Below are 140,136 nucleotides of genomic sequence, written 5' to 3' on the forward strand. Positions count from 1 at the left end.
GTTTATTAAAATCATTCTCTTTCTTTTATCCCAAGCGACTGCTGTATAGTAGGTATAATTGTTTTGGGCCTAGCTCTGCCACCCTTACTGGTATTGAACACTTCCCTTGCTCCTCGAGTAGTCCCAGTAAACGCCAGGGGACTGCTTGCAGAATGCTGTTCTACTGTACCGTGGAATTAACATGGCAGCTCCGAGCCCTTTGTATGCAGGAGTGGAGTGGCAATTGCTAATGGATGACTAACTGCTTTCTGAATGCATCACATCTTCCTAAGGAGTGGGTTTCACTCTTCCCATGCAAGACAGACAGCTGCCTCCTGTCTCCAGACCTGGGGGCGGGGAACTTGCATCACACCCCCTATCCCCATGACCAACCCAACTGAGGCTCCAAGTACAGTAAAAGACAAAGAAGTTGTGTATTGCTATTTGGAGGCAGTGAAGTGGGTGGAGCTAGAAAGTAGCCATTTGGCAGGGAAGAAGCCCCGAGGCTAGCGAGGTGCCTTGCAGTGTTCTGGGGAGAATCCTTTGAATTTGGCAAGTGAGGAGGCTTTGGGGATCAGATTTCACACATGATCAGTAGATTGCTTTACCAATACAAGGATCACCTGAGGGACTAAAGGGAGTTAGCTTCACAGCGCACACAGCAGGAACCAGTAGGTGGCCAAAGCAGCCCTGCTCAGGAGAGCACTTGCTGAACTTTACAACTGGGGCTTAAGTACTTTCCTGAAGGAGGCAAAGCTGTTCTGAACCTGCCTGGCTCGTTCTTTGTCTCCCTTGCTGCACCATAGAGTGAGGCCAACGTTTTCATACGTGGGTGTCTACACCTCGGCGCTCCGGTTGCAGACCAAGACCCCCCCCGGGGCTGGGCACTGTACACGCAGCACAACAAGCCAGCCCAGGTGTAAGGAGTGTACGGTCTACGGCAAGAGACAATAGATGGGTACAGACGGGAGCACAAGGAAACGGAGAGATAGGATTCAACATGATGGACAGGGGGCCCAGCACAACAGCAGGCTACATTAGCCTACATAGCTACCTGTAGTGGGTTTCCGGGAACCGGGCGGGCGGAAGCCCACCTGTAACCGGGTCCTTTCCTCGCCCCCCCCGCTGAGCTCTTTGCTGTTCCCATAAAGCACTGCGAGCCTTTTCTTGATGCAGCACCCGTAGCTTTTATTCACACACAGTTCCCACCACCAGTGATACTATTTACAGAGCCTTACAGGCCTTACTATCTCCTCTTTTACAGGGAGTCTCTCCCAGCCTGGAGACTGCCCTTTCCCTGGCCATTCCCCCCCTTGCTCTGGCTACCAGCCAGCCTTTATGGCTCTTCAACCGGCAGGCCCACAGGTGCAGCCAGTTCCAGAGGCCAGGCACCAGACTTCTCCCCAGCCCCAATCTATTTCCCCTGATTGGGGCTGGCTGAGCAGGGGCTAATTAGGTGCCCTTGCAGCAGCACCCTGCTACATACCTCCCCCCTTAAGCTGGTGCCAGGCCTGGTCTCCCTCAACCTCGCTTCCCTCAGCCCGGGACAATACTATGCGGTGGGGCCCCCTGCCCAGCTGAGGGACCCCCAGGAACAACCCGCTGGGGCTTTGGCACACCCCGCCCACAAAAGGTGCATTCCGTAGGGGGTGGGGCACCCCGCAGGTCCACCCTCACCCAGAGGTCCTCACACCATTCACACGGCTGGGCCGGCCGGTCCCGAGGCTCCCGAGGCTCCTCCTCCTGCTTCACTGAAGGTGTTGACTCAGAGCCCGCTGCTCCGAGTTGGCCCCCCGGTTCCAGTCCAGGCCTTCTGCCCCTGTGCTGCGGGGCCTCCCCCTGCTGAGTGTCTTCTACCTCCCCGAGGGCTCCATCCCCCAGGTGGTCCTGCCCTGGGAGCTCCCTGGGCTTCTCAGTCATTCCCCCGTTTGCTATTTTGGCTCAGTTGTCTAGGCTGTTCTAATTTTCCCACTGGAGGTTGTGGGGCCTTCCCTTGCTCCCGATCCGCCTCCCCCAGGGCCTTGCCCTCCCTTTCCAGGGTTCTCTTTCCCGGTCGCTTCCCCACGGCCACCTTTCCCCTCAGGGGAAAGCGCCAGTCCTGCCCTAGGACCACGGGGTAAGCTAACCCTTCAATTACCCCCACCCGCTTCCAGGTAAACTGCCCGTCCACTTTGAGAGGTACCTGGGCCACGGGACAACATTCCCTATCCCCGTGGATGCAGTCCACCCACATCCGTCCCCCAGGGATAAGCCAATGCGGCTTCACCAAGCGCCGCTGTACACAGAAGCAGGCGGAGACCGTGTCCACCAGACCCCTCTGGGGTCTTTTTCCTACCCGCACCGGGATGGTGGCCAACCCATGCCTCCTTTCCCACGCCCCACTCCTAGTCCATCCACAAAAGTCCACCGCCCCACACTCCATCACCGGGCAGTCCCGACTTTTGTGTCCCAGCTGACCACACCGCCAACACACGAGCTGCCCCAGGTGGCTAGAGGTCCCCTTGGGCTCCTCTCGTCGCTTGTCTGGCGGCTTCACCCCGCCGTGCTCACGGGGTTTCCTGCCCCCCTCTGGGTCCCGCAGGACTCGATGCTCCCTCGCTGGGAAGTCAGCCTCTGCGTACTCCTCGGTCCTTTGCACGGCCACTTCCAGAGTGGCCGGCTGATGTCGCGGCATCCAAACCCGCACGCTGTCAGGGAGACCCTGTAGAAACTGCTCAAGGACCACCTGGTCCATTATCTGGCCCACCGTGTAGGCATCAGGCCTCAACCACCGGGTTGCCCAGTCCGTTAACTTTTGTGCAAAGGCCCGGGGGCGCACGCGCCCTGTCCACCGGGCTGCCCGAAGCTTCTGGCGGTATTTCTCGGCCGACAGCCCGAGGCAGTCCAAGATTGCCGCCTTCACCGCATCGTAATCCCTGGCTTGGGTCTCCGTCAGGGCTATATATGTGGCCTGCGCCTCCCCGGTGAGATAAGGGCCCAGCCGCAGGGCCCAGGTGGTCCGGTCCCAACCGGCGCCCAGGGCCACCCGCTCAAAGCTACCCAAAAAGGCATCGGGGTCATCGGCGGGGGCCATTTTACAAAGGCTGAGGCCTGGAGTCTGGGTACCATCCCCCACAGCAGGACTGTGGACTGCAGGAGCTGTTGCTGTACAGTCGACTGCTCTTTGATGAAGTCCTGGAGGGCTTTCTGCTGCTCTGTCTGCCAGACGAGGAGAGCCTGCCGCTCCACCTGGTGGGACTCCTGGAAGGACTGTAGCGACTTTTGCATTTCAGTCTGTTGCTCGGCGAGCCATTGCAGGGTGCTCTCCATGCCCAGGCCGCCACACTGCATCTATGGCAAGGATCCCAGACAAGCCCCCACGTATAACTGGCTGCCAGCCAGCCTTTACGGCTCTTCAACCGGCAGGCCCACAGATGCAGCCAGTTCCAGAGGCCAGGCACCAGACTTCTCCCCAGCCCCAATCTATTTCCCCTGATTAGGGCTGGCTGAGCAGGGGCTAATTAGGTGCCCTTGCAGCAGCACCCTGCTACACCACCCAATGCTAAAGGATCCCCCTGCCCAGCTTAAGGGGAGGATCTACGGGACCTCAGAAACCCACTAATTTCGGGGGACAACTAATAAAAGAACAGGGACAGGAGTGCGGTCAAAGGGTCATAAGAAGGGAGCCTGACGGGGACACCGAGCAGAGAACCCTGGACAGCGCCCACTGCTCCTCGAAGCGGGGCAGTAACCCCGCTCCTGCCCTGAAGGGCAGAGGGCCTGTGAGAGGGCCGAGCGGAGAACCAGTAAGCCTGGGCTGATTGGGGAAGCAGCCACAGCTGGGCCATGCCCCAATCAGGCCACAGCTGGCCCTATAAAGGGGCTGCTAGGCTGGAGCTCAAGCAGTCTCTCTCTCTAGCTATTGAGAGAGATGGGCCTGGCTGCTGGGGAGCTGAACAGAGTGCCTAGAGTGGAGCAGGGCTGGGGGAAAGGCCAGAAGAGCTCCGGCCTGGAAAACCCCCAGGCTGCAGGCCTTGCTAAAGGCCCAGAACGGCACGAGGGTTGCAGAGGGCAGCCCAGGGGTAGGCAGAGACAGCAGGTCCAAACCCTCCTTGCCTGTGATGAGTGGCTTTTACACTGCAGTCCGCCCCAGTGAGCGGGGGCTAGATGGTGACTGGCAGTAGCCAAGACTGAGGTGGGGATAGGGGGTTGGGGGTTGCCCAGGGAGGGGAGACCCAGCGAGACTGTGGGTACTGCACGGGGTGGAACTCCAAGGGAGGGACACCGGGGCCAGCGGCAAGCGAGATACCAACCTGCAGAGGGCGCCCCTGAGTGGAAACAGCTAATTCCCTGGACAACCATCAGGAGGCGCCGCAGCAGTGAGTCGTCGCCCTGCTACAGATCCTAAACCAGCAGCCTGATTTTCAAGCACCCATTGACAACAGTCAAAGTCCTTAGATTAGATTTGCTTAGACTGTAAATTCTCTGGGACAGGGAGTAATAGTATCAGAGTTACTCCAAATACACAGTGAAGGGAGAGGACAGTCAGGCCCGGTGTGCGCAGGACAGATGACATACAGGGAACGAGGCACTCGGTGAACAGTGAGGGTGAAGAGAATTTCTCGGAAAGCACTGATTACAACCAGTGGATTTATTTTTAACCAGTGTAACGATAAGTATGGTAATCCATTTCCCCTGAAGACGATCACTGAGCAGTGAGAGGTGATGGTGCTGCATGCAGCCTTCCTCTTTGCTTCTGTTTGAAGAAGTTATTTAAACAGCAATGTCTCGCCACTTCCTCGCTCACGGGGCACTGTCCAACCATGTCCTGGCCGGGGCCAGGAGTCTGCAGTAGCAACAGTACACGAGCGTTTAAGGAAAGCCCCTCTCACCCTGCGAGCACACAAAGGCACAGTGCAGTCAGAATGCTCTTTTAACACAGGGTTTCATAGGGAATCTAGATGTATAAAAAGAACCGTTCGTGCATTTCAGGCACTTCCATGGGGATGTTAAGATACACATGGTCTGACCTTCAGAGGGGCTGAACAGCAGCTCCCATCGACTTCTGCACCTCAGAAAATCAGACCTAGAAAAGCACTCCTGATGGGGGGGCTAAAAGCAGTTATGGGCCAAGGGGGGGCCATTACTTATCCTGACCCCTCAGCTTCTGTACGGAGGGGCTAGGGGCTCCCGCTGCTCTGTCACTATCTCCATATTTACACCGATGATGATTTCAGCATAACTGGCAACATGTGGACATTTTAGATGCATTCCAGGTGGAAAATATTCTTGCTGCGTGTATGGCCTTTCAGGACACCAGAGCTGCTGAAAATGTGGCTCCATTCCACACCCTCTCCCTGCTTTGACCAGCCTTTGTTCTCTGGCCGTTTTTTCCCTTCCTGTCCTCTTTTCTCATAGGAAGGGCAGGACTTGTAAGGCCATTTCAGAGCAACACAGAACCCCTGCAGGCTAGGAGCAGTAGGCAAAAGAGCAGATGGGTTTTCCATCCAGGGAGGTTTTTAAAGATGGGCAGTTGTGTCAATCAACTATCCTGAAATATATCTGCACTTGCTCTGAGTCATGGGTCGTGCCTGGCTGCATCACTTCTTCATTACAAGGTCACCCAGTGTCACAAAGATGAATGTCATCATCTCAGCATGTGTGACATACTCCTGGTGTATATTTTCGAGTGGGAGAAATGTGTCAATCAACAGGAACACACTGGGAAGTTTTTGTGGCCTTCCTGTCCTCGTACTCCAGTCAGCCCTGAGATAACGAGCATTCTCCATGGGGCTTCCATAGCTGCCGTTTCTCTCATTGTGCAATCAGTGTATTCGGAGCAAAAATAAACCAATTCATCATGGGACTGGATGCTTCAGGCGACTGGTGGTGAGAGCTGGAACCTTTCACATCTAAGACACAGACCCTGGCAGTAGTAACTGAAAGCTGGTACCTTCTGGTGGCTGATCAGTCCATGTGGAATAAGGCTGTGGTCTCAATTTAGTTCCTGGTGGAAACTTGTCCGCATCACAAAACCATCACCGCAGTCAGCACTAACCGACACCTGTGCTGGCAGATAGTAGAAGGGCTAAGGAACGGATGGGTAAAGAGGCAGCTGGCATCCCTACAGGCCAGGCCATGGGCTACTGTGAGGGAATCTCCACCGCCACTCTTTGTGTGGGACTTGGTCTGCGGAGCAAGGGCGTGAGTCGCCAAGGCCCTCGACCTGGCACATTTCATGAATGCTAAAAACAAACCAAAACCCCGTCCATCACCCTTGAGCAAAAGGGTATAACAACTCTGTTCACCTCCTGCAGCTGTTTACACTGTGGCTGGATTCACAAAAAAACCCACTCAAAAGCTTTTCCTGTACAGCTGTGGGCAGGAAATTCTTCTGGAAACTGCAGGGATCCTGGTACATTTGGCTGGCTGCATGAAAATCTTTGCCTGTTTGCATCTTAAATAAGGACATTTTAAGCAAGGACGTTGCCGGTTCCTGGCTTGCCCGCAGGCCGAATGCTTCCATCTGTAAAACTTGCTGGAAGTCACCGAGCAGCATGAGAAACTGTGCTCATGGAGGCATTTCTGCAGGGCACCTTGCCGAGACTTCAGAGCTGAGTCACAAGGTGCTGTATCTGAGATCTGCCCTTCAAGGTCACCAGGAGCAATGTTTCTCGGTGGTAAGGCCAGCAGTGAGGGGGATGGGATTTTAATCTAGAGATGCAAAGCAGCCTCACAGAGCCGATAATTTAAGAGGCAGGGCACAGCTGTCCAACTCTGCACAACAGGGGACAGAGTTCTGGGAAATAAGTAGAAACTAGTTTTTAAATGTCTCACTTTGTTTCGTTAACTTAATCAAGATTTTTGTCCTGTCAAATGTGGTAAGTAAAATGGCCGCATTTATTTTGCCAGGTGGAAAACCAAATGAATGCATCTCAGAAGCTAATTGGAGATGGTCCTGTGTGTGCAATTTTTGCTGGGTTAGTGGTTTTCCAGGATCAATAGTTTTTTATTGGGTAGTTCCTACTTAATCGTTAAATCTTTCCTGACACTGTGAATGAGCCCGAAGCACGATAAAGCGTAAGGGGACATTCAGCCAAGTAGATCAGTTGTTTGGACGAATGCTCTTAACCTTCTCAAATAGAGAAGGCTTGGTGCCCTGCGTTGGCTTTCGTAACTGCAGCCTGTTCAATTCCAACTTCAGTAGGATGAAAGGTGGAAGTAGGGCCACAGGCCTGTCTACATACAGGAGTTATGCTGGTTTATCTAAAGAGGGGTTTTAAACTGATTAATTCATAGGCTATGGCTTCACTGCCAAAAAGGTGTGTTTTTACCACAAGATTGCTAACCCCCATTAGCTGTCTCCCTGCAAAATCCTAGTTGAGACAAGGCAGAGGCCCATTCTTTTAAAGGTGTTTATAACAGCCTGTCAGAGTGTGACCAGCCCTTTAAGGGAAGAAGAACCCAGTCCCACCTGTGACTGATCAGCTCGCTGCCTCCTAGATGAAGCTGTGGGGCTAGGAGTCAGGTGATCCCCTAAGAGCACCTGGGTCTTTAAAGGCCAGTGAGCGCTCAGCTGAGCCAGAGAATTGCAGGGAGCAGATTGCTGGACCAGAGGAAAGACTCTAGCTAGTAAGTGGTCCCCAGGCAGATGACCTTGTGAATGAGAACTACAGGTGTGCCGGGGTCCGAGCAAGGACTGGAGGGGAAGGGGAAAGTCTCTGGGCATTCGAGCCCATGTGGGGCAGAGGACCTGCTTTATTTGGGTCTTTTGCTTGTGTGATCAGTTTAACTAGTAAACTGTGGCCTGCGGCAGGGCCTGACCCAAGCTCTGGCACGGCAATGATCCTTCAGTTGCTGGGGAGGCTCCCTGTACGCGAACAAGCTGCTCTGTGCTTTGCATCGTCCCTGCGTGAGGAGCTGTCTCTGTCACAGCTCAGCTGCGAGGCTAAAACGGCTCCGTTTAATTTGGTGGTCTGCAGACTCAACTGCTGCTCACGGAGACAACATCCTCTCCCTCTAACCTCAAGGCGGTCTCTCCGGTGACAAAGCAGCAAGCCATGCTCCCGCCGGCTCAGCCAGCCTAGAAGCAGCAATAAGAGTTTAAAAGACGCATCTCCTGGGCCTTGTGAAATGCTGAGCTTCCCTTAAGGACATATACAGAGATGTTGCACCCTGATTCCACCAATAGAGACACTCCATAAATGGAACAATTTGGTAAACACTTCCCCTCTGGCAGATCCCCCAGAAGTATCCATCACAGCACAGGCCTGCTCTGACAAGTGACTCTAGAAATGGCACCATGGGGCTCTGGGTTTGTCCATGGTTTCTGTAATGTGCTGAGTTTAAAAGTAAGATTGCCAGCCCTGCCCACTGAGCCTAGCATGGCAGAGTCAAGCTGGGTTCTTTCCTTCTTGCTCATCATCACCACCAATAAAGATGCTGCCAGCCAAATTTTCTGCCCTTTGTTACATCCGTGCACCCCCACTGCCTTCAATAAGCAGGTTGGAATTTACTAAATCGCTCTGTGGGTGATGTATGAGATGGGATAGATTCCAGCTGAGTGACCGCGGCAGAGATAAAGTGCAGCAAATGCTTATTTTTGTAGCTGAATTGAGCAGAATTGACTCTGAGTTCACACAGGAAGCTGGTGTAGGAGGCAAGAAGGGGCCCGTGCTTTAAACCCACCAGACAAGGCTCTGTTTTAAACACGCCATCCTTCCTGTTGGAGGACTGGGCAAAGGGTTCACTTTGGAGCATCATCTCATTTCTGCGCCTTACTCTGCCAGGGTGCCTGTCGATGAATGACATAAGAGACACCCTTTGCCTCCAAGGTTGCTGTCTGATCTCCATTCCCGCGAAGCAGTGTGAATTCAAAGTTCCTTCGGGTGGGTAATGGAGTACACTCTGCATTCACACCAACCTGCCCCAGGGATCAGGAGTCACATCCCAGTCTCTGGTGTGGCAGTGCTAAGCTGTGGGCTGGCCCTACCACTTTCAAACCGCTCTTTGATGGGAATGAAAGAGGATCCCTTCCACACGCCCCCGTGCAGGATGAGGGAGCCTCACTGGCAAATGGGCACTGAATACCGGCCCGTGGGGCTGGTCTTATCTGGATGGGGGGGATTGTACCTAATGCTAATCGAAATAGAATTGTTTGGGGAATTTCATGTTTCCTGGTCCTGTAGCCAAGCCCCAGGCTGCTCGCTGAGCTACCCTGGGACACTGGGGTGTCAAACTAGCTCGCTTTAGCCTCCTCCCTAAGCGTGGCTGGAGATGCCATAGCAACTGTGATCTCACAGTGGCTGATTATGCAGCATCAGAACCCTGCCAGCCCTGCTCCTTGGCTCGGCCCAGACGAACAATGACTTCAGGAAGCGAGGGCTTGTGAGGCCAAGTGACGAACCTTCTCCCTGGGTAAAGCAGCTGCAGAGAGAGCGATGCAGAGGAGACCGGGGCGAACGCTGGCAGCGGGGGAAAGGTGGGGATGGAAGTGGCTGGGGTTCTGTTCTCTCCTGGGGAATTGGGGCCTATGGCAAGGATAGCCCCAGGGTTTTGGCAAGTGGGATGGAGAGGGAAGGCTGGGGCTTTGGTTTGGAGACTCTGTAGGTGAAGAAGCCAGAGTCTGGCTGGGATGAGGGAGAGGGGGGAAGGAACGGGGAGCTGAAGATGATCAGAGCTGATGGAGAATACGCTGGAGTGAGGCAGCCACCGGCGGGAGCTGATTTCTGTAAGAATGAACACGACACAGTAGGCCCTGCCTCTTGGTCTGTGCAGCCCCCGACCAGCCGGGCGAGTCCAGCACTGGTTGGCCCTGGCTTCACCGCTGAGCCGCAGCGAGGCCGCATGGTGGACATCAGGATGTGCAGAGCCCGAGTGTGGGAAGGATGCAGAGCTGGGACGGCGCTGGGGAGAAAACGTCGTTTCCAACGCGGCCTGGGGGACAAACAGCTGCCTGGGCCTTTGGCTGCCTTTGCAGGGACTGAGGCGATGCCGGGATGGTCTAGGCAGTCAAGGTGCACCAGGCAGGCGATGGCAGGAGGGATTGTTCTGTGGTTTCCCTAGGTGTCCGGGCCAAACGGTTCCATCTCTTTGCCAGGGCAGCAGGACGAGAGGCCTGGTGCTGCTATGGCTGTGCATTTCATGCTCCCCGGCCGCTGGTGAGTGAAGTTGTGTCTGGGAGATGCGACTGGGATGTTGCACTCTATATGATTTTATGAAAATATGCTAATGAGTGTGAATATAATGTAACTGGAATATGCTTCATGAAAAAGGTCTCTTGTACGGTATCATTACAAAGCTGATAATCTATTGCGTGTGGTCATCCTATTTGTATAAATGTACCACTCTTGTATCTGAAACTAGAAATATGAAATATAACTCTGAGGGTCTATTATAATTATGCAAAGTGTGGGCCATTAATGGTGGTTTGGAATCTTGATGGCTCCCATCAGCCAGGACAATTGACTGTGGATGGCTCTGTTTGTGGGCAGGCCTTCCTGTGAGTCCGGCTGGGAGGAATGGAGGCTTGGGGTCTTAAAGTGACGTGATCATGTCACCTGAACTGGAATCCATCTTAAACCTGGTGCTTTTCCATTTAGAAGAGGGGGAGGGGAGGGGACCCAGAGAGACAAAAGATTCCCACCTTGTGCCAAAGCTATAAAAGGGGGTGGAACAGAACAAAGGGGGCTGCAGTCATGAGAAATCCCCTAGTTACCACCTGAGCTGGAACAAGGGCTGTACCAGGGGAAGGATTGTGCCCAGGCTAGGAAGGCTCCAGTCTGTGAAAGAAACGTATCGAAACATCTCTGAGGGTGAGACTTTATCTGTATTCAGTTTTCTTACTGTACTAGGCTTAGACTTGAGTGTTTTATTTTATTTTACTTGGTAAAAGTTCTGTCTGTTACTACTTGGAACCACTTAAATCCAACTTTCTGTATTTAATAAAATCACTTTTTACTTATTTAACCCAGAGTATCTATTAATACCTGGGGAGGGCAGGCAAACAGCTGTGCATCTCTCTCTATCAGTGTTACAGAGGACGGACAATTGATGAGTTTACCCTGTATAAGTGTTATACAGGGTAAAACAGATTTATTTGGGGTTTGGACCCCATTGGGAGTTGAGCATCTGAGTGTTAAAGACAGGAACACTTCTTAAGCTGCTTTCAGTTAAGCCTGCAGTTTGAGGGACGTGGTTCAGACCCGGGTCTGTGTTTGTGGCTGGCAAGCGTGTCTGGCACAACCAGGCAGGGCTCTGGAGTCCCAGACTGGCAGGGAAAGCAGGGGCAGAAGTAGTCTTGGCACATCAGTTGGCAGCCCCAAGGGGGTTTCTGTGATCCAACGCGTCACCACGACCTGACCATTGCACTCCCCAGTCAGTGCCTTCAGCTTGCTCCCAGGGGTGACGGAGACTGGGCCCTGCCTGAATCAGCCCCAAGTGAGGTCAGCAATTTGGACAGCTGGTACTCATGGGACGGTGGCGGTGCCTGATGGGCCTGCTCAGATCTCAGGAGGCACCAGCAGCAACCACTCGCTAGTGAATGAGACGACAGGGGCCAGGGTGGGAGAAGGGAGGCAGAGCGCAAGTGAAGCAGAGGAAAGGATGAGGTATTAATGGAGGAAAGGCAGAGAGGAGAGGGTGGTAATAGAATGGGAAGCACAGGTCTGTCGGGTCCCGAAAGAGCCCCAGGGGGACTGTGCCCTCCATTTGCTTTGCAGGATGTGGTACACAGAGGAACTTGGCACCATCTAGTTCCATGCAGGCGTTTGCAGCTGTGGGGGAATTCCCCTGGGTGGTGTCAATACAGGACCTACAACACAACCACCTGGCCTTTGGCTCCATCCTGAGTGAGCACTGGATCCTGAGCGCTGCATCCAGTTTTCAGACAAGGTATGATGTGCCATGGCGCTCTCCCTTATGGTGTGGTCTTGCTCTCAACTCTGGGGGACGCCGCTTCTCAGAGGTCCTCCTTGGATGGAAGCTGCCAGGAGCACCCAGTTCCTCAGTGCATTACCTTGCATGTTCGGAACCAGCCCCCCGGCACAGCCTTGACAGGCAGGCTTTGCTGTAGGAAAAGACCAGGAACTGAGCCAATCGCAAGATTAAATTATCTCTGACTGCCGAGTAGCTGGGGCTGCTCGTAGCGAGGCTGCGGCTGTAATGAACTTCCAGTGAAACGGAGCCAGCAGCACTACGCACACGGTTCAATGCGCACTGCCGCCGTTTGCACTGGGCTCGTCTTCCCATCTTTCAGCCCCTCACGGGTTTAGTCCTCTGAGAAGATCTGCTCTGGTTTGGAAGGCCAAGCAAGGGATTGTGAGGCCTCCTCTCTTCCCTTCTCCCTCTCTCGGCGACGAGGGACAGAAAGCTGGCAGCCAGCCTCTTTTCCTGGGCTGCCTTCTCCCCGTTCCCTGCACACGCCACCCAGCTGCTGGCCATACAGTGTCCACCTACAGGGTGCCGGCGTTCAGTCAGCAGGTGCTCAGCATTTCAGCCTGCCCCTCCCAGACACAGTACAACGAGGCCCCAATCCTCCCCTCCGATGTAGCGCTCTGATGGTGTAAAGCTGGCAGTGGGGGAATCCCTGGGTATCAGAGCTGCTATGGCATCTGTGCCCCCCGCCCCCGCTCCATCCCCCTGCTGTAGGAGGCATGGCTGAGGGAAAGGGGGGTAGGGGGGTATGTGGGTAGCCAATGTCTCCCTACTGCCAGAATAGCGCCTACAGGCTGTGCAATTTACAGCAGTCCTTGGCCTACACGTCTGAGGGACCAGACTGGGGCTGGGCCACCCAGGTCTGGTGGGAAGGGCATAAAAATCACCTTTGCACACATCTCCCTCCTGAGCTGTGCTGGGATCTGGACCCTGAGCCACCAAGTCAAAGGCATGGAGCCCGATTCTGGTCTCGCACTGGCTTTGCACCAGTATAAACTGCCTTGCCTAGTGGCCTCAAGTCTTCCGGGAGCTGGTGTCACCCTGCGCCCACTGAGCTGCCAAGGGGCTCTCAGTTCCTGGAGCTCTTTGCACATCTAAGGCTCCTCTGGTCTCTTTCTTCAGGCAGCCGGCTTTCGCCGGGGTTGGTGTAACCGACATGAACACGCAGAGGAAGCCCCAGTCGCAGTCCTCAATCAGCACCATCATTCCCCACGAAGACTTTAACACAATCACGCTGGACAAGAACATTGCCCTGCTGAAGACGGCCACCCCCGTAGAGTTCAGTGATGCTGTTCAGCCCATCTGCTTCCCCAGCAGGAACCTCACCGCAGCCACCCTGGAGAACTGCTGGGTGGCAGGGTGGCTTCACCCCCCTGCAGGTAACCCCTTCCTTTTCCTGGGTGACCTGGCCTAGAAAAGGGCACAGGCCAAGTTTGACTGTTGTATTTGGGGGGGACAGCTCTAGCCAGGCCAATGGGACCGTGAGGGGGACGGACGGACGCACACACACACACACACACACCCCTGGCTCGCTGGTTCTCTCCTGCCTGGAGGGGTGGGTGCTCTGGCTGCGGCAGGCTGCGCATTACCTGGGCTGCTGGTTTAGCAGGGGAGCCCCGGCAGCTGCTGTCCGCTGTAGCAACCTGAGCGGGGGAGCTGCGGCCACTCTGGCACCAGCAGGACTTGATGCCGCTGCTTTTCTAGTGCCGCCTGGTGCTGCGGCTGCTAATGAAGGGAGGCTGCTTCCCCGCCACACCACACAGAGACACACGGCAGCGCGGGCTCCACTAGGACCGTCACTCTGGGCTGCTGGGGGGTGAGGAGGAGGAAGTCAGGGGTCAGTGGGGCTGCTGGCAGGCACCCATCCTGGTGCATTATGTTAAATGCACCAAACCTCACCCCCCCGACCACGGCACCCCAGGCTGGCCCTGTTGGGGGGGAACACCCCCCTGGTTCCCCAAACTACACCCATGGAGAAGGGCGAACCTCAAGAGCTGCATTCAAAAGTCTGGGTGCTTTTAGGGAGACTGCAAAAGCCAATAAGACCTGCTGGCTTCTTCCAGCTAGACAAGCCGGTGAGAAACCAGAATGGTGACTTGCCTTATAGTAACTGTGGTTCTTCAAGAGGTCTTGTCTGTGTGGCTCCCACTCCGGGGCAGCATGCACCTTGTTCACCTGCAGGTCCTCGCAGATAAAGGAAGATGGGCAGGGTATGAAATCCAGTGCCTAGTAGTGGGGTGAGGGGCTTTGGTTTGGGTACACGGTGCAGCATCCCAACCATGAAGGCCTTTGTTTTCTTTTCCTCACCATAAAGCCACACGTCCTCTCATGCTAGGGGAGGCCAAACAGAGCTCCCCAGGGAGCTCAGTTAGATCCATTTCTGCTCAGCAAACAGCAGCTGGATCGGAGTCTCTGGGATGGGGGTGATGGGGGTGCAGTGCCCCCGGGTGAAAGGAGAGGCCGGAGCCATGTTTCAAACCCAGCTCTCTCATTTGGCAGTGCAGGGGCCTATCCCTGCCCACCCAGCAAGGCTAATCCCTGTTGGACTGAAGCAGATAGCGCTCCTTTTAGCCTACTGGGCGTGTCAATAGGAAGAAATGCAGCGCATGTGACGCTGCCACTTCCAGTCCCTAGGCCCCAGACTGGGGGGTCTCTGATCTCTTGGTTTCTTGGCTCAGACAGGAAGACACGCGGCAGCAAGCTTTCTAAGGAAGCTCTCAGTAGTGGATGTGGATCCCTGCCCCTTGAAGAGAATCGTTACAACCGAGTGCAGCAGCCACCGGGACTCCGATAACGTGACTGGATGTTTGGTAAGGAGCTTCTACTGATCCAGCCACTGACTCTGAGGCAGGGTGTGAACTACAGGGGGATCTGAGCTCTGCAAGAATGGGGGCAGCCTCTGCTTCCCTCACACGCACTATTCCGCAATTAGCTACTGTATTGTCCATGAGATCCAGGGCCCGCATCAGCCTTGGGCCATAATAAAGGCCTTAGTTTCCACAGGTCACTTTTCACTCTCCTCTGTCCTGAGGCTTTGTCACATCACACGTACTAGCCTTCGCCTGGGAAAACTAAACTGGGTTCCCCTCCATACCCCATGAACGTGGCCCCTGTTCAGCCCGCATGCTGATGTGTGGGGAGCAGATTCCTGGGCAATTCATCTGTGATGGGCAGGGGCGGCTCCAGGCCCCAGCACGCCAAGCACGTGCTTGGGGCGGCAAGCCGCGGGGGGCGCTCTGCCGGCGCCGCGAGGGCGGCAAGCAGGCTGCCCTCGGCAGCTTGCCTGCAGAGGGTCCGCCGAAGCCGCGGGACCAGCGGACCCTCTGCAGGCAAACTGCCGGAGGCAGCCTGCCTGCCTGCCATGCTTGGGGCGGCAAAATCCCTAGAGCCGCCCCTGGGTGTTCTAAGAAGAGCCAGCCCCTGGAATTACTGGTGGCTTGTTGGAGCAGATAAAGCAACGAGCTGGTGGGATCTGTCCTCCTTCCAGTTTAGGATTCGTATAGAGGTGCCCACGGGATACAGGAGCAGTGAGAGCACACGTTGGAGGAAAACTGGTGTGTTTTGACTGAAACCTGCCTTTTGTCTCCTCAAGGGGGACCCAGGGAACCCAGTCATGTGCCAGGCTAAGGGAACTGGAGACTGGGTTCTGAATGGAGTGCTGAGCCAGGGCGGCATGAGATGCTACGGACCATTTCTCTACACCAAAGTGGCCTATTACAGCGACTGGATTTCAGCCACAACAGCCGACGCAGGAGCACCCGTATATCCCACGTTTGCCAGAGGGCGCCCTGCTTTTCAAGCTCCGACTGAGGATTTGGAAGGGTCGTTTGAGTCAGCAGAGAAGGTGTTTCAACCCTCAGTCATCGCAGAAGCTGGGTCTGACCGTGCCCAAGCCAAGCAGCGACCGAAGGACATCAAGCCCGCCCAGGAAGGGCTAGCCAGGGCTTACAGCAAGTCTGACCCAGTGTACTATGACTACTACAGTGGGGAAACGCTCCCCATTTCGCAGGGGCGCGTGCATCGGCCGCAGAGCCTCACGGAAATGAGCTCTGTTTTCCTTCTGCTCGGGCTCCTGTTTTACTAGATGAGACACTGTAACCGAGGCAACTGTGTGATTGACTGGCCTCGGGGACCATTCCCAGCACTCCATCCGTTTTAGTGCTGTTGACAGTGACTATGTGGTGTGATCCATGTGCACGGTGCTGACACGTCCTCCCCCCACAGCAACGCCCGCGTGTGTTAATCCGTCTCTGTATTTTGGCACTCACTCAGGCTATTAAACTTTAAACTCCTCCCCCCCCCAAACTTTCCTGATTCCTTTTGTCCCAGTCCAAAGAGGACAATGACTGTAAATCTGTCCAGATACAATCGCCAGAGAGTAACTGATCAGACGTCGTTGAGAGGGAAGGGATGCTCAGGAGCCCCACAAAGAACCCAGGTGCCAGAGCCCACTGGATGCTCCAGCCTCTCTGACAAAGGGGACTGGACAAACTAGAGGAGTCCTAACCCAGGCGGTTTTGATTTCTTTATCAGTTGGGCTGAAATGGTTCCATCCAGACCAGGCTACAGTAGAAAGTGTTCTGCATTCCCCCAGTCCATAGCTTCATTGTTCATGTGGCTGGCTCCCAGCCACATCTCTCATTGGCCACCTTGCAGGGGGAGACAAAGCTGTAGCTGTTTACTAGCCACCTTGACCTTGTTCCAAGCTCTGTGGTAGCTCTGCAAGGACATCTGCAGAAGTAAAAATGGAGAAATAGGAAGCCAATAGCATTTGAGTAGGTACTGCCTCCCAGGGCTTTCCTTTGAACACTATATAGAAAGCAGTGAGATCCCCCACAGCCGTTTATACGGGGATCTGAACCTCAGGACTCTGACCCTGAATAACACTGAACTTTGGGGAATGCTGGATTCAACTCCCAGGGTGGATCTGACCCTTAATATTATTGGTATTATGCTAGTGCCTCGGAGCCCCATCCTGAACCAGGAACCAATGGTGCCAGGTGCTGTACAACACACAGAACAAAAAGCTGGTCCCTGCCGCAAAGACCCTACAATCTAAGTATGCAACATAGGGGCCATCTCTCTGCGTTAGTGAACGGGGGTGGAAGATTGTACCATGAACATAAGAGATTACTAGGGACCTGCCCTGGTTTCATCACACTACTGCATCTCTGAATTCACTAGCTGTGGGGCAAGCGTTGTGTTTCAATACAGAGAACTTCCACTAGGCACTAAAAGGTTCCCCTTTATTGTTACGCGCGCTGCGTAACAGGGCATGATCTAAGGCAGGGGTAGGCAACCTACGACACGCGTGCCGAAGGCGGCACCAAGCTGATTTTCAGTGGCACTCACACTGCCCGGGGCCTGGCTACCGGTCCGGGGGGCTCTGCATTTTAAATGAAGCTTCTTAAACATTTTAAAAACCTTATTTACTTTACATACAACAATAGTTTAGTTCTATATTCCAAACTTATAGAAAGAGACCTTCTAAAAATGTTAATCTATGACTGGCACACGAAACCTTACATGAGAGTGACTAACGGAAGACTCGGCACAGCACTGCTGAAAGGTGGCCAACCCCTGGTCTAAGGCAATAGCTTCAGGAGCCTTTTCCTAGGCAAGTCACAACCTTTCTGTGCTTCAGTTTCTTCATCAGTAAAGTGGGCTGTGACGCTGGCAGACCAGGTACCAGCTCCTGCCAAGGCCCAGGGCCTCACTGAACACTGACAAATGCGTAGCTAGAAACCAGTCTGGTTAGTATAGTTCAAATAGATGTCAGTGTTAGACTTTCTGGAATGCTTGTAGGATGCTGCATGTATTAATCCAACTTACAATATCTGTCTCCCATGGTATAAAGTTATATTGAGTGTTTGCATTGTAACCCTCTGCAACTGTGTAACTCACCAGACAGGAAGAGAAGCATTAATTAAGGTAAAAATGCTCATCCTGCACACGAGATGGCCCATTGAAGACAAATGAGGCATTGTGTAGCATCAGAGGACAGGTTTCAGAGGGGTAGCCATGTTAATCTGTATCAGCAAAAACAAGGAAGAGTCCTTGTGGCACCTTAGGGTACGTCTACACTTACCTGCCCGGTTCGCGGGTTCGAGGACTTTTTGGAGTTTTTGAGTTCAACTGATCGATCTAGACGAGTCCGAGAACTTCCGCGCGCGCGGCGCGACTCGGTACTCACCTCCAGCAGAAGAGAGTGGCGTCGTCGGGGGGAGTCGAGAGTTCGACCCCCGCGCCTGGGCGGTGGAGAGTAGGTCGAACTAGGGTCCTTCGAATTCAGCTACGCTATTCACGTAGCTGAATTTGCGTACCCTAATTCGAACCCCCTTCTTAGTGTAGACCAGGCCTTAGAGACTAACAAATTTATTTGGGCAAGATGTCAACTGTTGGGAATGGGCCACATCCACTGTAACTGAACTGGCCTCGTTAGCACTGACCCCTGCCCCCCCCCCTTGGTAAGGCAACTCCCATCTTTTCAAGTGCTGTGGTACTGCATCTGATGAAGTGGGTTCTAGCCCACGAAAGCTTATGCCCAAATAAATGTGATAGTCTCTAAGGTGCCACAAAGACTCCTCGTTGTTTTCATCAAAGGACAGAGACCTTGTTGATTGCATTCCTCACTTCCTCCAGGAAGCAGAGGCCTGCGCATGATCTCATCCCACCAGCTTGGATTCTGGAGTGAAGGGGATAAAAATCCCTGGCAAGGAGGAACCAGGTCTCTTTATATTGTCTGGACTCTGAGAGGCAAAACATAAGCAAGAGATCGCCGTGCTGCTTGGCATGGGTCAGCCCTAAAGGACATAGAGAGCTGCTTATTATAGAAGCTCATATTACCGTTTAAAATCTAAGACTGTGTGTGCTTCCTGCTTTAACCTTGTTGTCAATAACTCTCATTTATTTTCTTAGTTAATAGATCTTTAGTTAGTTAATTACAGGATTGGCTACAGGCATTGTCTTTGCGTTGAGATCTGAGTACAATTGGCCTGGGATACGTACAGCCTGAATATTGTTGGGATTTTTGGTGGAAAGTGACTGCAACACTGTATGGAATATGGGAGACACTTTATGATATTCTGGATGCCAATATTGTAAAATTGCAATGAACTGTGCCAGATATGCCGTGTGAGGCATCTGCAAAAATGTTGCAATTTGCCAAGTATGATGATCTTGTTTATATGTTTGTACCTCCTTTGTACTATGCGTTATAGATATGTAGGGTATAGCTGTATTTCAAGCTTGTGCTGTGTTGCTGGGTGACACTCCTAGGCAGATTGGCATCTGCACTGCCTAGCCTGCTTGATGGCCCATCAAGGGACTTCAATTGAAAGGAACCAGGGAAGACACCTTATGAGTGAGCAGCAAAGCCTGTGGAGAGAGAAGGCTAAGGCTTCCATGCCATGTGCTGGGCAGTTTCTGTTTGGAACAAAGGAAATACAAGCCACATGGCAAAAGACTATAAAAGACAACTGCATCATCTCCATTTTGTCTTCATTCTTGCTTCTTACCTCTGGAGGAACTTTGCTACAAACTGAAGCTCTGAACAAAGGACTGAATATACTGTAGCTGTGGATGTGTTCCAGAGGGACTTTTAAGCCAGCAAACTCACCAAGAACCTGATATATGGACCCTGAAGTCTATGTATGTGTGTGACTGCTTCACTATTTAACATCTCTCTTCTTGTTCTTTCTTTTCTCTTTATAATAAACCTTTTGTTTTAGATACTAAAGGATTGGCAGGCAGTGTGGGATTTAGGGCAAGATCCAACCTAATATTGACTGGCAACGTGGCTGGCTCTCTGGGGTCAGAAGAACATTTTGTATAGTGAGAAGAGTTTTTAAAGAACTCCTCACCTAGGTGCTGACTGGGAGCCAGAGAACTGGAATGCAAGAAAGGGGGCTGTGTGATTTCTTTTTTTGCTTCTTGATAACTAATGTGGGGGATCAGGAGCACGGTTTGTGGCTGGTTGGGGAGTTTAACATCAGTGTCACCTACCAGTCTCAGGAGGATCCACTCTCCTCTTTGCAGCCTGCCCTGACCTTGATATTTCCAGGGAGGCCTGCCCCAGGCACCCCAGGCAAGATAGACTGGAATGCCCAAGGCGACTGTCTGTCACTCCATGGTAAGGCTGTTCCAGCGCTTTAGCAGTTCACACTTGTTACTAGGTTGGTGAAATCTAATTATGGACCATACCACCAATTTGGGGTGTCTCTGCCCTGCTTTTTGACCATCTGCCCTGAGGCTGGCGCTCCCAGTCATCAGCCGCTCCAGCCAGCATGACACAGGGGTAGTGATTAGTCACTGATAATGAATGCTTGTAAAGTGCTTGGAGCGTGTTATGATCGGAAATCAGCTCCAAAACATTTTCAAACAGTCCCGAGCGAGCGTGGGTGCTTGAAAAGGCCCACACTGGTTACACAGGCAGAGGTGAGATGTTTACGTTGCTGCTCTTCTGTATTTGATAGCTGTTAAAAAGGTCAGGATAATAATAACTGCTGATGCTTCCTATTAACTCACTAATAGCCAGGTCCTGGCTTAAAACCCCTTGGGTTCCAGCCTCAGAGTTCAACTGTGAGACCCACTCTGTCCGCTGAATACATTCAATTCAGCCTCTGACACGATCGCTGCTTTGTAAACAGGAAGCTCGCCGAGTTCTTCAATTATACTGTAGTTAAAACCACAACTCAACTCGCCCACTCATGCTGCAAAGCAACAGACCCCTTCACCATAATCACATGCATGTGTGTGGGCACAGACAGAGACAGGTGCCCTCTGAAGTTAAACCCCAGCTGTGTAGAGAGAAGGACACAAACACTATCTATGCTCAGTTACAGACTCCGGCTACAGCTATGTCTTACTGTACCTCGGCAATCTCCACCTTCCTCTCCCATATCTTAATGTTGTTTTCCAGGTCACAGATGGCCATCTTCTGATTGACATACTTCAGCACTGGGGGCACTCTGTAATCTGAGAGCTGCTGCCGCAGCTGCTTATTCACACTCTCTGCTTTGGCTCGCTCCTGAGAGAGGAAAAGGATCCAGGGCAGGTAGATTAGGTGGGACATTGCTTTCTGCAAAGTGGCAATTTGGAAAAAAACACAACAAACCCATCCCCCTAAAACTGAAGGTCGAGCGATTAAGCTGTGCAGAATGCAGCTGCTATTAGCGTTTCAGTTTTCTGTCTGCCAGGGGCACTCCGGAGCTGCTTGAAGTCACTGGGCAACTCCCTGGTGCTACAGCCTGGGACAGCGGAGTGGCACAAAACACAGCCGGGGCCCTCCTTTGTGCCTTCCTTGGAGGGGGAAGGGCATTGCCTCTAAAAAGAGGAAGGATATTAAATGCAGGAAGCTTTGCCGAAGCTGGGTGCCTGCAGTTAAAGTCCAAACTCCATCCTTCAGCACCTAAAGTGAGAGCTGGTTTTCAGAGCACCACTAAATCCTACTGACTTCAATCGAAGCTGCAGGTACACAGGCTTTCTGGTACCAGGGCACTTGCCCGCAGGTGCCTGAATGTAAATTTCACAGCATAACTTTAGGCACCCAGCTTCTAGTATTACAATTAAATATATTGTAATGAACTATTCCTTTGCTAATTACGTATGTAATAGACAATTTATGATATTATTATGATCATCTCTTATTTGTATGGGGTTGTGTCTAGGAGCCCTAATCGGAGATCACGCCCAGCACAAAAAGACAGTCTCTGCCTCAATGAGCTTCCTAGCTAAGTATGTGGCCAAGTTAACACAGCTCTGAGATCTTCAGTCCTCATCTCCTGGTTTTTGTGTTTTAAAGTCCCTCCCGACTGCCGCCCGAGTGAAAATGACTCCCATTGCTATGCCAGGGAAGGGCAGCTTACAAAGAGCCGTGGGGGCCAGACTGTGATCAAGAGTAACTCCACTAAGGTCATCAGAGTTACCCACAGTGCAAAACAAGCGTGTGATCGGAACTGGGGCGACTGACTTGAATGGAATTACTCCAGCCTTACGCCCGTGGAAGTGGGATCAAAAGGTGGGTGTAGTTCAACACCAGCCTCACTTACTAGTCTATGCAGTAATCCAGTGTTAGAAAATCTTAAAAGAAATGGTCTCATAACATGAAATTTCTGGATTAAAAATACAAGTTAACCCACAATCCCTGTATTGATTGTTTCTGATGTTCCTACTACCTCCTCCACCAGGATGGTTTCCCTTTCCATCTTCTCCAGTGCCTCCTTCCTCTGGGAGATATCTTTCATCAGGCGGGCGGATGCTGCGGTGGCGTTCTGCAGCTTTCTCTGAAACAGCACAATGCGGTAAAGTCAGCGAGCCCAAAGGAGGGCAATGGCTCATCAGTGGCCACGGAAGGCTGGAGTCCCTTTACACTACACCGAGGCTCTCATCAAGCTTTATCTCGGGCTGGCCTTCTGGGACTCCGCTCCCTGCTGCCAGTTCGTCGCAGAATGGATCGATCAACGTGGCATCTCACTTCCGAGTTTCCCTTGTAGATGGCAGCCTCAGGATCTAGCCTTTGTTTAACACATTCTAGCACGATGTTACTTGGTAGCCATCAAGGAGTGTCCTAATACTGCGAGAGGTGGAGCTACTGCTGCAGCCCAACGCTTCTTACTCCAGGAAAAAGGAAAGGAAAAATCTTCCCCCTGCCCTTTTCCAGTGTGGTTTAACAATCACTCGGGGGAAGATTTCCAAAGGAGTAAAGCCTCCAGAGCCATTGACTGTCGGTGGGAGTTGCACATGCCTGTGAAAATCTCCCCCTTGGTTTATAAGGGAGCCATACCCAGGGATCCTAAAATATGCAATGGACTGACAAGCTTTTCATTTTTCCTCCCACAGAGGTGCAGCCAGCTCTGGGGTGGAATGCAGTAACCCCGCTGCAGGCAGGAGTGGAGGGGAAGCGAAAGGTGCACTAGAAATGCCTAAGGTGTTATTTTGCTCAGGATACTATGCCCAATATCCCAACTCTTGCAAAAACTGCCACGGGATGAACTTTTAATGACCACATCCCTCTTTTTTATATTACAGCTGAGAGACAGAATCTGCGGCAGCACAGTGCCCCAGCGTTAGTACTGACTCAGAGGGGAGGATTTCACCTAATGAGTCACCTCCACCGCCTGCAGCAGCACCTGGAGTCTTCTTGAAGATCACCCGTCCAAGGACTGGGTAGTGTTAACCCTGCGTAACGGACGAGATCACAGCAACAAGGAGACACAAAAGTCTCTAGCACTGACCTACCTAAGGCTACTGCTTACTGCCCTGTGGGACAAAATAACCACACTGCAATGTTTGCAGCTTCGCACCAGCACCTGTGGATGCAGGGCTGTACCTAGACATTTTGGTGCCCTACGCAGCCTCCCCGCCCCCCCGGAGGGGAGGGGGCTGGCCCCAGGCCTTCACGGGGGGGCAGGAGCAGGCTTCGGGGATGGGGGGAAACTGCCCCCCCAACACGAGCTGGTGGAGTGGGTTGGGGCCAGGTCACTCCACTTCCTGCTGCCTGGTGATTGCCTGACCCCGCACTCACTGGGTGGCAGGAAGTGGAGTGACCTGGCCCCAGCCCCAGCCCACTCTGCTCTGCTTCCCTGGCTCCCAGCCTTGAGACTTGGGGGCAAGGGGGAACCGCCACTCCGGAACTCACTGGCGGGGTAGCTGGGAGCCGGTGGGGCGGAGCGGAGTTGGCTAGGGCCAGGTCACTCCACTTCTCACCGCCCGGTGAGTGAAGGCCCACTCCTGATGCAGTCCCCCGGGATGTAGCTCAGGGGAAGGGGTGGAGTGGGGGCGGGGCTGGGGCAGAGCAGGGGCCGGAGCTTTGGGGAAGAGGCAGAGCAGGGGCGGGGGCAGCTTTCCTGGCCGGCTCAGCCGGCCGGGTGATCGGGCCAGCCTCAGGAGCAGCACGCAGCTGTGTAGGGCACCAGGAAATTTGGGGCAATTTGGTGCCCCAAATTTCCCCGTGCCCTATGCAGCTGCATAGTTTGTGTATGGGTAAGGACGGCCCTGTGTGGATGCCACAAAACACACATCAGGAGGATGTATCAGAACACACCCTAGCAGCCACAGCGAATGTAAGGATCTTTATAGGCAGGCAAATCCATCAACAAAGAAATGGTTCCAAAAATTCCAGGGCAGGTGCCAACTCCCAACCCCCACCTGCTGGAATGTATATCGCAGGCAAGCCAGGGAGCAGTTAAGCAGGAATAAAAATGCCTCTGATTGAAAGAGATGGCCTGGAAATAGAGTGTGTGTGTGAGAGAGGGACAGTGTTAAGGATCCCCCCCCCACACACACACACCTTACCCTGCAGGAGATAAAGAGAAAAAGAGAATGCAGGTGCCATGGGCTTGACTCACTTTGTAGAAATTGAGGATTTGAAGAGTGTTTCCCGCTGTCAGTTTTAGCTGTAGCAGGTCCCGGTTCCTCTCATCAATCTTCTCCAAAAACTGAGCGTTCTCAATCTTCAGCTGCTGGAAATCAACCTCATGGAGTGCCTCGCCCATCTCTTCCTTCTGTAAGCCAGCAAAGGCACAGGCTGATGATCATGGCGCTGAGGCTAAATGCCACATAATAGGGCTTTGCTCTGTGGGGATAGCAAGCGGGGGGGCCCTGAAGGATGGAATCCTCAACCCAACCTGGCCAGGCTGCTAACTCAGGGAATGGGGAGGAGTAGTGGCCATAACCTGCTGCTTCCTTCTTAATCTGGGTTTCCATTCAGTGGATCCATGCAGTGCCTGACCCCAGCACCACTGGCTATTCTCCTGCGACACCCACACTACCCCTTCCATGAGGAGCTGCAAAAATCCACCCAAGATCTTCTCCATAGCACAGAAAGGCTGCAAATCCCCTCTCTGCAGGATCTCTGCACAACCGTCTCACAGGTATTAAGCTGCTTTGGGGCCTGCCTCGAACATACCAGGTGCTCTAGGTTGAGGCCTTTTCTTAATAAACTCAGAGATTACTACAATCTCTGCCAGTCACAGGAATTAAGATTAGAAGCAGAGAAAATACACAGAAACATTAGACCCCCTTGTCTGGGTGAGCCCCTGAAATATCCCTGCCTGCTTGCAGCGAGCTGCCATTGGCCCCTTTCATTTTCAAAGGGCTGCAGCTTCCCTGTTTCTCTTCAGTCTTTACAAACCTGCTTGAGCTGCAGCTGCAACTTTTTCTTCTGCACTTTGAGAGAATCATTTTTCAAACGCAATTTTTCTTTCATTGCATCCTGAAAAAGACACCGGGATATACTGTCATGGTCATGGCTCTCTCTCCGTCATTGGTATGGTGGGGCCGAACGTGAGAGAGCCCCCGGGCTCCACTTCTTATTGTGACACTCCCGTTCTTCCAAGCCACGGTGTAACTTTCATGACACTTTATCACTGGCCAGAAAAGGAGGGGAGGCAGCACCCCCACAAGGCTGTCGTTCACGCCCCTCTATATAAATCAATCAATCAAGAAATGCTCTGACAGTAACCGGGAGAGCACCCTGCCTCAAATCCCACATGCATCAGCTGTGTAACTCCTCCAGCCTCCAATAGGGTGTGCATAGGTGAGCTATGCAGTCATTCACGTACCAAGTCTCCTGTGTCATAGCTGGACATGTCATTGGTGAACCCCCAAGCTGGCTTCTAATGCACTACTGTAACAGTGAACTGCAAGGTAATGGGAGATATCCACACAGACTTGCCAAGGTAGGTCTACGTATGGCCCCAAACGTGGGACAGATTATTCATGGATCAGGATTTTGTCTAAACTATTTAGCCTGGTATATAATAAATGTATAAATACACAACTCTGAACTGACCCTGTAGTGGTTCTTCTCCTCAAGATATCTCAGCACCTTCTCAGAAGCTATGGCACTCCCTTTCTTCTTGGATATCGTTTGGATAATGTCTTTGTTAAAGTTGCATGTGGCTTTCTTAATATCAGCCCACCGAATATCTGCTTCTTCCATGACAGCCTGTAGAATCAAAGTCACATTATAGTAAAGAGATGTCATCTCCCATTCATTTTCTGGGCGTTGGGGTGGAGAACAACATATAGGAACAGTAGGACAAGTTCTCTGTTGGCATGAATCCACTGACGTCAGTGAATTTTGCCCTATTTGCCCTGTGGCAGGGATGTTTTGGTAATAATATCAATCTCTCATTCACTGAAGAACAAGAAAAGCAAAACATCCGTACTTGAGTTTCAGGGTTAATCAGTTCTGCCTGACTTGCAAATATCTGCAGATCTACCAAGTCTGAGGGAATGGTTGTGTTCAAAACGACATTTTTTATAAGAACATATGAATGTTCAGGATGATACAAAAACAACGAGAAGTGCTATGCTGTGTATTTATACCTCCCTACTGTATGTTCCACTCCATGCATCTGATGAAGTGGGTTTTAGCCCATGGAAGCTTATGCCCAAAAAAATGTGTTAGTCTCTAACAAGGACTCCTCTTTGTTTTTGCTGATACAGACTAACACGGCTACCACCACTCTGAAACCTGTCAGGATGATACAGTCAGGTTCTAACCATTTAGCTTAATCAAAGGGCTTCTATTTCACTCTCCCAACACAGAAGTGGGTGGGATGAAAGAAAAGAAAGATGCCTTTATAGTGTAGAACAGGGCTCGACAACCTTTCAGAAGTGCTGTGCCGAGTCTTCATTTATTCACTCTAATGTAAGTTTTCGCGTGCCAGTAATGTTTTTAGAAGGTCTCTTTCTATAAGTCTATAATATATAACTAAACTATTGTTGTATGTAAAGTAAATAAGGTTTTTAAAATGTTTAAGAAGCTTCATTTAAAATTAAATTAAAATGCAGAGCCCCCCCCCCGGACCAATGGCCAGGACCCGGGCAGTGTGAGTGCCACTGAAAATCAGCTTGCGTGCTGCCTTTGGCACACATGCCATAGGTTGCCTACCCCAGTGTAGAAGAAGCCCTTCCAAATTGATTTGTGTTGATGTTCTGGATTAGGAATCCAGGCAGCATTGCCATTTAAAGACCTTTTTGCAATTTTTAGGGACCTCAAAAAACAAACCCTTATTGGGTGAAGGGGCACATGGATCGGCAGATCTGACACTTGCGGTGCTGTATCAAGCAAACCTGCCTACTCAGTTAAGCAAAGGTGATTCTTTAAAATCCCGTTTCCTCCCCTGAACTATGAGGTGTGGCAAGTAAGCAACTCCTGGCATAGATTCTGAGATGAATCTCAGCTATGCCAGTGTAAAAATCAGAGTATCTCCATTCAGGGGCGGCTCTAGCTTTTTTGCTGCCCCAAGCACGGCAATCTGGCTGCCTTCGGCAGCTTCCCTGCGGGAGGTCCCGGGTCCCACGACTTCGGTGTACCCACCACCAAATTGCTGCCGAATCCGCGGGACCGGTGGACCTCCCGCAGGCGCACCACTGAAGGCAGCCTGACTGCCGCCCTCGCAGGGACCGGCAGGGCACCCCTCCCGCCCTGGCTTGCCGCCCCAGGCATGCGCTTAGAGCACTGGTGCCTGGAGCCACCGCTGTCTCCATTGATTTAAATGGTGTTACTCTGCTTTCATCAGTGTGAGATCAAAATTCTGGCCTTTTATCACTAGTGAGGCACAACAGCCCTTCTCCTCCTGAGCCTGGCCCTCAGATTCGGGCAAGTCTGTGACACTGACATTAGGAAAAAACACTGGGTAACACTTGTAAACTGGGTAAAACTGACAAAGAGTCATTGAGACAACATATGGAAGCCCAGGGTGCCATTTTTAGAGCAGGACCAGCCTTTCAGAGTTCTCGGGACAGCTGCTTTAAAGCAGCAGCCCTGCACCTCCTGAGAAGTTGCTATTGCCCAGTAGCTCTAGGCTCACAGAGGAGTGATCACAGCATTTAGCAGCACACATGCTACATGTTAGCATGATGACATTCCAGCCCCTTTGTTCTTTGTGCAGCGTAAAGAAGCCGATACGCAAACTGGATGGGTAATAACGCAATGGAATGCCACCATGACAAATGATCTAATGGGGGCATGAAGCAAATGTTTGGTGCCCCTGTAGGTTTTGTCCTTATCAAGGATCATAAACACTCTGAGCAGCTGTTGCAGCACAGAGAATCTGTCTTAGTTCATCTACCAGCTCTTGCATCATAGAATCATAGAATCTCAGGGTTGGAAGGGACCTCAGGAGGTATCTAGTCCAACCCCCTGCTCAAAGCAGGACCAATCCCCAACTTGCATCCTCCAAGGCAGACAAAGAAAAAACCCTAAAGCTAAATAAATCATACTAACCTTCCTCTCTGGGTTAGCAATTTATAGGCATCTAAGAGAAATTAACACATTTCTCTAGTAAATCATCTTCCTCAGAGGAACTACCCTTTCTTCACAACGTAAGTGCTATGAGGCTAAAAAGAGGTAGGACAAATGAAGTTACTAACTACACCAGAGATTCTACAGCTCATGGAAAACTGTACCTGGTAGTTTTGTATAATCCGTTCAGAATCCCCCTTGGTCTGCTGAATTTCTTCCTTCGTCTCATCCAGCTCCCGCTGCGCTAGATCATTCTTCTGCTCCACTGTCAGGCCTATAAAACGATCTGCTGCAGCGCGGGATTTAGATTTACGTCTGGTACGTGTCTGCAGTCCGGAGAAACAAAGGACTGAAGGAGCAAGTAGACAGCAACAGGACCCATTCAAAGTGGTCGCCATTAAAAAGTCAATGTTTGCCAACAGTTACCGTATTCTCCTTATACTTAGAATAGGAAATAACCACAGTGACTGTGAGGGATCTGTAGACACATGATGGGCCTGATTCTCATTTACACTTAGGGTATGTCTTCACTGCAGGCACTTACCCACGTTGCTCCAACTCCCTTCCCATACACACACAAAACTCTCTCACCCAAGTTCAGTGGTGCCTTCAACCTGGGCTGGTAGGCTTAAGTTTGAGGGAGGCTTTCACGTGAGCAGGTAATGCACCCACTTGGCAGTGATGATGAAAACTAAATCCCTCAGGTGCTGATACTCCTGCAATGTCTTCCCACAATTCCCCCCGGGTATCCAGAAGGACAGACAAGTTCTCCCCCAATTCACTGGGAAAGACTCACAGAGCAGCTCAGCGCACTGAAGCACAAACACACATGGGATGTGCCCCCAGAAGTCCCAGCGACATACAGGTGGGTGCAGAACAAGTGAGGACCCAATAACTCAGACAGGGCTCTGCAGTGTGACTGCTCACACCTGGGCTACCCTAACCCAGGGGCCCATCATCTGAGTTAACTCTGCATTGAAGCCTGACCCACAGTGGCAGCATAAAGGGGCCTTAAAAAGGGTGTAAATTAGCAATGTAAAGTGACTTTAGTGTAAATGAGAATCAGGCTTGTAGACTGTTTAGCAGTGGTGTCCATCTGTAGCCCCTTTGGGGCTGTTCTGATTGCTGTTTAAACTCCACTCCACCTGGGAAAGAGCTGCCAAAGAGGCTACCCCCGTCTCAGGTCGAGGCTTGGAGACAGTGCAATCTACCCCCAGGAAGGAGACCAGGGTGAGGAGTGCCCATAGAGCTCCCACTCCTTGAGTCATTGCTGAGAAGGTGAAACTCAAACTCAGGGGCTGCCCAGCTCATGGATCACAGGCCACAGTGGCAAGTAAAGTGCTTGCTGGAGCACAAGAGGGAGAGTCTGGGAGAGGTGAGTCCTGTCACAGACTTGATGTGTGGCCTCGGACAAGTCTCTTGATCTTGTTGTGCCTCGGTTTCCTGATTTGTGAAATGTGGATAAACCTCCCTTACAGAAATTCATTAGTGCTTATAAAGTACTTTCAGATCTCTGGCAGGTGCCGTGAAGGACAACGTGTTCTCGTATAAGAGAAAAGAATAGCGTCTCTGGGGTGAATGGGAAACTGAAAACTGGACTGGTCTTCAGACTGAATCCAGATGCAGCAAGAGACAGCGCAAACCCTGATGCCTGCTAGAGCAGCGGCATCTCACCTCAAGTATGTGGTTAATTTCCTTCTAGGACATCTGAGCACTGTGGCTGTACGGTAGAGAAGTTGCCTGGTAAACATCACTTTCCGGCTCCACTCACTTCTTTTCAAATATTCCAGGGTACATTTCAAACTGGGTGAGATGCAAAGGGAAACCATTGGATGTGTTTATGGGTGACTGCTCCCCTTGTACCCCTTCTCACGCAAGCATTAAATGAGAATCCCAGCGAGAGGGAGGCAGCCGGATAGTCGGAGCCATGTTGACAGGCAGACCCAGAAATGCTGCATTGCAAACAAGAAGTAACTATCGCTGTAGCTCTGTACAGTACCTGCCCCAGGTCCAGTGAGGATCCATGTATATCTGGCAACAAATGGCTGACCAGATCCTTTGGCTCCATCTTGTTGTAGTATTTTTCAAACATTTCTGTCTCGACTTTGAGAATGGAGAGGGCATGGCTGCAAGGAGGTGGAGGTTGGAATGAGCAAGCTCTGACTTTCAGGTATAAGAGACTAGAGAGCATATGGTCAGTGTATGAAACCAGAGGGGAAACATAAGGCTCATAGCGGTGAAAATTTTAGGTGGGGCACCATAAACATCCATAGATGCACACAAATGACTTGACTCTCTTCTTGATGCAACAGTGGGGTAAATGAAAGAATCCGGCCCATGCTCATTAAAGCCCCAATCCCATTCAAACTGAAATCCATGGGAGATTTGCTATGGACGTCAATGGGAGCTCAGGCTCTAGGGGAAGGGGACTTTGAATGCACCCCTTCAGATTTTCTGCTGGGGCAACTGGGGCTGATCTTTCATATACAGGATCCTTGCTGGTAGTCCGATCCCAGTAAGGCGTTCACAGTGAATGCTGCTTGTTCCAGCTGGGGAGATGTCCCCAGCTGGTAAATCAGCAGTTGTGAGTGACACATAGGGTAACCAGATGTCCCAATTTGATAGGGACAGCCCTGATATTTGGGAATTTTTCGTATATAGGCACCTATTATCCCCCACTCCCGTCCCGATTTTTCACACTTTATATCTGGTCACCCTAGTGACACACACAATCGGGATGTAGATAAAGTAACTGATCTTATTTTCTCATGTTTCTGATTGGGGCCGAGCCCAGATCATCCTTACAGAAGAACGCCCCTGGGCTCCTGTCAATTATCAAAAAACCCACCAGATTTAAAAGCTTTCTGACTGCATACAAGGCTCACACCTTTCTGAGGGGGCTGTGCTGAGACCTCAGAATTAACCACAAAATAACCCCCAATCCCCACGTGATCCATGACTTTTGTACAGCTCCACCCACCCACATCCCCGGTATATTTCCTCTCTACTATATTTGCTCCATCATTTTATTTCCAGCGACTGACAGATGGAATCATCTACTGGGAACTCATTATAAAGGGAAGAAAATGTTTAGCAGATGGTTCCTGAACAGTCTGGAATGATGGACCTTGCTCACAAATACACACAAGATGCCTCCTTTACTATCAAATACATCACGATGCTTCGCCCTTCATCAGGGGACAGGCACCCAAAGGCAGAGGGATGGAAGCAGCTTCAAGCCTTGCACTGATCTAGATAGAAAACGTAACCCCTAAACCCCTCTCTCATCAGGGCCAGAGGACATTAAACCTGAGCCAAGCCTGTGCCCATATGAACAGACTGAGGGGGAAGAGGCGCATGTTATAATCCAGCTTTCTTGTGTATAGAGGATGGGGTTTTCAAACAGTCCTGCATATAGGGGGCATAGGGAAGGTATTGCCTCAGCCTGCCCTGATTATAAAGACTGGGGGAGATTATATCTGAGTAGGACCGTGCTCTGTGGAGTGGGAGTGTGCTGTGCCCAGCCCCCCACCCCCCATTTGAGATTGGAGGCATAAGGTACCCCCCCTATGAGAGTGGGGGGTCCTGTGCCCAGGGCCCCATGTGGGATAGGGAGCATTTTGTACCCCCCTATGAGAGCTGGGGGTAGCTGTATCCACCCCCCTCCATGTGGGATTGGGGGCATTATGGACCCCACACGAGAGCTGGGGGGCGCTGTGCCCAACCTCGTCCCCTACCTGGTCTCCTGCACCAGGGCCTCGAGCTGGGGCAGGTGCAGGGCTGCGAGCTCCTGGGACTCCGCGGTGCGGACGCTCTCCGAGTCCTCGTCCGCCATCGCTCCCCGGGGTTACCATGGCAGCGGCGGCGGCGGCTCCGGGCTCCCCGCCCCGGCCGGCCTGGAGCCCGGAGCCCGGAGCCCGGCCCGGCCCGCGCGGAACAGTCGGCCCCGAGGCCGCCCGGGCTCTGAGCTTCTGGGTGTCCCGCTGCCCCCCGCCTGCCCCCAGCCTTGCTGCCCCACCGAGCCCTGCTGCCCCCCCTGCCCCCAGCCTTGCTGCCCCTGAGCCCTCCTGCCCCCGCCTTGCTGCCCCAGAGCCCTGCTGCCCCTGCCCCCAGCCTTGCTGCCCCCGAGCCCTGCTGCCCCCGCCCCCAGCCTTGCTGCCCCACGGAGCCATGCGGCCCCCCCGCCCCCGCCTTGCTGCCCCACCGTGCCCTGCTGCCCCCCCCGCCCCCAGCCTTGCTGCCCCTCCGAGCCCTCCTGCCCCCCCCGCCCCCAGCCTTGCTGCCCCCGAGCCCTGCTGCCCCCTGCCCCCAGCCTTGCTGCCCCCGAGCCCTGCTGCCCCTGCCCCCAGCCTTGCTGCCCCCGAGCCCTCCTGCCCCCCGCCCCAGCCCTGCTGCCCCCTGAGCCTGCTGCCCCCCCCCCCCAGCCCGGCCGCCCCCTGCCCCAGCCTTGCTGCCCCCGAGCCCAGCTGCCCCCAGCCTTGCTGCCCCCGAGCCCTGCTGTCCCCTGCCCCCAGCCTTGCTGCCCCCGAGCCCAGCTGCCCCCGCCCCCAGCCTTGCTGCCCCCAGAGCCCTGCTGCCCCTGCCCCAGCCTTGCTGCCCCCGAGCCCTCCTGCCCCCGCCCCAGCCCTGCTGCCCCCGAGCCCTGCTGCCCCTGCCCCAGCCCTGCTGCCCCTGCCCCAGCCCTGCTGCCCCCGAGCCCAGCTGCCCCCAGCCTTGCTGCCCCCGAGCCCTGCTGTCCCCGCCCCCAGCCTTGCTGCCCCAGCCCAGCTGCCCCGCGCCCCAGCCTTGCTGCCCCCGAGCCCTGCTGGCCCCCGCCCCAGCAGCCGGCTGGCCCCTGTGCCCTGCTGCTCCCATGTCCCCCCTGAGCCCTGCCATCCGTTTCCTCCCCAGGTGCCAGCTGCTGCCTCCTGTGCCCCCAGAGCCCTGCTTCTCCCTGTGCCCCCCCGAGCCCTGCCGCCCCCTGACCCCAGAGCCCTGCTTCTCCCTGTGCCCCAGAGCCCTGCTGACCCCTGACCCCTGCTTCTCCCTGTGCCCCAGAGCCCTGCTGCCCCTGACCTCTGCTTCTCCCTGTGCCCCCGAGCCCTGCCGCCCCTGACCCCTGCTTCTCCCTGTGCCCCCTGAGCCCTGCTGCCCCCGACCCCAGAGCCCTGCTTCTCCCTGTGCCCCAGAGCCCTGCTGACCCCTGACCCCTGCTTCTCCCTGTGCCCCAGAGCCCTGCTGACCCCTGACCCCTGCTTCTCCCTGTGCCCCAGAGCCCTGCTTCTCCCTGTGCCCTCCCAAGCCCTGCTGACCCCTGACCCCAGAGCCCTGCTTCTCCCTGTGCCCCCCCGAGCCCTGCCGCCCCCTGACCCCAGAGCCCTGCTTCTCCCTGTGCCCCAGAGCCCTGCTTCGCCCTGTGCCCCCAGAGCCCTGCTTCTCCCTGTGCCCCAGAGCCCTGCTGCCCCCTGACCCCAGAGCCCTGCTTCTCCCTGTGCCCCCCCAGAGCCCTGCTTCTCCCTGTGCCCCCCAGAGCCCTGCCGCCCCCTGACCCCAGAGCCCTGCTTCTCCCTGTGCCCCCCCGAGCCCTGCTGACCCCTGAGCCCTGCTTCTCCCTGTGCCCCCTGAGCCCTGCTTCTCCCTGTGCCCCCCGAGCCCTGCTGACCCCAGAGCCCTGCTTCTCCCTGTGCCCCAGAGCCCTGCTTCTCCCTGGGCCCCCAAGCCCTGCCGCCCCTGACCCCAGAGCCCTGCTTCTCCCTGTGCCCCAGAGCCCTGCTTCTCCTGTGCCCCCGAGCCCTGCCGCCCCTGACCCCAGAGCCCTGCTCCCTGTGCCCCCAGAGCCCTGCTTCTCCCTGTGCCCTCCCAAGCCCTGCTGACCCCTGACCCCAGAGCCCTGCTTCTCCCTGTGCCCCCTGAGCCCTGCTGCCCCCTGACCCCAGAGCCCTGCTTCTCCCTGTGCCCCCCAAGATCCCTGCTGCCCCCAGCCCGCCCCCCAGCAGGCTGATTAGTGCGTCTCTGGAGGGTCTGAGGAAGCTGAAAGGTCTTTTTGGAACACTAGGTGTGCAGGGGAATGCAAAATCTCTCCCTCCGAAACCCACCTTTCCACGCCCTGGGGAGAGACCCTTTGTATGCTAACCCCCTTCTGGAAACTCCAGTTCAAAGACCCCAGATCTGTATCCGAAGGGAACCGAGCATGTTACCAGAGTGCTTGTTTTGAGCGGACCCACCAGGTGAGGTGTGAAAAGACTGCATTGGCTAAAGTCCATGTGAGAGGATGAACTCTGGTGTGCTTAGAAGCATGCGTGTGGGTCCCTTTGTTGTTTGTAATCTGTGTTCTTTGTAATGCTTCGTGCTTTAAGAACAAAGTCAGCTTGCGTATACAGATCTATATTAACTTATGTCTTATCCATCTCTGGAGGGAAAGCATGAAGGTGTGCCAGGGCAGTTATCCATGCTGGGAAGGCGGGGAACTGTCCAGCCTGGGAATACCCCATCAGAAGGGAGAGAGATGAGGTCTCAACTCAAGAGAGGCAACAGCTGAGGAGCTGAAAGCCAAGAGTGGTGCCCTTGCTGAACCACTGAGGAGAAAGACAGGTGTAGTTGCCTGGAACTGTGACAGCATCATCCAGTATTGTAATACAGATAAAATCACAGTAGGGTTTGGGGAGTGAGAAATCTCAGTCCCATAGGATTTGCTCAAGGCCGCCAAAATCTTCTCAGGCAGCAATGAGCATTTGAAAGGCAGTGTCATCTAGGGGATAGGGTACTGGGCTGGGAGCCAGGATATCTAGGTGTATCTTTGTTCCTAAGAAAACATTAAAAAGTGAAGATTTGAAAAGTCCGGTGTATTTGTCACTACTAATGCTTTGTTCGTTTTTGCAAATGCTTGAATAAGGAAAATCGGTGAAGCCAGTTTCACTTTTCATTACAGTCGCTTTCACTCAGATTCTTAGTCTTTGGGTTTCAGACACAGCAAGGGAATGTTGATGTGTTTAAAGCAACCATTTTCATGGGCATTTTAAAAAATGAATAAGTGGAAACATCTTTGCTGGGTGTAGATTGGAGCAGAGCTTGGTTTTACAGCATGTGGAGCCAAATTTAAATGGACAGTGTTACATTTCCTAAGTGCCTTTCCTTCTGAAAGATCCCAAAGCACTAAATGAGCCCTGTACCACTGGGACCACCACATCATGTCCCACTTGGCTCCACCCCCACAAATCTCTGAGGGAGGAAATCTCTCCCCTTGCAGAGCCCCTCCCTGATCTTTCCATTGCTCTCTGTTTTCATCCCACCCCCAAGTGCTGAAACATGGGACCTGTCACCCTCCCCGAATCCTTGCAGATCCATCAATGCAGAAGCTCTGAGCCTCCCCTGCTGTTCCAGCCTCCATTGCCCCTCCCCTCCCAAACACATTCTGCCCCCTGGCAGTATGGTTCCATTGGAGTCCCACTACCAGAGATTCCCTGGACTGTGGCTGCCCCAGGACCTCCCTCAAAACTGGGGTCCCACCACTAAAAAGGCTCTGTGGAAGAGACAATAAGGTCCCAGATAGAGTTGGCCAATTTTTGGGAACCTGTGTGTGGCTAGAGCTGGGAAGATGGCAATACCTCAGCCCTGCCCCAATGAATCTCCAGCCCCTTCTCCAACAAAGTATCTCCTGTAAGATGGGGAAATGGTGCTGGAACACACCTTCTGTCTCCTCCACATTGGAATGGGGGGATTTGGATGTGAAAGGCCCCTAATGCACATAGGTTGGGGAGATGATCCCACCCTTGCAGTGGAAAGCAGCAGCCAGATTCACAGCGCAGTGTACAACAGGGGTAGAGGCAACTTTGAAGGCCAGATTTTCGGTGAACGGAGAATCCAAGTTCACTTGCAAATACCCAGGTGTGGCTTCTCAGAATGAACACTGGCATGTGTTTAATAATCCTGTAAGTGGAGTTTAATGGAGATCTCGGGGTACTATTTCCTTTAGGGTCACATTTGCTCATGCGTTTGATACTTCCAAAAGCTCCCATATTAAATGTTTTCCTTTAACTTATCAACATCGTCCAAAACCTCTGATTTGATCAGTGCCTTTGTAACACCCCAGGTGAGATAGCTGCAGATCTGATGTAGCTGCCTGAGCTGAGGGGTCAGGTTCATTAACTTGGAGGCAATAGCAACTGTCATCAGATGCTCCTGGTGTGGTGCTCTGTTCTAGTCAATGTTCATATCAATCGGCTGCACGTGTGTTCCCTCTGTGTGCTGCCCCAGCTCTGTGCAGATAGCTGACCCAGCAGACCCCGAGAGAACCCACAATGACCACAGACTCTAGTAAGGTACGAAGGCACGTTGGCCAGGTTTATTGTCGAAGAGAAACACAGTGTCCAGCTCCCCGGCATAGAAGTCCAAGGTGCTGCTAAGGTGCTGCTAGCTAGTACTTATGTGCACCCTGACAATGGACCAGCTCAGTCAGTGGCGGGACTTTCCACTGCCCCCTAGGCCGGACAAAGACATCCATTCAGGGGTGCATTCTTATACACAGGTACAAACAAGTTACACATCGCTCCTGACATATTGAGGTGCAACCTCTCTACGTAGCAAGGAACCCCTCTACGTAGCAAGGTGCCACCTCTCACCTTGTACATGTTGGTTCGAACAAAACAACTCCATCCATCATATTACCCTTTTGGCCCTGTCATTGGGATGGGTCAGCTTGTTCCTTGTTATCTGTGTGGAGTGTACAAGTAAGCGAATGTTCTGATATCTGGTGTCCAGTACCTTTTAGGTCTGTCTCTTTTTGCAGCATCAGCCCTTTCCTTGCCAGCTTCTGTGAGCAGGGCCTGCCTCTGGCTCACAGCTTAACTTTGCTTTATGTTAGCAAAGTCTTGACCATTACTTTAGTTCAGGCCTTAGGCCTCATACTGGGCCTCTGATAAGGGTTTATGTTTCAGGGCCTCATCTTACTACATCAACCTCATAAACCTCTTTCTGTGGCCCACCCACTAGAAGGGGACAAAGACACTTTATACCTGAATTCCACTTTGTGAGGGCAATTGCAGTATGTACGCACACAACTGCAGGTGTACCTATATGTGTGGACCTCAGATCTCTTTGTTTCAGACTATGGAGCTGATGTTTATTATGATACCGTTGCATCCAGTAGTAAAATTAAGGTAAATTGTCAAGGCCCAGTTCTGCAAACAGTTCCTCTTGTGTGTATGTCTACTGCCAGGAGCAATGGGTTTGTGCATAAGAATGACTGTGTGCAGGAGTAGGCTCTAAGGCCCAGATCCTCAAAGGCATTTAGGTGCCTAGCTCCCAATGATTTAGGCGCCTAGTTACCTTTGAAGATCTGGGCCTGTGTCTCACCACTGTGATATCACTGAATCAAATTCAAACTTGGGGTAAGCAGGTGCAAGGCCTTTTGCGCAGTTATGTTGAGTAGGAGGGCAGTGGCAGCACCAACAATGTGTTTGCAAAGTCAGTGTAAATAGACATCTCTGTCCTCCGCATGTAGCACAGTGACAAATTCATCCCGGCCTACCGGAGTTGGGATCCGTGATGTTAACCTATTTATATAACTACTGTAGGATCAGGACAGTGGCAACATTCTCCCTGTTTCTGGTCTGTTCCTAAACCTTGATTTATTGTGTCACAATTATGATAACATCATGTTTGCAGAGGAGCAGAGCAAGGATACTGCATGTTCACAGAATGGCCAGAATATGTCAAAACCCCTGTACGAAACAGATCTTAGGAATAATTGGATCTGATCCTTCAGCAAAGAAACAAGCTCTGTGGCCTCATTACCATTCCAGCAAGATGGCACCTACTTGTGGTCTTATATCACTTATAGAGACCGGCTATGAACGTAACAAAGCTTTCTAAGATATGCTTTTTATAAAAAGGCTATGGGAGTGTGTGTGTGTGTGTGTGTGTGTGTGTGTGTGTGTAGACACACAGAACAATTAATTTAAAAGTACATTAAGGTTGCAAAAATCAACCACTCAGAAATTAGGAAATGCCACAGTTAAGATGCCTGCGCAACCTTAATTTGTCCCTCCTGTCTTTAATGAATGATCACATACTGTTTTTTCAATAGGAACCCTACCTCGTTCAGTGCACAAGATGGACAGTGCTTAATTATTGAGCAGCTATTCTATATTTTGTTTTATCCTCATTGTTCAATGTGTGGCCCTATGCCTTATTGACTGCACACCATTCAAACTATGCAGACAGAATTATTCATTTCTTCATGGTCTTTTCTATCGTGTGCATCGCTATAGTATCTGAGTATTCCAGAAATATGAATGAATTGATCTCCACAGAACCCCTGTGAGGTGAGAGGGTGGTGTTAATCCCATTGTACAGATGATGAACTGACACGCATAGAGATTAAGGTCAAAAGTATCCATTGATTTTGGGTGCCCAGTTTGAGCCACCTAGGACTTGATTTTTCAGATTACTTAGCATTATATAGCACTTACACGTTCAAAGTGCAGCTCCCATTGATTTTCAGTCACAACTGTGAATGCTCAGTACTTTGCCAAATCAGACCTCAGAGTCTCGAGCTGGATATCCGGAAAATGTGGAACACCCAATTAGCGACCACTAGTGAAAAGTCTGGTTTAAGTGACTTGCCCAGCACCACACAGGAACTCTGTGGCAGAGGCAGGGATAGAATCCAGGGCAGCATTCAACTGCCTTAACCTGATACCATCCTTTCTCTTCCTGCAATCCCCTGCCTCATTTACTACACACCTTCCAACTTCTGTACCAAATGAGGCAGGGGTCCTACAGACAACAGCTTCCTTCACTACACAACCCTGATTCAACCCCAAGGCAAATCCATCCTGTGCATTGCGTCAGGCAGAGGTCCTGTGGAAAAATAGTATGTGATCATGTATGCCCAGGGGGCTGAAAAAAGGTTGGCATTTCCTAACCTTTGGGTGCTTTGCAACCTTAATGTTCTGAAGGGGATGCTAGCATGTTTAAAATAAAAGTTCATCCAAACTTTTTAAATGGCAAAAAATGTATTTTTTCCCTAGCCTTGTTCTCAGAAGGGGCTGAACCATTTTGGCTGGAACTTACAAAAACAATCAGCCTGAGACGGAACCCAGTATGTAAAATTTTAGCCCAAAAGGTTAAAGTTTGGCAAAGTTATAAACAGCTCAAAAGAGGGTCTTATAATGAGAAGTGCCAGGCAACCTTAATAACTAATAAATATATTGACCTGTACCATTAGCCAACTAAAAATTACTTCAGGATCCTTCTTGAGGTTACCATGTGCAATATGGGCCTCCAAATTATCAATAACTAGAACATACAGTAAGTCAATTCTTAGACATTAAAGTATCCACCTTTCAGGGGGAACAAACTGGGGGTATGGAGAGGCGATGATCAAACATCAAGCTAAGCAAAAGGTCCAGTCTGGTACTCAATAAAAAGTAACAGAGCATGTTCAAAGGAGAAAGTCAGATTGGTATTGAAGGAAGATTTGGCAAGGAGTCTTATCCAGCCCCAGGAATCTATGTTAGTGTATGCAACGGAGCTATGCTGATTTTAGGGTGACCAGACAGCAAATATGAAAAATCGGGACAGAGGGTAGGGGAGTCATAGGAGCCTATATAAGAAAAAGACCCCAAAATTGGAACTGTCCCTATAAAATCAGGACATCTGGTCACCCTAGCTGATTTACACCAGCTGAGGAGCTGGCCGTATATTTCTGTGAGTCCCTCAAAATCCCTTGGTATTGTACTAATAGGTACAAGTACATACTTCCAAATAGCAGAGTAGCCAAAAGCTGGATAGTTTTAGCCTCATTTTTAAATAAGGTTTGTAATTTCATGCCTAACATGTTTGCTTGGTTACTCTGCACATACGGGTCAGGTGGTTGTGCACACAAGTTACCATAATTAGTCATTTGTATGTACAATTGCCCGATCTGCACATGCAGCCATAGCAGCTAGACACACTTACCTGCATAATTTGTTTACATTCATGGGGTGATGTGAGTTATCGCTAATGTTAACTTGATGGTGCTGCAACATACAAGTCTGTGTCAGTTTGCTAATATGACTGTTTGGAATATTATTGGCATGCTCTGGTGTTGGTCAGAAGCAGGAATGTAACTGAATTTGGGGAAGTTGGGTCCGGACCTGGATCCAAACCTTCTCAAGGACTGAGGGTGTTTGGATCTGGATTTTGATTTGGGTTCACCACTAGCTAGAATTGCCTGTGTCATATGCACTGTTCAGCTATATGGTATTGTTGCTTTAGCCTTATTACTATACTATACCAAGAGCAAGACTTCAGACATGCCAATATCACAGAGCTACTTGACACCATATGGTGGTATGAATCAACCCTTTTCATACACTATCATGAAATCTAATTGACTCTGGTAGGAATCACTGATTCCCTTTCTCTAATCAAAAGCAAAGATAATGCATTTCTGTATCCCTCAGATTCTTATTCCACCGTACACAGCACCTGATCATCTCATCCTGAATTTCCAAGGGCTTGGACAACCTTTCATTTCCTTTGCAAAGGCCTCTTTAAGTGGGAGATAGCTCTGACATTTCCCTTCAGTGCTGTGTCCCAGGTCCGGGCGAGGTAGGCCCTGATGTCTGTTGTTATAAAGTCTCATTTGGTTCTCTAGTCAATTTCATGAAGCGGAAGCTTTACAGGATTTTGCCATCCGGTGCATGGTAGATTCCATCTGTTTGTCTCTTTTATTTTTTTGAAATATTTCCGACGTTGCCTTGGCTCTCATCCCAGAAGATTCTATGGGCCTGATTCTGATCTCACATCAGGTTCACACTATCCAACTCATCTGACTTCACTAGAGTTCTTCTGGACTTACACCAGCGTGAGAAGAGAATCAGGCCCACTGTGTGCTTTTCCATGCTATTTTCTCTGTGAGGGAATGCACTCCAGGACTTGATGTACTGTATGGGCCAGATCCTCGGCTTCACTATGGCTGCTTTTTGGCCCTCCAGCAGTGCAACGCAGTTCTAAATCCTTGGGTAGCATAAAGCCACTGTAAAGGCTCCTACACCACCCTCCTTGTGGCTCCCAATATATGGGATGTCTCCAGGGAAAGAGGGTTGGGCCAGAGAGCCCCTATGATCTGATTGCCGGAAAGGCCCTGTGGGTGCTATGGGTAGCCAGCATTAAATAGAGCAGCCCCGTGGCTGCTCTAATTTCCAGCAGGGTCTGAATTGGTGCTTGGATAAGCCCAGGATTGGCAGGCAGTAAAGTTGACTTAAAGCCACTATTGCACCTTTCCTTCTTGAGGTGCACAAAGCTTTAAATCTGACCAGTGTGACACATTGATGGGCATGGTGTAAAACACCAAACTGAAGAGAAATAGAATTGATTCCTCTGCATCAGCATGGGTCAAATGCAATGCTGGTATAAGCAGGCACAGCTCTTTCGAGGGCAATAGAGTTGTGTCCCTTTATGCAGGGCTGAATGCGTCCCAAGTGTTCAGTGGCAGAGCAGCAGTAATAGTAAGCAGGTGAGTCCAAGTTTGCATCCGGGCTATTCAGGAACAAAAGCACTGTAATACCAGGTAACTAACAATACCGTAACATTGCTCCAAAATACCTACCAGTAAAAGAACAGTGTGTTAGTTGGCAGGGCCGGCTTTAGGCCAGTTCAACCAATTCCCCTGAATCAGGCCCCGCGCCCAAGCCCCACCGGAGCACTGTACCAGGGCGGCCCGGCTTCCCCAGGGGGCAATTTTAAGGGCCTGGGGCTCCCAGCAGGGACTGGAGCCCCAGGCCATTTCAATTGCCACCAGAGCCCCACTACAGGAGCCCTGGGGTAGGACTGCGGGGCTCAGGGTGCTATTTAATAAGTCCGGGGCTCCCCTTGCTTCTACCGCCCCGGCCCTTTAAATAGCCTCTGGAGCGCCACCGCTTCCCCAGGGCTCCCTCGGCTATTTCAAGGGCCAGGGCGGTAGAAGCAGGGGAGCCCCGGGCCCTTTAAATAGCCCCCAGAGCCCTAGGGTAGCGGGGGCTCCAGCTGCCTCTGCCACCCCGGTCCTTTAAATAGCCCCCGAGCCCCGGGCTGCTGCTGCCCTGGTGGGGGAGGGAGGAGGAGGGGACACTTACCCTACAGGGTGGGTTGTACCCGCACCCCCCTGCCCGCAGCCAGCCCCTGCTGCACCCCGTGCCCACACCAGCCCCACAGCCAGCTCCTGTCTCCAGCCAACCCCGCACCCCCTGCCCTGCCTGCACCAGCCCCTGTCTCCAGCCAGCCCCGCACCCCCTGCCCGCAGCCAGCCCCTGCTGCACCCCGTGCCCACACCAGCCCCACAACCAGCCCGTCTCCAGCCAGCCCCGCACCCCCTGCCCACAGCCAGCCCCTGCCGCACCCTGCCCTTCCCGCACCAGCCCTGTCTTGCCCACACCAGCCCCGCACCCCCTGCCCTGTCTCCAGCCAACCCCTGCCGCACCCCCCTGCCTGAAGCCAGACAGTCCCACACTCCTCGGTCTCCAGCCCTGCCACACCTCCCTGCGGCCCTGCCAGAAGCCAGCCAGCCCACCCGACACACCCCTGTCTCCAGCCAGCCCCGCACCCCTTGCCCTGCCTGCAGCCAGACCCTACCTCCAGTCAGCCCCTGCCCTGCTTCCAGCCAGCCCCATGTCCACTGGTGCCCTGCAGTTCCCAGGGCAGTAACCCTGCACACCTGCTTCAATGAGGGGGGCAGGGAGCAGCTGGGACCCACACATGTGCACACCCTAGGGTGACCAGACAGCAAGTGTGAAAAATTGGAACAGGGGGTGGGGGGTAATAGGATCCTCTATAAGAAAAAGACCCAAAAATCGGGACTGTCCCTATAAAATCAGGAAATCTGGTCACCCTAGCACACCCCCAGGGAGTGGTGGGGACCCACACATGTAAAACGGAGCTCATTTCTAGTTCAGGCCCAGCTTTTTAAAAAAGAACTTTAGGTCGGATTAACATACAGCCGTATTTTCCTGGACATGTCAGGCTTTTTGGTTCTTAAATCGCCATCCAGGAGGAATTTTTAAAAATACAGACGTATGGGAACCCTATTTGTACAAAAAATACATACTGTGGCACATCCCTTAAATCAGAACTTTTTATAGGGAACTGGTTGCTAAGAAATGAAAGGCTTTTTTTTACATGGTTTTTTTTTTTAGTCATCCCTGCCGGGGCCCCGCCGAAAATGTTCAAATTGGGCCCCGCACTTCCTAAAGCCCTGTTAATTGGGAACCAGGGGCTGGTGGGTTAAAAAAAGGCCATTGCTGTGCTGTGACTGATACTGATTCCTTTCCCCAGCTCCTCTCTGAAGCTAGAGATGGACACTTACTCTTTCATCTGTTCTCTGGCTGACTCTCCTTTCTCAGCAGACCCCACACCATTGGCAGTTCCTGGCACAAGCAGGCCTAATTCCATTGGCATCAATGGAGTTGTGCCAGCAGTGAGTTTGACCCTCTAAATGATAACAGCCTTACACACCACAGCACACAGCCGGAGGTTCACTCTCTCTCTCCCAGCCATTAGGTAACGGGTCCCAAATGGCACCTGCACTGGCTTGACCATTGTTTCACTGGTTTGGTTGGTCTTTGGGGGCTGGCTGAAGCAAAGCACGAGTGAGTTCTGTTTTCTTCTTCAGATGAAAATAGAGCTGCAGTTTCTGAGTAGAGAACGAAGGGCGCCATCCTTTGGTGCTTGCAAAGCTCCTAAACATAATCTCCAGGCCCAGCCAAAGGCAAAGAGGACAGAAGTTCCCAGGGAAAGCATCAGCCTGGTGGAGTTTGTACCAATTAGCATTTGCGAATGCTGAAAAACAGATGCACCAGGGAAACACAGAAATGCCCAAACAAGCTGACTCTCTCCCCATATGTCTTCTCTCCCCATTTGCCAGCTCCTCCTCCCTATATCTCCTTTATTTTCTGGTCCGTTTCTTTCCATTTCCCGTTGTCCATATTGTCCCCTCTTGTGATGAAGCCCAAAGGCAAGATTGGACATAGATCCCAGGACACTGCAGGAGGTTCCCTAGTAGGGTTACTAACCCTCCAGGATTGTCCTGAAGTCTCCAGGAACTAAAGATTAAAGATTATGTCATGTGATGAAACCTCCAGGAATACATCTAGGGTGACCAGATGCCCCAATTTTGGGGCCTTTTTCGTATATAAGCTCCTGTTACCACCCCACCCCCGTCCCGATTTTTCACACTTGTTGTCTGGTCACCCTAAATCCATCCAAGCAAATTCGCAAGCCTACTAGACGGAGTTCCTGATGGACATGCCCCTTCCAGGGGAAAGAAAGATGGGTTTGCTCCAGTCCCACTGATGGGCTGTCTGCCCCTCTGTTCTGGAGTCAGGAACCAGGTCCCTCACAGCTCCTGGAGAAGCAGTGCTGCTGTTGGCCACACATGCAGTGTATTCGCCCTTCCCTGGGAAAGGATAGCACAGAGCCGGAGCTAATGCTGCTCCTAGTGGCCACAACCCCTGCTGCTTTCACTCACCTGGGTTAATCTAGGGAGCCTGCCACATAAACTGTCTGCAGTGCTCCACATCTTCACCCTCCAACATACCCCTCCTCAGAGCCCTGTTGGCCTAAGGTATGTCTACACTGCAGCAGGGACCCAGCGTCCCAGCCCAGGGATCCAGACCCCTGCTAGCTGGGCTCGAGTAGAGTGCTCAAAATAGCTGTGTGGACATTGCATGTCAGGCTGCAGCTCCACTCAGCCCCCAGGGCTTGCGAGCCGGAGCTGCCACATGATCCACACTGCTATCTTTAGCGCATTCGCTCAAGCTCTGCTAGCGGGAGTCCCTCTCCTGAGGCTGGGAGGCTGGTTCCCAGCTGCAGTGTAGACACACCCTGAGGGACCTTCCTGGGGAGGAGGGAACAAGCAGCACTGCCTGTACTCCCCACTCCTTCTATCCACTGCTTCTGGGGCATTTCTGCCCCTTTCCTTTGATTTTTACTGTCTCTCCTCCGTGTCTAGCAGCTGAGAGGGGCTCCAGGGCCTAAATCCAGATGACAGAGGCCTGTCACTGAAAGCCAGCTCCAACACCAGGCGCTTCCTTCCACCAAAAGAATTCTAGGAAAGGGCTTCCTGGTGAGGTCTGAGATGAGAATCATGATGTCTTAGCGGGGAAGCTTCCAGCAAACAGTGGCTGTATTTAGAAGGGCTGGTTTTAAGTGTCTGCAAATTAGCCTCATCAATGGATAAAACTTCAGCTCAGTCAGCCTCTCTCCACACCCAGCTGCTGGAGGCTGGAAAAGCTGCCAAATAACCAACAGTTTAACCTTTCAGAAGCTCTTGACATCGTTGGTTCCCCCCCACTTCCCAAGAGTGAGGGGCGGGGCGGGGGGAGGCTGGATTTAACAACTCCCCGGCATGAGTCACCAAGAATGGGGGAAACAAACAGGCACATGAAAGTCACAGAGCCAAGTGCTGACAGCCTGGCTCAGGCAAAACTCCTGATGATGGGGGATGGGACCCTTAGCACTTTTCCCTCTCACTGACTTCGGTGGGAGCATTGCCTAAGTGAGGGCAAGGGCTTTGTCACACAATGATTAGTGCTAGTCGTCTGCAAAACAGTGTTCAACGAACAGGCCAGATTTTTATTTCTGATCCACCTCCTATGCCCCACTAAAGATCTAACTGACCAATGGAGAATTCTCTTCTAGGGTGGGGGAGCTCTCAGCATAAAGCCACTCCTGCACCAGCTTCCCGTCCTGCAACAGAGGGGGCACGTGGAGATCAAAGGGAAACAGAGAAGCCAGAAACACCAGATGGAGCAGCTATGGAAGTGAAGCCCTTGGAGAGCAAAGGGCTATGGATGGGAAAGGAGGAGAAGGCAACCCAAATTTGTCAAAGAAATAAAAATCAAGGGGAACATCCATAGTCAGTCTTAGTTTAGACAGAAGAAGAATGGTAAGGGGACAAGATAAAGCAGACAAACCAATGAAGGGTGGATCTAGACAAAGAAATACTTTTCACCTTAGGCCTGAGCTACACTAGTGGGGGGGGGGGGGGTTCGAACTAAGATATGCAACTGTCGAAGTACCTGGCCATCCTCACGGCGGTGAGTTGACTGCCACAGCTCCCCCGTCGACTCCACTTACTCCTCCTGCCGAAGTGGAGTACGGGCGTCGATTCAGGAATCGGTTTATTGCATCCAGACAAGACACAATAAATCAATCCCCGATACATTGAACACTACCCACCGATCCGGCGGGTAGTATAGATGTACCCTTATTTAACCAGCAGAACTCACCACCACAGGACATCATAGAACTCAAGAGTTTAAGAAGATTAAAAAAAGAACCATTTATATGGCTAATGAGAACACGCATAGATATGTTAGGATAATTTTTAAAACAAGTATAAACTGTCATGCTGCAGGGCAAAAGCCAAACATTAACTGAGGAGAGTTAGGGAGAATTTTCCCTTATGAGCAGATTGTTCCATAGTTGTCCATTATGTGGTTCTTGCCCCTTCCCCAGGAGCAGCTGGTACGAGCCAATATAAGGGTAGGTCCGTACTTACTGCGTGGGTCGACGCGGTGAGTTCGACTTCTCGGAGTTCGAACTATCGCGTCTAATCAAGACGCGATAGTTCGAACTCCCCACATGCTCCGGTCGACTCCGGAACTCCACCACCGCGAACGGCGGTGGCGGAGTCGACCTAGGAGCCATGGAGTTCGACCCCGCCGCGTCTGGACGGGTAAGTCAGTCGAACTAAGTCGCGTACCTTAGTTCGACCCCCCCCGTAGTGTAGACCAGACCTAAGAGACAGGGTATTCAGCTAGATGTTTCACTGACCAGGCTGACCAGAGAGCAAGTGTGAAAAATCAGGACAGGGGGTTGAGGGTAATAGGAGCCTATATAAGAAAAAGCCCCAAATATCAGGACTGTCCCTATAAAATTGGGACATCTGGTCACCCTACAGACCGAGATGGCGTTAATCAATATGTTATCTGATGTCGTATATATGAGTAAAACAAGAGCTCCCAGGTCAAATGAGAAATAACTATAGTTGAATGAAAATTTTCCATTGAAACTTTTTCTTTTTATTTGCCTTTTTTTCTAAATGAAAATTTTCACAGGAAAAAAAAGATTGTTGTGTTAGAAATTTCCTGGTTTTCAATGTAAAACTGAAAACTTTTTATTTTTTTTTCAAAAAATTAATTTTTTCCCCCACAAATGGAAAGCCATTTAAAAAAAAGTCTTTCAAAAATGTTCACAGAAAACACCGTTTTCTGAGCAGCTCTAGAAATATCCCAGTAATGGTGGCAACTTATAACTCTTGGGTTAAGATAAAGAGAATAAAAAAAGAGAGAATCAAAGCCAATTTGCTCTAGGCACTAGAATAATGGGGTCTACCCATTTTGAAACCAAGAGTGCATGGTATAGGCTCCCTGGAGTGAATGACTCAAGGTCTTACATAAAACAAATGCTTCTTTCACACGGAGTTCACTGACTCATTTGAAGGTCTAAGGAATTGGATTAAGCATAAAGCAACATTTTACGTATAAGTTCCAGGGCGAAGTGGAATGTGTTGCACTGGAGACCAAGGAAAACAAGTCATAGAATAGAAACCCATGACTTTAAGAAAACTACATCAGTTAAGGGAGAGGCCTCCTACTTTCACAAGATACTTAGGCAAAAGTTAGACCCTACCAAGAAGAGCCTGCAGAACAGCCAGAATTAGAGATGTGGGCGTAGGAGGTCAGATTGTGGAGCCCTTGTTGACTTTGGTAAGCACTTACTCTTTCAAACAGTCCCAGTGAAGTCCTTGGGACTGTGTGAGTAATTACTCACCAGTGGGAGTAAGAGGTTCTCAGTCTGACCGAGGGTTATCGGAAAGCCTGTGGGTTTTCGCCTTCCTCTGCAGCGTGGGGCACAGGTCACTTGCTGGAGGATTCTCTGCACCTTGAAGTCTTTAAACCATGATTTGAGGACTTCAGTGGCTCAGACATAGGTCAGGGGTTTGTTACATGAGTGGATAGGTGAGATTCTGTGGCCTGCGTTGTGCAGGAGGTTGGACAAGATCATCATAATGGTCCCTTCTGACTTTAAAGTCTGTATCACCCACTTGGGATTGATCTCAGATAGCAAACCTCAATGCTGTATTTCCTAGTTTTCAGAGGTTTAAGTGTAGGTGCATTAGATGTTCTGGAAGGATATGGCGCTGCCGGTCAATCTTAACTCTGTGTTTGATTTACTGCAAAGAGGGACTTGGGGGCGGTAGCCACGAGTTAGGTAGTAGTTACTGATATTGTGTTTAAAAAAGAACAGGAGTATTTGTGGCACCTTAGAGACTAACAAATTTATTTGAGCATAAGCTTTCGTGTTGTGTATGTTCCAGAGAGAGAACATTTACTGCTACGGATTAATTAGCCAACATCATTTCCTCTTCTCTGAGAGGCATCATAGGGGAATCAGTGGATCATAATTTTTTGGCTAACAATACCAACTGAACCCTATTTATTACCTGGATTCCCTGTAATAACTGCAGTAATCTAAGAGAAAAGAGTGGGTGGGTACCCTTCTAAACTGCTATAGAAAGGATTCAAAGGAGACCAGGTCAGGCTAGGTTTAAAATGGTTCCCTTTATTTTGAGCTCCATTGTGTCTTTTAGCCACCACTGCATGTTGGGGATGGCGTGAGAGGTGCCACGGTGTTTAGCTTGAAATGGTGGTGGGGTATGCAGGAGGTGATGGTGTAGAAGCAGCAATAAGGTTGGATGGAGATGAAGGAGTAGGTGATGGAGGATGTGTGATGGAGACTTTGGGGGGACTGAAGAACTGGGAAGGAGTTTTTAGGCTCTGAGATGTGGGGTGGGACCTGGTTGGATGGGGAGTTGCAGGGTTCTGGGACCTTTGGCTTGTAGGGGGTTCTAGGGACATGTATTTCAGGGTTATGGAGCTGGAATGGAGTGGAGGCTCAGAGTCTGGGGCAATAGAATAGGGGATTGTAGGACTAGGGGGATTAGGAAGGGAGGTGAGGGGTTATAAGGCTTTAGTGTTTGAAAGCTAGTGGTGGAGACTGGGGGTGGTAGGTCTTTGGGGAATCGCAGGACAGTGAAGATTGTGGATTATAGGGCTCTATGGGTAGCAGGGGTGTGGGAGATTTATAGGGTTTTGGAGTAAAAGGGATTATACCACTTGGGTTTGGAGAAGGGTTACAGGTCTCTAGGAGTAGGAGGGGAGGTTGGGGGTCAAAGGAATTATAGGGCTTTAGGGATAGGTGGGGAGACTGGGGTTCATGGGGATTTAGGGGCTTCATTTAGGATTTAGGGGCATAGAGGGCTCTAGGGGTGTGTGGGGGTCATGGGGTGTGGTTAGAGGGCTCTAGGGGTGGGGTCATGGGGCGGGGCTCTAGGGCTCTGGAGTGGGCGGGGCTCTAGGGGTAGGTGGGGCTCATGGGAGTAATAGAGCGCGAGCCGCTGCGGTGAGTCCCCCCAGCCGCAGGGGTCGCTGTGCCCCGCGCGCCCGCCCAGCCGGTCTCCGGCGCGGGCTCTCTTGCTGGCTGGGCCGCGGCCGCCGGATCAGCCCCTTTTCCGGGTTCGCTGCGCTGCGCTCGGGGCCGGCTCAGGCTGCCGCCGCCGCTGGGGATCGGGCCTCGGGCAGAGACCGCGCGGGACCAGGCCCGGCCCGCCAGCCCCGCCCCTCCCCCCGCCGGGCCGGGACCGGCCCCCCCCGCCCGCTCCCCCCTGGGCCGGCCTGGCTCTGCTGCCCCCCGCCGCCGCCCTCCTGCGCTCCGTGCCCCGCCTCGGCAGCCCCGCCGGCCCCCTCCGCCGCCGCCTCCTGCAGCCGCCCCGCCGCTCGCCCCCGCCATGCCCGGCCCGGCCGCCGGCAGCAGGGCCCGGGTCTACGCCGAGGTGAACAGCCTGAGGAGCCGCGAGTACTGGGACTACGAGGCGCACGTCCCGAGCTGGGGTAAAGCGGCCCCCGCCACGAGCCGGGCTGCGGGCGGGTCGGAGCCGGGGGAGGGGCTGGGCCGGGCCGAGGGGGGCTGGGGCGGGTAGGAGCCGGGGGAGGGGCTGGGCCGGGCCGAGGGGGGCTGGGGCGGGTAGGAGCCGGGGAGGGCTGGGCCGGGCCGAGGGGCTGGGGCGGGTAGGAGCCGGGGAGGCTGGGCTGGGCCGAGGGGGCTGGGGCGGGTTGGAGCCGGGGAGGGGCTGGGGCGGGTAGGAGCCGGGGGAGGGGCTGGGCTGGGCCGATGGGGGCTGGGGCGGGTAGGAGCTGGGAGAGGCTGGGCCGGGCCGAGGGGGGCTGGGGCGGGTAGGAGCCGGGAGAGGCGCAGGGGACTGGAGTGAGGGGGCTGGGAACGAGGGGGGGCTGGGCCGCTAGGGAACAGGGGGTGGAGTGAGGGGGTTGGGCTGAGATGCTGGGTGGGGGCCCGGGGTGAGATGGCGGGCGGGGGCTCTGGGGAGCTGGTGAGTGAGGGGGGCAGGCTGCAGATCCTTCCCACGATTCAGGGCCCTCGCCCCAAATCCTGTCTCAGGGAGACCCCGCTGCTGCCACCCACACTGCAGAGCTGGGGCAAGGGGGAGCCCAGTATGCGGAGCTTTCACCCCTCTGCCCGATGCAGGGCCAGGGGTGGATGGATGGGAGTTGTCCCGCCTCCATGACTAGGTCGTCAGGTGGGAGATGGCTCAGATCTCACTGTGGGGTGGTGGAGTGTGGTACCGATTGAGCCCCAAGGATATGTATTAGGGGAGTTGGCACTGTCCCTCATAATGGCTCTGTGAACCTGCCAGTGAAGCCCATCCCAGAAACACCCTTGTAGTAGACTCTCCGTGAGAGCAGATGTCCAGGGGTGGGTGGAGATCTCAGAGCTGCCAGAGTGTGTCTTCCTCCCTGAGAAGGATATTAAAGGCTGTGGAGAGAGCAGGCTCAAGAATGGGAGGCAGTGTCACAGTGCCCCCTCCCCTCTTCTCTGTGGGGTTGTGACACAGAGGGGGGGTGGTTGTGGGCACCTGTGCTGCAAACTGAGCTGTTTTGATAAAGGCTTTTCTCAACCTAGAGAGACTAGTTTGGGGATAGGTTTGCAGAATGTAGCTGTTTCAAGCTGTTTCAAGCCTGCCCCCTCATCAGAAAGCAGATCACTTAATGCACAGAGCTGTCTCAAGTGCTTTGGATGCGAAAGGCTAATCGGGCAGGGAGGAAGGAGAATTCCAGCCCAGTAGCCTGTCAGTTATTTTCCTTTTTGCTGTCCACAGTAATCAGGACGATTACCAACTGGTTCGGAAACTTGGCAGGGGAAAATACAGCGAAGTCTTTGAGGCCATAAACATTACCAACAACGAGAGAGTGGTTGTGAAAATCCTCAAGGTGAGTGTCCAGTTGATGATCATTAGTCTTTTTCGAGCTGGAAATGTGTAGGGAAGGGGACATCTTGCTAGGTTTATTGGGGGCGTGGGGAGGTCTTAGGTCTCATTCAGTGTCTCATAAATCTGGGTTTCAGCCCTGCCCTCTCTGATGTTGGGGTGCTGGATTACATCTCTGGAAACACATTTTCAACTTGTCCTGTAGTGATGTTTTGATCTTTCTCCCCTCCCACCCTGGGTAGTAGGAGTCATGGGGTGCTTGTCAGATTGAAACTGTGAGCTCTTTGGGACAGGAATGCTGTGTGTCCTGATGTTTGAATGGGACTGGATGTGCTGTCTGAACTTGGTAAATAATATCTGGCAATGTTTGTCTAAAATGGCTTGTGAACTGTCCTGTCAACAGTAATGTGAAGCCTTGAGGGGGAATCCTTCCATTAACCTTTAAATGATTGGCATTTAACTGTGAGAGAGCCAGGCTGTCTAGATTTTGGGAAAGCAAATTAAATCTTGGACTTGGTACTCTAGAAAGTATCTTGGATGGCAAATTCCTGGATATTTAATGTTAGGAATAAACATAATTGAAAATCAAGGCAAAGGAGGAAACTTGTTTACCGTCTTTCACTGCATGGTATGTTCTGATATGGTAACATCCCCATGATAGTTTCATGTTAAAGACACAACTACAGAAGTAGCTATTAAAATCGTAATGGTTTGGGACAGCCAAGTGCCCCATACTGGCATGTGGGGAGCGCAGTTTCTGGTATCACTGCTGCCTGCGAGCACTGGAAGCAGCATGCTCAGCCTATGAAAGGAGTGATAACTGCATTATTTAGCAGCAGACCATTCAGCTGATTAAGGAAGGATATTTAAAGGGGAGAGAAATAAGAGATTGGTGAATTAAGAGAATGCTTTGGCTTCACAGTGGTTGTCAGCTGCGGTCCTTGTCCACCATCATCTTCTTGCTTTTTTCCCCCCTAATGTACAGAAACCTGCTTCCAACACTAGAAATGCTGAGAACTCAGACATGCATCAGTCCTCAGTGCTACAGTTGGGGTAGGCTGGCTGTACTTAGGAAGTGGCCCCTCAACCGCTGTGGCTGGTAGCTAACTGGCCCTTTTCAGCAGAGCAGCATGTATCTGTCAGCCTGTGAACTGGCTACTAGGCCTGACAAAGTTTGCTCTGACAAAATCCCCTTGGTAGCCCAGGCCAGCTAGCATTGGCTCTGCTCCTTTCCTTTCTCCTTCAGGACCAGGTGGTCTGCTCATCCAGGGCCTCTGATTCCTCTGCCTCTTCTCGGCGCTCAACTTGTTCTGCCATGGATTATGTTCTGCCTGGCAACAGTTGCTGGGTAGGGTGTGACTTCCCAGCTGCTTCTGAGAAGTTAGCTATCTCAATAGCTTAACTAGGGTTCAGAATTAAGGTGTCAAAGTGATATGAATCTTCAGTGAGAGTCCCCACACATGTTGCTGGTTGGACATATTCATATATAGAAGTGAGGCTTGCATGTTGTAACTGAATTTTTTTGGTTTACTGTTCAGACCTGTCCCTCCTTTGGGTGCTGCTGCCATGGTCTAAGCATTTGTTTGTCACTCTGGGGGCAGAAAAGTCAGCATTTAAAGAGAGAACATTAAAAGGTAGCCAGCGTATAATTGTTATATGGAGAGATCTCTCTTAGAAGTAAGAAGAAATACTTAACTAAGCACAGGAAACCATAGGCTTCTATTCACCACCAGTCTGGCAAATCCACCCTATGGCTTTGGTGGTGGATCTCAGATGGCTGATCCAGTGCCAGGAGAACCCACGTATCACCATATGAAAATGGGTGCCAGTGAGCCACTGTTGCCAGGAAAGGGTCTTCTGAAATCTTCCTGTCTCTCTTCCTCCCCCTTCCTGCCCAAAGGGCCTGCAGTGGGATGATATCTTCTTCCTGTTGTAGACTGGATCCATGTCCATTTTGGGAGCCTGTCAGCATCACTTGTGAATGAGTTGGAGAGGTCATTTGAGCAAGGCAGGGCGTTCCCTCTCCCTAGGGTCTGAGCGTGCTGCTACCGCAACGCACCTAGTGTCTGCTGGGCCTGGCAGTGAGATTGAACTGTCAGTGTGTTGTGTTGCCCTTAGGCCTCAGGCTGACATTGTTCACTTCAGTGTGTAAACAACATTCCTGGAGTCACATTGTGAAAGCAGAAAGTACAGGAGGATAAAGATGAACTTTCTTCAGAGTGGAAACTGGATCAGTAAAAGGCAATTTTCACATTGCCACCTTGTGTGTGATGCGAAATCATAGCATGTGTAGATAATGTCACAATCTGATCTACATGGATTACTTAGTTTCCTGTCACTACATCTGTACTAATTAAGCCTATTGGTGTATTCTTGAGTTTTAGTAAATAGAATGCATCTTTCTGTCCCTCTGAATTCAGCCTCTAGTCTGTGAAAGGAAAAATTAAACCAGAATTTAATAAGTTGAATAAGTTTAATAAGTTAAAATAAATCACTTGCTGATGGATAAACCTATTTAACATCTTAATTTTTTGTAACGTTTCCTGAAGTGCAGAGCTGTTTGTATGTACTGCTGTACTCTCTAATGACATAATCACCTAGTATTTTGCTGCAGGACCCATGCCTCATTCAGTGTGCAAGTTGACACAGTGCTTAGTGAACTAGACAGGTGTTCAATATTTTTACCCTCACTGTTCATTATAGCCCCATGTCTTATCTGCTGTACACTGCACTGAATAAAGGATGTGTTTATAGGCTTTTCTGTGGCTCTCATCACCATAATGTCTGAGTTCCTGACCTCACCCCTGTGACATCAGGAAATTTATCATGGTTTCTCAGATGCAAAACTGAGCCACAGAGGGGGTAGGGTGGGGAGAGAGAGACTTGTCAGAAGTCGCACAGAAAGTCTGGGAAAGAGGCAAGAATACAGCCTAGATTTCCTAAGTCCCAGTCCTCTGCCTTAACCATTCTTCTCCCATAGCCTCTTGCCTCATTTGCTACATGCCAAACAGCTTTTATGGTGAATGAGGGCAGGATGCTGTGGGCTCCAGCTTTACTTCAAGACACACCATACAACTGTGTGGTGAATAAGGCAAGATGCTCTGGATCGTATACCATTTCACTACAAAACCTTGCCTCATTCACCTGGAGCATGTCATAATGCATCTGCACAAGATTGTGCAGGCAACCTTAACTTTTTGTCACTTCCTGACTTTTGAATGCTTCACTTGCCAACCTTAATGCTCTTTTAATGTAACGTTTTTGTATGAAACGTCCTAAGTGTGTGGTTGGGTTTTTTTAAGCAAACGAAGAAAGTGAGTTCCTCCACATCCCACTGTAGCTAGACAACAATTAAATGTTCTGTGGTGCACATATGTAGAGTCAGTGAGGCAGGAACCCTTGCCTTGTCTCTCATGTACTTTCAGAGATCACATTCCACAGCAATCAGCTGTTAAAAGTGAGGTTCACTTGCTTGGCCTTTGCACTCTTCCAGTGGTGCAAAGAATTTGTAAGGCCGCCCTAAGCAGGCACCACCTATGAACCAGGCTACTGAGGATTTTCCTAGTATGGCGTATTCTTTGGGTGATGTACCTAGCTCTCTGCCAGCTTAGGGTGTGTGTAAGGCATGTCCTTCAGCTTAGGGGAGTATGGTCAGGGTGCCACTGTGCTCTGGTGATCCCCATCTGGTGGTGTAACTGCCTTTTGGCTGGGGACATAACAATTGAAGTTAGAACAGCCTCAGGGCTGCTCTAATTTTATGCGAAGGGCCAAACCAATCTGAGGATCAAGAGATGTGCAAAGATGGCATATGGCCACTGTTGCCTCCCACTCAGGTCCTGGCCCAAGAACAGTGCAGCTGGACCAAGGATTGAGCCTTGAAATTCTGCTGCACTGCCAAAGGAATACCAGGGCATCATCTAGTCAGTGACCGTTCCCATTACGTTTTGTGGAATGTGCCATACACGTTATCAATGGAATATCAGTTATCTAAGATAATTGAGTGCAGATGTCCAAATCTTATGATGTTTAAAACAAAAACTTAAACCCAGTCAAACTGGATTTTTACTGGACCAGGGAAAGGCCCATCTACAATTTAGGTGCTGTACACATACCACATTTCAGTTTTCCATCACCTTCTGCTGAGGTGCTAAAGCTATTTTAAAAAAAACACCAAAACTTGGCTGCAATCATGTTTTCTTAATGGGGGGGGGAATGACACTCCCCCCCCCCCCCCCCGCAATCCCTCTGTGCCTGAAAATGGCTCATCTGTTTTGGCTAAAACCGCAGGGAGACCTTCCCCCTCTTTTCTGAAGGTAAGAATAAGCATAGCAAATTGCAGCCCCAAAGTTACAATCTTGAGAAAGTTACAAAGGAGTGAAAGAAGATGGGAATACTTGGGACCATTATAGTTGTCAGTGCACACCTATAGTGCCACTTCCTTGCTGATGTTCACAGCCTATGAGTTTGAGTTCTCTCTTGTGCCTGTTATTTCCAATACTGGTGTCTGCCCAAGGCAGTGACTATAGCATCTCTGTATCCAGCTCTATGTAGGATTTTTCCCACTTCTGTTCTCTCTAGATTTGTGTATTTTGTTCCGTGTGCTACGTGTTTACAGACACACAAGGGAAAAGGTTCCTCCCTTGAGGCATTTACAGTCTGAATAGGCAGCATCCACATGAAGGATTGGGAAGGGCTGCAGTAAAAAGCAGAGGGATCAGGTGGTGAAGTGTAAGGGCTTGTGTTTCTAGCGAGAATGGAATTGTTCTCTCGCTCATTTTGGTGCTTTCAGCCCTGGAGCTGCTGCATTAGCTCGTATGCCTAATTGCAATGTGACAGTTCGGTCCATTCCCCCCATCAGAGTTACTGGGGGGGAGGGGCCTATCCAAAGCTACTTCTAAGCAGCGGTTTTGATGAGTGGGCACAACAGACTATTGTATAGTCATATATTTTATCATCCTTTTGGGTTGTAATATCCTCTCAGTAGGGTGAAAACCTCCTTATCCGTCTTGTTTTATTAGATTCTCTGAGAACCACTATATGATTTTCTTTGAAGGCTAGAGTCTTTGTAAGCCTTTTTGAAGAAACTAACTTTAAGATACTTAAATGACTTTCATATTGGTGTGAAGAAGAGAGCCTGGAGTAGGATCAGATATGTCATTGGTTCCTCCTGGCTGCAGCTTTTAACTCGGTCACCATCTCCATCCTAAAAACTGAGCTCGCACCAAAGTTCTGTGCCTTCCTCTCTGTTCTTTCAGTTGTGCTGTGAAGATGCGCCTCCTTTCTCTCGGCCCAAGTCATCTGCCTGTTGCATATTCCACAACATTCGTTTAAACACGTCACTGATGTGTAGCTAAAATACCCAGAGAAACTATGAGATACCCAGATAGGGGGAGCAATCTATGCTGTTAGCCTTGTGCGGTTTAAAGCCAGAGTCCCATTTTTGAATGGTGGTGTGGTTGATTAAAATTGTGTACTCGATTTAAAGTGGTAAAACAAAGATGTCACTCAGTTTCACCAAGCAGCTGCTGATTTATCACACAACATGATCAATTGGTTAGTTAAGAACTAGGAGAGTGTTCGTAGCCAGGGATTTGCAAAGTGGGTGTGTAATCAGTCTGTTCACACTGGCATTGGGCTGGTAAATAAGTTCTGTTGGGCTGGTCCAGCAAGGAGGTTCCAGGTTTGGGTCCTGAATATCTCAAGTGCAGCAGTCTTGAAGTGTCCTGGCTGGAGCCCTGTCCATCCATCCTCCAGCGGAAAGGATGAATGCTACCGGTATGCAACTTTGGAGGGTGGGAGAGGAGAATTATAAAGGCAAAAACAATTTAGGATTTTCAAATGCTTTCCCCTCCCCACTCCCCGTGCTGCTCTTGGGACTTTAAAAGGAAACTTCAACTTTTTTGTAAAGGATATTTTGCAAGACAGTGAAGGCAAAAGTTATTGTTAAAACAAATGGTCATTTTCACAACTGCTTTAAATCTGTCTTACTTGATTTTCCAGCTAACATTTGCTAATGACAAAATAAATTCAGCTGTCCTGAAGCCAGTTTCCCTGTTGAGCTATCAATTTTGTGCTTAGTAGGTTGGTTATAATAACCCCCTTGGTAACAATTGCTAGCTATAAACAGGCTTTTAGTACAATCTACCTATTAAACATTGTCATACGGGTGCTAGGCAAGTTCTTCTGAGGTTGGACTTTGCACACCAAGATTTGCATACTGATTCATTGGAATCATTACAGCATCTGCCGATAGGATTTGGTGAACAAAGAATATTCTTTTTTTTTTTTTTTAAAGGTTGAAAATATTAGTTTGCCTGATTAACGTTGTCACTTCCTGCCTTGAGTGATTAAAGTTGCATGCAATCACAAATCTGTGTTACAATGAGGTTCGAATCGCATGCCCAGGATATTTCTCCTAAACAGTATTCTCTACAGCTCTAGTTACACAGGCTGCAGCATATGTATTTTTCATTCTCATGTATTTACACTGTCTTTGTCGTATTCTAGCTTTCATGGATTGAGAACTGGTTAAAGGACAGGGAACAAAGGGTAGGAATTAATGGTAAATTCTCAGAATGGAGAGGGGTAACTAGTGGTGTTCCCCAAGGGTCAGTCCTCGGACCAATCCTATTCAATTTATTCATAAATGATCTGGAGAAAGGGGTAAACAGTGAGGTGGCCAAGTTTGCAGATGATACTAAACTTCTCAAGATAGTTAAAACCAAAGCAGATTGTGAAGAACTTCAAAAAGATCTCACAAAACTACGTGATTGGGCAACAAAATAGCAAATGAAATTTAATGTGAATAAATGTAAAGTAATGCACATTGGAAAAAATAACCCCAACTATACATACAACATGATGGGGGCTAATTTAGCTACAACGAGTCAGGAAAAAGATCTAGGCGTCATCGTGGATAGTTCTCTGAAGATGTCCACGCAGTGTGCAGAGGCGGTCAAAAAAGCAAACAGGATGTTAGGAATCATTAAAAAGGGGATAGAAAATAAGACTGAGAATATATTATTGCCCTTCTATAAATCCATGGTACGCCCACATCTCGAATACTGTGTACAGATGTGGTCTCCTCACCTCAAAAAAGATATTCTAGCACTAGAAAAGGTTCAGAAAAGGGCAACTAAAATGATTAGGGGTTTAGAGAGGGTCCCATACGAGGAAAGATTAAAGAGGCTAGGACTCTTCAGCTTGGAAAAGAGAAGACTAAGGGGGGATATGATAGAGGTATATAAAATCATGAGTGATGTTGAGAAAGTGGATAAGGAAAAGTTATTTACTTATTCCCATAATACAAGAACTAGGGGTCACCAAATGAAATTAATAGGCAGCAGGTTTAAAACAAATAAAAGGAAGTTGTTCTTCACGCAGCGCACAGTCAACTTGTGGAACTCCTTACCTGAGGAGGTTGTGAAGGCTAGGACTATAACAATGTTTAAAAGGGGACTTGATAAATTCATGGTGGCTAAGTCCATAAATGGCTATTAGCCAGAATGGGTAAGAATGGTGTCCCTAGCCTCTGTTCGTCAGAGGATGGAGATGGATGGCAGGAGAGAGATCACTTGATCATTGCCTGTTAGATTCACTCCCTCTGGGGCACCTGGCATTGGCCACTGTCAGTAGACAGATACTGGGCTAGATGGACCTTTGGTCTGACCCGGTACGGCCTTTCTTATGTTCTTAAGGTTGTCTCTAAGGTTTGAGTGGTAGTCGTGTTAGTCTGTATTGGCAAAAACAACGAGGAGTCCTTGTGGCACCTTAAAGACATTTTTTTTTTTTTTTTAGTCTCTAAGGTGCCACAAGGACTCCTCGTTCTTGTGTCTAAGGCAGGGGTTGGCAACCTTTCAGAAGTGCTGTGCCGAGTCTTCATTTATTCACTCTAATTTAAGGTTTTGCGTGCCAGTCACACATTTTAACGTTTTTAGAAGGTCTCTTTCTATAAGTCTATAATATATAACTGAACTATTGTTGTATGTAAAGTAAATAAGGTTTTTAAAATGTTTAAGAAGCTTCATTTAAAATTAAATTAAAATGCAGAGCCCCCCGGACCAGTGGCCAGGACCCGGGCAGTGTGAGTGCCACTGAAAATCAGCTCACCTGCTGCCTTTGGCACCCGTGCCATAGGTTGCCTACCCCTGCTCTAAGGTATATTACATGTGATCAGCAGACATGCACTGCACATTTTGTTTTCAGTCCTTAATGCCTCTCTGTGTAGATGCAGTTTGGGAGAGGAGGCAGTTATCTACAAAAGTGAGGCCTTATTTACACTAGAAGGTTGTGCTGCATTAACTAGACTGATGTCATTAAAGTAGTACAAACACAGCACCCTGGCATGGACACGCTTACATTGGTATAAAGATGCTTTATACTGGTAATAGTTATTCCTGTACAAGAGGAAGAATAACTAGCACAGTCTGAGGGCTGGTCTACACTGGTGGGGGAGGAGGGGGGGAGAGAGAATCGATCTAAGATACGTGACTTCAGCTATGCGAAGTATCTTAGTTCGACTTACCTGGCCGTCCTCACGGCAGCGAGTCGACTGCCGTGGCTCCCCTGTCAATGCTGCTTACTCCTCCTGCCGAGGTGGAGTACGGGCGTCGATTCGCGGATCGATTTATTGCGTCCAGACAAGACGCGATAAATTGATCCACCAATAAATCAATTACTACCTGCTGATCCGGCAGGTAGTATAGACGTACCCTTAGGCACCTTAATACTGGTATAACTAGGGCTTTTACCAGTATAGCTATTTCAGTTAAAAAAAAAATAGAAAGAGAGATTGGGGGAAAAATTACATCTCTACCTAGAACAGTTATACTATTAATCTTGGAAGTGTAGCCCAGTCTTAGCTGTAAAGTGAGGTGCCCTTCTGCATATACAAGGGAACGTCCAGTATTATGTGCAGTTTGTGTACTCTTCAGCCAAAGGGCTGAAATGGGCTTTGTATGGCATTATGAGACTAGTACCATAGTAGGGTATGCCGATATTTGAGGTTGTAGGAGAAACCTGTATGATGTATATGAGAGTGTGACCATAATGCGTGTGTACAAGGGGGTTGAGGGAAAGTTACATATGTGACCTTCAGGCTGGCAGCTCCTGACCCTTGAACATTAGCTGTGCAACTTTTCGATTCCCCTAATGTACTTAGTGGAACTTCCTAGGACTTTTTTTTTTTCTTTTTATAAGGAGAAATGATAGACACAAATGCCATAATCCTGACAGTTTAGCTAAATACTGCCAGAATGCCCTGTGCCAATCATTTGATACGGTATCAAGCAGAGAGCCCTCTCCCGTCTAACCTTAAATAATGCTAAGCAGGGCAGGCTTATACCCCAGCTCTGGCATTGCCAAGGAGCACGAGAGCAGGGTTTCCCTCCGGTGCTCCTTAACAGGCCAGCAGCTGTAGAAGCTCCTGTCTGTGTGGAGGAGAGACCTGCTAAGGCAGGGGTTCTCAAACTGGGGGTCGGGACCCCTCATGGGGTCGTGAGGTTATTACATGGGGGATCACGAGTTGTCAGCCTCCACCCCAAACCCCGCTTTGCCTCCAGCATTTATAATGGTGTTAAATATATAAAAAAGTGTTTTTAATTGATAAGAGGGGTTGCACTCAGGCTTGCTGTGTGAAAGGGGTCACCAGTGCAAAAGTTTGCAAGCCACTGTGCTAAGGTTTGCAGGGCTTTGTGGAGCCCTTGCCTCTGTCCATGCGCACCTTGTAAAGTGCACGGCTGTGTTAGTTGTGTGTACTGTCTGGCCTTAGCTACACGCTTCATGAGCTTAGCAGTACAAATGCACTGTACACGCATTGCATGCAGTTTTGAAAGGGTCCTAGCTCAATCAAGTTGAAACCAGTTATTGCTAGAGCTCTCCAAACGATTTCTTTTTAATGACAACGATAACCCTGCCAGATTTCAACGTCTACCTGCTGGCATTTCAGCTACAAAGGTTTTAGTCACACTCTCTGATCTGAAAAGTGGCCGAATAGTGTTTGCTCACATTTTGAAAAGAAGAAAAAACACTTTCAGCCAGAGACCAAGCCTGGAGATTTTCATGACAAAAGGCAAAATGTTGGGACATGTATGAGTGATTGAAAAGTGGGTTAGAATAGAAACCTTTCTTCATCATTAACTAGAGTGGTCATTGCTGCTATAATGAAGAATCTTAATAAAAGGTTCAGGATGGAGGAACCACAGTACCTCTGCCTACACTGGTGCTAAGGACCTCAGAGTTAATACAGTGTAAGGGGAAAGTGGGTTTTACACCTCTACCCTGTTAGACTAGGACATGAAATACAGACGGTAACTGTCTGACATCACTTTGAGAGTGAGACAGGGAGGGTGAAGTAATATCTTTTTTTGGACCAACTTCTGTTAGTGTGAGAGACAAGCTTTTGAGCTGAAGAAGAGCTCTGTGTAGCTTGAAAGCTCCCCTCTCTCATCAACAGAAGTTGGTCCAATCAAAGCTATTACCTCACCCACCTTGGGTCTCTAATATTGTGGGACCAACACAACTACAAACGCACTGCAAATGACATCATTTTTATCCTTTTGACAAGTTAAGGATGCCTCTTCAGCTTCCTGGCTGGGCCTAGATATTGAAGTGTATGTGATAGAGCAACTCGTGCATAGTTCTGAGACTTTGTTTGTGGCCAGGCTTAATGGGCTTGTGATGAGGATGGAGTGGCAACCTAGTTAGTTCTTTCAGTTACTAGCAACACAGGGTGTGCATGTACCTGAGTGTACAGATGGACAAATACAGTAACTGGATTTATGTCCCTTTAATTCCATCTTGGCCTTTAGGTGATAATCAAACCACAGGAACAAAGCTAGAAGGTTCACATAGCCATTCTGTTATGGACAGAATTACAGTCCCGTAATGAAACCACTTCCTGGTGGCTTAAAAAACAAACAACCCTCTCTCACTGATTACAGTGCTGGGTCCATGACACACACAGGCGACTGCTCCCTTCCCCTGCTGCTGCAGATGTTCCAGTTCTGTCATTGTTACCTGTGTGACTCTTACCTTCCATTGTCATCTCTCCATTGGACACTGGAGAGTGGTGACAGTCCGCGGCACTGATTGACTCTTGTAACTGATGGGCACGATGCAATTTTATACGGTTGTATTATATCTTGTGCTGCAATTCATGTGTTATGGGAGCCTCAGTAACTGTTATCTGTGAGGGTTTGCTTAATTGTTTCCATAGTAAACCCATGTTTTCAGTAGTTCATAACTTTCTGCACCTTTCGCCTTTTGAGTTGAAAATTTCTAACTGTGGTGTCTGTTGGAAGATGACCTGTTTTGGAAAGTTTGAGTCAAAATGGTTCAGCCGTGTTTGACAGCATATGAGAGAGGAGATACTTGCTCCATTATATAAATAAATACAGTTGTAATGCTTTCGGAACAGCTCTAAAGCTAAAATGGTTGGAGAGCAAAAACAAAACATAATCTGGCAGAGAAATAGCCCTTATTGAGGGGTAGTGGCTTTAGAGAATTCTGGTGAAAATGAGGTTTGTTTTGATTTGACCGACTTGAGATCCAACTATTTCTTTGTGTACATGCAGTAAAGATGGGATACTATTTTAACTCTTTGAAGGTAGGCTATGCAGCACGTCTGTATCTAAAATTTAATTACATACTGCAAAATTTGCTGCAGGTTCACACTGAACGAAAGGGAGAAGCGGTGGATGTGATATACCTAGACTTTAGTAAGGCATTTGATATGGTCTCACATGATATTCTTATCGATAAACTAGGCAAATACAATTTAGATGGGGCTACTATAAGGTGGGTGCATAACTGGCTGGATAACCATACTCAGAGAGTAGTTATTAATGGTCCCCAATCCTGCTGGAAAGGTATAACAAGTGGGGTTCTGCAGGGGTCTGTTTTGGGACCGGCTCTGTTCAATATCTTCATCAATGACTTAGATATTGGCATAGAAAATACACTTATTAAGTTTGCAGATGATACCAAACTGGGAGGGATTGCAACTGCTTTGGAGGACAGGGTCATAATTCAAAATGATCTGGACAAATTGGAGAAATGGTCTGAGGTAAACAGGATGAAGTTTAACAAAGACAAATGCAAAGTGCTCCACTTAAGGAAGGAAAAATCTGTTTCACACATACAGAATGGGAAGAGACTGTCTAGGAACGAGTACGGCAGAAAGGGATCTAGGGGTTACAGTGGACCACAAGCTAAATATGAGTCAACGGTGTGATGCTGTTGCAAAAAAAGCAAATGTGATTCTGGGATGCAATAAGAGGTGTGTTGTGAGCAAGACACGAGAAGTCATTCTTCTGCTCTACTCTGCACTGGTTAGGCCTTGACTGGAGTATTGTGTCCAGTTCTGGGCACTGCATTTCAAGAAAGATGTGGAGAAATTGGAGAGGGTCCAGAGAAGAGCAACAAGAATGATTAAAGATCTTGAGAACATGACCTATGAAGGAAGGCTGAAAGAATTGGGTTTGTTTAGTTTGGAAAAGAGAAGACTGAGAGGGGACATGAGAGCAGTTTTCAGATATCTAAAGGGACGTCATAAGGAGGTGGGAGAAAACTTGTTCATTTTAGCCTCTAAGGATAGAACAAGAAGCAATGGGCTTAAACTGCAGCAAGGAAGGTTTAGGTTGGACATTAGGAAAAAGTTCCTAACTGTCAGGGTGGTTAAACATTGGAATAAATTGCTTAGGGAGGTTGTGGAATCTCCATCTCTGGAGATAGTTAAGAGCAGGTTAGATAAATGTCTATCAGGGATGGTCTAGACAGTATTTATTTGGTCCTGCCATGAGAGCAGGGGACTGGACTTGATGACCTCTCGAGGTCCCTTCCAGTCCTTGAATCTATGAAAGGGCTACGTAGAAGCTCTTGCCTCGTTCAATATGCATCTTGCAAACCTGGCCAGATCCTCCTAAGGTGTTCAGGACACAGTCACGCAATGAGAACACTATTTGGCTAGTTACTGTATGGAATTTTATCTTTCCAAAAGCCTAGAATGACTTAATTTGAGAGAGAATTTGAGATCGTGATTAACTGTATAGTAGTGTGTATTTCACAAGGGGGTAGAGTTAAGGTGGTATGTGCAATTTAACTTTCTTTTCCTGATTTGTGGGTGCTTAATAGTCCTACTTTAATGTTTTCTTGATGTAGATTTTAAATATAACATGTTTAATGGGAGTCTGTTAACTGAAACTTCAGTTTTTTCCTTTGGCTTTCTTGCTTTTTGAGCAGTCTCTTTAATGAGAATTCGTTGGTTTGTGTTTGATATGCTTTCTATTATAGGCAGGATCTGACATGGGGGTTAGTGTTCATACCTGTGAGTAGGGGGTTTTTGTGTCTATTTTGTTTTCAAATTGAAAGCACTTAGACTTTAAAAGCCTCTCAGGGATCTTTAACTTTCAATGCTTCACGAGGCAGCCAAAATGAAAAAGGAAAGTTTTTCAATTCAATGTTACAATGGTGGGTCTCTAAAGTTTCTCATTCTACAAGCCATTTTTTTGGGAGGGAGCAATATGTGAGTAGGAGAGAGTGCTTTTCATGAACTGAAATCCCTTCTTAGTACCTCACTGTGGTTCTCCATGGCTCCATCTGCAGATCATTCCTGGCCCATGAACCATTGTTTATAGCCATTGTCTTAAAATTTTACTTGCTGTGCTGCTTTTTCCTCCAAGCAGGGGGCAGGAATAGAGAGTCAACGACTGTAACTCCCCTTATGCTGAGTTATTGAAATGGGCAGTCGATCAGACTGGGTGGGGAAAAAAAACCCTTTTATTTGATAAGAACCCTCCTTTGTAAAGTTTGCTCCCAAAAAAAGGCTTTTTGGAGTGTGTATGTTTGAAGACAAGTTTACGACAGTTTAAAAAAAAATGTAAGGATATTTTGAGGTGTATAAAAGCAATAACTTGTCAACAGGTGCAGTTTTACTGAGTGTTCACACTCCCTGGGGTAGTTGAAGGACTAAATGGTGTGTAATTATACACTTAAATGTCTAAACTGCTTCATAAATGTTGATAACTGGAATTTCAGCAAATTAAGTAACTGAAGAATGACTCAAGATCGGTTACTTCCAGAAGAAATAAGAACCGCACAGCAATGGAACGAAAAAATCATGTGTGTTAAACCAGTAAACACAGACTGTGGTACAACATCTGCCATATTTGTCATATGATAATAAATGCAATAATGCATAACAGCTAACTGTAACCTTTTCTGTGCTGGGTGGTTTTCAAGTGCTTTTAAACTTGATGACCACCACAGTACAGGTGGCTGGTTTTGTCTGTAAAGTGCTCTGCCATTGCATGTAACGGAAAAGTCACCCGTCCTGACAAGAGGGAATTCACTGTTTGAGGTGCCGGTCTGCCCTGTGTTGGCCTTTTCTGAAAACTGCCGCTAGGGGTGTTCTCATTCGCCCTCCCCCAAGAGGCAGGAAGTAGTTCAGTATAAATCACTGGATGATAACTGGTGGTATCTTCTGAAAGGGTCTCACTTCTAATCACTTTTGTGTATTTAAGCCAGTGAAGAAAAAGAAGATAAAACGAGAGGTTAAGATTCTGGAGAATCTGCGAGGTGGCACCAACATCATTAAGCTGATTGACACTGTCAAGGATCCAGTGGTAGGTATCAGTATGTCCTGAGGTATCTTGTGTACTGGGCTTGTCTTGAGCTGTAGTCTGTAGGGTAATTGATGGGAATACATGTTTCAAGTGCAAAACTCCTGTTTGTTGCTGGTTTTCATCTTGCCTTAGTTTTCATCTTGCTGTTTGCTCTTTAGTGAAGGAAGAGGTAGTGTTGGGTTTTTAGGTTCTTTTGAGAATACTTTGGTTTGGATGACTTGGTAGTCTTCCCTGTACCCCAAAATCCTGGATTCCCTTTCTGTATCTAATGATGCCTCTTGAATTGATTGGGGGGGGAAAGCTTTGTGACCACACACACACACACACACACACACACACGCTCCCTCTGCATCATGGCCACTTGTGGCTTAAACAATGGTAAGACTTGTTCAGGTGAGTTGATAGCGGGTGCTCGTCCTCCCACTTGGTTACACCTTGTTGTCTTCCTACCGAACAGCTTATTGCTTATTTTCTCTTCCTTCCTTCCTAAATAATATTTCTCTTGTTTGGGCTGGTTTGGTATTTAGATGCTACGTTTGCCCAGAACGATTTCTTTGTTGGTTGGGGGTGATAAAGGAAAGGGTTGTTAGCCTGGGTCACATGACCTTCTAGTTTATTGACAACTACAAGAGAAAATGATTAGCAAGTTCTAAGTATTAGCAAGAGAATGATACAATTTCATTTATCGCCTCACAGCTGAGCTGGTAAATTTCATCTTGCTGTGCACTAACATCTTATGCTATCTGTGATCAACCAGCTGGAGGGGGGAAAGCATGGTGGGAAATGCCTAGCTGATGCTTGCTGTGTAGGTAATAAGCATGATTTGTTCCAGCATGCTTTGGTAACAGAGCGGGGATTGTGTTCCTACCCTGTTGTGTGGGGCACAACAGTGGGCAAAAGCTTGGGGCTGGAAAGTAAATGCAAGTGTGTTTTTGGTCAGTCAGAATTACGGGGCTCAGAAAGGGCAGAAGGTGCTGCTCTTGCAGGAAGATGGCTAAACCATTCACCTTTCTCTCTCTCTTTCAGTCAAAGACCCCAGCTTTGGTGTTTGAGTACATCAATAATACAGATTTTAAGGTGAGTCTGTCTTTCTTTGTACCAAAGTGGGGGAGGTGGGTAGACTCAAGGTCCTCTAAAATTGCCATACACCAGGTTGACTGGAGGCCCTTTGAAAAGCCAAGCTGCTGTTGACAACAGTGGGGGAAATAATGGATTTGGTCTATACACCACCTTCCCTTGTAACTTCAGCCAACACAGATCGAGTACGGCTCTGAGAAATAAAACTCTTAAGCTGCCCAGCTGTCCCTCCTTGTGACTTTGAGGTGTGAGTTCCAAGGATACAGGAAAATGGGAGAGTTTATTGCATTTCCTAGTTACCCTCTCTCAACATAGCAACTGCTGCTGTGCTGTATTTTAAATCCAAGTTAATCCCTCTGCTATCGTACTCTATTTATGGCAGGGCTGTTGATGGAGATGATGGCATTGATTTGCATAGAAATCCCGCGGAGTTGGTGTGTAGAGTCGTGACTTAAGGTCTGAGAGTGAGTGTTCTCACTTGGAAAGATCTGACATGACCTATGTTGGAGGAGACGTAAAGCTTTTTTCCAGACTGCTGTATATTCTCTGCCTTTGTGTTAGTTGGGGAGCTGAGTGGAATATTTCTCTTTCCTCTGGTGAACCTCTCTAAGTTGGTCCATCAGTGAGCATATTTGCTACTGTGACCGTTTCTGGCTGGGGGAAATGAGCTAATCTGCAAAAGAGTTGTGTAGTTAGTAACTTTCTGAAGTGGGTGTGGTGATCCCTCCTTGCTCCAGGTGCGTTTGTATCATAAGTTATTAACTCTGCGAGATGGCCTTCTAATGAGTCATTCATAATTAATTCTAATAGCCGTTAGTTAGCACCCCAGTGTCTCCGAGCCGTTTTCTTACTCCATATGTAGGAAAATACTGTCCTGTGATGTTGAATAACGTGACTGAGTGTGCGAACTGTTAGGAGATGCTCACTTCTTAGGATTTAGGCCTCAAAGTACTCAAGAAATGTACAAGGAATGTCACTGGGCTGTTGCCAGTACAACTTGCTATTACGGAGAGGAGCAGAACTTGGTCCTTCACTCCCCGATCAGCAAGGGACAGATTTGTAAAGATGCCTAAAGATACAGATGGGGAGTGACTAAAGATACAGATAGGCACCTTATGAGCTTCCATTTAAATCAATGGGAGTTAAGCACCTAGGCACCTCTGTGTATCTTTAGGTGCTTCGACACCTTTGGTCTGAAGGTTATTACATTGCGTCCCTTTGCTCTCTAGTGAATTTCTCTGCACTCCAGGATGGTCCCAAAAGAGCTCAAATTCAAGGCCTCTCAGAGGTGGAGTTGCTGGAATATGGGGAAAAGGAGGAGAGGAAGTAAAAAGAAGAAAGGTGGCACGTAAACTGATTTTCAGTGGCACTCACACTGCCCGGGTCCTGGCCACCAGTCTGGGGGGGGCTCTGCATTTTAATTCAATTTTAAATGAAGCTTCTTAAACATTTAAAAAACCTTATTTACTTTACATACGACAATAGTTTAGTTATACATCATAGACTTATAGAAAGAGACCTTCTAAAAAGTTACCATGTGTGACTGGCACGCGAAACCTTACATGAGAGTGACTAAATGAAGACTCAGCACAGCACTTCTGAAAGGTTGCTGATCCCTGGCTTAGAGAATAAGTGTTCCCTGTGTTCCACACATAGCATTGCAAGCCTATGGTTTACCAAGAAGGTTAATACCCAGCCTTGGGAACCCTTTCCCTCAAGATGGGGTCTCAGTCACTGAGAACATGCTGAAAGGAATAAGGACGCAGTATATTGGCCATGTGAAAGACCTGCAAGTCCTCTAAGCCTTGCGGTTCAAGATTGCATGCCTGGCTTCCATCACATGGGAGTCAGTGTGGTGAGTCAAGTGCTACTGTAATTGCTGACCACAACCAGTGCAGGTAGTTAATCTGGCTGCAGCATTTTGGACGTTCTTTACGCTGTGTAGGGAGACCAGAATATAGTAACATGCAAGAGAATCTGTCCAAGTGTTTGAGGGGGAGTGAGCATTGCCCCATTAGAGTAAATGGCAACAAGGGCAGTGTTATGCAGCAACCTTTCTGGGCTAATTAAAATGAGCTTGATTTGTCTGGGTTTAATTTGAATCAGCTGGATTGTGCAAACAGTGTGTACTGTTCTGAACTATGGACTTCTGTACACACCAAGCATGCTGCCTCAAGGCATTGGGCCCCCAGGACATAGCCGTTTCGGTTGATGGCTGAAAATCTTCTGCAGTACTTGTTACACTTCATTTACACTTTGTAACAAACAGCATGAGATAAAGCCAAGCCCTAGGGTAGCAAATCAAATTGTTTCTAACAAGGATCCCTTCATGCTATCCCGAAAAGCCACGTGTGCCTAATAATGTCTCTACACACAAATCCAAAGCAGGGCATATTTCCAAGTCAGTGATTTGATTCTCACTTCCCCAGCTGGTATAGCATGGGGGTGCGGGGGGGAGATATTACATTTAACAACTCAAGACAAACACCCGTCAGGGATGGTCTAGATAATACTTAGTCCTGCCTTGAGTGCAGGGCACTGGACTAGATGACCTTCCAAAGTCCCTTCCAGTTCTATGATTCTATATTCTATGAAAACCTACCCAGTTCTTACCAGATAGTGCTGTCTCCTAATACTGTTCTAAACATAAAGATATCTGGGTATTATGGTCAGTGGATACAGTAGCAGGGGAGTTAAATGGGCTCTCCTGATGGTTTGGTATGGATCGTGTGCCACATTCCTAGCAAACTGTCATTCCCACCAAGAACAGGAATAGTTGCTTGCTTTATTTTCCCCAGTGATTGCAAGCTAAGTTGTGCCTTGTTACCCATGTCGTTCGTATCTGAACAGGACGTCAGAAGTTCCATTGCTGAGCTGTGGCCATTGCATCAGAATAAATTAAATTGTTTTAAAATGAATCATTAAAAAGTAAATATAAAAGCCTGAATCTTGAGGATCATCAAGATACAAATATGAGTTCAAATTTTAAAGATTCTTTATTTTACTGTCTGGCTTCTGCTGATTGATATGAGAGAGACCTGGAAAACTTTGCTTCAAACTGAAAATATGAAAATCTTGTCTACATCAGGAGATGTTCAACCTGGCAAAGAGAGAGTAGTAGATTTGTAGCCTAAACCTCAGTAGCCTTGGTTAGGACCTGCATTTTCTGAGTTTGCAGGTTCATGTATTTACATGCACAGATGACTGAGTGCCTATGTAGCCAATGCACGTGCAAAAACACACAAGAGGATCTGTCCTTTTAAAATAAAGCCCCAAAGTCTCTCTTCTCTCTACTAAGACAGGAGCGACGTGCTTGGAGGGCTGAGTGAAAACCGGTCCAAGAATCCTCATGCCAGTTCTCACTGGCTCTCCTTGAACCCTGTTAATAAGATGCCTGGAGACTTAAACTGGAAGCTTTCCAACTTGTTTCAGCTTTTTCCTTCTTTCTTTCAGTGCTCCACGTTTTTAATTCGAGTGATGGGGAATTGTCCTCTTACTCATTTTGGTGGTGTTGGTCCATATGCTAAATGCTTGAACTTGTGATCGCTATAATTACTTGTACATCCAATGGCAGTGTGACAACCTTGTGTGTGTCTCAGGAAAAAATTGTTAGCGCATGAGCGGAGGGTTCTCAAGCTGGTTCCAAGTGACGGTTTTGACTATGATGGGCCACTGCCAAATACTTTACAGTATTACATTTTTATCTTTCTCTCTCTCTCTCTCGCTCTCATTTGTAATATCCTCTTTGAAGCTAGAAAATGTCCTTATTGAGCTTCTTTTCTGGCAAATGCTTTCCCTCGTGCTTTCAGTAAAATGACATTTTTGCTTAATGTTAATTGCTTGTTACGCTACTTGGTTATTGTTACTTTCTTTGGAGCACAAGCATTGCCAGTGGTATCTGCATAACCCTGCGAATAGTGCTGCTTGGACTCCCTCAGCTGCCTTATGGTCTGTCTTTGTGAGTGGAACCTAAAACATTGTAGGTTCTACCTAAAGAAAAGCTACTGGGGTTCCCAGATTTAGAGACTCTCAAACTTTAGAATCAAAGGAATTTAAATATTTTAAAATGATATTTGGATTCTGTGGTGATAGGCGGCCCTAGAAATATCTTAAGTAGATGAAAACCGTACCTTTTACATTGGTCAAACTATAATCTTAAACTGCTTCATTGTATACCTGCAGGCTTGATGAGCCAGAGTTTGAAAAATCATACTTAAATTATTTTCTCATGTGAAACAGAATGTCTCTACTTGCGTCTTAATGAGTGGCTGACATTTCTCTTAAATTTTGTTCATACTTATGGTTATCTTTGAGGTCACAAGCTACCCACAAATGATTGCCTTAAATTGTGACTTCAAACAAAATGAAAGTCAAGCAAATGGTCATTAGGTAGATGCACAAAGTGCCCATTGTCTTTCTGTTTCCAACTGGAAGTTAAAACAGCTGACGTGCCTCCATGCTCCCAAACTCCTCCCTTCTCCCCCAACAACCTTCAAATGATGCATATTTGCATAGTCCCAGTAATGTGTAGTACTTCATAGGTCTGCAAGATAATGGCTCCTGCCTCGAAGAGAAAGATGGAGTCTCTTTTGAGCAGCACTGCACAGGTTGTGCTATCTTATTTTTAGTAGAAAGGCAGGAGTAGAGTTGACAGGCTGTTTAGAAGAGGTGTTTGAGAGGAAGAAATGGCAGAGGTGCACAGCAGATCAGGAAGGGAGATCCAGGCTGTATGGGGCAGAGTAGAAGAAAGTGAAGGAGCTTTATCCAGATCCCTTTTAGAGCAGCAGGGATTGCATCTCTACCCAGGATGGAGATGATCATAGAATATGAGGATGGGATAGCTGGTCCCTCCTCTTTCTCTGTGTACTGGGTGATGCAGGCAGGCTGCTAGGAGTCCTATGTCCTGGGATTCCCTTTAGTTTTATTTTTCACCTCTTGAGTGACAGCTTCCCTGCACCTTCCCACCCAAACGTCTGCATATTGAGAATAAATATAGACTCCCACTACTTTTGCAACATGTACATGGGATATAAAGGCATGAAATAAAACTGTTTCTTAGCTTAGCTATAAACACCAGCAGCCAACAGGGCAAATTGTTTTCAAGTGATCCCATTTGAATGCTTTACACCTCCAAGCAGCACCCCTTAAATGCAGTCCTATGTTGAAAAGTCATAAAAAGAACAGTGCCTTGTTCCAGAAATCTGTGCCCCCTGCGAAGGCAGGGAGACTAGCTCACTGTAGTGAGAAAAGGGGTTTACTGGTTAACTCCTCTCAGCCCTGCTGGTTCCTTCTTGGGCATCAATAGAATTGTTCAACGACAATCAGTTCCATCTGTACAAACCCACTGGAAGCCCTCGAGCGCTGTACAGGTGTCTCTGAAGGCCTGATTGGCCTGTGGAGCCTTTGTTGCTGGTGCTGATGCACGAGGAGGAAAGAGAGCAGTTTGACTGGCAGAGCAGAGCCCAGGTTCAGTTTGATGGGCTGGCAGTTAACCGAGCAGATGTTAACTGAAATCGTCAAGATTCACAGTGGTGTTTGTCACCCTTCCGACTAAAACCACACTGAGAACAGAGCGCCAGAAGGGAACTCTGGAGAGAGCTCGGTGATGAAGGGAGCTGCCAGTGCTCTGTAAATAGCTTAAAGAAAGAGGGCCTGAAACCCTGCTGGGAGGATGTTCATTTTATTTCTCTCTCCGTGGACCGAGATTTCCCAAAGCTGTGGTGTTCTTGGTGCACCATGCTGGGGAGACCTTGGCTCTGGCGTAGCAGGTTAAAAGGGCGGTAAACAATCAGTGGGCGTAAAATGGTACAAGGCAGCTAGAGAGAGGAATGCTCAGGAAGAGAGTTTTAAAATGCCCCATTCCACCCTTGTGCCAAGCCGTCCATTCAGCAGTAGCGTGCGCACCTCCAGCAACTTCTCTGACTTTCTCTTGTAAAAACGTGGGGAGCTGTTCTGTATTTCATATTCCGTTTGTACGAGGAAGTGTGTCGAAAGAGGCTGTTGGGCAAGCAACTTCAGCTGAAAAGGCAGCCTAGCTTCAGGGGAGAGGGCTGGGAGGGGATAATAGTTAGAATGGCTTTGTCAGGCTCTTGGGAGAAGGCAGCCTGACATGGGACTAAGGAATGAGAGCACTTGGTTCTATCCCAGAGGTGGGCAAACTACGGCCCACGGGACTGTCCTGCCCGGCCCTTGAGCTCCCGGCCAGGGAGGCTAGCCCCTGGCCTCTCCCCTGCAGCCTCAGCTTGCTGTGCTGCCAGCGCTCTGGGCGGCGGGGCTGTGAGCTCCTGCTGGGCAGCGCGGCGGTGCAGCTGGCTCCGGGCGGCTGCCAGTCCTGGCGCTCTGAGCAGCATGGTAAGGGGGTGGGCAGAGGGTCCCGGGGGGCAATCAGGGGATGGAGCAGGGGGTGGTTGGATAGGCATGGGAAGGGGCCTGTCAGGGGGCAGGGATGTAGATAGGGGTTGGGGTAGTCAGGGGACAGGGAGCGGGGGTGTTGGATAGAGGGTGGGGTACCAGGGAGGGGTGGTTAGGGATGGGGGATCCTGGGGAGGGGGGAGTCAGGGGACAAGGAGCAGGGTGGGTTGGGGATTCTGAGAGGGGAAGATAGTGGGTGGGGGCCAGGCTGTTTGGCGTAGCACAGCCTCCCTACCTGGCCCGCAGCACAGTTTCGGAACCACGATGTGGCCCTCAGGCCAAAAAGTTTGCCCACCTCTGTTCTATCCCCTGATCTGACATCGATGCTCTGTGCTACTTTGGCAAGTCGCTTAGCCCCAAAGGTCATTTAGGTACCTCGCTCCCATCAAAACCAATGGGAGTTAGTTGCCTAAGTATTTTTGAGGATCTGGGCCTTAGTCTCTCATTTTCCATCTGTAAAATGGGAAGAATAATCTGTCCCAGCTGTCTCAAATCTACAGAGGAAAGGTGCTATGTTCGTGAAGATGATTATGGTCTGTCTTTCATGGAAAGATTAATTTCATAAACCCCCAAACTTTTCAAAATGGCTTGTTTGAAAACTAAAGAAATTTTCAGATGAAAGAGCTGGGCTCCACTAGCAATAATCTGCTCCAGGGCACGCATAAGGAGGCTGCTGGTGTGCTGGGGGAGAGCAGAATGTTCTCCAGTGAGCCCCAGTAGCAAACAGGCAGCCTGTTGTAGCTTATCGCTGTATCTTTTTGTCTCCTCCTTGCTGACTTGTGCCTGCTTCACTGAGTGGCGCTTGGATGTTAGGATCACCCTAGCTCATGAAAACAGAAGTGAATTTGCACCCCAAGAGGCACTAAACAGTTCCTGTGCTTGCAAATGTTCTTTGTACATTGCTGGATGAATAGGCAGCTTACTGGAGCAGGGATGGTGAAGGCTGCGCTGCTCAGGTGTGTTGCTGAGGGCGCCTTGGGCATAGGCGGTGACTTGTTTACATCACTCTTCAGCCTTTAACCGGACACAGCTCCAGAGTTGAAGAGAATTCAGGATCGGCTCTAGTTTCTTGGAATGTGAATTTCTAATCGCCACTGTGGGGTTTTCTTGAAACGACCAGGCAGTGCCCTGAGCCAGCAGCTGGCTTTGAAGTTAATGAAATCAAACAATTTGAGGAGATGCTTGTTTATTAAAAAGGAAAAAAGGTTAAGTCCTGCTGTTTTCTATAAAACTCAATGTGCATGTCATGCTTCGCGTAGCTGCTGCTTCCTAGCACCATGCTGGGCCTCTTGGGAAGGCGGGAAGAACTCACCCCGTGGGGTCGGAGCAGTGGAACAGGGTCGGGCTGAGGAAGGTGCCTTGATGGGTATAAAGGGAAATGCTAAATCTGTGCTAATCATGACCCAAGGGGTGGCTCACGCTGGGCGTGACTGGGTGACAAAGATATTAGTGGTATTGCTGATGAGTTGTGCCTTAAAGTGCACCCTGGGTCTGAAATGCTTCCCCTTCTGCTTTACAGTAGCAGTGATTTCTAATCCCAACAGGAGAGAGTGAGATTGCGGAGATCGCGTACACTGCCAGTAATGAACTCAATACTGTGATCTCTGCTGCACCTTGTGATGGAGTCTCTGGACTACTTTCCCTTCCATGTTACTCTCTCTGTCCCTTTGCAGCAGCTGTCGCTCTGGCCTTCTTGATTAGTGTAGATAGTCTTGAGACGCAGCGGAAATGTGAAAGACGCTTAGGAGAATATTGGCTATCTGCTTTCTGAGGTTGTAGGGGAAGAAAAGGGGCAATGATGGGTCTGTAGGACGCTGACATTTCCCCACTGCGGAATCTGTGCCCACATCTCCATGTACATATCCTGTTAACCAAAGTAAACCTACACGGATACCTGGCACTCCCTTAGAGTTCAGGCCCTGGCTCCCGGCGTTAGAAAAGGATGCAGAGTGGCTTCAGTACTTGAGGAAGTGGGGGAGGAAGTAACTAAGAGGTGCAGTTTTAGACTAAAACAATCAAGATCTGAATATTTATTTTTCTCTTCTCTTTCTTTCCCACAATCTGTTTCAGCAACTGTACCAGATCCTGACAGACTTTGATATTCGGTTTTATATGTATGAGCTGCTCAAGGTGAGTGATGGTCATGAAGAGTCTGGGCTGGGGGAATGAATGTCTGAGGCAGAATTCCTGGAGCAGCCCGCTGGCAAATTGACTCTTTGGCTTGTTTCCTCACTGGTAGTTGATGCATAACAAAGCCCATTTGGGAGGGTTGGCATGAGAAGATCAAACTAACCAGCCCCCGTGGAGGAGAGACGAATGTGGGAAGGTCAGAACTGAACTGGGGCTCTTTAGTTGTCGGTATCTGGGCTTTTCCCAGGAAGGAGTTCCCTGTCAGTAGTGACTGTGTAGGTAAGTGGGGAGTAAAGCACCAGGGACAAGCACTGGAAGTGGGTGGGGTGAAGGGAGTAGCCCAGGTGAGCTAGGCATGGTTGGCATTAGGCAAAGCCAGAGGGGGTGGATCACCAACCCTGTGTTGTCCTGATATCGCAGAACCTGAGTGCATGCCCAAGAGGGGCATTTTCCTGAGCTTGTACAAAACTCGATTTGGTAGCCCCAACTGTCCAGAGTCAGCAGGGCAATTAGGGAGTTGGGTGGGAGGTAGGTGGCTTCAAATCTTCCTTCCCCTGAATGAGCCTGTGGGTCAGAAACAAGCTGGCTGGTTAAATGCTTTGAAATCTTTGAAAGACCCTGAATTTTTTCTGTTGGTGGGGCTGAGGCTTTAGACCCTCATGGTTCTGCTGGTATTTGACTTGCCTCTGTTAGGGTAACTAAGGCCCTTTGAGACCAGACCTAGAAACTTACAGTAAGGCACCTGTTTGGCTGGGTCGTCTTCCAAATGACAGAGAGGGGAGAAAAGGGACGAACGACATCCTCAAGTGAGCAGTGTGCGCCCTTACGCGCTTCTGGTTTCGTTAGACTGCCCCACCCCTTCTCGAGAGGCTTGTGTACCATCATGTGGCAGGTTTTGAGATCTGCTGAACTGTCTCTATGGGATCTCCAAGCTTCAGTCTGAAGGAGCTAGCAGAACACTTCAGTTCTCAAAGCTGTGCTCTGGGCACTAGCCTGTTGAATCTCTGCCAAGGCAGCCGCTGTTGTGTCTTGGTTCCCAGCAGGGCAAGTGGATTATTAAAACTGCCATTTCCAGGCCTTCTGGGCTGGCTTTGGGCCTGGAGGTGTCAGAGAAGGCTGTCCGAGCCCTGGAGTGTCCACTCCAGGAGTCAGTGACTCAAGAGAACCACTTGGGATAGATCTCCTAGCCAGCCCAAGCTGTGGTTACCCATCCATGTTCCCAGTCCTTTCAGGGAATGATTGTCTGTCTGGGTGGCAAATCCCCCTTCTGATTGAATTCAAGGCATGCTATGAAGCTCCAGGCTGCTTCTATTTTTATAGAAATGAGGGAGAGGAACAAGGCAGGTTAGACAAACTGCGTAAGGAATTCGGCTTCACAAACACAGCAAAGGTAGAGAATACATCGTCCTCTTTTAGTGTCTTCCACGTGAGGATCTCCGAGCACTTGACAAACCTTGATAGATTTAGCTCCGCCATCCCTTAGAGGTAGAGAAGCTGCATACTCCTCACTTAATACACAGAGAACAGCTGCACAGAGACACAGCTAGCCCAAGGACCTCAAGCTGAGAGTAGAACTCAGATCTATGCACTCTCTCCTTGTGTTTCGTGCCTTGTGCTTTGAACCACATCGTCAGTCCTGCCATAGTGTTCAAGTCATTATGCTCCTTGCACACGTGTGATCTTTGTTTAGATATTATTGGTAGATCCAAGAAAATTCTGGAGGCTCAGAAGAAAAGCCATCCTCAAAGGTCCTAAAAGATTGAGCAAATGGTAGAAATGACTGCATTCCTGGGGAGTTCCTCTCCTGCCAGCAGTGACAGCGGAAATGACAGACAGTCACTTGTGGTTGTGGACCTATCTACTGATGGGACATCTATCTCACTGGCTCTTGAGCTCTAAAGTACATGCTGGGAGCACAGATCCAGGAGTCGGGGGCCTTGTACAACAAATGAACCAAGTGTAGAATGGCAGCTGCATAGTCCTCTTGTTCTCTACCAGCAACATGCCACTTTTGCCGCAACCAGGATAGTGAGCGAAACAAAAGTCCTGGTTGTTCATAGTCCTTCAGGTTCTGTGCTCTCTTCATTTGGGCACACCTACTTTATTGACTGGAGAACCATGTGCTACATCATGGACTTTTGTCTGTGTTTTATTGGTTTGTCTAACATGAATGTATATTGTCTGTCTGCCAGGCCCTGGATTACTGTCACAGCATGGGGATCATGCACAGGGACGTCAAACCCCACAACGTCATGATAGACCACCAACAGAAAAAGGTACTGCTGCAGTGGGGCACAAAGTTATCGAGATTTCAGGGCAGCTTGAAACTTTGCCACCACAATGTCCTTAGTCTAGGCTGCTGCTTTCTTCTTCCCACCCCCAACCACTCTCTCTTCCCCGAGTGAGATCACTTGTACTGTACATGTATTGGGGATTGTCGATCTGAGCTAGCTGCTGCCTTTTCTCTGAGCTCTACAGAAGCAAAGTGCTCTGACTTGGCCAGGATGGGGAGGGGATTGCTTCTAATTACTCCAATTCCCCTGCTTATTTGGGGAGTGGTTTCCAGCCTTTGCTAAGAGAAGGGTTACTGCTACCACCTGGAAAGCTTGGGGCAGGGGGTAAGAGAAATAGAGGGAGGGGAATGGGGCACAAGTGGGAGGGCAGAGGGGCAGAAGTTCCTCTGTTGGACAGTGTGATCGTTATGATTGTTCGGTTGTGACACCCTATCTTGTCTGAAGAGTACATGGATTTTATACACTGGGAATGTAAGCTTCTCCTGTCGTTGGATCCAGTGAAGTTATAGTCTCAGTACAGAGTTTTGTTTTCTTAGGGGACAGGTGATATTGGTGCGTGGGGGTGGGTGGAATCTACCAGTTCTCTAGCTTTAGGTTTGTTTTTAAATCTACTAAGTAGAAGACCCTTCCTCCAGTTAAATCCCCAAAAGCCAAGAGGCTCAGAGTAGAGGCTGTTGCTCCAGCCCTGGCTCATCTGTGTGTGGTATTATGTGAGACCACAGCATTTTCAGAGCCCTCGAGTAACTTCACTCCACTGGCATGAGTGCTGCGTCCCCCTCTGAATTCTGAAGCTGTTGTAGGTTTCAGATGACTTTTCTAAGTGGATAAAGTTAGTGGATAACCTCCTTTCTCCTGCAGTCACTAGACTGGCTTGATCTCCTAGGTGAAAGCCTGTGGCTTATCTGCACTGGCCTGCCATGTGCAATACTGTGGCCTCTTTTTCCACATGTCCTCTGTCATTTTTGATGGACACTGGTCAATCCATGGGATAAAATACCTTAGTGGGTACTTGCCCATTGTGTCAGAACCCTGATGCCCAGCACTGGGGTGCCATCTTAACTTCATGTGCATGTGGCAGTGAACTGCTAATTTTCCCCTTTCTCATTTGGGGTGGATGCTGCATATACCAAAGGGACAGTGGTATCTCAGGGTCTTTCCCTCCATCTGCCCAGTTCAAGTGATGCCTTAGGGTCCTCCCACATGCACATTTCTCTTGAGCTTCTAAGCCACAGTTCCCTCCCAGTAGCTGTCTCCCAGCCGATTCCGGCAGCTCAGGGGTTGACAGTCTCCCTGGCAATTATAACACCATCTGCAGGTCCATGCAAGTGTGGTGCAGTCTGCATTTCTCACCTGAAAGGGCAGCTCATCCCCTCTGCTGTAGCCAGTGACTCTCTCGTAGCTCTTCTCACCTGTTAGCATTGATGCTGCCTTCACGCCCAGCTGTGCTTTTGATTTTTGTTTAATGCGGCTGGTTCCTGCTTGTTCCCTAGCATCCAATTAACTGTCTTTTTATTTGACTGGTGGCGTTAATAACACATGAGTCACCCAGCAATAGATTATTTGATTTGGGTTGCAAGGCAGAGAATTCTCTGGGCCATGGTAATGCCACAAAGCACTGCAGATAATAGAGTGAGGTGACAGCATGAGCAGAGTCCAGACGATACCGCATCGCTGCACAAAGGGCTTTGCTTTCACCAAACCATTGAAAAAGGCTTTGGCAGACTTGGCTTCACCTGACTTGTTTTACTTGGCAACTAAACCCGTTTGCTCCTACTCTGTGTGTTTCTCTTTATTGCATGTTTAGTTGCGGCTCATAGACTGGGGTTTGGCAGAGTTCTACCATCCAGCTCAGGAATACAATGTCCGCGTGGCCTCGAGGTACTTCAAAGGACCGGAGCTCCTTGTGGACTACCAAGTAAGAGTCTGCATCCAAATTGCTACTTAGTGCGTTGCTTGTGGTTGCACTCAGGCCACTTTGGGTTTGTCCATTTGCCTTCTGGGGGTTAGCAGGTTAGAGCAGCTTTGCCATGAAGTTGGAAAGCTGAGAGCCTCCTTTGACTAAGGGTCTTTTGGGGCTTGGGCCTAAGGTAAGTGTGGCCTTTCTCCATTTGATTGTTTCTTCTCCTCTTCTCAGATGTATGACTATAGCTTAGACATGTGGAGTTTAGGCTGCATGCTGGCCAGCATGATCTTCCGAAAGGAGCCCTTCTTCCATGGCCAGGACAACTATGACCAGGTGAGGAGATGCTGTGACTCTGAAAGGGGGAATTCTTGTTTGCCTCTTTCCTTTGGTTGGGGGGTGAGGTTCCTGGGTTGGGACTGTCTGATTGGTAAGGCATTGTTATGCATTTGGTTGAACTGAGGTGTCAGGACTTGCACGACAGAAAGCGTGTGCCCAATGCTATGTGGCACAAATTGTTGCAGTGCTGGAGAAACAAGTTTGCAAGGGAGTTTCCTTGCACATCAGGATTTCCCCAATGCTGAGCTCCTAATCTCTGGCTGCCCAGGTGCTAACCGACTAACTTCCCACTCTTGTTTGTGGTTAATGTGGATGCAGCAGCCCATCCAGCTAGTACAGTGGTGATGGGACCTGCCCTTCTCTTGTTGCTTCTGTAAATCTGTCTGTCTGTTGCAGCTGGTTCGCATTGCTAAGGTTCTGGGCACAGATGAACTGTATGGGTATCTGAAGAAGTACCACATAGAACTGGATCCACACTTCAATGATATCCTGGGACAGTAAGTAGGGGAGGCAAGAAGCAAAACGTGATTTTTGGTTTCTTTTCCTTAAACGTCCATTCCAAAAGTGACTCCAAAGCACAAGTGCTGCTCTAGGTCTCCTGGGTTGCAGTGTCATTTGTCTGCCTCTTATCTAGCTATTGATGTAACTTAGGTTTTTTCCTATCCTCTGGCTGTCTATGCACTGAACTAGTCACTAGATTTTCATAGTAGATTTGGTTCTTTGCCTCTCCTGGGTTCCGAGAACTCGTCTAGGTTTATTTTTCTCCCCATGTTAGGGGCCACATCTCCCATTCCTCGTGATGCCAGTAAAATGACTGAAATGGGTGGGGTGGAACCTAACACAGATGCTGGGAATTGTCCCCTCTACGAATCAGTCATAGAGTTGAAGGCCAGAAAGGACCATCAGATCATCCTAGTCTGACTTCCTGTATATCACAGACCACCACCACCATCCAGCATCCGGTTGCTAACCCCAACAACCAAAATTAGACCAAAGGATTACAGCCCACTGGAGACGAGCAGGCAGAAAATGGGACCGAGGTGCACCAGTGTCTGAGGCCCCTGCAATGGTGGGGAAATCCTGACAAGTGACCCCCAAACACATGCTGCAGAGGAAGGCGAAAAATCCCCCAGGCCACTCGCAATCTGATCTGGGGGGAAAATCCTTCTTGACACCACATATGGCGATCTGTGCTTTCCTTAGATCCCAGAAATTGCTTTGCCTTCATGCTCTCAGTTTGCAAAATTGTCACACACATTTGCCAGCCCAGACCCAGGATCTACTTGGCCACCCTTTCCCATGACAATAATGAGAAACATGGGTTGATATTCTCTAAACAGGGCAAGGGATTTAATCACATCTCTTCCAGTAAAATTAGTGGGAGATATGTGGCTGAATCCACTTCATTGCTTTGAAAGGCTTGATGATGATCTCTTACAGGTCTGTCAAAGTAAAATTACCCACCTCTTGTGATGGCAAGTAGAAATTTGCAAGGCTGGCTTCAAACTAGAGACATTCTCGCCATTCTGAGCCTGCTTTTGAAGCCCTTGTATCTCATGGACTAAGGCCAGAAGGGGCCATCGTGATCTAGTCTGACCTTGTGCACATTGCAGGCTACATAACCTAGCTATCACCCATGTTTGGAATTCATGCCTGTTCTTTATTGAATGGAACCCTTGACAGCAATGGACGTCTGTAAAGCTGCTCATAAAGAGAGCACGTCTAAATTAGCCTTACTGTGCGGTTTTCTCCCTCTCATTGGGATATCATAAAATATCAAGGTTGGAAGGGACCTTAGGAGGTCATCTAGTCCAACCCCCTGCTCAAAGCAGGACCAATCCCCAATTAAATCATCCAACCACTTTTTGCTCCATATCCCTAAATGGCCCCCTCAAGGGTTGAACTCTCAACCCTGGGTTTAGCAGGCCAATACTCAAACCACTGATCTATCCCTCAAGCCCAGCACTGCCAAAAGCCAAGTACGCTAGGTTGTGAAGGAAAAAGCTTGAGTGGCACTGCCCTTGTTGGGTGTCACTAGTGAAATGCTGGATTCTGCATGTAGAAGGGGTTGGTAGGTAGCTCTAATTAGCTCCAACCCAACACTGCCCTTTAAATTCACATATTGGGTGTGGTAGGTGAACCCTCCTAGGGTCTGATGGTAGCTGTTGTGCCATTCAGAGATTGGTCTGTACAATGAAAGACATCCCTCTGCTACAGGCACTCGCGAAAACGCTGGGAGAACTTCATCCATAGTGAGAACAGACACCTGGTCAGTCCTGAAGTCCTGGACCTTCTGGACAAACTTCTGCGATATGACCATCAACAGAGACTGACTGCCAAAGAGGCTATGGAGCACCCATATTTCTGTGAGTCCTGGGGGGAGCAAGACCTGGGGTCAGAGTCACATGGTTGGGCTGGAAAAGGAAAGAAGGGTTTGTTGATCAGGTGGGAGGTGGGTCTTCCAGTCAGTACCTCCCTATGGGTCTTGCTGTCATATTGATGGCTGGAGAATTCCAGGTTCTCCAAAGTCTAATGGAAGCTTGTGCTGCTTGAAGCGGGGTTCCTTGGAAGAACCTAAGCTTTCATGAAAGTGAACCTTTGATATTGCTCATTGTAATGCTGCTTCCCATCCCTGGCTGATCCTTGTGTCTCTTGCAGACCCAGTGGTGAAGGAGCAGTCCCAGCCCAGCTCAGAAAATGCTGTGCTCTCCAGTGGCCTGACAGCAGCACGATGAAGACTGGAAAACAACGGGTAACTCAAGATGTTTACAAATAAAAACAAAACCTTCAGTCACACAGTGAAGGGACTAACCAAGACCCCTCCCCCATTTATACTCAGCAGAAATCTAACCTGTGGGGGGCTAACACCTCTGTTCCTCTCTGGTGGTTGTGGATAATGTAACTCAAGCTGTGGTACCAAATCCCTGGGCAAATGGTTTGCAAGATACCCAGGGCTCACAGCGACTGATTCTTGTTCACGTTTCCATGGCGCCTGCTCTTCCTTCCCAATCTAGCCTTTTCCTACCACGCTGGTGGAGCAAACTTGCCGTTCCACCAGTGGACCATAGCATGCATCTATATAAATAAGCCCTTTGGAGCTGTGGACACTTGGGGCCAAATTCAGACTGGATATAAGCAGATGCAGCTCTGAGGTCTGGGAGTCGCATCTGCTCACTCCAGGTCCCAGTTTGGCCCGTTCATTTTGGTTTCAGTTGTGGGGGAAAAGTGTCTCAGGATTGGTTTGCATCATTTAAAACCAACAACCACCTTCTAAGTTGCTAAGAGAAAGGTGAACACCCCTGCAAGTGCATTCAGAAAATGTGATAGGCCTGTTATGGAAAGTCCTGAATGTAGAGGCAGAAGGTTTTTTCTGTAGCAGGCAAAATACTTTCCCACAGACCGCAGGAAAGCTAATCCTGCAAGACGGTCTGTAATAAGAGAAATACAGCCATGTAACTTATTTCATGGCTCACACATGATAACTCGCGCCAGGCGAAGTACAGTTCCACAGAGTGAATCTGGAGTGTTTCACACCAGCACCGTTGAATGAAGATGTGAGGAAATGCAGTAGGAGAGCTTGGGGATGCAGGAGTGGGAACTGCAAGGGGGGATGATCAGGAAGCAGAGATGTGGTTGGAACAGGGAGGGAGTGGCGCTATAGGGGTGACTATAGCTACTGAGACAGAGCTTGGGTCCATGTAGTGTGTTAACAGTCAGCCAAATGCTGAATTCTGGGACTAAGATTCTGTTGGGGGGGCAGGGTGGTTCTCTTGTGGTTTTCATCCGATCCCTTGGTAGCTTTATAGCCCCACAACTCACAGTTGCCACCTCTGTTTGTTCTGTGTGTAATTTCATCCAGCGGTTCTAGAAACCTCCTAAACCTAGAAACCGGAGATTGTGTTTTGCCACCAGCACCTAAACACAGAATTTCCTTCTCCGGCATTGTCAAATATTTAAATTTTTTTATAAGGTTAGAATGTTTCTATTTGAAACATCTGTTTACATTCCATATCCCAATAAAGTTATGTTGACGTTGATAGCAGGTGAAATCCATTTGTATAATTCACTGAAACCAATAAATATCTATACGTATGAACTTCTGTTGTCTTCTAGTCTATGGGGATGTGCAGAGATGAAGAGCAGCTGCAGGCTTTGCATCCTGTAGTTAGGGTTGAGTTCTAACTTCTCTTCCACTTTCCATTTTTATCAGAACTGGCTCTTTAACTTCCTCTCACCAGCTCCTTTTGGCCTGATATGTTTCATGCTTGGTCTCAGCCCAAAGGTGAAATTCTGTGAAAGTCTCCACAAAATCACTTTAGCTGCTGTTGAGTTCAAAGGGAGTCGCTCACGCCCAGGGAATAAACTTTTGTGCTTGCCAGACTGTCAGGGTACGTCTGCAGTGTAAAAAAACCCCACCAGCGACTGGCCCAGGTCGGCTGACTCGATGTGCAGGCTGGGGGAGGGTCTCAGAGCCCAGGTTCCAGCCTGAATATTGACACTGCAGTTTTATAGCCCTGAGCCCAGAGTTCTGCCAGCTGTGGTTTTATTTAACTACAGACATACCCTCATCACTGAAACGTCAACCCAGGGTTGTTTTCTAGAGCGCTCCTTCCAGGAAACCCAATATGTTCCCCCTCCTTGAAAAGTCTGGAATTCTTAATCTGCGCATTCTCTCTCTCTCTCTCTCTCTCTCACTCACACCTACCTCCGTGTGGGTGGCTGGACTGTTCTCTATTAAGGACATGCTGATAGAGCAACAGCTCTCACGTGTCTTGTCCTAAAACAGGAAAAAAATGAAGTGCCAGTACTAATGTGGTGGCCAAGTTGAGGATTCAAGCCCCTGAAAGTTGGAAGATTTCAAAAGTGAAGGTTCCTTGTTAATTATGACCCTCCAATGGACTGTTTGTTTTAACCTATACTAGTGGTTCTCAGCTGTGTTCACTCTGGGATGGTGTCTCCCTCCCCACTCCCTCTCCTGCCTGTCTGAGACCCATCCCCTTTTTAGACATGGCATGAGCAGAGCAGTTGCGATTGCATGATGTGTTCACAACCCCAAGTCCGAGAATCCATGATCTATACCAGAAGCTTTCAAATTGAGGGGCACATTGAGGTTTATCGTGGGGGATGGACACACGAGGAGCTGATGGGGGCTGGGCTAAAGGGCCAGGAGTGGGCTCTGTCTGGCAGGGGGAAGCAGATGGGGCTGTGTGCAGACATCTCAGCTGCCAGAAACAAGCTCCCTGCCAGTCTCGCTCCCCCATTGCACAGCTGCAGCACCTACCTACTGGCAGTTACCCTCCTCTTCTGGGGAGGTTGATGGGGACTCTGAGTAGGGAGCTGATGGCTGCACCCTGGGAGTACTTGCCCCCTGCCAGGCAGATCCCCTTGCTGACACTGACCCCTCAGCATGGCCTCAGGGTAGAGTCCCATCCACTTCTCTGCTGGACAGAGCCTCTGCATGGGAAGTGGACGTGGCTGCACTTGAAGGGCTGGGGTCAGCAGGGGGCTCTATCTGGCAGGGGCCAGTACTCACTGGGTGCAGCTTTCTGCTTCCCTGCTGCCCCCAGCTCTTAGCACGACCCTGTTCACTTCCTCTGCGCAGTGGGGGAGTGAGGCGGGCAGGGAGCTGTGTCCCGGCAGCTAAGACTGCTAGACCATGAGTGCAGCAAGTGGCTTCCTCAACTCCCCTTGCTTAGAAAGAGTGGGGCATGCATGAGACAGATATCTCTGAAAGGGGAACCTCTGATCTAGCCCCGTAAAACAACAGATGGCAATGAGGTCAAGTTAGCGTTTGGGTAGGACCTTAACATTGGGGAATTTCCTGACTTCTGATTGGTTGGCTTCTTAGCCTCAATGCTACATTAACTCCAGTTTTTTTTATTTAGCATCAAATTCCAACCCGTTAAACCAATGCTAAGTGAGTGTCGATGTGCACGTTTGGGAAAGGCAGGGGTTTACATTTCTTGTAGCAGTGGGGACCATCTGCATTGCCCATCACCTGTGTTTTACATTGGTAACTAATGGGGTGTGGATGTAGAATCTTCACCCGGAGCCCTTTTTTAGTCTGAAGAGGGAAAAGGGCTGGAAGGCTCTGGGGGGAGAGGTTCAGGATCATAAGACCCTGCTTCAGACCTCCTATTGGTAGGTGTGGAGACCTCCATGCATTCTTCCCTGACACAGCCATACCGACATGCAGCACACACCTTGTTCTCTCCTCTGGCAGGACCTTTCCTCTGGAGTCTCAGCAATGCTTTCCAATCCCAAAGTAAGTTAGGAAGTGAAATCATGTTCCCATCTTAAAGAAGGGGAACCATGAGGTATAGAACGGTTAAGCGGCTTGCCCCAGTCACCCTGCAAATTCAGCCCAGTCCCACCACCTTCATCACCTCAAAGCTGGTGTTGAGACCAAATGTGAGAAGTTTCAGCCCAAAAGGGAATGAGAAAGCTGATTGAAATGGTCATTATGGAAATACCCATGCTGACATCTTCAAAGCACCGCGTAAGACTCATGCCACCCTTGGGAATTGGGTCAGTATTATCCTGCTTTACAGATAGGGAAACTGAGGGACATAAGTTCCATGACATGCCCAAGCCTCTGTAGGGAGTAAGTTGTGGGGGAAGGATTAGAACCCGCTTCTGTCTCCTTGGCCCTGCATTCAATCTACTAGGTGCTGAAGAAGGAAAAAGTTCTGGCAACGCATTGGCATCAACTGCGGCTCACGTCTGATGCTCACTTCCCTCCTCCCATCTTTCCCTAGGTCCGATGCTGTTCCTCCCAATTTTCCATAAGCAGAACAAGAACCAAATCAAACGTCTTATCAGCGTGTGTACAGAGCTGGCGGCCAGACGGCGTTGCGGTGGCAGGGGACGAGAGCAGAGACCGCACCGGCTCCATGGCACCCACCAGTTTATAAACACAAACCTTACTTCTGAATGTAAAAGGTTCCTCTGCCTTTGACTTCCTGTTGACCTCTTCCTGACCCAGAAAGCATGGAAAATGTGAAGGGTATGCAAAACGGTTGTTGGCTAATGTTTCTTCCCCCCCCCATGCTGACCTTTGCCCCCCTGAACCCCAGCATAACGTATTAACTAGCTGGCTCCAGATTTGATGCGGCAGGGAGGGGGCAGCTGGAGCGGGGGGGAATACGGCATGATGGACAGTTCTATATTATAATTAAAGGAATTCTATATTATTGAATAAAAGTTTTAAAAGAAATGTATGGAGAGTATTCAGTATGGAAGGAGCCATGGGGAGTGCCCCCCTGCAGTGGAGGATGCTGAGGCTGGTTGGAGCCCTTCCTGGTGCTGTCTCCTGCCCTTCGCTTGTGTTCTGTGGGGGGGAAGAGAGTGAATCTGTTGTACAATGGTTGGCTAGAGCCTGCTGCCTCCAACTACTGGGCGGGCTTAAGCAGCCGGGCTACTGGAGGACAGGAGCTCGTAAATCGATAGGAAAACTCCACCCTGGGCCTACCATCTTTCCCTCAGTGTTAAGCTCCTTCGGAGGCCTGGATAAACACTAGACGCTTGGTCCCCCATGTGGTGTCTGCACCACAGCAGAGGGTGAGACTGGCTGCCACTTTTAGCTAGTATCCCATTCCCCCCGTCTCTGGATGAATGGTAGAGCCAGGGAAGGCGCAAGCACTTTCTCCTTCCCTACCCCAGCTGAGAAGGACGAGGTACAGGGTGGGGTCTCTCAAGGGAGGCCTTTGCAACTCTAGTTCAGGGTCTGGCTGCCTGGAGATCTCAGCTGGGTTTAAAAAAGGATAAGGAAATAGCCCCCGTGTCTGCACCAACACCCCTGCCATGGGGACACACAATGGGTGACTTCAGTCCTCTGAGCCTCTCCCCTGCTCAGGAGGGCTGGGGCATTCTCATTAATCCTAAACACTCCTTACCCTCACAGTTCTCTGTGGGGAACCACTGAGCCCTCCTTCCCCCCCACCCCATTCCGCAAGTACCCCCGGGCAGAACCAGCAGTGCTCACAATGCTTCCTCTTCAGTGACTGCTCCCTGGACTGCTTCTGACTTCCTCCTTGGCCACTGCCTTGAGCTGCACCTCCATCTGGGTAGTGAATCGAACCGGCTGGTGGAGTAAACCAGGGCTTTCTCCCCGCTCCGTCCGTCCCTCTAACCCCGCTCATATCAAACCGCCTTTCTGCTAGCAGTAGTGGTGCCACTTGCGTTTCCTAACACCCTCGGTTAAGGAAGAGATCTCTGTCGGACGGGTGGGCACATCCCTGTCACGGCAGCCAACTCGTCACCTGCTCAGTCGTCAAGTGTTTATCCCAGCTGTGTCTCTGCACTGGGCAGACAGCGTTTCCGAGCCAGTGAGCTCGAGCTTGAAATTAACAAACCCAGATGCTTGAAGCTACTTTTTAAAATCCCAGCAGGACTTTGTCATTTCTTTTCTCCGGCCCTCCTCTCTGCCTCCAGCTCCCCTTGCATAGTTTTTATCCAGCGCCTTGGTACTGAAGCTGTCTGTTGTAAGGCTACCTCTGATATAAGGCTATCTGCTGTATGTTGTGTCTCCTGGCTCTCTGGAAGCTCATTATAAATACCTCTTTATAACAAGCACCTCCCTGTAATGTACGTTTAGTATCTTCTAAGCCTTATAGAAGTGGTGCTATGTATGTGTGCGTGTGTATATAAACTCTGTATTTATCATCTGTTTCCATGTGTGGGTCTGTGTATCTAGGGCAGTGCTGGGCACTGAGTGTGCAGCTGAGGGATTTGCTTAAGGGGAAAAAATATGCAGGTGGAATCTTAAAATGGACTCTCTGCCTTTAATGTGTTGTGGCCTCTGCCACTCCCCACTTACCTGCCTCCTGGTTGTGTGCCCAGGAATACGTGCTAGCCCTGCTTGGTTTCTCAGGGCTGTGGAGCTGATGGAGAAGGGTCCCTGAGGATGTCTTCAGTAAGCCTTCCCCAGAGGCAATCAGTCTATGCTTCAGACTTGCCTGTGTACCTAGAACTAAACCGTTGGCCCGATCAGGCTGTAGCTCGTGTCAGTCACACCTGTTAGAACAGGGTCCCATCTGCACAGGCACAGCACAAACATGCCATGGCCCTGCTGTGTTGTAACTGGGTACCCCAGCATTGTAGTCCTTGTAGTGTAGCTGGGACAGCCTGGTAACTACGGTAACCTGACTCCCATCCTGTTTAAATCCAACCTAGGCCTCCCTTTATGCTTAACATCACCTTGTTAAAATGGCCTGGCCCTGAGAAACAGTTTCACCAAGGAAAGGAACTTGATGTGCCATCCATACAGAGTGCTACAGAAACCGCACAGAAAGAGGTCTATTTACTGTTACAATAGGCCAATTTGCATAGGACAGTGGCTTCCTACTGCATCCCAGCCTCCATCTCATCACTCACCTTTCTCCCAACGGCCTCCCTCTGCTCGTCCTTTCCACCATGTGCGCCCTGCCCCCTGCTTGATACATCCTCAATCGCCTGTCTTTAAAGGGGCACTGACTCCTTTTTTTCGTTTTAATTTTCTTTTTACATTCCCTTATTTGTAACACCCTCAGAGAAGCTCCAGAAATAAACCGCTCTTTGCCTACCGATCATTGTTTTCCATTTGTCAAAATACGGAGCCTTTTCCTCCCCCCTCTCGCTCGTCTTTTCGAATCCTGCACAGGCAAATGTGACTTCCCACTTCCTGGCCTTGTCAGTGTCTGCACAGGGCTAGACCTGTCCTGATAGGCTGCTGCTGCAGGAGCAGCACTGTGGTGATCTGTCTTTTTGCCTGGGTTTGGTGAAACTAGGAAGTAGCCTAAAAAAATAATAATTCAGCAACAAAGTGGATTTAAGAGAACTTCCTTCTGGCCAGTACTGATCTTTAAGGTAGGTCAAATTTTGGAACTTGGACTACTTGACTGTTCCCCTTTAACTTCTTGAGCTCTTGTCCAGCGACAGACACACCTCCTCTGCTTTGTCCCAGGCTCCGCTTAGTGAGTGTCTGCGAGTCAGGATTCAGCAACTGCAACAGTTCCCGAATCTCCATCCTTGGTCTTTCTGTGTCCGACTTTCCCATCTGTAAGGAGCCGTTTGTTCTACAGCTGCTCCTGCCGTCATGTTGGAGACGTTCCTTTCCGCCAAAGTTCTTTTCTTGGCCTGCTCATTGGATGGGCCCTTATCCATTCTCTCTCCTGTGTGGTCATGCTGGTCTACCTTATCTTCAAAGAGCTGCCAGTGAAATCAATGGGAGTTAGGTGCCTAAATGCCTTTGTAGATCTGGGCCTAGCTTCTGGTCCCTTTTCTCCCGGTGAATAGTATTTAACTTCACCGCAGTCAATGGAACCATTCCTGGAGTTCAGGTGATACTCAGCCGAGGTGACGCAGTCACAATCTGGCCCGGCGATGTTTTCCCTTTTCTCAGTTCCCTTCCCCAAAGTTAACACAAAGTGTAGAACTCAAAATCCTGTTGACCACCGCAGCATTTTGCAGTGGTCACCTTCACCCAGGAAAAGTTCTTGCAAGCATCCCCAGGCCATTAAACTGGTAAAACCAAAGACCTCGTAATTAGTCAAAGCTCCATATCATTTAAATAGTGACTTGCTGATTTGTCATCTCTTGCCACCGGGATACAATTCCAACAAGCTCGGAAAGTTCCCAGCGTATGAACTATGTGCAGGGAGGGGGGAATGTTTAAGTTTTTTCAAAATAATTCCTGTCACCATGTAAACGGACTTTTTTTTAAAAAAGAGAAATCTAATTTTCAAGTTGAAATCACTGAAATGTCGAACTATGAAAGTCTGCTGCATCTGTCACACTAGCTGTTTTACTGGCTTTAAAAGCATCAGACCTCAAAGGCTGAGCCACACTCTGTTAAAAAGTCCCCTGAGAAATGTGCTGTGGGATTCTGGTACCATCATCCTCTAGGCAAAGATTTGCTCTGCTGCTTTGGCCCCTTAAATCCATGATCTCATTACGGTCTGGTATATTATGGAGTCTCATCCACCTGCATATATTTTTCCCTTCATTATTGCTAAGGATGGTGGCATGAAAACAGGATTTTGGAGTTAATCTGCTCCTGCTTCTACTTTTTCACCGGTAACCAGTTATAACGTCCTGGCGATTTGCTGGGCAATTAACTGTTGTCCCTCTCGTAATTGTAACTTCAGGTGGGACATGAGCAGAAGGCTTAACACCTTCTGTTTCCATCCCAGCCGGCGTTCGAACTGGAGAACAAAGGGAATACGAAGCTGCCTAGAAACAGGCTTGTTTCTGTCTCTCCCTTTCCAAGGCTTTTGTAGACTCAGTGGCTGAGAAGCTTTGGTCTTGCTTTGGTCGGCTTGTGCAGATAACTCCATTAGGAATAATGGTGGTTCGTGCTATCCACTCTTCATTGAGTGACGATGACCACTTTCAAAACCACATGTGGCATTTCTGCTCTGCCTGAGTTGCACGGTGATTTTTAGCTCAAGCAAACAAGTATCTTGCTGTCTTCACTCACCATCCCTGCATTTATATCAGTCTAGATTCCAATACCTCTTCTAGACAAAGGTTTGTTCTCCAGTTAGTTTAATCTTGGGTATGTTCTATTCCCCGTAGAGGGAATAGAGGCTCTGTGTGAGTAGGTTAAGCTTTTCTGTTGCCTAGGACAAAGATTAAGGATATTGTCTCCTGTCCATACCACCCCAAAAGGCAGGCAGGCAGGAAGTAAAAACGTGCGCCAAGCCCAGTTGTGAGCCAAGAGCCACGTGAGGCACTATAGCAAAACACACGACTGAGTAGGATTAAATAGCAAACGGAAAATCTTCTGGTTCCCTTTTGACAAGAAGACGTTGAGCTTGTCTGGCCTGTAGTTAAATACAGATTGTTTCCTTGCTCTTCAAAGATGTTATAAGGGCTGGTCAAGATAATGCCTACGGCTGTGTTTTGTATAGGGGTTGCTAGTCCTTGAACAATGAACATGTAACGTCTCTTTACGGGGAAAAGAGGACTCAGGGTTATTCTGAAAAAGCTCTGTTACGATTGCTTCTTGTAGCCCTCCACACCCAGGGCTTGATCCCCCGCCCATCAAAGTCAGTGGAAAGACTCCCACTGAATTCAATGGGCTTTAGGTCATGCCCTCACTCACATGACATTTACAAGGTCCTGTGAAGCGTGTGTATGATTAGGATAAGCAATAGATGAATAATTATTGAGAGGAAGGATTTATTATCTTTATAATTCCCTTCCGTAAACATGTCCAGCATTGTTGGATTTCAGAGGGGCACCTAGATTTGACATGTCTTATGCCAGTATTTTGGAGGGTTCCTGAAGGTCTCACCACCTTGAAAGTCATCTGATCTCCAGGGTACTCTGTAGAAAAAAACCCAAATTATTTGGAGGAGGATTTATTTTTGGAGATGGACCTTCATTTACTATCTCAGAGCCACAGAATTCTGCCAGGATGGAGGCCTCTTCCTAGTGTATTTAATATGGAAAATGCGTAGTAGAAACTAGTGCACAGTTGCCAAAACCCAGTGCCCAAACACATTGGAAATGAAAGGGAGAGTGTAATATATCAACAGCTTCTCTGGTGATCGGACGGACTCAGAGACATCTGCCATTTTCAGGGGTCACAGGGAGTGCAGCAAGGTCCTGATCCTGCCCACTGGGCAGACGCTCGTGCCTATCTGGGCTCCCCACTGACTTCAGTGGGGCTCCACACAGACACAGGGTCCAGGTCAGCCTGCAGGATCAGGGGCCAGGTTTGTACAGCTGGAGATTAGGGGCTTGCTCCTGCTCAAATGGGAGCCAGACTGGGACACAGGTTAAAACAGTTTTCTCTCCAGCGCAATACTGGGCTGGGATTTTCAAAGGTGCTGAAAGGAGTTAGGTGCCTAAATCCCATTGCAATTCCATGAGTGTTTGGAGATCTATCTTCCTACCTTAGGCTTCTTTACAAATTCCAGCCTTCGATATTGACACACATTAGCATTCCGTTAGGTGACTGTGTTTTTTATGCCTGTTTTTAGCATCGTTTCCTGCATTACACGTCTCTTGGGAGGAGGAGAGAGAATGGAGATGCCTTGGATAAAAGTTGAAATTGCCTTGATTTTTCTTTAGAATTCACTGAGAGACTGGGACAAATGGGTTGAAAACACAAAATGTTTCTGTGTATATTGCTCCCACAAAACAGCTAGCAGTAAGATGTGTGCCTGGACAGCATCTGCACGGTGGATGAATGAGGGGGTGGGCTATTCAGGAATGGCAGCTGTATATTTGCCCTCATCTCATGTGTTAACAGATTGGATTTATGGAGTCATTTATTTAACTGTGTTGTATAAAGTGTTTGTACTCTAACCAATTGACTAAATATAGTTCTAATTTTTAAATAATGTGTTATTACTCCTGGTGTGTTTTTAGTTGCTTGTGAGGGAGGGTGGGCGCGGGTTTGGTTTGTGAGAGGTGTGACAGTAAGAAACTGTGACTGGGGAAGAAATAGCCACTTAGGGTCCTGCTCCTGCAAAGATTTATGTATGTGCTTTACTTTAAGGATTGTGGACTAGATCCAAAGGCAATTGAAACTAATGGACATGCTCCCATTGACTTCAATGGGTTTTGGATCAGGCCCTGTGAATTGTCATTGAAGGCACTGGAACTACTCAGGTGTATCAAGTTAAGCATGTGTGTAAGTTGTTGCAGGATCAAGGTCTTCATTCATTTAGATCTTGCCCTGGTATCTAGTCGGTCTTGATAAAGTTGGTGTTGATAAAGACACTTGACTTAATTATTTTGGGAGCTTACGTTTTTTTTGCTTAAAAATCCCACTCCAAACTGAAACTGACAACAAAGGGATCTTGTTGACTTGCTTTAAAAAAATCCGTTTAAAAAGATGTGAAATAGATGCATGATTGTTTAAGACAAACTCTAATAACTGCAGATATGGGTCTACTCAGAAAAATTATTGTAAAAATGGCATTTTGGGGCTCCTCATTTAGCATTTTTTTCAGTGATTCCAGAGCAAATCTGCTTAATTATAAGTAATTAGATGGGGGGAGGTGTCTTCTGCCAGCTGCTCAAACTCAGCCTGGGCTTTGAGAGTCAAGCTGTGATCTTTCTTATGCATCATCGCCAGTAATAAAGGTTTGGCAGGCTAAATTATGTCCTCAGTGACACCTATGTGGTCCCTTTGCCTTCAGATGTAACTGATTGGAACTTAGTAAACAGTTCTGTTGTTGATGCACATGGAGGAATTTAATCCAGCTCATGCTGTCTTAGCTGCATTGCTCTGGAGGGTTAAAAGGTATAAAAAGCAGCAAAAAATGTATTTTAGTCCCCAATCCTGCAATCACTTCTGCTGGTGTGAGTAGTCCGATTGATTGGAACGGGACTCCTGGGGTGAGTAAGCTTACTCATGTGAATGTTTGCATGATGGGGGCCAAAGTTAGCAGGCACGACTCTTACTACAGAAAGAGAGCAGAGCTGAGTGAGAGAGTGCCATTTTTCCATAGTCACCTTTCAGAGCACGCTCACACTTTAAAGAGCTCTCTTCTCTGGTGGAATTCAAAAAGAGTTTTGATTTTAAAAATAAAATGAAATTGGGCAAATTATTTATAACCCATTGTATTGAAAACGGACCAGCTGTTTCCCTCGGGAAAGTGGCAGCCAGGTATTAGCTACTGTCAAGCCAAAATATATACCTAGCACAGCAGTTACCCCATAACTAATCCTTTTAATTAAAAAATGTTCTGTGAGGTTCTCTTCCCCCCGCCCCATCTCATCCATGCTGCCCCCCCCTGCCCCATCTCATCCATGCTGCATCATTAAAAATAAAAGATTTGTGAATTACAGGAACACTATCAATTGATTTGGGGTCCAAAATGTAGGCCTCACTCCTGCGAACACTCCCATGCTTAGCTTTTCCACAGGAATAGAGCCATTGAAGTCAATGGGTCTGCACACATGCTTAAAATTATTCCCTCATAAAACTGTTTGGGAAACTTTTGTCAATAGAATCTTCTGTCAGAAATTGCCATTTTTGTGAAATTGGATTGATTTAGACCAAAGTTCCGGTGGGAAAAAATGTCAAAGTGAATTTTTTTTCCAGAATTTCTATTTTTCAGGAATTCCAATTCTGAAAAAAACAAATTGTGAAGTGTCAACATTTCCCACAAGCAGAGGTTCTGAATTTCAATCAGCTCTACTGCTGTGTCTGTTTATGGCACTGGGATATTAGATGTTTCCATATTATAAAAGTGAGGTGGGTGTGAGAAGGGATTTATTAGGGATCTAGCAGGAATGTGTGCATGATGATTTTTTCCACAGGAATATTTTAAATGTTCCCCAAGCTGCAGTGGTGGAAATGCAAATCCAGCAGCACTGGGATGTTGCATTGGAAACTGAAAGTGAAAATGATTAGAAGCAAAGTGAAAGTGATCACTCTGCTTTCACTGTCCAAGCAGTGTGAAAAATCAGGGTTGTTTAATCCTCTGCACTGTTTTTGATAGTACGTGGATAAGGAGCGTTTCTGAATGTGAAAACAGATTTGGACAGTGTTCCTCTACCATGGAGACTTATAGGAAATAAACCATCCCCAGGCAGCATGACTGCAGATGCAGTAGCACAAAGACCCTCAAAGGCATTTTGGTCCCTAACTACCTTGGAAGATCTGGGTCTTTGTTAGAGTCCAGATTCAGGAACACTGACAAAGCCACCATGCTGGTTCAGCAATAGCTAGTTTAGTCAGATTGGTTCAGGGGGCTGCGTAGGAGCTGTTTGAATTACATTAAGAAAAACACTACCTTCATGCAAAGCCCACAATAGAGAGAGAAAAAAAATAAGGTAACCACTTGTCTGTTTTCTAGGGAGTAAGTATTATGTAGGGATTAAAACAGGAGGGCTCAAGACTCCTGGGTTTTGTTTACAGCTCTACTACTGATTCAATGAATGACCTCGGGCAAGTCACCTAGGGATGGCAGTAGTAGTTTCTTGCTTCTTGGATAGTCCCCTGAACGAGTTGAGACAACACACAGAGTACGGTACTACTCCATGTGAGTAAGGGGTCTGAACCTGCTACTGACCTCCTTGAACCCCAGTTCCCACCTGTACATTGGGAATGATACTCCCTACTCCACAGGAGGGGCGTCTTGAGGCTCAGCCCATTAATATTTTCAAAGGGCTTTGAAGGCTAAACAAATGCAAAGGGATTATTGAGACTTACTCTAATGGCCTCTTTGTGCTGGGGGAGGAGGGGCATTGCCTGTGTCTGTATGGCAAGATGGTGGTGGTAGATTGTCCAGTCCTTTTATGTAACTTGCTGCCCATCACTTGTGGACCTGAGCACACCTCACCCGTGACTGTAGTTGACCTTATATCACTCTCGGGGGGAGGGATAGCTCAGTGGGTCGAGCATTGGCCTGCTAAACCCAGGGTTGTGAGTTCACTCCTTAAGGGGGCCATTTAGGGATCTGGGGCAAAAGTCTGTCAGGGGATTGGGCCTGCTTTGAGCAGGGGGTTGGACTAGATACCTCCTGAGGTCCCTTCCAACCCTGAGATTCTATAGTGCCACATCAGCTCTTCTGAGTATTGGTGCTACTTCCCCACCCCCAGCCATGCACCTACGTACATTTAAAGCTGTAGGAACAAAACACGATCACTGTATCTAGGCCCAAATTCATCCCAGCCTCTAAATTGTCATTGCTCCCCTCCTAGGCGCTTTGTCCAGCCCTTCCTTGGTCCAGGGGCTAGGGATTAGAGTGACTAACATTATGTACAAATGTTATTTATATGGAACACTTCCCTGGTAATATGCTCCATGGTGCCTGCCCCTGCCCCACTGAAGCCAAGGGGAGCTTTACGGTTGATGTCAGTGGGTGCAGGATCAAGCCCGTTGTGAGCTATTACGTTTCTAAATGTCAGTAAAATAATTGTAGTCTAAATTCACTAAAGAGACATGCACCAGTAAGAACTAACTGCTAGGCTGCAGTGAGATGCTTTTTGCAAATTCTTCTCTGCGTTTCAGAAGTTCTGGGTTTGGTTTAGTTTTTGAATCAGTAGTTTTAGAGAGATTTTAAAAAGTCTTATCCAAACGGGCAGAAGCCTCCAGCATTAAGGCTTTCCCCTTAGTGCTGCATCGGTGGTTGGGAGAACTTCAAAGCTTCAGGCATGTTGCTGCAGCCTTGAGCCAGCTCCAGTCTGGCAGGGAACCTGAAGCAGTGAGATTGCCTAGCTGCTGGAGGAAGTGCATACTGGGTTTTTAGAAGGGCAGGGGGGTCATTGCTATTCATCAACAAAGGTGCCCGTGTTCCTGTTCCCTCTGGCCAAGAAGGTCTGGAACTGACTCTTAAATATCTCTTTGTGGAACTGAATAAGGAAATAATTTGAGAACAATGTGAGATGCTGCCCTCCAGGGGCTAAACTCGATGTTACGGCTGTTCAATCAGAGGCTAGACCTCAAATTCAGCTCGCTGAGTCACACCCTGTCTAAATGACTGATTTTATTAACCAGACTTTCTGGTGGATTCATTGGCATTTTACATAAAAGTCCAGACTAGGTGAAGTCCGGAGTGATGCAAACACATGCCACAAATGCTACCTCCATGCTGATCCAGCAAGAAGAAAATGAAAGCAGGTACCTAGCGAAAACACAAGAAGCTGCAGCTCTCTGAGGAATCAAAAATTATGAGCTGCTGTAGCTATAAACAAACCAAAAACAAAAAAAACCCTCCTGCAGAAAACTGCCAGTGGCTGCAAAAGGAAAAGTGGGACATTTTAAAAATGTATTCAGGCAATAAGTGTTCATTAGGTATGAGATCAGTCATTTCATTAGCTCCAATGTACTGGCCACGGGTACGTGGGCTGGAACAGCCTTGGTATACTATTAAACGTGGATGAGTGAACACGAGAAGGGAAAGAAGATCCCACTCGCCCCAAAATGGCTTGGCTTCTTGCAGCTCAGTTCAGTTCAATAATACTTTATTGGCGTGGGGTGTATTGACACAGACAGCAGCTTGCCAGAGGTGGGTAGACTCCGCCTGAGCCAGGGCTAAATGGTACATTTAGGGGTTCATTTCTGCTGCAGGAGGTCTACGCTCAGGCTGTCATTTCAATAGTCTGGTTATCTCTGCGTCCATTGGTCATTACAGTGTACAGCTATGACTCGGGCAGCTTGCAATGGCCTGAGACTTAAAAAGAGGTTTAGACGCCACCCAGAGCCAGTTAGGAGTCATTGCGCTGCAACCATCTCCCAGGGATTCTCAGCCTTTTTCTTTCTGAGCCCCCCATGGGTGGCGGGTATAATAGGCCAGGGAAGGTTTCCCTGGCGCTGCCGTCGGACACCTAGCCCTTCCCCGAGCCCCCCACTGCCTCCTCCACTCCACACACCCCATCCCGGAGGTCCCTGCTGCTCCCCGCATCCCTCCTCTTTGGGATGGGGGGTGGGGAGGTGAGGGATGTGGAGGCTCAGCCGGGCGCTGGGGCCAGCAGCTTGGCGGGGGAGAGAGGGCCTTCAGGGGCGGGAGGAGCTGGCGCTCTGGGAGGCCGTTGGCTCGGCCTGGTGCTCGGGGGGGCGGCGATGACGGTTTGGCCCGATGTGGCTGGAGTGGGCATGCCGGGGCTCCTCTCCAGTTGCGGGAGCCCCTCAGGGCTTATCCTTTTACGGGGGGAAGGGGGAGTTCGAGGCTCTAGCATGCGGGGGCGGGGCCTTGGGCGGAAGGGGCGGCACTGGCAGGCTAGTCTCCCTAAAGCAGGGGTTCACCCACCACCCATGGAGCACCCCCTGCCCCTCAACATGCTATAAAAACTCCACGGCTCACCTGTGCCCCAACTGTTTTTCTGCATATAAAAGCCAGGGCCTATATTATGGGGGGGGGGGGAGGGATAGCTCAGTGGTTTGAGCATTGGCCTCAAGTTCAATCCTTGAGGGGGCCATTTGAGGATTTAGTTGGGGATTGGTCCTGTGTTGAGCAGGGGGTGGGACTAGATGACCTCCTGAGGTCCCTCCCAACCCTAATAATCTATGATTCTATTCAGGGGTAGCAAGCAGGGCAATTGGCTAGGGCACCATGCCACAGGGGGCCCCGCAAAGCTACATTGCTCAGGCTTCGGCTTCAGTCCCAGGTGGAGGGGCTCAGCGCCCCAGACTTCAGCCCTGCGCAGCAGCACTTCAGCTTTCCGGCCTAGGCTCCAGCGAGTCAACCATTGGGCTCTGCTTGGCAGACCCCCTGAAACCTGCTTGCGGCCCCACAGGGGGTTCCAGACTCCTGGTTGAGAACTGCTGCTTCACACTCTCTTCTATATCAGCAGGCATTTGTCTTTTATCCATTCCAGCATCAAGCACTTGTGGTTCACTCCTTAGACCCGGGTTCTTTGGCTAGTGTCTAAGGGGACTGTGATGAGGTGTCCTGAGTCCCGTGAGGCCCCCTGGTCCTATCACACCCCGCCCTCGTAAAGGGGGGTCCTTCAGGCCTGCCTAGAAAGGCTGCAGAGAAGCATCCTATCAGAACTCAGCGGGCTCAGATAAAAGCCGCTGCAAGGCCTGAGCTAGTCAGTTCCTGGCGGGGACCAGAGGAGCAAGGTCGGTGCTCTTTGCTGGTGTTTAAGGGATCTGGTGACACTGGCATTCTGTGAGGAAGAACTTCAGCCCTGAGAGATAAGGGTGAAGTAGAAGGCGCTACGGGGGAAGCGGCTCAGGGAACAACAGCAGTAGCAACTATTACAGGAAGCAGCACGTGGCTGCTATTTGTAGGGTCTCCGGGTTGGGATCCATATTGGACAGGTCTGGGTCCTGGACAGTGGTAGGGTGGCGTAAGCTCCAAGAAGGGGATAATGCTTGTTTAGAGGCCCAAGTGAAGGGCAGGACGTAGTCTCCAAGGAGAAAGCCCTGGGGACGCAGCTTTATACCAGGGCAGACACAGACTTAAAGCTAGCCTAGAAGGGGCTGAGAACAGCCCAGAGACAGGGCTGCAGATACTGACAAGGGCACTGTGATAGGCCCTATGGGACCTTTTATCCCAGATGGGATTCCTTCATGTGATGAGCCACTGAAAACCCTCCTGACAAGGGTAACTGCGACAGGGGGCACTGTGAGCAGAGAAAGAGAGTGCAGGTTTGCACACACCGGACAGGAGGCGCTCACGAGAGGTGAATGTGCCCCCTCACTGGGAGAAAACATCAAATCGGATTTTCTTTTTAAGGTCTCTCTCTGGCTTGGGGTTTATCAAGCAGGAATTTTCACATGAATCTTTTTACTCCTGAAAATTATGGACCTCAGTGCTTCAGAGATCTGCAGCAACACAGGGTTGCCAAAGAGCAGAGCAGGTAGGGAAAGGAAATGTATTCATTGCTCATAAATGGGGAGAGATAATGGAGAGCCTGGGGGGACCCTGAATCTAGGTTCTTGGGGAGGGCTGTGTGTGTTTTTCTCTTCTAAGTTTATTTTGGAGCCACTTCACAAAAACTTTAAAAAATAAACCCCTGCCCCTGTTGATCTGTCCCAGAAAAGCAGCCTCAGCTCCTGGGAGGGAACTTATTACTCATGTAACAATCAATCATCAGTGTATTCTTCATATTTATATTGGTGTAGCACTTAATGAGTCCAGCCAGGACCCCATTATACTGGGTGCTTTACGCATACATAAAGGAGAGACAATCCCTGCCCTACGGAGCTTTCATTCTAAGGCCGTGATCCTGCAAGACAAATGCACCCGCATTACTCCTGGGGGAATTCTGTGCCAAAACATTAAAAATTCTGCATTTAATATTTTAAAATTCTGCATATTTTGTCAAAATAACTCCATATAATCATGCCGCTTTCAATTATTTTGGTAGCTTATTTCAAAATACCTGTTAGCAAGTATGTCTGTAACAATAGAGACCACACAAAAAATTCTGGAAATGTTTTTGACAAATAGATTCCTTACAGAATTCCCCCAGGAGTATATGTAAGAAAAGATCAAACAGCACGTCTTACTGACAGTTACGAAGTAAAGAGGAAAAACATCAAAGTTAATAGTTCTAACACTTTATTTGACCTCAAAATCTTCTTTTTTTTAAAAAAAAAATGAGTAAGGAAAATGTTTTTCATTATGAATGATGGCACGCCTAGGCAGGTTAATTTTCATTACAGTTTTACGAAGCTATTTGTACTAGTGGTGAAAGCAAATCAACTTAATAAAATAAAAGGGGGTTGAGGAAAACTGGGTATTCTGGAACCTCAAAACCACTCATTGTTGCTAGCCATTTTTCCATCTACCTACAAACCAACTGAACTAACACATATATTTAAGACTGTTGAACATTAGTAGCATAGCAAATCTGGATGCTTTCCCCTCAGATTAGTTTTACATGTTTCATGCCTCCTGCTTCTTTCCTCTCATAAATGACGTTACTGAATTGAAAAGCAGAGTTGGAGCGGGGGAGGCTACCAGTCAGCGAAGAACTTTCTCCCCTTCCTTTCAACCGCAGTTTGAAAGAAAACGGCCTGGCTGAGGCCCAGGTGTCCTAGAGTGGAAGGCAGTTGAAGTGGAGGTTCCAGCAAGGCAGGCCGCCACGCGGCTGGGCTTCACGCTGGTAGGTTCAGGCTCTAGCTGGTTTGGCTCAGACAGGGGAAGGCTCCTTCCCTCCATTGCCTCGCCATGGCGGGCCAGGCTCCCCACAGGATCCCAGCCTGATGCCATGGCAGCCAGTCAGCTACTCATGGAGACTAAGGGAAAGGATATGGCCTGGCCGAGGCTCCCCATGGCTTCCCCACAGCTGCTTGTGTCAGCCCCATGCCTCTGCAGGGCAGGCCCAGCAATGGGGGCAAGGGGCGTGCAGTGGGGCTGTCTCCGTGGGCGGCGGGTGGAGCCCCCCCTTGGGGAGGCTAGCTCACTGTTCCACCCCTTCCGCCCGTGCCCTCCCCTTGGCCGAAGCCCTGAGCCTCCCCCCTGCCACCCGGAGTAGGGATGTAATGGTTTAACCAGTTAACTGATAAGCTTGATGCTTTTTGGTTCCAGTTAACGATTAAACTCTGCTGCCCTCTCACACGCCCCGGGGTCCGTCTGCAGCCCCACATGTGCCGGGGGTCCGGGCTGCTGGCCCCGTGCATGGAGCTCTGCTGCTGTCCCCACTCTCCTAGTTCCCTGTTAACTGATTTAATTTCAATAGCTTAAACGGTCACTTCTACCTGCTATTTACATCCCTAGCCCAGAGGAGCCCGGGATGGCCGAAGCTCCGAGCCTCCCCCGGATGCCCGGAGGAGCCCCAGGCCAGCTGCACCGTGCCTCCCCTCCCAGGACCCAGCCCTCCCAGGGCCCGCTGTGGTGTGGGGCCCCAGGCAATTGCCCTGCTTGCTACCCCTCTAATGCCAGCCCTGCCTTTTATATGCAGAAAAACAGTTGTGGCACAGGTGGGTCATGGAGTTTTTATAGCATGTTGGGGGGGCCCTCAGAAAGAAAAAGGTTGAGACCCCCTGCTCTAGATGACCAAAGCACTAGTAGGATAGGAGAAGAGGGGGCATGCACGTGAGACCCGATTTAGGGATGGGAGAATGAGAGTCTTATGAAGACTTTTTGTTGGTTTTGTTACAAACTAATTTAAACTCCAACACTTGTATAAAGAGTTGGGAGAAAAGCTCTTTGGTCAAAGATTCAGCAGCCTGCTCCCCGTTTTTAAGAGCGGAGAGCGTTCCCACTCACAGCTCTGAGTCTTCCACTGAGACCCCCAGCAAAAGCAGGAAAGGCTTGTCCTGCCAGGGGCTGCGAAGGCTAAAACAAGCAGGGAAAAAACGTAACCATTGCAGGTGTCTCAACAGCCCAAAATGCAGCACCAGGGCTCCAGCCCAGCGATTTCCCTCCCCAAAGCCTCGCACCAGGAGGGAACCGCAACAGTGAAGAAGATAAACCCACAGAGGAAACTTACTGAGGACCAGAACTAACTCCTCTACTTCCCTTCCATCTCCCTGCCCCCTAGTCTTCCCCTCTCTTCCATCTCCCCATGCCTCCTCTGCCTCCCTCAAGCCACCTCCTCCCCTCCATCTCCCTGCCCCTCCTCTGCATCCTGAGCCTCCATCTCCTGCTCCCCTCCATCTCCACAACCCTCCTCTGTTTCCACCAGCCACCTCCTCCCCTCAATCTTCCCTCCCCTCCATCTCCCCAACCCTGCCCTGGCTCTATCTCCCCCTGCCTTCCCGTTCCCTCCATCTCCCCACCCCTCTTCTGCCTCCCCCAGCCTTCTCCTCCCCTCCATCTCCCACCCCACCTCTGCCTCCTCCAGCCTCCCCCACCCCTTGTTCTATGATTAGATAACTGGCTCTGTGCGTATGGGGAAAGCAGTGGATGTGATATATCTTGACTTTAGCAAAGTTTTTGATACAGTCTCCCACAGTATTCTTGCCAGCAAATTAAAAAGTATGGATTGGATGAATGGACTATAAGGTGGATAGAAAGCTGGCTAGATTGTCAGGCTCAAAGGGCAGTGATCAATGACTTGATGTCTAGTTGGAAGCCAGTATCAAGCAAAGTGCCCCAGGGGTCGGTCCTGGGGCTGGTTTTGTTCAACATTTTTATTAATGATCTGGATGAGGGGATGGATTGCACCCTCCGCACGTTTGCAGATGACACTAAGTTTGGGGGAGGGGTAGATACGCTGGAGGGTAGGGAAATGGTCCAGAGTGACCTAGACAAATTGGAGGATTGGGCCAAAAGAAATCTGATGAGGTTCAACAACGACAAGTGCAAAGTCCTGCACTTAGGACGGAAGAATCCCATGCACTGTTACAGACTAGGGACCGAATGGCTAAGCAGCAGTTCTGCAGAAAAGGACCTAGGGGTTACAGTGGATGAGAAGCTGGATATGAGTCAACCGTGTGCCCTTGTTGCCAAGAAGGATAATGGCATATTGGGCTGCATTGGTAGGGGCATTGCCAGCAGATCGAGGGAGGTGATTATTCCCCTTTATTTGGCACTGGTGAGGCCACATCTGGAGTATTGCCTCCAGTTTTGGGCCCCCCCACTACAGAAAGGATGTGGACAAATTGGAGAGAGTCCAGCGAAGGGCAACGAAAATGATCAGGGGGCTGGGGGTACACATGACTTACGAGGAGAGCCTGAGGGAACTGGGATTGTTTAGTCTGCAGAAGACTGAGGGGGGATTTGATAGCAGCCTTCAACTACCTGAAAGGGGGTTCCAAAGAGGATGGAGCTAGACTGTTCTCAGTGGTGGCAGATGACAGAACAAGGAGCAATGGTCTCAAGTTGCAGTGGGGGAGGTCTAGGTTGGATATTAGGAAACACTGTTTCCCTAGTAGGGTGGTGAAGCACTGGACTGGGTTCCCTAGGGAGGTGGCGGTATCTCTATCCTTAGAGGTGTTTAAGGCCCAACTGGACAAAGCCCTGGCTGGGAGGAGTCACGTGGGGATTGGCCCTGCTCAGAGCAGGGGGTGGGACTAGACAGCTCCTGAGGTCCCTTCCCACCGATACTCTGCGCCCCCCCCCCCTCAGCCCGAGGGGCGGGGCGCGCCGGCTCAGGGCGGTTGCCATAGCAGTGCGCACACGCCGACAACACACGGCCCCTGGGCAAGGGGGGGAAGTAGTTCCGGCTGGAGCGGAAAGTAGTTCCCTGGTGACGGTGCGCGACCTGACCGAAGGGGCTGAACCAAGCGGCATAGAGCCAATCACGGGGAACATTGCGAGGCGCGGAAGAATCTCACGCAGGCTCCTCCCCTTCCTGTGGGGGAGAAGTGACCCAACATCTCCCTCCGCGCGGCAAGCGGGTGGCGTGGGCTCGGCGGCGGCAGCGAGGAGCGGAGGGAGCCGGACCCGGCCGGCCGGGAGACCCTTCCCCCTCCCCCGGCGGCGGGATGTTCAAGAACACGTTCCAGAGCGGCTTCCTCTCCGTGCTGTACAGCATCGGCAGCAAGCCCCTGCAGATCTGGGACAAGAAGGTACCGGGCCCGGGGGGGGGAGCTCTGGGGGCTGGGCCCGGGGGGGCCCCTGCAGATCTGGGACAAGAAGGTACCGGGCCCGGGGGGGGGAGCTGGGCTGGGCCCGGGGGGGCCCCTGCAGATCTGGGACAAGAAGGTACCGGGCCTGGGAGCTGGGCCTGGGGGCCCTGCCGATCTGGGACAAGAAGGTACCGGGCCCGGGGGGGGCCCTGCAGATCTGGGACAAGAAGGTACCGGGCCCGGGGCGGGGGAGCTCTGGGGGCTGGGCCCCGGGGGGCCCCTGCGGATCTGGGACAAGAAGGTACCGGGCCCGGGGGGGGAGCTCTGGGGGCTGGGCCCGGGGGGGCCCCTGCGGATCTGGGACAAGAAGGTGCTGGGCTGGGCCCGGGGGGGGCCCTGCGGATCTGGAACAAGAAGGTACTGGGCCCGGGGGGGCCCCTGCGGATCTGGGACAAGAAGGTACCGGGCCTGGGGGGGTGCTGGGCTGGGCCCCTGCAGGCCTGGGCCAAGAAGGTGGCTGTGGGCTGGCCCCGGGGGTAGGGGGGCTCCTCCAATGCCCGACACCACTTCCCGGGGTGGTGGCAGCAAGAAGCCGCTAGTGGCTCTGATTTCTAGGGGAGGGAGGGTGGGTTCAGGTCCCTGGGACACGTGTGTGTGTTGGGGGGGATACGGACTCCTCCCCCCCGGGGCTTAGGGGCCTCAGTGCCATGTCTGTGCCCGATCAGATCCAGAGAGGTCAGTAATCTGCTGTCCCTATGGCAACAAGCTGCCTGGCAACCTGCATCCCAGGCCTGGGCATCACTGGTTGCTTGGCAGGTTTATGGGGGGGCCTCTTCCGCTCCGGGACAGTTCCTGGAGGGGTGAGCCAATTCCTGACAAGCTGCCCTCCAAATGGAATATGTCCTCATGTATGGGGCAGGGAGCCCAGGACAGGCCAGGGCTATCCTCTCTTGGGGGGGAAAGCACATTCACAAACCAATCTTTCTTTGGGTCTCAGTAAGGAAACTTGGGAACTCCTGTTTTGTAGGTCGTGTGTGTTACTTGTCCTTTGACATAGTTACTGGAGCCAGCTGTGAAGCATTCAAATACCACTGTTTAAAAGACTATATTTGATTGGAAGAGAAAGAATTGTAACCTTCTACTTTGCAGAGCCACTTCTGCAAAACCTAGCCAACTTCTGTCCCATCCATGTAGCTACTTCACAGCTCATCCTTTACAGGTGTGATGGAAGCTGCTGACTAAGTAGTAAGCAACGCATCTGATTTTCAGTTTTAATCGATAACAACCCCCCCCCCAACTCCTTCCCCAAAAAGAAATCAGGGGTTTACCTTGCATAACCCTAGAAATGGTTACTTGTATCTAAAGGCTTGTCTGCACAGAGGAGTAATGCAGACTGTGACGGTTTGATTTCTAAAGCTCACTGCTGTGTTGAATATTAATTGGTCCATGCTGACCCTGCTGGTGCCACTAAAGGTTCCCTAGAGCACTTTAAAATAATGTGGTTTGAAACAGTATTACGTTAATGTGCACTAGAGAACATTACAAAGAGATTACTCATCATTACATTACTGTAATATATGCTATTGTATGTAACTATTACTCGTTACCGTATATGAGAGAGCCCAGGAACCCTGCCACACACACAGTTTTTGGGCACTATGTACAACTGAAAAATTCCTAAATACAAACACTGAAAAATAGAAGCCCTAATGATAAGCAGCAGCATACAGTGTTCTGAAATATAAGAAACAGTCCTCAGAACATCTACCAGCTTTGATCCTCAATGCAGGGATCTTGTCCTTGTCTCAAGAGTGATTGTGTGTTAAGAAGGCAGTGTCTCTCCTTAGAAATACCAAGTTTAGTGCCTGTAGTTTTCTCTTTGACTCATACTGCACTTTGAGTTCCTTGAGAAGAAAAATTTCCCTCCGCACACTATAAAATATGAAGTAGTCAGTGTGAAATCTAGTTATTTGTATCTCATTTTCTAAAATTAAGTATCAGTTTCTACATCTGCCCCAAAATCTCCTTGCCAAATGTTGTGGTCTGAAAATAGCATGTTTCTATTATTAAAAGTTGAATTTTTCCAGTTGCTGTACAAAAGACCCCCACAAACACGGGGTGCTAGCCATAGTGAAATAATGAAAGTGACTGTAAGCAATATGCTGTCAAGTAAACAACCTGGGGGAAAAATAGGTAATTATTTTTTGCTCTGTCAGTTAGTCATCGTGGGTGTTACTTGGAACAGTAGTATGTCAGCCAAAGATGTTTTGTTTTTGTTTATGTTCCTTTTAAAAATGGCCTGCAAAGGGCACTTAAAATGGTGTTTTTTCCCCCTTTAGGATGTATAAAGAAGTCTTGAAAGTGTCTTTTAATTTTTCTACATAGAAATGGCAAGAATGTCAGCGTTAGCCTTTCCTGGTTTTGCTGCAATGCTTCTTAGGCCTCTGGGATGTCTGTCAGCTCTTGCAGGTGTTGAACCTTTAACAGAGACATCCCTTCCCCCAAAGTACTCATTAGTCACTGATGTTATGCAAAAATAAACCCCAAAATAAGTTAGAAACAGTCTGACTAATCTCCTTTCTCCTTCCAATTGCTTCACTATTCAGTCTCTTGTGACATCACAATTTCACTAGCTGTCCATTCACAAGACCTAAAATTCTAAAGTAACTTTGCAGGCAGGAAAACATCTGTTATATGTATAAAACCATTTCAGGCCTTCTCTGTACATCACAGAGCAGCACAAAGAAAAGGGGGGTGGGGTGGGGGCAAGAGCGCAACGTTTTTCCTTTTTGAAGGTGCTCTTTAAATTGGAGGTGTGTTTTGTTACAGATGTCCCTTGTGCTGCTTCAGGGATGTGGGCTAAATATATTAAATAAAGCAAGGCCTATTTGTGGTCTGACAGAGAGCCCGGTGGTGCTTTCAGAGTATACTACAATGGAATGTGTTGCAAACGCCTGTGAGGGCAAAGAAATAACGTTGTTTTTTTAAATGCTATTCAGCTAACATCTGTGCTGTAAGAAATGCTAGCTTTATAAGGCCTCAGTCATGCAACTTCTTGCATGTGAGAAGGCTTCTGTGCCTGCCTGGAGCCTCATTGGGGTTAACAGCAGCAGTCTGTTCGCAAGCAGTTAGTTGCAGGATCAGGGCTGAAATAAACATAACAGATCTAGAGGAAGGCTGAGCCAGTGGATGCTGTGCTGTTCTAAGAAATACTTGTGCCCATAGGGATGTTGTTAACCAGGAGGTTTATAAGCCTTTCTTTTTTCTTTTGTAATGGTCTCATTACAATGTAAGGGCTCCCAAGTCTTGCATCTTGGCAGGGGGATAGACTGGATGACCCTTGCGGTCCCTTCTAACCTATGGTTCTATGATTTGAAGACCTTTGTCTACGCTACCAGGTAAGTCAACATAAGTTACACTACTCCAGCTATGTGAATAACGTAGCTGGAGTCGACGTAGCTTAGGTCAACTTACCGCAGTATCTACACCACGCTGCGTCGACGGGAGATGCTCTTCAGTAGACTTACCTTACTCCTCTCGTACTGGAGTTGATAGAGAGCGTTCTGCGGTTGATTTTGTGGGTCTTCACTAGACCCGCTAAATCGACACCCCGCAGTGTAGACATGGCCTAAGTGAGTGACAGCGCTGGTTAGAGATGGACAGTCTGGGTGGAAATTGTGAAAATGCTCTTACCTTGCCTGCTGACCCATTGTTCTCCCGAGTGCTGGGCCACTCAGATACTTGTCTGTCATGGTGAAGTCTGCTGAACTCTGGTCCAGCTTATTGTGATGGAGGGGTCAATGTCCATTGGAACTAGATTGAAGTCGGGACATTCCTCTCAACTGTGGCTCCCTGCACAGCTGAGCCTCCGTTTCCATCTTACAACTACTCTTAAATTGCTCTTTTAATAATCTATTTTTAAAAGTAAATGGGTTTGTCACTTTCACCTGCACTCTTCTTCTGCTTCTAGTTAGGGGTCTTCAGAGATGTTTAGCATTTCCTGAAGATCCGGGTTCACTGTCAAGAGCTAGTAGTCTTGTTAGGCACTGTGTGTGTGAAGGAAACTGGCAACATAAAGTAAGCTGCACTGGTGTCAGCCCTGCTAAGGTTGTTTACATCAAGGATCTGTACTGGTGTAACTATGCTATTTTCTTAATGTAGATGGAGGGGGAGGGCAAAGACTTTCTGAACATCTTGAAGCATTCGCTTTACAGAGACTAATGTGGATACTGGAAACCTTTCCTTGATTATGCTGTGTGAGCAGTGTGGCTTCCAGCTCCCCTTATGAGTTAGTTTTCATTCCTTCCCTTCTCTCTCTCTCTTCTCCCCCCCCCCGCAGTTAATCTCTCGGCAGGTGGTTTGGCAATGAGGCAGCTCTTTCACTCATCTGCTCTGTACTTAGCATCATGCTCACAGACTTCGTTTCTGGAGTCCAAAGTGGATGCTGCTGCTGAAAATTGAAGTGGACATCCTTGGCTCCCTGAAATAGGGGAAGCGTTAGCTCAGTGGTTCTCAATCTTCTGCACTGGTGAGCCCTTTCACACAGCAAGCCTCTGAGTGCGACCCTCCCCCCCCCCCTTGTACATTTAAAACACTTTGTATATATCTAACACCATTATAAATGCTGGAGGCAAAGCGGGGTTTGGGGTGGAGGCTGACAGCTCACAATCCCCCATGTAATAACCGCGCGACCCCCTGAGGGGTCCCGACCCTCAGTTTGAGAACCCCTGAGCTAGCTGCTAACCCAGCACCATCCTGCCAGAACAGCCACCAGAGCCCCCTAAATACAGAATGTGTTTTCTAGCTCTTTTAGACATTTTTGTGCAGAGCAGATCAGTCTTCAGATCACTTACCCAGGGAGTGCATCCCCTGCCATTTCAGAGTCATCCGGGCCTTTCTGGGAGACCTGTTTTGCAAGGCACTGTCACTATCTCCATTTTAACACTTAGTTAATCAGAACCTCTCAGTTCCTGAGCCCTTGGCTCTCAGATCTCAGGGGAACTCATTGCAAGTTGTTCTGCAGTGGATGGAAACCGTTCAAAGGAACTTATCAAATCAATTGATTCTCTGGATGATTTCTCCAAGTACGCAACTACTGAGACTTTCCTTAAACTGAAAGATAAAGATTAAAAGTTAGAGCATCTTCAAATGCCGTTCTCTAGCAATGCAGTGTATGCCAGTGTTTGGTATTCACCTGAATACCAAATAACTCGTGGAATCTGACCACAGTATACAAATAGCTGTTACTTGCATGGTTTCCCTGACCAGTGTGGAAGGGACTGTTTTCTGGGAGCCACATTAGAAAACCCTGCTATAGCCCATGTATGGGTGGAATATCGCACAGTCAGACTAGCTTGATCCTCGAGGGAGAGGAGAATCTCTGCCTGCAGTGGTCAGGGGAATGGTGCTAGCAACAGCAGAGTATAAACACAGCAGTTGCTAGCATAGTTCCAGCCACAGATAATGACCTAACCGTGTCTGCACTGATGCTGGACAGTAATTAAATACTTGTTGGTGCCTCTAGAGGTCGCCCTCAGCCTATTTAATTCACTATTCACCACTTGGACTGAACTTGAATTCTTCGATCAAGGGCTGAGTTAATTTTAAATTTCTCCAATCTTCTAGTTACACTGATCTAAGGTGTTACTAGTAACAATAGTAGGTAAAAAATATGTCATATGAAACTGATGTTTTTAAAAAGTTGATTGCGTCTCTTGAAGTCCAGCTATTTTTGAGCGTGTGAATAAGCATTTTATTGTCTTGAGTGCAGGCAGGTTAATAATTAGTAAATTAGTGTAAATCAGAATAGGATTATCCATTTATATGGATGATGATATCCACAGTTGGATAAAATAGGACTTGATAGGATTTTTTTCTCTCTACTTCCAAAAAAGTCATCTTTGGGTTGTGACAATGTATAGAAAATGTTAGCTCAAAATTAGTTTTTCTGGAAGTGTAACTTCTGAGCATTGAAAGTTACAACAAAAATCCCTTCACTTTAACTGCACTGGTCATTGCAGAGCATCTGCTGTAATCTATAGTTATAAACATTCTCTTTCCATGACATCGAAAGATCCCTCGCTGAGCAATGCTGCTGTAACCTATGAAATCAGTGTTAACTGTTATCAGAATGTCAGCCTCTGGGGGAGTGATATGCAAGGGGTGGGGTGTTAAGTAATAGTATCCAGAGCCTTTCAGCTGTCTTCTCTTCTGAGAGTCATAAGAACAACCATATTGGGTCAGACCAAAGGTCTATCACCCCAGTATCCTGTCCTCTGACAGTGGCCAATGGCAGGTGCCACCCAAAGGGAATGAACAGAACAGGTTATCATCAAGTGAGCCATGCCCTGTCACCTATTCCCAGCTTCTGGCAAACAGAGGCTAGGGACACCATGCCTGCCCATCCTGGCAAATAGCCATTAGTCAGACTAGCTCTGGTTGATAAGCTAGTTCTGGTGACTCTTTAGAGGCCTTTGTGAAACAAGTTGGTTGTCCGCACACTTATCCCAGTTTTTAGGGGAGGTTTGGGGATCAATGTCTGAGTGCCAATAGAGTTCTTTGGAGGTGTGTGTGTGTGTGTGTGATGCTGCTCTCTCCGTGTACCCCACGTTGGTTTTGATAGGGTAGGAGATGAGTTGATTAGCTAGCAAACTATTGTTGTTTTGTAGACTAGTCTACTTCATCTCTAAATGTTGGCATCCCAAATTCTTTGTAATTCTTAATATATGCTGCCCTTGGATGCATACCATGACTATGCCCTCCGCCTGCTTCGCTGTCTCATGCATGCTTTTCTCTGTTGTCCTGCCTACCTTATATCTTTCCTCTTGTCTCTTCATCCTGCTCCTAGGAATGTTGTATGAGAAGAAACGCATTCCCTCTGTAATCCTTCAGTGTATCTCTTGCGTTCGGAGAGAGAAACTGGCTTTCATGGACCATGACTAGTCAATTCACGTTGCACTAAATTGACCTGGTGGCAGAAGGAAAAGAACAATCTTTTACTAGTCAAATATTGATTAACTAATGAACTATCATCCATACTGGGAGTCTCACTGAACCTTCCCTATCTCCACTTTTCATCACTAAGAAATCTTGGGCTACCAATGGTACAGTCTTGGGATTACCAATGGTTAAGCTCCTTCGTTTTCAGTTTAAAGCAATTTTTTTACCAAAAAAATCCCAGGTTTTACAGAAAGTATTGTTTTTTCTCTGATTTTCACCCTACTGTCCTTCAAATATATAAAAAAAACTTGTTTTATTAGGAAAATAAAATACATTGCATAAGATGTGTATTACAATAATGCATCAGTCTGTGAATATGCAAAGCCGTCTGTTGAAGTACGGCTCTGTATTAGTCTAGAAGATAAACACAATAAATAAGCAGGCATGCAGGCAAGCTCTGAAGTGCGTGCGCATCTGAATGTCCTGATGAATCTCATGCCCGCCACATACACATTTCAGCTACATGCAAGACTATAGGAGAATGGGTCTTGGAAAAGACTCCTTAAAAAGCTTGCTGCGAGCCTCCGCTACGCAGGACTTTGGGAAGTTACACTGAAGGACTTCACATAAGACAGTGAGTGTTTATAAATATTTTTAAATATTGGGCCCAATTATTAAATGTTAATATAGTTCTAAGTCTACAACAGTAAACTGTTTATTCAAACACAAAGTTTTATTTGGGGTTTGAAGGGATATTGTTTTCCTAAACTCAGAAGTGGCAGCATTGTGTTTTTGAGTTCTGTTTTAGCTCTGCAGCAAACCGCATTGAATTCTGTTAAAGCATTCATCTACTGGATACTTTTTTCCCCCTGTCCTTTCTCCACCAAACTAAACTCTGATATTTACCCAGAACAATCTTTAGTTTTTTTGCACCGATTTTTCAGCTGTTTTTGTTGTGGTGGTAATAAACACTGATAAATTCCCAGGAAAAATTAAATAAAATCAAAACCGAAAACAAAGGGGCCTACCATGGTGAAAGCTGTAATGTAACCTGCGAGCAGGTATTCTTACTGCTGCGCTCTAAGCTGGCTAACCATGGTACTTTCCCAGTGCTCAATCAGAATGTTGCATCCTTGTTTCCAGGATTTAATTTCGATAGAGCCTATTGCTGCTGCTAATATAGAGAACTCCACATTAGTCTTCTAATGGATGATTCCAGTTGCAGCTGACAAAAACATCAAATCATCTGAACATTGCCATGTTAGTTTCTTTTAGACAGACGTATAAATAAATGGGAGATGTATTTGGTGCAGAAGAGGCATAGGATTGAAGAACAGGAATACGCTGCTATCCCTTGAGGAGTCTCTCTCTGGCATCTTCTTTATCTGTGATGGCTCGGAATAGGATTAAAAACATGGTCTGTCAGTCCATGCTAGCATTCCTACCACTACCAGCATCCATTTCAGGTGATCTGAATAGAAACATCCTTAAAGACCAGAGAGAGGTGGGCTCCTGTTTGCCGTTCTTATTTCTCTTTTAGCAAACACGCGCATTATTATCCACTATAGGTCCATCTAGAGCAACTGACTAAGCAATTTGCAGATGAATTGCTGGTTTTGTAAATCATTTTATTACCTATGACTGGAATCCTCCCATTAGATGTTTAATGTGGTTCTGTATTTTAGCAGCAGAGTGGTGCTCTCATGGATTCACAGGGTTGCAATGTGCTGACTCTGCACGAGGAAGTGGGTGATTTAATTAGCAGAAGTACCTTTAAATGCAGATCTTGTGTTTTTTAATGTGGAACGAGCTTTTTCGTTAAAAAATGAACTCACAAATCCTGAGAGTCAGCATAAGTTGGCTGTTGAGAAGAGTAAGCGTGAGTTACTGTGCCAGTTCCTATTCTGGCCTTCCTGCACTGTGCAGGGACCTGGCTGTGAGTAACTTTACTGGATCATTGCAGAGCTCATATCACCTCTAAGTCATGGGTTTTTTCCCCTCTAGCCATACTGTGTTATTAGTGTGACTTAAAACAAGCTTTCTTCATCCGTTGCTGCTGTTTGCCTGAGCGCACCAGGCGGCAGTGTCCAGCCCTAGCAATGGGCAGTAACACACAGGAGGTAAAAGTCCTGTAAGTGGAGAGGGTGTTCTGGGTGTGGATGCACTGGCCTGCAGGAGTCATGGATTAATGAGGGAAGAAATAGACCTGGGTTTCCTGTAGCTTTTGCTACAACCTTGCATTCCTTTCCCTGGTTTGGTTTAACTTAGTACTTGTCTGGCTTGAGCATTCTTTGGGCCTTCATATACTAGGCTTAAATGCATCAGAGTGACTCAGCATGCAGTTTGCTGTGTATTGATGTGCTTCGGCAAGGTACTGTTTCTGGCCTCTGACGCCAGCATCTGGGGAGTTGACATTGGACCTTGCGGACTCTCAGTGAAGGCGTTTGCTGGCAGTGTGTCCTGTAGTAGTAATTGCAGTTATAGTTGCATGGGATGATGGAAGGAGGCCATCTGATTTCTGCATGTGACTGCCGAGAGGTGTTCTTGTGAGATGTCTTTCTAGCGTGCTCTTGTGGGCTGGGAGATCTCGCCTGCTTTTCAGGAATGGCAGTTGTCTTTCATCTCTCCTGTGGCTAACGAACTGTTCCACTTTCTCTTGTTCTAGGTGCGGAATGGCCATATCAAAAGAATCACCGATAACGATATCCAGTCACTGGTGCTGGAGATTGAAGGAACAAACGTCAGGTAGAGTAAGAGGCCATTTTTTCCCCTAACATGCTATGGGCCGTTAGCTCCTCAAACAGAATGAATGATCATGGTGCCACTTCAGTCATCTTGTCTTTCCCAAAGACTATTAATCTCCCCCCAGGCTTATTGATGAGATTCTTCTCTATCAAGTGGCCCCTTCTGTAGCACCGTTATGGCATGGCCCGTTCTAGCTCCGTTTTTATTCCCAGACATTTTGGTTTTTGCTGGAGCTTTTAAAATGCTTATAGAGCTCTGGAGGTAAACCGAGCTCTCTGACTGTCAGTGATGTCTTCCCTCTCTCAGCAAGTCCTAGTAATATCCAGGTGTTCTCTTTTTCGCCTTATAGAACTTGCGTTTCTTATTAGAGACAATCTGGGGCATTGTAGCCCAAGGGTTATCTAGTGCCAGGGGAGAGCTGAATTGTAGCAAAAGCAATGCACTGTCTCTTGCATCTGGTTGTCCTAAGACCCACTCGTTCCCTCAGTGAAAGATTTGCAGCAGGAAGCTGAAATAGAAGAGGCTTTTGTTTACAAGACACACGGATTTTAGAGCTTGTCAGACCTTTGGCCCAAAGTTGTGGGGCTGTTCGGCTCTAACTCTTCCTTAAACGTGCAGTGCTTGGGAGTTGCTGCTCTATTGTTGTGGGGGCGCTACCTGCTTAGATCAAGGGCTGAGGGGGTCTAGTGCTGTGGGCTTGAAGTGTGAACAGGAAGCTCTCATGATAACCGTAGAGTGTCCTATTAACCTGGTGGGGAAGGAAGAGTGTATTTGTCCTAGTCCTCCCCACCCACTGGAGTGGAACAGTCCAGTCTTTCACTGAGGCCCCCACTGGTCCGATCTGCCTGGCTAGGTGTGTTCGGGTGATCTGATTGGCTGAGCACTCCTTAGTACTCCATATGAGCAAAGGGTAGCGAACCGGTCCACCGTGTGAAATTGCAAAGGGGTCAGCAGAGCATAGCGCATCCATGCAAGATAGTAACCAGAAGAGTGTCTCTAAGTGGCCTGCAATTTTTACCTCTGCTAGTGACTAGGAGACAGACAAAGGGGTGGGAGCTTCAGACCATCCAAGTTATATGGAATCAGTTAAACCCTGTGGTTTGTGTACTCCTTAAACCTGGAAAGCTTAATCTAATAGAAGGGCTTCCTGGCTAATTCCTCTTGCACATGGATCTGTCTCCGAATGTGCCCTATTGATACATCTGCCATGTACCAGGCAGACTGACATAAGGAGCTAGAAATATTGTGTCTCTTTCCCTCCCAGTACCACGTACATCACCTGCCCTGCTGACCCAAAGAAGACACTGGGCATCAAACTGCCCTTCCTGGTGATGATCATTAAGAACCTAAAGAAATACTTCACCTTTGAAGTGCAGGTGAGTGGGGTACCATTCAGAGCTGCCTCAATAGGGGTTAGAGAGGGGAGTATGCCCCAGTCCCCAATAACTGCTGGGTATAAAGAGAGTCTGGAGACTCCAGCACTGTAATATCTGAGCACTTTGCAGAAACTAATGAATCTCTTCTTCTCACTTCTGTGAGATAGAGAAATATTATCCCTGTTTGACATTGGCCCTAAGTAGTGGTGGCCTAGTGGACAGAACACAGGACTGTGACTTAGGAGGCCTGGGTTCTATTCTTGGCTCACCTGCTATTCTCCTGGTGACTGTGGACAAGTCATTTCTCCTCTGTGCCTCAGTTTCCCAATCTGTAAAATGAAGCCCTTTGAGATCTGCAGATGAAAAGCATATAGAAGAGCCAGGGAGGATTATTATGGTGATGAAGTGACTTGTCCAAGGTGACACAGGTAGTCTGTGGCAGAGCCAGATCTCCTAGTCCAGTGCATCAACCACAAAATCTTCCTTTTTTTCCCCCGTCAACCCCTTAGTATCAAGCCCTCTCTACCATTGCAGCCTGATCCCATGAGTCTTGTGGCTCAGAGTTTAGGGGCACCAGTCAGGCCATGAGAGAATGTAGTGACCATGTTTGAAACCCAGGTTTTCATGTTGCGTCTAGGCACTGACTTATAAATGTTCTAGCTGTAAAGTGGAGGGGAAAGTCCTGTCCTACAGAACCTCCTAGAGTCTGACTCTGGGTTGGAGACTGCCTGTCTTGAGTGACAGGCTGTCTTTTTCCTCTGCATCAGGTGTTGGATGATAAGAACGTGCGCAGGCGCTTCCGGGCAAGTAACTACCAGAGCACAACCCGGGTGAAACCCTTCATCTGCACCATGCCCATGCGGCTGGATGACGGCTGGAACCAAATTCAGTTCAACCTGTCCGATTTCACACGCCGCGCCTATGGCACGAACTACATCGAGACCCTGAGGGTCCAGGTATGAGCTAGGCCAAGCTGATGCCAGGGAGCCTACTTCTGAGAGGTCAGGGCTCCCCGCTCTCCATAGCCGTAGAGATCATGCCCTGCAGTCTCCTTTCTTGCTAGCCAGGAGATTGGGCTGCTGGAGTCCAAGCAGAACAGGCACCTGGACTCCACCCCGTTTGGCTTCTTAGCTAGTTACCTGTCTTAACTGTGCTAGTGACTTCATGTATTAGTGATGGGGGACTACACTGGGCCTCAGCCCTGCCCCACTCTTAATTCAGCTGCTTCTCAGATGATGGAACTAGCTTCATGCATGGTCTCTTCCCACCAGCCTTCAGCTACATGAGGAAGCTGGGGAGATGCTTTCTCTGGGGTCTGGTGATATTTAAGTCTATTTGGGATGCCAGGCACACATCTGACAGTGGGCTGGCAGCCCTTATTCTCATTCCTATGCAGGGAAATCCTAAGGAGGGGTGGAATTTCCGTTTTCTCCTCAGCAACATTGAGGACTGATAAAGAAAGGAGCAGTAGGGAGCAGAGAGGGGGGTAATTGTGAGGAACCTTGTGTCATCTGGCAGCCAGTGCAGAGCTGATCCTGTGGAGTCTCCAGTGCTCTGCCCTGATCTCTTTAGCCAGCTCCCAGACACGTGCCATCTACTGAATGTGTTCCTGAACAATGAAAGGTGCTAGTATAGGACCGAGCAAGAACCAGCTCTGCTACCATCTCTGAGCCTGTGCCAATCACATGAGCAACAGTGCTGGAAACTCTGAAAGATGTTCCGACCCAATTAGACACTGCTTCCCAGGTTCTCGTCCTCCCTAAACAGCTACCTTGCTGTTTATCATGACCCTTTTTCAGTCAGTTTTCAGCCCAGGTAACAGTACTTGAGATTTCATGAGACACTGGAACATCCAGCTATAAAAACCAAGAGCATGATGGGTGACTAGGACACTTCAGAAGAGGGTGGAGGAGTTGCTGCTACCTTTTAAAGCTGCTAGGAAGAAAGATGGGGGAATAGGATACCCCCAGGAAGACTTGACACGGCCTCTGGGGCAGTCAGCAGATCAGCGTAATGCCGGCAGCACTGATCACCAAAGTGGATTTTCTGGATCTGGGATTCTTAGATGATGGGAGAGTTCCGTAACTGATGTGTTGCAAGCCAAGCCACCGTCAAGCTGGAGGGGAGAAGTATAAAGAGAGGATGTTAAAGATGCAGCCAATTCTCTCCGTCTTTCCATCACCAGATCCATGCGAACTGTCGCATCCGGAGGGTGTATTTCTCTGACAGACTGTACTCGGAGGATGAGCTTCCAGCTGAGTTCAAGCTGTACCTTCCTGTTCAGAACAAGGCCAAGGTGAGCTAGCCTGATGAGGAGGGAGAAGTGGGGAAGCAGCAGCTAGGGCCATCACAAAAATCTCTCTCCTTTGTGTAGCATTTCCTCCTCCCTCCTGAGGTTTTAGCAATAAGAGGCCCCCACATAATATTTGTATCAGAAAAGCATTTGCCCTTTGCTCATGGTAGGGAACATGCCCTTGCCACTTATGCCAATCACTGGCTCCCGACTATTAAAATCAGTAGCAATATCTCCAATTGTTTACTGATTGGCAGCCTTGCCCGGGAAGCAGAGCACTGAAGTTGATGGAGTCTTGGTTCCTTTCCCCGCCCCTAGAAAGAGGCCTTCCAAATTTCGTGGGGAAGGGAGTGTGCGGGATGGTTCCCCTGCTGTGGTCTGTGCTCCTCCTGTTCTGGGGTTGAACCCCAGAAGCTGCCACTCTGTTGCTGGTGAGAGATGATAGAATTGCTGCCAAACTGGCTGTTGCTGATGACCTCATCCAAGCAGAGGTGCTAGCCTCTGTTTCCTCGTTCCCTGGTCACTTACCTTCTCTCCCATAGAGTTTCACTCCGATTCCTGTCCCTGCCTGACTCTGGGAGCATCATTGCTGGGGAAGGGGAAGAAGGATGAGTGTGTTGCCTTAGAGTAGGGAGAGGTGCTGCAGTGTCCTTGGGGTGAGTGGGAGAGGATCCCGCTGGATCAGTCTCCAGTGATCAGTCTAGTTTCAGTATCAGTATTGAGGGGCTTTATAGATAAATGTCCAGTCCTCCTTCACCAGACACCCTCATGATGAAAGCACTTCTGGGTTGGGCAGAATAAGACAGATGGGTAGGAACTTGGAGGAACTTCTCAAGAGAGTGCATCTTCTCTCCCCGCCCCAAGGAGACTGATGTTTATTTAGGGGTAGGTCGAGGGCTGTGTTAACGATCGCATGCTGCAAAGGTCATGGCAATAGCATGTGGCCAGCAATGAGGATAGTTTAGGGCTGCCAATGGAGCATTCCCTTCTGTACAATCACACGCAGCATGGGGCACGGCGGAATAGGAGTGTCAGATGCTGGTCGCTTAATACTGTCTCCTTTGTGCCCCCTCAGCAATAAACTGCATTGGAAAGAAACACGAGGAACGCGCCATGGCTCGGTATGAACATGAAGGCAGGTGGAGGAGAATGTCCTAATGAAACACAATTAGCTAAATTCACTCTGCCTAGGGTAACTATTGAATAATTTGGTATCCCTTTCCTGGGCAGGACACAACTAACCATGTAATAATACTGGAATTGCATTGTACGTCCATAGGTAGCACAGAATCAGAGTATTTATCTGGCTGTTCCTAAAAGCGGAGTCTAAACACTGCGAGTGACGCGGTACCTAATCTTTGCCTCGCTTGGGGGAGTTACCAAGTCAATGAGAGTAGCGTGTCTGAAGAGAGGATCTGGTGTGGAATTACAGGGTTAAGTGTGCCCTCTCAAAGATACCAATGTGTTTTTCCTTTCCTGGTTTTCCATCTTTATTTTATATGTGCTCTAAATATGGATGTAATACTCACACTTTGAAAGTTATTAAACATTTGATTCTGTTTGTAAGTGTGTCCAGGCATCTCCCTCCTTTGATGGTGCTCTTTCACTCACAGATGGTTGGACTTAAAAAGCTCTGAGGAATCGCTTTAGCAGCCCAGATGTTACTATTGCCTCTGAATTCCACTTGGCTTGGCAGCCTGCTCCCCAGAGCCCCAGCAGTGCTGTGGCTAGAGGTGCACTAGCCACATCATACAGGGCAACTTCAACCTTGTGGGCAGAATCTACCCAAGGGTGGCTCTCCATGTGGACTGCTCATCCCTGAAGATGGGTCTGAACCCTTCATGTAAGTCTCTTATAAATAAGCCAACTTTCTCAGGAGCCGCAAATCAGTCGGTTTTATCTGCACACGATGGAAAGATTCACTCGGTTATCGGTATATTTATAGAACCTGTTCTAGCTCTGACTAGCCTTCCAACAGCCACTTCTAGGGAAGGGCACAACATAACATAAACATTAACAGTTGCTCCTTTCCTTTGGAGCTTTCGCAGAGCAGCTGAACAGGAGCTAAAGCAGCGTTTTCCTGTTCTAAACCAGCCTTTTTCCTCTCTCAAACCAATCTGGATGAGTGTCGTTTCCGTTCTATGTCAGTCTTAACAAAATGTGAGCAAACTTATGTCCGTAATGCAAGCTAAGCAGTGACAGACAGACCTTCTCTCCCTGGGTCTAATGGGGGAGGTGGCTTTTGACAAGGAGGCTGAAATTTACCCCCTCAGAATTGCTTGTAGAGCACGTCCGGCAGGAGACATCTGGGGGTGTTTTAACAACGGAATTTCCAGGTAGCTTTGATTAATAAATGAACGTGGGAGCGGATATAAAAGATGGGAGGCATCAATCCTGCACTGACGCCCTTAGTCTTGGCTTCAGACTTGTTTAATTTCCGCCCATCTGCTCAGTGCCAAGTCTGCCCTTAATGAAGTTCATCTGTAATCCCTCCAGAGACATTTACTGAGCTTGCCAAAGGCCGCACTTGACTGCCCCCGTACCCCATCTCCACAGAGTCGGGGGACGACACAACAGGGCTCAGGCTTGAAGCTGCTGCTGTGTCTGAACTTGTTGATTTACTTAAAAGGGCAGCATACTTAAAGTGGGGTCAATGTACTTAAAAGGGCAACGCGCGTCTCTGTCTCGCACACATGGTGTGTGTCTCTGTCACCACCCAACACACATTGGTGGTGGTGATGTAACTTCTTGATTCTTCTTTCAAAGTGTTGTTTTACTGTTTTGACTGGTTTATGTATTTCATAAGTTTTATTTCTCTTATGCTTAAATTTAATTATTTGAGTAGTGAGTTTTCAAGTGCCTAACCTGTCCTGGCTGGAGTAATTATCCCTATGGTAACTTTAAATAAATAAATATCTATCTATCTAGGTTTTTGGTTTCTACTGGTGGCGCACATCTGCACATTACCTCGATATTGGTGCACATAACAAAATTCATTCCACACATAGGTGGAGAAAATTAGAGGGAACACTGCCCCGAGCTGATCTTTGTCTTCAGTGGGATGCCATCCTAACTCATTCTTCCAGCTGTATCCTGCTGGAATAAACTGATGGCCACAAAGTTTCTCAATAGTTTTAATGCAAACCAAAAAATGATAATATTTTCCTATTTGTGTTGGTGCTGCTGCAGGTGTAAATGGTCCTTCCCTTTTGGGTCAGACAACATTGGATTCACAAAGCGTAGTTCAACCAAGCGCCTCTCCTAGTGCTGCTCTCTGATGGCTGCTTTAGCTGTCATCGGACAAGAGGGAGAACTTGATAGCACCATCCAACAGGGACTGAGTACGCTGGCATATAAGAGCCTTGATCTCTGAGGACTAAGACACGCAGTAGGTGTTCTCCTGAGAGAAGACATGCACCAGAATACTTACTAGTGTTAAAGGTCCATCCTTAACCGCTGGTCAATAGCACAGTATCTTAGGCCCAACTAGGCTATGCTCTCCTAAGAGCTCTCGCTGTGACTGGTGCTCGTGGGTGCAGGAGGGAAGGTAGCAGCTCTGGTATCAATCACTTCCATGAATATTTCTGTCAATAAATGTTCTGTGCACCTGTACAAGGTAGCTATCGAATGAGCGTTCTCCTGGGTTCCCCTCTGCTGGGTTACACGAGAGCCTGGGTTCAGATGGCAGTGACACCTCGGGAAAGGAAGGAATTGGCTGTCCTGCAAAACAAGGCAGCAGAGGGAAGGGAAATCTAAAATACTCTTGTTAATTCCTACTTTCTGGGGCAGCCAGCCCCTTCCTCTGGTTTCTAATCTTTATTGCACGTTAAGAGCATGAGGGAAAGCCCTAGTGAATACCAAACCAACATCTCAAAGGCTTTCACCCCAAGGCAGAGCAGATTCTTTCCCAAAGAGGTGAGTTTTCCTTGCCTCCACACACTTCCAGAATCCTCATGTTCTCTTTTGATCGGCCAGGGAGCCTGCTCTTTGATCAGTCCTGTAAATGCTAAGAGCCTGTTTTCTACATCAAAGGCGAAGCTTCCTTTGAAATCTCAGCTATGGAAAGCGCTTAAGCGTGGAGGTCGCAGTGCGTTGTACTGTAACCGATCAGTGGGGGAGCAATCTTCCCCCTTCCCTGCTTCACCTAGGGGAAGGAGTCGGGCTTGTTGTGACGGGGGAGAGAGACTCCAGTTCCTTTCTCAGGCACCGGGTCATTGCTTGATCACATGGGGAAATTGACCGTCATGTCTATGGTGCTGTAGCTCCCTGTGTGAACTCTAGTGCAGGATAAAAGTGACTTTAGTTTGGAATAACTATTCTGCAGTGCTGGTTAACTTCCCTGTCTAGACAAGTGCTCAGTGCTGGCTTTTTGAAACCGAGGCTGCTGTATCACACACCCGTGTGCCTGCGGGATAGAATAGTGTTTGTGTTGCTCGGGCTGCCCTTGTGTGGTGCTGGAAATACCTGCACTCATAGCCGGTTTTGTGCTGGGGGATTCATGCTGCAAAGACTCACTTGAGTTACAGCAGCTGTTGCCAATGCCGCTCCTGCGTTTAGCCTCGTTTCCGGCAGGTCTGAAGAGACAAGTGACTTGCCCGAGAACGCCCAGCGCGTCACGGCTCAGAACAGCTCACCCAAGCAGCAAGTTCTTCCTGGCTCCCAGGCCTCTGCTGCGCTCCTTAGGGTGCAGTGCTGCCGATAGCAGGGTGCACTGGAGTATTTGATCTCAAACTGGATTAAATAGCGTCTGTGTTTGTGCATGTGCATCCACACTTAGGTAAGCTCCTAAGCTTCCCACCCAGCTGTGTCCAGGCTGGCTCCTTCATGCATGTGCCCTCTGGAGGGAGGTCCTTAGGGGTGAAGTGTGGCCCAAGTCAAATCCCTGCGAAAGAGCTGTTGGTCCTCTGCTACTATTCTTCTTGCTTTGAGCCGAGCCAGGGTCAGTAAAACTCTCTCTCCAAAACTCTGCCCTTGTTGCTGCTGATCACCAGCAGAGGTCTCAGTTGAGCCTCATGAGGATGATCCCAGTCAGCCAAGCTTGTTGAAACCTAGGACAATGGGGCTTGGATAGGGTGACCAGATGTCCTGATTTTATAGGGACAGTCCTGATTTTGGGGTCTCTTTCTTAGATAGGCTCCTATTACCCCCCACCCCCTGTCCCGATTTTTCACACTTGCTGTCTGGTCACATTAGGCTTGGAGCTTGTGGTCTTTAAGTGCTAGCTACCATGAAGACCAATAACAAAAACCTTTCATGCCATGCATTACCACTAGCAGGTAAAAAGCAGTCAATCCCCATGGGGAAATACCACCGTGGTCAGCTGGAGATTGTTTAAAAAGTCACAGGAAGCTGGAACTGTAAAGCAATGCGTATGTGAATCGCAATGGTCGCCTTCCGTAGCTGGTCACTATGGTGCTGTTTGATCTCTCTTCTGCAGGCTGCCATCCTCCCAGATTGGGATCAGGATCTAGCCGCCTTCGTTCTGCGCAGAGCCTTTATTCAGTTGGGTGTACTATGTGTTTGGGGCATAAGAAAAGGTTTCTGCCTAATCTCTCTTTAAAAGTTTTGGATATTAGCCGGGGTATTGTGCTGGGTAGTTGCCTGCCTGAGCCGCTAGGCCTCATCTCCTCTTGTCTTGGCGATAGTAGCCAGACGTGCTTCAGGAACGGTCAGGCCTGTCTCTGCTTGCTGCCTCCTTCTCCAGTCCCGACACACTGGTAGCATCAGGACTCTTACCCCCTATGAATCCCTCAACATCTGTCCCCTGGCGATTCTCCAAAGGGAGCTTCCCTCATACGGTTATAAATTCTTACAGATGTAGTGCACTGAGCCAGGAGCGTGGACTCAATTTCCTCAATGTGCAAGGACTGCAGTAATCCCAGGGTATTCATTGTATGGCTTCACCCACCTGATTCTCCGATGCAATCCCCACTTGATGCTCCACCATCAGTCATGCTCCGCAGCTGCTGCTATGTCTTCCTGACCCGAGATTTGGGAGTCCATGCAACCCTGCATCTGTGAGCAAGAGCCACGGGGCCTAAGTTATACCCTGAAACACCAGCCACTGGCATGCACGAGCTTGGGTAGGTGCATTAAGCTGGCCAGCCCCCCTTCTGGCTATGGTCCTAGAGAGAACAGCAATTGCTTTTCTTCCTTGGTTCTAACTCTGGGGCGTTCCTTCCACAAAGCTGCTGCGTTCAGGGGCGAAGACACCAGGGCATAGCTTTGAAAGGTGGTGCTGCTGCTAATGAGAAATCTCTGTTTGCAGCTGTTTCTGCCTCTTTCACAGCTACTTGAATAAACAAATGCTTGTAATGGTACTTGGTGCTTGTGTGGAAGAGACAGACAGACAGATAACTAAAGCAGGGAGATGAGTGCCTGACCCCTCCACCCAGGAATGGCTACTGAGCCTTTTTCGGTCACTTATGAGAAGCACCGGGGATCACACATGTTTCTAGTCTCTCCTAAGGAAGAGTTTTGAAGACATTCAAGAATAATTTGGCGTTAACTCTTTCAGGGGCTTAGTTCATAGATGGGTTTTCAGAATTCCTGGGGGTAGCAGGCACCATCACAAATGGAAAACATGCTGAGGGTTAGCAGCAGGCTGGTGCTTTAAAGTGGTGATGACTCTGCACATGGCCAGCTTCTAGAAATTGGTATTGGAGCGATAGTTGCTATTTGTACTACAGAAGTCCTGAGTCCCCAGCTGTCCCTGTGTGGTAGACTTTGGATGAACACGGTAAGGTGAGAGAGTCCCTGCCCTCCGAATCACAGACCTGGATAGACAAAGGGTGGGAAGGGAATGAGGCACAGAGAGGTAAGGGGACCTGCCCAAAGTCCCACAGCTGGGCAGGGGCATAGCAGAGCCGACTCCAGGGGTTTTGCTGCCCCAAGCGGTGGAGGGGGGCGGAAGCTGTGAGCAGCAGCAGCTCCACCGTGCCTCTTTCTTCTGCCGCCGAATTGCCCCAGCAGCAGGTCCTTCCCTTGGAGGGGGACCAAGGGACCCGCTGCCGAAGAGCCCGCCGTGCCGCCCCTTCCTCTTGGCCGCCCCAAGCACCTGCTTGCTGAGCTGGTGCCTGGAGCCGGCCCTGGGCACAGCCAGGAATAGAACCTAAGAGCCTGGCTCCTAGACCCGCCCTCTCCTCGCTGGAACATGCTGCTTCTCAACCATGCAAGCCGGGCCTTCAGCTAGCCCAAGCCAGGGTTGTCCTTAATGTTTTAAGAAGAAAATTAGCAGCAGCAGCAGCAGCATTTCTCAAAGGATCTACTATGGACCATGTTCCTGTGTGTCCCAAAGGCAAATGTCCTAGACCAAACTTGTCCTATCCCATTGCCAGCACTCCCGGGCAGGTAGGCTTCCTGGTGCAGGGATGTCATCCAACGCTCAGGCCTCACCCAAGTATGTGACGAGCTCCCTCCGTCGCTGGGTCCTTTAGCCAAAAGAAGTGTCTTCAGCCCAGTGAGCGTTTTCCCTCCCCCTGCGCTAAGCCTCTGCAGCTGTTGTCTAATGTGGTGTGGACAGTTGCTGAAGGGGAGGGAAGTGTTTATTTTGAGTTTTGTCATTGGCTTCTGCCCAGGAACAATGAGTGACCATCTTGGGACCTTTGCTCTGGGCATTTCTGTAAATGAGCTGCTACCTCGAGAGGGTTAAAACTCCCCCAGGCCCGCTGAAAGCCTGGACCACCAAAGCACTGCAAGGTTGAATTGGGATCAGGAATGGTTGTGCTTTGGCTGCAGGGGGACGGAGCTGGAGTCTGTGAATATCAGAAACAGGACACTAGGTGGTGCTGTTCTAACGCAAACTACCAGCTCTCCCAGTCCTAGAACAGAGGTGGTACCTCTGCCGACTCCACTGTGGACAGCAAAAGTCTCCCCTAGAAGCCCAGGTCTGGACTAGCAGCGGTGTCCCAGGTCCAGGTGGAGGTGCATTAGCCAAGCTGTCCAGTGGAGCCCAGGGTTGGAGCAGCTCCAAGTTGAGATGTATTGGCAGAGCTGGGCTGTGTCATCCCAGCTGGTGGGGAGCAGTGGGATCAGAGCCGGTTGGCATGGAGGTGAATTAGCAGAGCTGCGTGGAGAAGCTGGAACATACCTGCAAATTACAACACGGTGTAGTTCACCCGGCCCTACCTAAAACACTCCATGAGCGGACATGAGCTTAGCTCCAGGCCAGCTCTAGGGCAGGAACTATGTTCATTGGCCATCCCGCCCTCCATGGCATAGAAGGGGCTAGGGGTGCAGTGTCCGGTTAAAGAACTGGGTTCAGCCCATGGCTGGTGAAGCTCCCCTGCGCTTGGGCTGAAGGGCACACATCGAAGAAGAAAATGAGCAGCTCCATGCGTACCCCGGCTAAGGCCAGCTCAGCAGCAGTATCTCTGGCCTTCCTAGAAGATGCTTCTTGCACTGCCCCTCTGCCCCCAGGAGTGAGAAAGTACCTGTTCAGTGCCTGGCTGAGGGGAAAGGCCCTGGAGTGAAAGGATGAGGGGGAAACCCCCTAGTTGGGGGTGTGGGGAAGTTTGCAGGGGCCCAGTTGCCAGAGTTGGGAGCACTGAGTCCAGCAGCTGGTGCTGGGATAGTCCCCACCAGCATCTGTTTGCTTCAGAGCTGCCCAGCGCCTGGAGAGAAATCTACTGAGGAGGAACGGGCCACTGGGAGGGGGCTCCCTGCTGTGCTCTGTGTCTCTGGGCCTGGCTTGGCGGGTAGAGCCAGAAGTTGGGGCGTTTGAAGGTGCATCCTCCAGGCTATGGGCACTAGGTGAGGTGAGGTTACTGCAGCAGGAGCCTGAGAAGAGCCTAGAGTCAGAGGGGAGCTCAGGCTGCTTCTCCCATGCTCCACCGCTGGCAAAGACAAGCCAAGCGTTGGTGGGAAGACAGCTGCTCAGCACGTAGGGCCAAACGAGTGCACGTTCCCAGCATGCCCCTTCCCCACCCCCAGCCTCTTTCCAATAGGGGGACGATTTCCACCCGCCAGGCAGTGTCCTCCTGCAGGTCACCACCCCAGGCAGAGGGGAGGTGGTGTCTGCCCCCAGGGGTCCATTAGCCAGATCCCATCAGTGCTCCATCCACTCTGGGTTCCAGTCCCACCCATGGGTGCCAGGTTTGTATAATTTTTGATGGTGCCTAGAATGGATCCAAGCAAAGTCGTCCCATACATAGTACAGACGGGGGCAACTGCCCCAAGCCCCATGCTTTGGGGGGCCCCATGTGCCTCAGGGATGCAGGGTCCAGGACAGCCTGGGGAATTAGTGGGGGGTCTGGCACCAGCAGCAGCAAGTGACCTGGCACCAGCCTGCCCCCCTCCACTCCGCCCTACCAGCTCTGGGTGTCGTTCGGGGGAGGGGACGGAAGCTGGAAAGAGGTGGGGGGGCTTGGGGGATGGGGTGGAGTGGGGGCAGAGCAGGGGTGGGTGGAGAGGGGTGGGCTGGGGCCGAGTCGCTCGCTGCTGCCAGTGCTAGGCCCCCCACTAACCCTCCAGGCTGCCCTGGACGTTGTGTCCCCCCAAAGCGTGGGGCTCAGGTTGGTTGCCCTGGTCCATCCTATGAAAATATACGCACAAACATTGGTGGAGCTGGGTCTGTGTTCCTGAATAGTGGTGGAGCACGGGCACCACGGGCCCATAGAACTCACCGCCTATGGTCCCACCCCATGTGACCACACTGGTCCAGCCAGCCTGCTAGTGCCTCATCTCATCAGGCCATGCCGCACGGCCAACAGCTGATGCTTCAGGGGAAGGTGCAACCCCGCCCTGCCTCCCCACTGCTGCAGTGCTAACCTGGGGGAGGGGAAGCTGCAGTTCCTTCCTGCCCAGCTGACCAGCTCACGCCCTCCAGCCCCGGAAGGTGGATTTCCTCCTGGGTTTTGGCACGCCTAGCAGAGCTGCAAACAGTTATTCCTGTTTGCCTGAATGGCTTGGGCCTGATCCTGTTCCTAGTGGGAATCAACCACCAAACTGCGATGGTAGCAGCAGCCGCCAGCCCCCTCAACCACTTTTCATGAACCCTCCCTCCCGCGCTCCGCCCTGCGCCGGACTTCCCCGGCCCTGAACCCTGCTGCTCGACTGCGCTTGGCATGAAACAACAAAAGTGTTTCCTCTGATCCGTCGGAACCGGGTTTCCTTTCGCTCCCAGCCCCTTTGTTCTTGCACTAAGATAAGAAGGCATGAATGGGAGCGCTGGCAGGGATGAATGGGAGCTCTGGAAGGGATGAATGGGAGCGCTGGCAGGGATGAATGGGAGCTCTGGAAGGGATTTCATTAAGCAACTCTTCAGTTTGAAGAACTCCATCGTCTTTCCCATCTTACTCTGCTTTCCCAACAAAGCACCCCGCCCCCTTCCTGCAGGGACAGTCACTGGCTTCCCTTTACCAACTGTGATTCCTCTACCCTGTTTTGGGTCCTGTTTCACCTGGTTTCTTCCCTTACGGGGAAGTCCCCTGAACCACACAGGATAGTCAGCGTGTGACGTACCATTGAGTTACGTGGTGGCCATCCGTAGCCCTTCCCATTAGAGGAACTCAAAGTGCTTTCCAACGCTGTATGCTATCCCCCTGTTACAGCTGGGGAAACAGACCTCAGGCAGTCAAGGGCCCTGCCCCGGGCCACTCAGGAAATCAGTGGCAGTGGACTTGATCGCACAGGATTGTTCTTTGAGTAGGGAGAACAAATCGGTGGCAAACTCGGCTTTTCTACGTGAGGAATAGCCACCGATTTGACCTAAGCTGTGTAGTGAAACTGTGTTAGTTAAACAAGTGCAAACTTATAGACTCATAGACTTTAAGGTAAGAAAGGACCATTATGATCATCTAGTCTGATCTCCTGCACAACGCAGGCCACAGAATCTCACCCACCCACTCCTGTAACAAACCCCTAACCTATGTCTGAGCTATTGAAGTCCTCAAATCGTGGCTTAAAGACCTCAAGCTGCAGAGAATCCTCCAGCAAGTGACCCGTGCCCCATGCTGCAGAGGAAGGCGCAAACCTCCAGGGCCTCTGCCAATCTGCCCTGGAGGAAAATTCCTTCCCAACCCCAAATATGGCCACAATTAAACCCTGAGCATGTGGGCAAGACTCACCAGCCAGCACCCAGGAAAGAATTCTCTGTAGTCACTCAGATCCCACCCCATCTAACATCCCATCACAGACCACTGGGCATATTTACCGCTAATAAAGATCAATTAATTGCCAAAATTAGGCTTTTCCATCATACCATCCCCTCCATAAACTTATCAAGCTTAGTCTTGAAGCCAGCTATGTCTTTTGCCCCCACTACTCCCCTTGGAAGGCTGTTCCAGAACTTCACTCTAATGGTTAGAAACTTTCGTCTAATTTAAGTCTAAACTTCCTAGTGTCCAGTTTATATCCATTTGTTCTTGTGTCCACATTGGTACTAAGCTTAAATAATTCCTCTCCCTCCCTGATATTTATCCCTCTGATATATTTATAGAGCGCAATCATATCCCCCCTCAACCTTCTTTTGGTTAGGCTAAACAAGCCAAGCTCTTTGAGTCTCCGTTCATAAGACAGGTTTTCCATTCCTCGGATCATCCTAGTAGCCCTTCTCTGCACCTGTTCCAGTTTGAATTCATCCTTCTTAAACATGGGAGAGCAGAACTGCACACAGGATTCCAGATGAGGTCTCACCAGTGCCTTGTATAACGGTGTTAACACCTCCTTACCTTTACTAGAAATACCTCGCCTGATGCATCCCAAGACCGCATTAGCTTTTTTAAAGGCCACATCACATTGGCGGCTCATAGCCATCCTGTGATCAACCAATATTCCGAGGTCCTTCTCCTCCTCTGTTACTTCCAACTGATGCGTCCCCAATTTATAACAAAAATTCTTGTTATTAATCCCTAAATGCATGACCTTGCACTTTTCACTATTAAATTTCATCCTATTACTATAGTTTACAAGGTCATCCAGATCTTCCTGTATGATATCCCGGTCCTTCTCTGTATTAGCAATACATCCCAGCATCAGTGTAGATGCTCTTATTTCAGTATAGCTTAAAGTCAGTTGGGAACTGCTGTAAGCCAAACTGCAATCAGTATCCGCACAGGGCCTTGCACTGGTTTAACAACCGATTTAAATTGAACTGGAGCAACTTTCCAGGGTAGCCAAGGCCTAAGGATGCTTCTGGGAAGGCAGGGCTTAGAACTCAGTTTCTCATGTGTTTGAACCCCTGGCCTTTACTACTAGAGTGAAATAGGAATCAGCCTAGTAGTAGGACAGGGCTTGTGCTCCACAGGTGTGATTCCATCAGTAGAGGGCAGCGTTGCACACACCAGCCATAGCCCACTGCAGTTTGATGCGCTTTGCCAGCACTGACTGTTTACTCCTTACGATGGCCCTGTGAAATAAGTCGGATCAGCCCCATTTTAAAGATTGGGAAACTGAGGCTGAGATTAAGTTACCCTGAGCCTGGGTGAGCAGGAAGGAGCTTCTGGCTTCCAGCCCCATGCCCAACCCATGTGGCATTCCTTCCTCTCTGCCTGTCCCCTGGGGCCTCTGCGAGATAGGCTCTCCGCTTATCTGCATCTGACTGCCAGGCCTCTGCTATTTATGTGTCATCTACACCCTGTTAGCAAACTCCAGCTGTTTGAAGAGAACAGGGAGGGGCAGCTGGGTTCAGCTGACCCGGCTGCCTGGCCTGCTGGTGGGGTGTCAGAGCCTTTGCCTGAAGCAGAATAGACCCAGCTGAAATAGCAGCAGCACTGCACCCCTCCCAGTATCCTCGTGTCCAGGAATTTACATCTACGTCTTCTCCCATTATACCAGCCCTGCAAACGGCTCTCTGGAGGTAGGGGAAGCCAGTGGGAACCATAAATCCACTAGCTGCTCCGTACACTTCTAGGAACTATTAGTGGCTGCTGTGTTATTCCTGCCCTGTTATCTCCCCTCTGGAGAGAAAGTGCTGCTGTCAGTTGCGTCCGTTCACAGCAGCAGCTGCAGGGTTGCCCCTGTGTGATCTGGGCAGTTAATGGAACCCTGCCTCATGCAAAGCCCCTGGAGAGACATCGGCTTCGAGAGCTAGGCCCACTCCTCAGCTGGGGGCCCCGCTGCAGCCACCAGAGCCGTGCCAGCTCTGTCTTCCGTTTCGTTTGGCCAGGCTCAAATGCTGAATGACACCCGGTAAATCGATTTGCTCTGAGCCCCCAGGGCGTGATGTCCTCCTCGGTGTGTCCTACAACTGGGAGCCTGCCGCTGGCTCGCTCCCCACCAAAGTCACGCTCGTGAGAGACGCGTCACGGACTGTGACACCTGGTCTTTTGCGTACTTTACCCACTCCTATACAGATTTCATGGGGGAGACCAGCCCCTTTCTCAAACGGGGGGGTCCCCAATCCAAAAAGGGGTTGTGGGAGGGTTGTGCGGTTATTGTAGGGAAGTTGTGGGATTGCCACCCTTACTTCCGCACTACCCCCAGAGCTGGGCGGCCGGAGAGTGGTGGCTGCTGGCCGAGGGCCCAGCTCTGAAGGCAGCAGTGCAGAAGTAAGGGCGGCAATACCACGCCCTCCCCTACAATAACCTTGTGACCCTGCCACTAGCCCCCTTTGAGTTAGGACCCCTACAGTTACAACACCTTGAAATTTCAGCTTTAAATAGCTGAACTCATGAAATTTACGATTTTTAAAATCCTATGAGCATGAAATTGACCAAAATGGACCCTGAATTGGTAGGGCCCTGCCTATGGCACTCTGCGAATAGCATCGTGCAGCCTCTAGATGGCGCTGCCTCCTGGTCTGCCAGGGGTCACGTCTGAAATCATGGGTCTTTTCCAGCTCCAGCTTTCGCCCTCGGATATTTGAAAGTCTCAGGAACCTGGATGGCAAAATACCTGGATAGTCACATAACATTCCTGGCCCTTACTGGCGGTCCCATTGACAGTCCCAGCAAGGAAGCCGAGGGCTGAATGGGACATGCAGACTGACCATCTCCCTCCCATCTGGGAGCTGTTACAAGCCCCAGAGGGAAACGGCCAAGAATTCGCTCTGATGCTCTGCTCCCTTTCCCCACAGCCATGCACTGCAGGCCGGATGGGCGGCCTAATGCAGCACGCTGGCCCTCACGATTTATGGTGTTTTTCTTTAAAGTCTCAGCTCCTGGAGTCATGAGGTTGCCGGAGACTCTCAGCTTTCATTTAAAAACATCAACAAGTTTATCACCCGCTTGGTTACAAAGGAAAAGCTTGAAAACACGACCCCAGTGATTGCTAAAAGTTCACAATCAGAAGGCAAATAAAGAGTCTCCCAATTCTTTAAACAAAAACAGCTCTGGGTTTTTAAACTCCTGAGGTTGGCCCCACGGGCTGTGCATGTCATGTGCCCCCGGTGCCTTTGGAAAGGGACACCCACAGCTGATCATAGGCTGAGAATGCCACCTCCACCTGGGCAAGGGGGGCAGTGATCTAGCTCTGGTGGTTAACTGGGCCACCTTTATTAATGTGTTCACCCTCACTACCCCCTGTGCGGCAGGGCTCTGATCCCCGTGGTACAGACGGGGAACAGAGACCCTGAGAAGCTCAGTGATTTGCCCAAGTGGTAAAGCAGGAACTTGAACTCAGGGCTCCCAAAGCTCAGGCTAGTGCCACAACCTCTGGCCATCCTTCCTCTCGCACGGGTGAGTGGCTCCTGTCCCCAGAAGAAGCTGCCTCCACCCAACCTCTTAGGAACGAGCAGGGTCTGCCAAGAGGTGCATCCAGCACTGCAGGGGCCAAACACACCCTGGTGTTAATGTGGAGGGCAGGCGTGGGGAAAACACAGGCCTCGGAAGGCCAGGCTCCTGATCCCAGTGATGGTACTTAGCTTAAGCACGCTGGGACCTGTAGATGGCTGAGGCAGATGGAGCGCGGCCCTTGAGTGCTCCATGTGGCCCTCGGCTGGGCACAGTCTGGCCAGGGCCGTGCTGAATGCTGCAGCGATTGGGGCATGACCGCAGCAGAAAGCAGAGCTGGCTGGAGACCCACCTCCAAAACGGGGCATAAACAAGCCCAAACAGCGGCGCTAGCGACTACGTGGCTTGCTGGAGGGCAGCTGCAGTTTCCCAGCACTGATTGGAGATGATAACGCTGTCCCCTGCCTGTGCCAAGTGGGGAGCCGAAGCCAAGCCCAGCCTCCCTGCCTGCTGAGTCTTGCAGCGTTCAGAGGGCCAGGGCGCAGGAGGCGTCCCATGGCTGCCGCGCACCGTGCAGCTGGCAAGGCTTGCCGGAAAAGGGGTGCTCTGAGGCTGGTGGGTTCCCCAGGATACTGCCCAGGGAGAGCTTAGGGGAATAGCCCTTGGATAGGGGTTGCCCTCTGGCTGTGCAGTGGAATTGTATCGATCCATATCAGCCTTCCCCAGTCCAAGCACTGAGCTCCAGGGATCTCTAACCATCAGGCCCTGGAGGAAGAAAAGTTCCCCCAAAGCAGGAGAGTCTAGTGGAGAGGGAGCTTCTTCTGGATCCCTTAAGGGATGCACTCACTCACCCCCCTTCCCTGACCTTGGTGCGTGGCAGAGTGGCCCCTCCGGGGCAGGGGCTCGGGGGAGTCTGGAGCCCCATTTGGGGGTGGACTCCTTGGAACTGCCACCGTGCATCAGCCTCAGGCTGCAGTGCAGCAACTCCCCTGTGAGAGCTGCCAGTCCAAGGCCACCTGCCCTGGGCCACCCTCCATGGAGCTCCACTCACTTACATGGGCTGGAACTTGGCTAAGGTTCTGCATTAGCAGCGCCAGGCAGCTGGAGCGACGCCCTCAGCTGTTACTGGCACAGGGGGCAGGGACTGGAGTTTCAGGCTGCAGCCCCAGTCCTGCTTCCCCAGAGCCTGGAGTGGGGGCTGGGCCAGGTGGAAGGAATTCTCCCCCCTGGCAGTTCAATGAGGGGGAGGAGCCACACCGGTTCCTGCTATGATTTTTGTGATTAGATCCTGCTATGAGCGGCTGCTCATACCAGCTCCAGAACGTATGGGCATTGCCAACTGTGACCCAGGCTGCCTGAGATATTCCCTGAAGCCCCGGGGCAGGCAGAGCCTCCTGCAGGCAAGCTAGGATTGTCCTAAACTGCAGAAAACCCTAACTCCAGCCACTAAATGGTTGCCACCGAGGGCCAGGTCGGCTGTGCAGAGAAAGTGGCACTTTTCCTTTAACAGAGCTTGCACGGCCTTTGCCTGGGGGTGCAGGTTGGGTCCCCCTATCTCCGGCTTCCCTGGCTGTGAATCCTGCCAGCCAGTTGCCAGATGTTTGCACTGATAATCTCCAGATGTGGAACGTCGGGTTTTCCAATCATGACACCCGGCCAAGGTGGAAAATCTTTTACCAAAGGGAGTTGTTTCTGCGGCTCTGGAATAGCCCACAGCTGGGGCTGGCAGCAATGGGACGTCCTCCTCTGATCCTTCCCATGGAAGGGTTACGCCAAGATCCTGGCCGTGCTCCAGCCAAGCTGGGGAAATGGATTCCCCGCCTCCACTCGGCACAGTCCAGGCTTCCTTCCTAGCGAATCTCCAGTTGATTTTCTTCACTCCAGTTTTAGTTATTCACATCTGCTGCTGAGACCGGGACTGTTGGCTCCAGCAGCTTGGAGCCCGATCCACGTGCTGCTTAGCTGGGCCTTTCGAGTCTCACCACAGAGCAGGGGACCCTCCGGCCTGGGCTGCGTGCAGTGTCCGTGCGCGGGCCGGTGTCTCTGTGTGCAGAGCAGTATGAGAGCTGGTCTGTGTGGCGAGCTCCAGCTAATCGGCTATTTCTCAGGCTGGTCACACGGCATGGGCCGACCAAACATGCCACAGCGCCTGTTCTGGAGAGACTCGGCAGTGGAGTGGCAGGCCAGGGCGGAGGTGCCTAGGCGTGGCTGGGGCTGGAGCTGGGGGGGGGGCACTGATGGGACGGCAGGGGGTGCTGCGGGTCAGGACTGAGGTGCATTGGGAGAGCTGGGGGTGGCCGTGCAAGCCTGAAAGGCAGGAGTACGTGTCACATGATTGGGCTCGAGGTGCCCAGGACAGGAAGCGAAGGCTGCTGTAGCTGTTGAGTGTGGGGCAGTGGCAGGGCTGTTCGGGGCTGGCACAGCAGTGGGGGCTGCAGGTCAGGATCAAGGGGCATCGGCTGAGCAGTGTTTTAAGGGCTTTAAGGCTGGCCAGCACGTCCCTGAGCATTACAAACCCTAACCCGCAGCCCCCTCCCCGGCTCTGGCAGGGGCTCCCCCCCACCCCCCGGCTGATGTAAGGCCCAGTGGGGCTCAGCTGCTTTCCAGCACTGTGCCAAGTTTGGCTGTTGTGACGGAAACCAGTTGCTATGGCGATGAGGCTGGATCCAGCTTTCAACTCACAGGTTTGTCTCCTGGTTTCGCTGTTTCGTTTTTGTCAGTGAGAGTTTCCAGATGGCCTGGGGCTTGGCAGCGGGTCTGGCAGGAGCGGGGGGGGAGGGGGTGGAAGCAGCCCTCCCCCGGCCCCCGCCAAGATCTGAACAGCCCTGAGCACTGGAGTCCAGTCCCAACCCAGTGAACGGCCCCATGGCCTGTGTGATGCCCCAGACCCAGAGATGTCGCCCAGGCCCAAACCTTGGGGCGGAGGCCTGAGCCCACCCAGTTCTGTGGCCCTTTCCCTTCCCTCCTCCCCAAATTCAAGTGGGATGATGTCCCCGAAGTCCCCGCAGCAGGGCCCAGCTCGGGGCCGGTGGGGTGGGCTTGGGTCATTGAAAGCCGGCCTTGTTTAGTCTTGAAAAATCCTTAGCGAGGTACAGACTAAGCTGGCCGATGCATTCGTGCTGCTGGCCACATCCGCGTGGCATGTGCGGTCCCTGGTGAGGACCCAGGTGATTCCCCATTAGCTGGGCCTAGAGAGCTTGCATTGCAAACCTCCTGACTTAGGGTCCTCCAGATAGGGTGTCTCCAATCTGGGACACACGGCTTCGGTTTGCTTTAAAAGCCAAGTGCGTTTGCAGCCCTCTTCCCGGCAATGAAGGGCCCTCGTCCTGGCTTGCGCTCAGTGACGCTCGCAGGTTGTTCCCAGGCCCTGCGTGCTCGGGCTGCTACCGCTCTTCTGGAGGCAGGCAAACCAACCCCTGAACTGGCCCGAGAGCAGTGGGAGGGACGGGACGGCCCAGCGCTCAGCGATGCAGGGTGTTATCAGCGCCCATTCACAGGTGGCTGTCGCTGCACCGTATCTGTCAACCCCCCCGGGGTGAAACAGATGGACAGCTAGCCCGTCAGGCAGCCAGTCTTCTCTATCCAGCCAGCGGTTGGCTCCTAGAGATCCCTCTGCTCTTTCATCGCTAGCTCCCAGATGCCCAGCTTCCTGGCAGTGCCTGCTTTCCCCCAAGGTTGGCTGGTTCAGCAGGACTTCAGCTGACCTGCCTTAGGGAGAGCAGGATAACCGAGGGCTGGTATCACAGTGTGTTCGCTCCAGCCCTCAGCTCAGGCACGGTGGCTGAAGCCCTTTAGCCGAAGTCCTGCTGGGCCAGCACATGGTCGCATAGGGAGTCCGTGGCTGAGTTGCAGCATGAGCCAAGATCTCCAGAGTCCCAGCTCAGCGCTTCACCCACACAACCGCCCTCTGGTGGGTTTACACCAGGGATGGATTATCCCACTGGTGCTTGATAGGTCCAGTTTGTAACAAGACAATCTGGCCTCCAGCACAGACCTGCTGCCCCATAGATGTTCGTCCGTGGCCAGGTGGCTCAGTTATTCAGGCCTCATACATCTCAAACCTCTTGTTATCGTGAACAAGGTCTTCTCCTCCTCAGAAGTGAAGGGCTCTGACGGGGCTTTTCCAGGAAGGGCAGTGCTGCGAGTCAAGACTGGACAATGGGGCATGTGGATTTTCAAACCGGGGTAAGGGGGTTTATAGATGCAATTGAGAGATTATTAAGGGTGGATCTCCTGGACACCCCACGCCAGCCCAGTCCAAATCCCAGCCCAGGATTTTGGCTTAATCGATAGAGGAGTTTGACCCCAACCTATCTATCCCAGCTTTCCTGCTGAGCCCAGTGCATGCTGGGACATGGCTTTGGGAATGTAGGGAGTGCTGATGGACACCCATTGTGGATTCTTTCAGTGTCTTGGTTTTGGTGGCACCAATGGAGACACACCATCCCCCGTTCCATTGTCAGGCTGGTTGCTCTTATTTTTCAGGGCTGTCCGGTACTCGGCATTGGATGGTTTCATTCTGCTCCCAGATCGTACGAGTTCATTTCTGCACCTCCCAACTCAGCCCTTTGGGTTCAGGCTCTGAGGCTGGGCCGAGCATTTTATTCCTATTTCTTGTTTGTATTATTGGAGTCCTTGGGAGTCTCAATCATGGCCCGGGACCCCAGTGCGCTAGGCGGACACGGAACAAAATGGCAGTCCCTGTCCTAAGGTGCTTACAAGCTAAATATAAGCCAAGAGACAACAGCTGGATACGGACGGATGGGGGAATACAAGGTAACAATGAGACAGGTGGGACCAGCTGCCCAATCATTGTAAAATTGTTTGTAGGTATCCTGGCACAGGGTGCCCTGTGTGTCTGGGATGCAGGGCCATGCGTGACAGCTGTCTCAGGCTGTTGCCAATGGTGCCAGCAGCCATACGCATGTTATGCCCAGTGCATCCTGTTGGCAGGGACACCAATTGGCGGGCAAGGCCGCCCAGAGGGGCAAAAGGGGCAGTTTGCCCCGGGCCCCTCATTGGAGAGGGTCCCCAGACTGAGTGGCATTATGACCCGCATGCAGGGTCACAGCACCGCTCCTGGAAATTTGGCCCCGTGCCCCATTCAGCCCCGGAGAGGCAGCTGGCTCGGTTCCGAACCTCCCTTGTCCGACCCCCTTTGATAGTGAAGGGCAAAGGTGGGGATGAAGATGGTAAGTGCGAAGAGGGCTGGAGGCAGCAGGATCACACTTTCAGCCTCCCCAGAGTATAGTCCTAGGTATAGTCCTAGAGTCCCATAGTGCCTCATTCCTGGGGCACTCCAGCGTGGCGGGGGCAACAGACACCAATGACCAGACACCAGCAGGTAGGCCATGGTGATGGGCACAGAAGAGATGCAGTAGATGCACTCACTCTGCATCCTGCCTGTCTGCCTATCGCCCTCATCACTGTGGGATCTAAAATCCTCAGAGGTCAGTCAATGGATGTCAGGTGCCTAAATCTCTTGGGGACCCGGGTCTAAGTGCATTCTCCACATGGCATTTCCTGGCACGATTCTGGGCTGGGGCAAAATCACGGTAGCTGAGGCCACTTTGCCAGAGTCCGGAGCTTTCCCCTGCTTTTCCTGGGGCTGGATTCAGGGCCATCCCCCCAAAACACAGGGATGCTGCTGAGAAAAGCCAGCCCTTGGTCGCATCCTTGCTCCCGCTTCAACCCAAGCCCCCTTCCCCTGGATCTCTCGCAGCCTGAGCGAGGCGCAGACGCAGGAGACAAAGGCAGCTGGGAAAGGCTCTGCTTTCCCTTTAAGATGGCCCAGGTCCCGAAGGAAGGACAATGAGGCCTTTGGAGTGAGGACATAATGGCATCTTTGGGGGGGCCCTTTGATGTGCAGGGCTCAGAGAAGAGGGTTCCCAGCCAGAGGATAAAGAAGGCCTTTCTCTGCTCTCAACAGAGCTTCCATTAAAGCCCGAGGAGGCAGCTGGGGGGATGGGGAGAGCGAGAGATTGTCCTTCCCTTTTAAAGTAATTAGTGGCTCTCAGGCCAGCGCGAAGGGCCTGGTTTAATTTACTGCAGGACTCTGCCGGCGCCTCGCTCCCAGGCTGGGTTCCAGCGGCCGCCAGGCTCCCTTGGATGCTGTTCCTGCTCCCTGGAGGAGAGCCAAGGGAATTAAAGGGACATGTTCGGCCAAACAACGGACCAGATCCCAAGGGAGGCAGCGTGCCCTCCGCCGCAGCGGGCGATACAGGCATCAGCACCTCGCTGGGTCGGGGCCAGAGCACTCCCCAGTCTCCCAGCGGGACAAGAGGGACAGTGAAGGAGGAGGCGAAAGGAGAGGGATAGAAAGAGGGGGAATGGGATGAGAGTAACAGAGAAGAGAGACACAAGGGGAGTATTATACCAGCACTGAAGCCCCGGTAATCAGAGCTGGGTCAGAACCGCCTCAGATATCAGGGGTGGGCCATCTCTGCATAGCGTTGCCAAACTTTGAGCCAGGGTGATGGGCATCTTAAATTAGAGACTCTTCACAGATGGGGAAACTGAAGCACGGAGCAGGGCAGTGACTTGCTGAAGGTTGCCAAGTAGGTCAGAGACTAGAACCCAGAACTTCCCAGCTCCCTGCTCTAACCACTGGACAGTGCTGCCTTGGTAGGAAAGACATGAAAGAGAAAGAGGGACAGACAATGGCAAAGCCTGAGACGAGGAAAGAACAGGGAGGAAGAGAGGGAGGGGAGGGAACGTGGGAACGATAATAGAGCAAAAGAAGAAGGAAAGGAAGTGAGACAGGAAGAAAGGGGCTGGGGGAGGGATCGGACCAAAGAGAGTCTGGAATAAGGTGTTACCGCCTCATGACCGAGGCCAGGGACTCTGTCCCGTTAGCACCAGAGCCTAGAAAAACTCCAGGGGATGATGGTGCACGGTCCGTCCATGAAAGGAGCAATCAATCTGTCTACCTATCATCACTATTGTACTTTATAATGTATTAGTTACTTGGGCCAAGATTTTCAGGGCTGGCTAGTGATCCTGCCCCCCCGCTCCAACTGGAGACACCTTAGAGGGGCCTGGCTTCCGGGGGGGCGGGGGGGGGGCTGGGGGGTTCAGCACTTTTGGAAAAGCAGGCCCCTGCAAGGTGGCTT

General features: G+C 49.8%; 4 protein-coding genes and 1 long non-coding RNA gene across 18 annotated transcripts; 4 read left to right on the forward strand and 1 right to left on the reverse strand.

The window, feature by feature from the left end:
• The first annotated feature begins 5,649 nt into the window (after nucleotides 1-5,649).
• On the forward strand, nucleotides 5,650-16,191 carry PRSS54 (serine protease 54). Of its 9 annotated transcripts, none has more exons than XM_039502648.1 (6): nucleotides 9,285-9,439; nucleotides 10,024-10,118; nucleotides 11,679-11,850; nucleotides 13,015-13,271; nucleotides 14,575-14,702; nucleotides 15,485-16,191. In XM_039502648.1, exons 1-6 carry the CDS (start codon nucleotides 9,399-9,401, stop codon nucleotides 15,974-15,976), a joined length of 1,185 nt encoding a protein of 394 aa, XP_039358582.1. In that variant the 5' UTR covers nucleotides 9,285-9,398; the 3' UTR covers nucleotides 15,977-16,191. The 9 variants fall into 9 exon arrangements, with proteins under 9 accessions (XP_039358585.1, XP_039358590.1, XP_039358582.1 ...); XM_039502649.1 differs by having other exon boundaries at nucleotides 9,294-9,439; nucleotides 10,063-10,118; XM_039502654.1 differs by having other exon boundaries at nucleotides 9,295-9,375; nucleotides 10,063-10,118.
• Nucleotides 16,192-16,402: 211 nt separating this feature from the next.
• On the reverse strand, nucleotides 16,403-32,050 carry CCDC113 (coiled-coil domain containing 113). 2 transcript variants are annotated; one of them, XM_039502658.1, is made up of 9 exons: nucleotides 31,885-32,050; nucleotides 30,147-30,273; nucleotides 28,312-28,473; nucleotides 25,685-25,840; nucleotides 25,025-25,105; nucleotides 24,240-24,395; nucleotides 22,068-22,175; nucleotides 20,765-20,920; nucleotides 16,403-16,623 (listed from the first exon to the last, which is right to left on the reverse strand). In XM_039502658.1, the coding sequence occupies exons 1-9, from the start codon at nucleotides 31,980-31,982 to the stop codon at nucleotides 16,531-16,533; spliced, it is 1,137 nt and encodes a 378-aa protein (XP_039358592.1). In that variant the 5' UTR covers nucleotides 31,983-32,050; the 3' UTR covers nucleotides 16,403-16,530. The 2 variants fall into 2 exon arrangements, with proteins under 2 accessions (XP_039358592.1, XP_039358593.1); XM_039502659.1 differs by lacking the exon at nucleotides 30,147-30,273.
• CSNK2A2 (casein kinase 2 alpha 2) lies at nucleotides 29,753-87,923 on the forward strand. 2 transcript variants are annotated; one of them, XM_039502662.1, is made up of 12 exons: nucleotides 29,753-29,826; nucleotides 51,327-51,438; nucleotides 65,954-66,055; nucleotides 67,082-67,132; nucleotides 75,614-75,673; nucleotides 77,866-77,949; nucleotides 79,772-79,882; nucleotides 80,102-80,203; nucleotides 80,603-80,703; nucleotides 82,424-82,572; nucleotides 82,865-82,958; nucleotides 86,965-87,923. In XM_039502662.1, exons 1-11 carry the CDS (start codon nucleotides 29,768-29,770, stop codon nucleotides 82,939-82,941), a joined length of 1,008 nt encoding a protein of 335 aa, XP_039358596.1. In that variant the 5' UTR covers nucleotides 29,753-29,767; the 3' UTR covers nucleotides 82,942-82,958; nucleotides 86,965-87,923. The 2 variants fall into 2 exon arrangements, with proteins under 2 accessions (XP_039358596.1, XP_039358595.1); XM_039502661.1 differs by lacking the exon at nucleotides 29,753-29,826 and adding an exon at nucleotides 49,872-50,043 and having other exon boundaries at nucleotides 51,326-51,438.
• Nucleotides 32,966-34,941, forward strand: LOC120384252. The gene is made up of 3 exons (XR_005588711.1): nucleotides 32,966-33,037; nucleotides 34,182-34,353; nucleotides 34,542-34,941. It is a non-coding gene; the product is annotated as an uncharacterized LOC120384252 (long non-coding RNA).
• Nucleotides 87,924-104,784: 16,861 nt separating the features above from the next.
• On the forward strand, nucleotides 104,785-119,981 carry CFAP20 (cilia and flagella associated protein 20). Of its 4 annotated transcripts, none has more exons than XM_039503768.1 (6): nucleotides 104,795-105,062; nucleotides 114,667-114,746; nucleotides 116,011-116,122; nucleotides 116,890-117,078; nucleotides 118,308-118,418; nucleotides 119,491-119,981. In XM_039503768.1, exons 1-6 carry the CDS (start codon nucleotides 104,979-104,981, stop codon nucleotides 119,494-119,496), a joined length of 582 nt encoding a protein of 193 aa, XP_039359702.1. In that variant the 5' UTR covers nucleotides 104,795-104,978; the 3' UTR covers nucleotides 119,497-119,981. The 4 variants fall into 4 exon arrangements, with proteins under 4 accessions (XP_039359700.1, XP_039359702.1, XP_039359704.1 ...); XM_039503770.1 differs by lacking the exon at nucleotides 104,795-105,062 and adding an exon at nucleotides 105,180-105,198; XM_039503769.1 differs by lacking the exon at nucleotides 104,795-105,062 and adding an exon at nucleotides 105,275-105,292.
• Nucleotides 119,982-140,136: the final 20,155 nt, after the last annotated feature.

Source organism: Mauremys reevesii, linkage group 16, assembly GCF_016161935.1.
Source record: "Mauremys reevesii isolate NIE-2019 linkage group 16, ASM1616193v1, whole genome shotgun sequence".
Classification (NCBI taxonomy): domain Eukaryota; kingdom Metazoa; phylum Chordata; order Testudines; family Geoemydidae; genus Mauremys; species Mauremys reevesii.

Bases quoted from the DNA above. Each gene is read 5' to 3' on its own strand.
- PRSS54 (XM_039502648.1), top strand. From the start codon at position 9,399: ATGCAGAGGAGACCGGGGCGAACGCTGGCAGCGGGGGAAAG. The intron at 10,119-11,678 runs GTGAGTGAAGTT...TTTGCTTTGCAG, and splicing joins TTCATGCTCCCCGGCCGCTG to GATGTGGTACACAGAGGAAC. The intron at 11,851-13,014 runs GTATGATGTGCC...CTCTTTCTTCAG, and splicing joins GCATCCAGTTTTCAGACAAG to GCAGCCGGCTTTCGCCGGGG.
- CCDC113 (XM_039502658.1), bottom strand. From the start codon at position 31,982: ATGGCGGACGAGGACTCGGAGAGCGTCCGCACCGCGGAGTCCCAGGAG. The intron at 24,396-25,024 runs GTTTGTAAAGAC...GCTGGCTTACAG, and splicing joins TGCAGCTGCAGCTCAAGCAG to AAGGAAGAGATGGGCGAGGC. The intron at 22,176-24,239 runs GTGAGTCAAGCC...GTGCTGTTTCAG, and splicing joins AAATCCTCAATTTCTACAAA to AGAAAGCTGCAGAACGCCAC.
- CSNK2A2 (XM_039502661.1), top strand. From the start codon at position 49,941: ATGCCCGGCCCGGCCGCCGGCAGCAGGGCCCGGGTCTACGCCGAGGTG. The intron at 66,056-67,081 runs GTAGGTATCAGT...TCTCTCTTTCAG, and splicing joins ACACTGTCAAGGATCCAGTG to TCAAAGACCCCAGCTTTGGT. The intron at 79,883-80,101 runs GTAAGAGTCTGC...TCCTCTTCTCAG, and splicing joins AGCTCCTTGTGGACTACCAA to ATGTATGACTATAGCTTAGA.
- CFAP20 (XM_039503766.1), top strand. From the start codon at position 104,979: ATGTTCAAGAACACGTTCCAGAGCGGCTTCCTCTCCGTGCTGTACAGC. The intron at 105,063-114,666 runs GTACCGGGCCCG...CTCTTGTTCTAG, and splicing joins TGCAGATCTGGGACAAGAAG to GTGCGGAATGGCCATATCAA. The intron at 114,747-116,010 runs GTAGAGTAAGAG...TTTCCCTCCCAG, and splicing joins ATTGAAGGAACAAACGTCAG to TACCACGTACATCACCTGCC.